The sequence below is a fragment of the Mesoplodon mirus genome (assembly GCF_964341445.2).
Source record: "Mesoplodon mirus genome assembly, chromosome: 2".
NCBI classification, from domain to species: domain Eukaryota; kingdom Metazoa; phylum Chordata; class Mammalia; order Artiodactyla; family Ziphiidae; genus Mesoplodon; species Mesoplodon mirus.
The window spans coordinates 116,078,784-116,222,962 of NC_138977.1; the positions used below are offsets into that span (position 1 = coordinate 116,078,784).

Here is a 144,179-nt window from a genome sequence, read left to right on the forward strand (position 1 = left end):
CAGGCTCAGTAGTTATGGCGCACGGACTTAGTTGCTCTGCAGCATGTGGGATCTTCTTGGACCAGGGCTCAAACCCGTGTCCCTTGCACTGGCAGGCAGATTCTTAACCACTGTGCCACCAGGGAAGCTCAAAGCTCTTAAGTATTAATGAACTTAAATAATTTCCTTTCTTTCCACTTTTGCCTTTGTAAAGTATTGGGTTAGCCAATAGGTTCGTTCGTTTTTTTCCGTAAGATGACTCTAGTAGCACTTAGCTGTCTTTAACTTCATTCAAAACAATTTTGTTAGATTGTATGTGACAGCTGTCATATCAGCATGCATTTTAAAAAGACTTATCAAAATTGGTGAATTTTTGTGTAGCCATTTTAATATTGAAGATGGAAGGAAAAAAGCAACATTTTCAGCATATTATGCTTTGCTATTTCAAGAAAAGTAAAAATGCATGGAAATGCACAAAAAGATTTGTGCAGTGTAGGGAAAAGGTACTGTGACTGATCAAACATGTCAAAAGTAGTTTGAGAAGTTTCGTGCTGGAGATTTCTCACTGGACGATGCTCCACAGTTAGGTAGACCAATTGAAGTTGATAGTGATCAAATCAAAATATTAATTGAGAACAATCAACATTATACCACGCAGGAGATAGTCGACATACTCAAAATATCCAAATCAAGCACTGAAAATGATTTGCACCAGCTCGGTTATGTTAATCGCTTTGATGTTTGGGTTCCATATAAGTGAAAAAAACCTTCTTGACTGTATTTCCGCATGAGATTCTCTACTTAAAGTAATGAGAACGTTCCGTTTTTAAAACAAATTGTGACGGACGATCAAAAGTGGATACTGTACAACAATGTGGAATGGAAGAGATCGTGGGGCAAGTGAAATGGACCACCACCAACCACACCAAAGGCTGGTCTTCATCCAAAGAAGGTGATGTTGTGTATATGGTGGGATTGGAAGGGAGTCCTCTATTATGAGCTCCTTTCGGAAAGCCAAACGACTGATTCCAACAAGTACTGCTCCCAATTAGACCAAATGAAAGCAGCACCCGACGAAAAGCATCCAGAATTAGTCAACAAAAAATGCATACTCTTCCATCAGGATAACGCAAGACCACGTTTCTTTGATGACCAGGCAAAAACTGTTACAGCTTGGCTGGGAAGTTCTGATTCATCCACTGTATTCACCAGACATTGCACCTTCAGATTTCTATTTATTTAGGTCTTTTTTTAAAAATTCATATAGTTATTTATTTATTTTTGGCTGCATTGGGTCTTCATTGCTGTGTGTGGGCTTTCTTTAGTTGCGGTGAGCGGGGGCTACTCTTTTTTGTGGTGCATGGGCTTCTCATTGCGGTGGCTTCTCTTGCTGCGGAGCACGGGCCCTAGGGCATGTGGGCTTCAGTAGTTGCAGCTTGTGGGCTCAGTAGTTGTGGCTCGCGGGCTCTAGAGTGCAGGCTCAGTAGTTGTGGCACACAGGCTTAGTGGCTCCACGGCATGTGGGATCTTTCCAGACCAAGGATCGAACCCATGTCCCCTGCATTGGCAGGCAGATTCTTAACCACTGTGCCACCAGGGAAGCCCCATTTATTTAGGTCTTTACAAAATTCTCTTAATGGAAAAAACTTCAATCCCCTGGAAGACTGTAAAAGGCACCTGGAACAGTTCTTTGCTCAAAAAGATAAAAAGTTTTGGGAAGATGGAATTATGAAGTTGCCTGAAAAATGGCAGAAGGTAGTGAAACAAAAGGGTGAATATGTTGTTCAATAAAGTTTTTGGTGAAAATGAAAAATGTGTCCTTTATTTTTACTTAAAAACCAAAGGCACTTTTTGGCCAACCCAATATCAGCATATTTATGCTTTTACAGTATTTATTTGCTAAAAATTAACTTTAAACAAAGTTATTTTGGGTTATTTCACAATTGAATTATAGTTCTACTTTAGTTGAGATTTACTTCTGATATTTCTGTATGTAACACAAATAAAAGTCATCCTCCATTTGGTCAAGGTCTAGAATCCGAATGAACTTTAATTAAAAACAATATTTGGTTAAATCTCTCTCTGCTAATATCATACTCTTAATAATTAAAACTTTTCATAAGGTAAATGCCAATATATACAGATGTCAATATGAGCAAATAATGGTAGAGTGAAATTAAAACAACACATTTTTATCAAATCCCGTATTTAAAAAAAATCCCTTCTACCCTGGCACGTCCCCTATGCAATTATAATAGAAATTTAAGCTTTCATAGCCAGTGATGGAAATTATTAGCCATCAGGGCTTTCAAACTATTGCCGCCAAATGGAGAGATGAGTGGGTGGTGCTCTGTGGTCTCACAGTTTTTCTGTAATTCCTGAATATAAAGGACAGGACTTCCCTGGTGGCACAGTGGTTAAGAATCCGCCTGCCAATGCAGGGGACATGGGTTCGATCCTTGGTCCGGGAAGATCCCACATGCCGCGGAGCAACTAAGCCCGTGCGCCACAACTACTGAGCCTGCACTCTAGAGCCCGCGAGCCACAACTACTGAGCCCACACACTGCAACTACTGAAGCGCACATGCCCTAGGGCCTGTTCTCCGCAGCAAGAGAAGCCACCGCAATGAGAAGCCCGTGCACCGCAACAAAGACCCAATGCAGCCAAAAAAAAAAAAAAAAAAAAAAAGATAAGGAGCGTGCTTAGCTCTGCCCATAGCTAATCCACCTGAATTCTGTGTCTTAACGTTTTTGATCCAACTCAAAGATAAGTTCAGCTGACACTTATGAACAAGAGCCATCCATGTTCAAGAAATCTATGAGGATAAATTCTGCCTAAAGTCAGTTTTGAGATTGAAATCTGAAGTTTGGAATTTTGGAAACATGTCCCACAGAAGCAGTGCCAGTAGGGACCAGTGTCCCCAAGTCAGCCCACAAGTCAGCCCACAAAAAGCTGTTAATTCAGGAATTTGTGAAGCACAGAACTGTCCATTCTACAGAGCCTGATCACCAACAGTGTTTCCATGAGAAAATTTTCATCATTTTCTGGATTTCAAGTCGGGGATGTTAGGAACTGGTTCTTGGTTTCTATTTGCAGCTGTGGCCCTACTGGAGGGAGTCAGAAGCCCATCTCCTTCAGCTGCCGTTCTGACCACCAAGAGTGGCCCTTCCATCGCCTCCTCCCAGGATGCCCTTCATTACTGCAGGTGGAGGGAGACTGTGTAGATAAGGAAAGCCTTCCCACCCTCCCTCCACAGGATGATGCTCAAGCTGGGGGTGGAGGTGCCATCTGGAGGTCAAGGCCTGGAGGGCGAGGAGGAAGGGGCAGGCTGGGGAAAGGAGCAGAAAGGGGGTTTCCCTCCCATTCTCTGCCCTCTCCCCTCCCCCACTGCCTCTAAGGTGGTCACAGACCCCGCAGGCTGGGGTTGAGCTGAGGTGACAAGTCTGTCCGGGCGGAGAGGACTGTGAAGGGAGGAGTGCAGGGAGTCCCCAGCTGCAAGGGGAGGGAAGGGACTCACTGGTGGCTCCTGGCCAGGCAGCAGTGAGCAGGATGTCTGTCAGGCTAGGACCCGCTCCTTCTATCCCAAGGTGGTGTCAGGATGCAAGGAGGGTCTGGTACCACAAAACACTAAATAATCACAACCTTTCAGTTCCATTTCCCTAAAGTGTCTATAATAAATGCCAAAGGCTCACCTATACTTTCCCACAGTACATTCTGGGCTAACACATGAGAACATGTCACATGTAGCCTAATGAGAACACGGTACATAAAATCAAACTCCTAGAAGATAAGACCGCCCTTACAAGCTCTGTATGGTGCCTGGAACACGGCTGACAATCAATATATAGCAACCACTCACTGGACGTCAAGTTGCAAAAGACTCTATTTTTTAAAATCTCTACATTTTATTCCTGGCTGTTACTTTGAGTACATCTTTTGATAAACCTGACATTTATCTGCTAAATCTGATAAGACGAGCTAGGTGTGACTCGCACTGACTGCATCAGAAGTGCTGAGTAAGTCTCTATAGTAATTTTGCAAGTTTAGTGTTTACATTTGACAGTGAGGCTGACTATATACCAGCAATCTCATAAAAACGGCTGTAACTGCTAGTGGGGAAAAAATGTCAGTGGTTTAGGAAACAACTTTCTTTTGAGTTAATCCTAATCTCCCTTGTACTCCAATCAATGTCATTCATCATTTTTGCATATTTTAGTCAGGGATTTAAACAGAATCCTCCCAAATTGGACAAAGTGCCTTAATTTTCTAAACCTATAGCCAAAACCAAATAGCACTTCTATGAACTTGTCAAGTAAACCAAGGCTTTTCTCTCCCTCCCCCCGCCCACCCCCCAAACCTAGAAAATTCTCTCTAATGACAAACGCTCCCATCCACACCACCTTCCACAGTAAACCATCAAACGAGAACAGGGGATAGTCTTTGGACCCAATTTTTCACTTGGTTTAAAATCCTTTGAAGTTTAGGTTTTAATGCATAGCTTCCTTCCCAGTATCACCAGTAAAGATTTCTCTTTCTTCGCTAAAGTGCTGTGTAGTATTATTGGGCCCTGTTTTAAGGTGGGGTAGTCGGTGCTAGACGGGGTTGCATTTCACCCACAGGCCAGGTAGTTTTTATTTCTTAACTGAGCTTTCTCTCGGGGGTGAAACACTCAGCCTGATATACAAGACCTAAAAGTAAATATTAAATTAATTTTTAAACAGCCAAGGGTACCGAAAGGGCCTATTCTTTGTCAACACCTTTCCCATGGTCCTTATTACCCTGCTAACTCCTGACTCTGTCCTCCCAATCACCATCGGTTTTTGCATTTCTTTCAAAAACACTCAAGCAAAGTCCTCTTTGATAGTGCACAGATTATACAAGTATTTGAATAAGAAAGACGGCATGTGTCCTGAAGAGTATCACCACGCAATGCCAGCAGCCTGTGAATTCACCTAAGTACTTTACAACAAAAAGAGTAACAGACTAAAGGGAAACTTCTCTCTGTGGTTTTCTTCTAAGCTGTGGGAGTGTCACTAATCATAAAGGATCTTGTGGATGATGACTTTTAGTTCTGACTTCAGTCTTCAGTTTTTAAGGGAGAGGATACTTTTATTTTCATCATGGCATGAATCCACTCTGATTGTAGCTTTGGCCCTGGTCCCTATAGAAGCCTACAACATATTTTTCCCAATTCCAGATTCAAATATTAAATAAAAACAGATGTGCAAAACTAAAGGAAAATCCGCCACCAAAAACATACCCTACCCTCCACAAAACCACCAGCTTTGGGGAAAACCAAGGTCCGCTGCCCCACGTCCTTTGCCTAAACTTAAAAAAGAACAGATTCACATTGCTCCTTAACCTGTGCTCGGCTCACTGTCCGAAGAGGCCGACGAGAGGGAGCTGAGGTCTAGAAGTTCCTGGGGTGCTCTCCACGCCCCCTCCTGGGCCATTCTTCGTCCACCCACCTGCGCAGGACCTTCTCCACATCGGCCCTGTGGTAGAGCCGGCAGAGCTCCATCAGCTGGCCCACCGTCCTCTGACTGTTGCGGAGTAAGAACTCCAGGGTGGGGCTCTGGGGCCGCTGCTCCAGGAAACACAGTTCATCGTAGGGCATGCCCCACTTGCTTGCGAAATTCCTCCAGTTTTTGACTGTTGGGTGACAGGGATCCAGCTTTATCCTGATCACGTCTAGTAAGTCCTGGTCATTGAGCAAGTCGCTGATGGTGGGGGTCAGGAGCGAGCAGGATGAACAGGTACAGTTTTCTGCACAGGACGCGTCCTTGCTTATATCTGCGGGGACAAACGATACGGTCCACGTGTCAGCAAGAGGCCCAAGAGGCGCGCTCATCTCTTCCGTGCTTTACTTTCCCGCTGAAAGGTTCATAGCATCAGTGTAAGTACAACAGCGCATCTTACAGAGATATTTCAGGATACTCATTTCTACATACTCACCAATAACGTGTTCTTCTTTATGGCCAAGGGTGGCTGCTTTGCCGGAAGCGGTGGCAAGATTTTATAAAGCCAGTTTTCCTTTCTTTCTGAGACTCTCTGTCGCCCAGGCTGTGCATCTGTGAGACTGCTGGCCAGACGAGGGCCCCGAGGAGCAGGGCTTTCTCCGTGGGCAAACTGCCAGTCCAGGGCTGTCGGACTCTTCATCTCACGAGAAACCAGCCCTCCTCGCCTGCTCTCAACCCTCACCCCTTCCAAGTTACAAGTCAGCCCTGACAGCTTCTTAAAGCCAAGCACAGCATGTGAGGGTGTAAAGGATTGCATAATTCTTTAAAAGGTCTTTAAAAAAAAAAAATAGGGCTTCCCTGGTGGCGCAGTGGTTGAGAGTCCGCCTGCCGATGCAGGGGACACGGGGTCGTGCCCCGGTCCGGGAGGATCCCACATGCCGCGGAGCGGCTGGGCCCATGAGCCATGGCTGCTGAGCCTGTGCATCCGCAACAGGAGAGGCCACAACAGTGAGAGGCCCGCGTACCGCCAAAAAAAAAAAAAAAAAAATACACACACACCCAAAACTGGAATATCCACTCCATATGTGTATTTGAAAATGACTGATAATTGATAATGCCAGAAAACTTACTTTTTAGATTTATGGCCACCTTATCATGCCTTTGCCTTTATCTCTGTTTTCTTCACCCATGGGGCTGCCTTTGAAGTGGAGCCAACACCCTGAGGTGCGCAGCAGGTGGGACGAGTGGGTGGCTTTGAGCTCAGCCTCAGCAAGAGCAGCCCCAGAGCGGAGGAAGGACAAACTTCCCCATCGGTCATCTTTGGCCTCATGCAGTACCCGGCAGCACGTTAGCAGGAGGGTGAAGTTAGTAGGTAAGTGGTGAGTAGGTCAGAGGTTAGTAGGTCAGAGGCAAACCAGTTATAGTAAAATTGTAAGCAGGGTCTGTACAGCATGGCAACCCAGGCAACTTAAAATATGCAACAGCACTGGGTCTCCTGACGCCTCTGACCAGGGACATTAACAGCTAAAGGTGACACTAGAGATCACTGGCTTGGAAAATTCTGGGAGGTTATGATGACCTTTTCTACACTGAGCCGTGTGGACCTCCCAATTTAGGAAAGTAAAGATCTCAGAAAAAAGGACTCACTTTGGTGACTGTAAGATTGAGAACCAGCAATTTTGAGGCAAGCACGCAGTAAAAGATAACAAGAGCCGTGAAAATTATGTTCATGCTCTTTGACCTACTAACGTAACTTCTGAGAATCCAGCCTAAGGAGATCATCTAGAATATGTATATACACGAACATTTTAATTACAGTTTATTCATATTATCCATTTTTAAAAAAACAGTTTAAAAAGTTAGGGGACTAGTGGAATAACTTATTGTACTATTTGATGGGATATTATTTAAGTAATTATGAAGACTACGTAGCAACCTAGAAAATGTTTGTGCTCTCACATTAAGTGGAAAACGCAAGATGTGAGGAATTTATGTACTCATTACAACTATGGAAAAAGTCTCTTAATATTACTATGGAAGGAAATGTACAAAAGTTATAATAGCTGTTGTGGTTAATGTGGTAGGATTATGTTTCTATTTTCCAAACTTTCTCTAGTGGTGGTGTATTTCTATGATAACTAAAACAATGTATTACATTAATAAATATATTGTTTAGCATAGAGAAGGCTTAGCAGTGGAGTGACCCTCCTCTTTGCCAAGCTTCACTTACGCCTTTGAGCCCACTCCTCACTTCTTTCCCCATGATTTGTTTCGTCAAATATCTCCTTTCCTTCCCCTCATCTCCAGCCACCCAACTCTACTGATCCTCTTTCCTTCATCTACAAATATGTACAGGGCTCCTCTATCATAAAAAATAAGAACCTCAGGGCTTCCCTGGTGGCGCAGTGGTTGGGAGTCCGCCTGCCGATGCAGGGGACGCAGGTTCGTGCCCCGGTCTGGGGGGATCCCACATGCCGCGGAGCGGCTGGGCCCATGAGCCATGGCCGCTGGGCCTGCGCGTCCGGAGTCTGTGCTCCGCAGCAGGAGAGGCCACAGCAGGGAGAGGCCCGAGTAACGCAAATAAATAAATAAATAAATAAATAAGAACCTCGAGCTTCCCTGGTGGCGCAAATGCTTGAGAGTCCGCCTACCGATGCAGGGGACACGGGTTCGTGCCCCGGTCCGGGAGGATCCCACATGCCGCGGAGTGACTGGGCCCGTGAGCCATGGCCGCTGAGCCTGCGCGTCCGGAGTCTGTGCTCCGCAACGCAAGAGGCCACAACAGTGAGAGGCCCGCATACCGCAAAAAAAAAAAACACCTCAAACTGCCCTCCTCTAGCTTCATAACTCACTGAAGTGACTTTCTCTTAACTCTAATTTACTGTTTTTATAAAATGTATCTATTGGGCCTCCCTGGTGGCGCAGTGGTTGAGAGTCCGCCTGCCGATGCAGGGGATACGGGTTCGTGCCCCGGTCTGGGAGGATCCCATATGCCGCGGAGCGGCTGGGCCCGTGAGCCATGGCCGCTGAGCCTGTGCGTCCGGAGCCTGTGCTCCGCAACGGGAGAGGCCACAACAGTGAGAGGCCCGCGTACAGCAAAAAAAAAAAAAAAAAAAAAAAATGTATCTATTATTATTATTCTTTTGGCCATACCACACGGCACGTGGGATCTTAGTTTCCTGAGCAGGGATCGAACCCGTGGCCCCTGCAGTGGAAGCGTGGAGTCTTAACCACCCGCCAGGGAAGCCCCAATTTACTATTAAACTTCTAGAAGGAGAATTCAAAACCCGTTGCTTCCAATGCCTCATCATGTTCTTAATCTTCACCTTCTTTGGCTTTGAGCAGCATCTGACCCAGCCTAGTTCTTGCCAAACCCTGTAGAGACTGGACCCAGTTCCCTACACTGCAACTGTGGGCCAGAGTCCAGTTCTGATGGGGTAGAAAAGTCCAGAGAAGCACATCCCCACCTGCCTTTGAGGATCACCCAGACCTCCTGCTGCTGCTGACGCCCCCATCACACCAGCTCCCCTTGGATCTGGCTGCCTCTGGAACTGGGCCCAAGACTCTTTTGCCCCTTTGGACACTGTCTATTGCACTGCAGGCTGTGTTTTCCCTGAAGGTTCCTTCTGAAAGCCAAGCTCCATATCCCCAGGCATACCCTACCATGTCCTGGACACATCCCTTCTCTTCTCAGCCTGATATGCTAAGATCCTAGCCTGTCTCATGGCTGAGTCCTTGGGAGTTCCAAGGAAGCGCTCTAGCACTGTTCTCAGCCTGAAGTTTTCCCCTTCCACATTCTCTCTCCCTTTGGTCACCTTCTCCACTCCCAACAACCTCTACAAAACTCTCCTACTAGAATAGAAGACCCTTTCTTTTTGCATCTGCAGGACCCAGTACAGCCCTCGGCATATAGTAAATGCTTAACCAACGTGGGCTGAATGAGTGAGTGAATAAATGAATGGTCAGCCCTACCCACTCGCTTGGGCTCCAGAACTGACTACTGGAAAGCTCCTCTTGATGTTCAGAAGACATCTCCAACTCAAAGGACCCGAAACAATACTTAAATTTCTCCTGCTATGCACACAAAGCACCTCAAGTCCCCTATTTACACTTGAAGTTCCCCAGCATCCTTACAGATTTCTTCTCTCTATCCAACCAGTTACCAGGGTCCCAGCCTCCCCTGGAAGCTCTCCACACCTCTCTTACTATTCCCCGTGAATTCCTTGAATATAATCTGTGCTCCAGAGAAGGGGGACTACTCAGTTCCCCGAACAGACAACCTGTATTTTCCTTTTCTTCAAAGTTTAATTAAAAGAAAAGAAGAAAACTAATATAAGCTCAGTGTAGAACATTTAAAAATTATATACAATTGTGAATTTTGTATACACTTGAACATTTAGGGTTTTCCCATATTTTCATGACTATGAGGAACAGTTCGATGCAGATCCTTACATATAAAAATTTGGGGCACATCTTTAACCATCTCACCAGTAATGGGATTATTAGGCCAAAAGTTACGAGCATTTTTAGGCTATCAATGCATATACGCTAAATTGCTTTCCAGAAATAAATGCTGTACCAATTTATACTCCAAACAGAGTATAGTGATGGTGCTTATCTCACTTCACTTTTGTCAGCACCAAATATTACTTTTAAAAAATCTTTGTCAGTTGCATAGGTGGAAATTAACAAAGATTTCCTCCATGCCTTTTCTGGTATTTTCTCTCTGATCAGTTATCTATCTCTCTTCTTTCTCTCTCCCTTTCACTGAACTTCCTCTAACTGGGCTTCCCTTCAGCTACTGAACTTCATCCATTCTATAAAACCCACCTCAGGGCTTCCCTGGTGGTGCAGTGGTTAAGAATCCGCCTGCCAATGCAGGGGACACGGGTTCGAACCCTGGTCCTGGAAGACCCCACATGGCATGGAGCAACTAAGCCTGTGCGCCACAACTACTGAGCCCGCGAGCCACAACTACTGAATCCCGCGTGCCTAGAAGCCTGTGCTCCGCAACAAGAGAAGCCACCGTGATGAGAAGCCCACATTCCACACAAAGAGTAGCCCCCGCTCACCGCAACTAGAGAAAGCCCACACGCAGCAACGAAGACCCAATGCAGCCAAAAATAAATAAATAAAACAAATTTATATATATTAAAAAAAACCCATCTCAGATACACCCCTTCATGAAATCCCCCAGCTCCTGCCTAGAATGCTGTCTCATCCAGAATCCCATCATTTTGTTTGCATCTCCTGACTCTGCCTTGCAGTGAGATATTCTGTATGGTTTTTGTTGTTGTTTTTCTTCCTCATTTACCTTAAATGCCCTGAGAACAGATCCATATCCTTCCACAGTATGTCCCACATCTTACAGTTCTAAAATGTTGAATTACATTTACATGTAATATAGTGAGAGTTATTCTTCAGCTTCATTAATAACAGTATACAAAGAAATAAGACTTTAGCTGCATGGTGGGACAGAAGTTTACTTATTTAAAAAAAAAAAAGAACTGTCTAATGGTGAAGGTGGTTTTGCAGTAAAAGGGGGAAACTGTGCAATTTTCTTTGCCCTTATTTAAAGGTAGGGTCAGGGGCTTCCCTGGTGGCTCAGTGGTTGAGAGTCCGCTTGCCGATGCAGGCGAAACGGGTTCATGCCCCGGTCTGGGAAGATCCCACATGCCGCGGAGCGGCTAGGCCCGTGAGCCATGGCCGCTGAGCCTGCACATCCGGAGCCTGTGCTCCGCAACCAGAGAGGCCACAACAGTGAGAGGCCCGTGTACCGCAAAAAAAAAAAAAAAGTTTAAAGGTAGGGTCAAAATAATATTCTGTCAAGTGGAAAAGAAAGCAGCTTACCAAAGGGTATGTATAATTCAGTTTTTGTAAAAACAAAATAATACGGTCATTTATATCCACATAAAGTATATGTTATGCACACATTCATGGGCACAGAAAAAACCTGGAAGTACATATAACAACGTTAACAATGGATAGTTCCTAATTTTCTATAGTTACTGTGTTTATTTGGCTACTTAAAAATATTTTTTAAATGTCACAGAAAAATAAAGTAGGATTTACCCCTCTAAGTCCAGAATTAAATGTATTAGTGTCTGAAAGTCTGCTTTGTATTACCTCCATAAGACTCAGGGTTGGCAATGTTTTCTCCTTTAGTGTCAAGAAGAAGAATGAAAACATCATTAAGGGTTCTGTGAAGCTCCTCTAAGCCTTCTAGTATATAAGAAGCTTCTATTTCTTTGAACAACTACATAGACTACAAAATTATCAGTTTGTTTTAAAATATATGATGTGTCAAAAAGCCTATTGATGTTTTCCTTTTGTATTTTCTTTTTTTTTTGCTGTACGCGGGCCTCTCACTGCTGTGGCCTCTCCCGTTGCGGAGCACAGGCTCCGGACACACAGGCTCCGCGGCCATGGCTCGCGGGCCCAGCCGCTCCGCGGCATGTGGGATCTTCCGGGATCGGGGCACGAACCCGTGTCCCCTGCATCGGCAGGCGGACTCTCAACCACTGCGCCACCAGGGAAGCCCTCCTTTTGTATTTTCAATGACACAAATGCTAAGCCATTTAGTGAACTGGAATCTACCGAAACTGCCAACAGTTGTGAATTTAAAGTTGCCTTTTAGAATCATAAACTATAATTAGCTCTCTGAGGACTTAAACAGAGAAATGTGTTTCTTTTCCTATGAAACACATTTTGTCCTGCCCTGCTATAAACACCTATCATGTAACAGTGCACATGAAAGGAAAGATTGGGTCATGCCTTGGGGAAGAAACAATTGTGGAGAGAGACAGACTCAGGACCAAAGAAGTTTTCATCAGAAATGGGGAAAAATGGGATTATTATTTGATGCTTCTCAATAGCTAGCACAGGGTGGCTGTACAGCAGAAACTCAAAAACTGTTTACTAAATGAATGAATGAGAACTGTGCTTTCTCCTCAGGAGACAAGGTAGGTTTCTTACTACTGTTTGATGAATTTTAGGACCTGAAGAGAGAATTACTAGTAAAGGGAAGAGAATGTTGCTGATGTCTGCTGGCAGTTAACAGATATGGTGGGAAATAGAACAGAATTGGTCTTCAAATACAAAAAGACGGATTGATTCTAGATTTGGGGGAAGGAAAGGAGAGTGTTATTGAGAAAAGAGAAGTTAATTATGTATAAATATTCACTTAGATTCTCTAACAAGTAGGGTCCTCACTTGTCATATTTTGACACTTGACTTGGGTATTTTCCACCGATGCAAAACAAGAATGTATTACACCATTAATTTATGATGACTTCTTATTGTAGCGGCCAAAACCCTGGAAGGACTTGCCCTCTGTAAGTTCAGTTTGAGTACTGGCTTAAACTAAGGAAGAATTTATCAGTGGAGAAAGGGCCAAATTTCTCAGCGATTTTCATCACCACAGTAACTGTCATTTATCAAATGCCTAACGTATAACCGGCCCTACACTGAGTCCTTTACGCACATAATCCTGAAGCATCCGATTCTGCATGTGTATCAGATGGGGCCCATCAAACCCCGGTGCTCCAGCTTCCCAGCTGGCACTTAACATCCATGGACTTTAGATTCCTCATCTATCAAATGGAGATGATAATAATTCCTATAGCTCATGAATGAAATGAGATAAATGATGTGAAAGCATTTTTGTCAAGTCTTATGTAAATGTTATTTAATGATGTTAGGTTTTACATTTATTTTTTTTTAAGTAGATTGGAAAAAAAAGAATCCCCATGTCATCTGGCCTCTGTTGACACCTCCTAGCTCACCACATTTTCTACTGCTCCTCACTGCCCACACTTGTCCCTAGAACACTAAGCTCAATGCCGCCTCAGGACCTTTGCACCAACTAGTTCTGTCCCCTGGAGTCCTCCTTCCTCAGATCTCCACATGGCTGGCTTCTTTGCATTATTTAGACCTTGGTGCACATTCTTAGCTAAAGAAGCATCCTTTCCCTGCAGGCAAAACCCATTGTACTCATTTATTTTCCTCAAGGCACCTACCACCATATGAAATTACTTATTTGTGTTTATTGTCTGTCACTCCCAACTAGTATATAAGCTCCAAGAGGAAAGGGATGTAGATGTCTGATGTCACCACTTCCTTACAGGCACATAGTAGGCACTCAATAATGTCTGCTGAGTAAATCAAATGAATGAAGAATGGGACACGGAGAAACAGTCAAATTAGAAACCTCTGGGCAGCCTATGAAGAGCTATCTAGAGATTTTCAGACGAACTGAAAGTTTTTTAGTGCTGAGTATATACAAGGCAGAAGAAAGATGGCTGGCTGCTATGGAGACAGAGTACACTGAGTACCACAGAGGTTATCCACATGAGCTTTAGAGGCGTGCCGACCGTCAATACAGTCGAGGCTGTGCGGGTGTGCAGCTTGGACAGGTTACTGAGCTTGCTAACACCATGGCCTCCCTCTCTGAACAGCGAGAGCGATACCTATTTCATTAGGTTGTTGAGAGGATTAAATGATATCATCCCTTAAAGCCTCATCCTAGTGCGTGGTAAGTATGCAACAAAGAATTAGTAGCTGTAGGGCTTCCCTGGTGGTGCAGTGGTTGAGAGTCCGCCTGCTGATGCAGGGGACACGGGTTCGTGCCCCGGTCCGGGAGGATCCCACATGCCACGGAGTGGCTGGGCCCGTAAGCCATGGCCGCTGAGCCTGCGCATCCGGAGCCTGTGCTCCGCAACGGGAGAGGCCACAACAGTGAGAGGCCCGTGTGCCGCAAAAAAAAAAAAAAAAAAAAAAAATTAGTAGCTACGGGTAAGGAACCATAACCAACAGCCTTTTTTAAAGCAGTGGTTCTCAACCTTGGCCAAAAAATGGAACTCTCTGACCCCCCTTACCCTGCCCCTCCTGCAGAGATTTACAAAATCCTGATGTCTGGTGCCACCCACAAGATCCTTATTTATTTGGTCCAGGGTGCAGGCAGGACATGGGAATTTTTTTTAAGCTCTCCTGACAATTCTAATGTGCAGTCAGGGTTGAAAACCATTGCCTTAAAGACATCTACAGAGTAAGTTCTTAGTCAGAAGGGCCTGCCAAGAGTAGATTTTAGAATGACAGCTACTTCTTTTTGAAAGATACTGTGTCTGCTTGGTGATTAGGAGTCTGTGGATAGATAATACTTCCCTACGCTCATAAGCAGAATGGATTTTCCTACGGGGCTTTTTTTGCCCCTCTCCCCCTATTCTTCATCCTCTCTCTCACACACATTTTACATCAAACCTTAAAGAAGAGTTCAGAAATCAAGCATGTTCATCGACAAGGTATGTCTATGCCATTTAAAGCAAAGTAAGAAACAGTTCGTGTCCAATGATGCAGTGTCTAACTCTCAAGTTTGAGGCTGGCAGGTTATAAAATGCTGGTCAATTAACAGTTAATTGGAACAAGACACAGAATTCACAAGGGTCATGACTGGCTGAGCCTAGAAAATTGCTTCAGTCAGGATGTCAGCAGTGGATCACAGATTGACTTAATGTACCTCCCTGCAGGGGACGTGCTGTTTTATCTTGTACGTCCTGGCTTTTCAAGAGCTATTACCACACGGGTGTTTTCCTCCAAAGCGCTCAGTGCCACTGCTGGCTCTCAGATCGTTTATAATAATGCTCCTCATGATAACTAGGTCTTGAGTTAGCTCAAACAATTAAATAGTAAACATTTTGTATTGGCAGCTTTGCAAACAGCAAAACATTGTGGTTCTAAAATAAAATAACTCTCTCCTAGGTGTCTATTAATTATGAGATTTGGAAAATACCAACAAGTGTCAAACTACAGTCAAATACTTCTGCAGTTATGTTTGTTAAGGGTGTCAATTCACTCTTTTTTCTGTGTGTGGTGTCCAATGTGGTTGGAAATAAATATATTTAAAATGCCAGTTTATGGCTCTGAGAAATCACTGGGGTGCCCACATACCACACGACTCATCAGAGGTAGTTATTTGATATGAGCTGGAAAATGATGAAGAATTATTTTTATCTATTAAGAAACTGACCCAAGGGCTTTTGGTGGGTGTTTGATCTCTTAACCAAAGGGAAAAACAATATGGTTTCATTTTCCCTCTCTGAAATACCCCTTTAAGAAGACATCAAGTTGCTAACATCCCTGGGGAGGCTAACTGACAAACTGGATGGATCCTGGCTAGTAAACCACGCAGGGCATTCTGTCATCAAACAAAACTGGAGTGTAGAAGGCACGTTTAAAGAAAAAGAAACACACATAAGAAAGGACCCAGGTTAAAATTCAACACAGAATTTTACATAAATTCTGAAATTATGTGACACAAACATATTTAGTAAGTGTCACTTTATGGACCTAATTTGAAAAAAATGAAAATCCTATTGTACATTCACTTCTATGGGGAAACTAGGTTTAGATGAGGCAACTGCTGAATTATACAAGGTCGTCAGAAAAGTCAGTCTTGAAAAACAGGTAACTGTGGAGAATAGATGGGGAGGCGGGTCATGGTCCAGGTGATAAATACCACCACCAGAAGGGAGAACAAGAAGAGGTTTTTAACTTTACTATTTGGGAGTTTTGTGTGTTTTGTTTGTTTGTTTTTATAACTGAGGTTTATTCCTTTAATGCCCAAATGTTTTCACTTTGAAAAATTGCCTGAAAACATTGTAAAATGTTAATGTCTCCTGAGGGCTTGCTTCTGTATTCAACGGTTCCACCCAGGGGGCTTTGCTTTTCTAGTAGTAGCTGATTCTGAATTGTACTCTTATTCTTTCCTTGATTACAAACTGTCATTTCTCACTCTGGTCAATTCCCTCCTTCTATCCGAGAGCCCTCCGTTCTCCCCATAGTCCTTATTTTAACCAGATATAAACTGGATGGCAGGTAACTAAGGTTTTCAAATTGCAAGAATTAAATAAAAGCCAGGCTCTGAGTTAAGGCTTGACCAAGGGCCTGATGCGGGGAAAGCAGCAAGCTTCTGGGAAAGGTGTTTCAGCGGCTCAGAGGCTGACTCTGTGGGAGTCGGGGTGGACCTTGGCTTTGTTCCAGAGGGAGACTCTGAGCTGGAAGCCTGACCTTCACCCCCATGTGTGACACTCAGGTATTCAACACGTGTGCTACACAGGCGATGCGTCTGACCAATAGAGAGGCAGCCTGGTCTGGTGGGGATGGGAGTGTTGGGTCTGGCCTGGGGCTTGACTCCCACTTAGGACCTATGTGATGGGCACCAGCCACGGAACCCAGGGCTACTTCTGTTGCATCCACCTGGTGAAGAAAATAACTGGACCCACAGAGTTGTCATGAACGCTTTTTTTTCTGAGTATATCTCTAAAAGTGCTTGAAGGGGGCCTGGTACATGGCAAATGCTAAATTAGTGTAAGTAAAACAATAAGATAAATCTTACTTAGGTGGCAACTCTCATTCAAAGAGGAAATATAGGGATCTGCTTTTGCCCTTTTTTCCAAGAGCAAAGCCAATAAGTCAATGTCTCTCATTTGCTTGTTTATGGGAAAAAAAACCCAAACCCAACCAAACACCTGTACACTCCTCTGGCCAAAGCATCGTGCTGGGTGGTACAGCTGTTGACTTCAGCAGTACAATTTCTCTCAGTAATACTACCTGCTATCACTGTGAAAAGTTTATTCTCTTTGAAAATCTTCCATGTCTTTTTTTTTTTTTTTTTTTTTTGCGGTACACGGGGCTCTCACTGCTGTGGCCTCTCCCGCCGCGGAGCACAGGCCCTGGACACGCAGGCCCAGCGGCCATGGCCCACGGGCCCAGCCGCTCCGTGGCACATGGGATCCTCCCAGACCGGGGCACGAACCCGCGTCCCCTGCATCGGCAGGCGGACTCCCAACCACTGCGCCACCAGGGAAGCCCCTTCCATGTCATTTTGACACAGGTAAAAATTTTTAGAGACAACCTGAAATTTGATTATTAATGACCTTAACTCATAAGAGTCTTTGAACGATTTATAGATATTCCTAAGCAACTTACTTGATTCATTCTCATTTTAGCTGACGTTTCACATTAGAGTGCAGGGTGTTAGTCTTTAAAAAGTTTAAATGTAGGTTTTTTTTTAATTAGAAAAGAAATACGTGCTTGTCACAGAAAATCTAAAAACTCAGATGAGCATATGGAAAAAAAATTTCATGTTCTCATCACCCAGGCCCATCACAGTTAGCCTTTAAGAGATTTCCTTGGTTATTTTACCACATATTGTATGTATTTGCCTACACTGGATCATTTGTTATATATACATTTGTATATACAGATTAAAGTTCTGGGGGTAGATTTTTCTGATACCCACTCATGTTAGAAATTTTTAAATATAGGATAGTGAAAAGATTATTAAAATTGCCTCTGCCTGTATGCAAAGATGCTTTCCCCTCCTCCACCTCACTCAGCTAGGTGCTTCTAATTTGAGCCTGTGTCTGCTGCAGTATTTGTGGAAGAGGGAAAATTATTAGCCTGTGGCCTTAGCCTCTAGTAGGGGTGGATTCTGGTCCAAAGAAGGTGAGTTCCACTGGGTGCCTGGATGGGACCCCAGACATTGGGCCCGTCCCATGAAACCTGGTAGGTAAGCGCCACTGGAAGTTCTCCTGGCCCAGTTTCTCCTGGATTTCTCTAATCACAGAAGGACAGTAGCTAAACTGGAACTAGAATCCCAAATTCTGTCTTCCAGAACTATACCTTTGCCATTTGGCCTCCTTAGAGAGCCTGCCACACAGTGGGTCTTTAAGAAATAAAAATCTGTTGCATGACAAAAAACCACCTGGAATCTCACCACCCAGAGATAAAACTACTGCCAACATCATATTTCTAAGGAAAAAAAATTGATTATGCACCACAAGTTCTGACTTTCAGCATTGTTACTTGGGCACAGCCTGGGATTGATGACAGATTATCCTAAGGCTTTTATGAGTCACCAACCCTTCCTTAAAAAAGAAACAAACCAACCCCTGATGAATAGGGCCATTCAATATGTGTTTTGAAAGATATTTTAAAATGTTGGTGAGGTTTTTTTTTCCTAATTATTATTTTGGTAGCTTATTTTAATGCTCACTCCATATTTTCCCCATGATTAATTAATGAGGAATCTAAACATTGCCAAAGTTTCTATCTTACAATAAAGAATACAAAAGGCAGCGGGGGATGAGGCAGGGGAGACAAACTTTAAATGTTTCTTGGTTAAACACACTAGAAGCAGAAAATGGTGGGCACCAGCACATGGTCTAACGTCAGGAGGGGCCCCTTTGGCTCCCTAAGTGCCGGAGGAGGGAAGCGGGCAGCAGGCGGCTGAGCAGCCCTTCCCACGCTGACTCAGTTTGCCTACATCCCATTGTTCGCTTCCACCTGGCAAAGTTCTCTGCCAACACTGGGCTCCCAGAACTCAGAGGGAGGGAGGGTCAGTTCGACCCTCACCTGATCCTAAACCCGTCCACTTGAGAAGCCTGCTATACCCCGCCCAACCGAAGGAGGGTTAACACAGAGAAAATACTCTCTGAAGGCTTTTGTGAAATCCTGTAAGATTTCTTTGCACTTCACTGTGGTGTGTGGTTGGGAAGTTTCTCTAGTGTGTAATACAGATTTTGAAGGTTAATGATAAACATCTCAAATGATCTTGAATTTAGCCACACTAGCTATCACTGAAGCCCAGGTACCTTTAGAGTCAATCATTTACCTGAAAGGGGATCTCCAGTACTGTCTGGAAAGCCATTTTCTTCTCCCTTAAAAAACAAAAAGCAATCTTCGTTAAAACCATACCCATACATGATTAGAGATGTTATCAATTTTCCAATTTAGTTAAATTTCCACCAAAAGCTGTGGGTGGGGGAAGGAGGATGGATCTTAAAAATGGTATTTTAATGGGTAGTAAGGCAGACAGAGAAAGACAAATATCATATGGTATCGCTTATACGTGGAATCTAAAAAAATGGTACAAATGAAGTTATTTACAAAACAGAAATAGAGTCACCGATGTAGAAAACAAACTTATGCTTACCGGGGGGGGAAGCAGTGGGAGGGATAAATTAGGAGATTAGGATTGACATGTACACACTACTATATATAAAATAGATAACTAATAAGGACCTACTGTATAGCACAAGGAACTCTACTCAATACTCTGTAATTACCTGTATGGGAAAAGAATCTTTAAAAGAGTGGATATATGTATAACAGATTCACTTTGCTGTACACTTGAAACTAATACAACATTGTAAATCAACCATACTCCAATAAAAACATTTTAAAAATGGGTAGTGAATGATGTGTCTCTCCCTAGAATATAAGCTCCTGGAGGGCAGGGGCCCTTGCCTGTTTGCTCTCCATGCTGGATCCTCCGTGGCCAGAACAATGCCCAGCACACAGGAGACACTCAACACATGTTTGTTAAATGAATTACTGTCCTTATTTTTTTAAAAAGTATAAGTGCACATAACAACATGCTACTGTTTTTTTTTTATTTTTATTTATTTATTTATTTATTTTTTTTTTTTTTTTTTTTTTTTCTGTACGTGGGCCTCTCACTGTTGTGGCCTCTCCCGTTGCGGAGCACAGGCTCCGGACGCACAGGCTCAGCGGCCATGGCTCACGGGCCCAGCCGCTCCGCGGCATATGGGATCCTCCCAGACCGGGGCACGAACCCGTATCCCCTGCATCGGCAGGCGGACTCTCAACCACTGCGCCACCAGGGAGGCCCTACTGTTTTTTTTTTAAATTTCACATTATGGACTATTTCCCTTATTTTATTTCCTATTTACTTTTTGTTGGGCTTGTTGTTTGTCAGTCCAGGTTATAATTCTTTCCTGTATCTATTACACTTTTTAAGTACATATTACAAAGCAGCAAAGAGAAACTTAAAAAGCAGCGACCAATTCCCTTGAGAGGTAATTGTGTTTCTGCGTGCCTGAGGTTCCATTTTTACAACCAAGGCCATGTTACAGGATATACTACCTGGAGGGATTTACCTGATCTTCTTGTAGTGTGTGTGTGTGTGTGTGTGTGTGTGTGTGCGCGCGTGCGTGCGTGCGTGTGTAAGGGTTTTCAATGAAGTCAGCAGAGGAGACTGACCCTAGTATATGTCTATGTTAACTCCATCTTTATAAAGCTAAAATCTCTCAGCAGCTAACGGTACCCCCTCCATCCCTAGTATTGCAGAAGAAGCACTAAGAGTTGGGTCAAAGCCCTGGGTGTAAGTCCAGCTGCACTCATAACCTCAGGCACATCACTCACCAGCACTGGCTTCTGATCCCCTATTTGTATATTGAGGTGGCTGATAGATTCGCTTATCGCTAAGATGCTCCACATTCCCAGGTCTCTGAAAGTGTCATCCTTAATGATGTGTTAACTCCCTGGTGTATCAAACATTTTAAACAGTCTCTTCGTGTTAATCTCCTAAGAAGCCCTCCTCCTTGCTCGGAGCTCATAAATGCCCACGTCTCGGCAGTGCATAGACACTGGTCTAATTACAATCCTAATTTTTTTTCACACAAGAAGTATTCCTGGGCTTCCCTGGTGGCGCAGTGGTTGAGAGTCTGCCTGCTAGTGCAGGGGACGCGGGTTTGAGCCCTGGTCTGGGAGGATTCCACATGCCGCGGAGCAACTGGGCCCGTGAGCCACAACTACTCAGCCTGCGTGTCTGAAGCCTGTGCTCCGCAACAAGAGAGGCCGCGATAGTGAGAGGCCCGTGCGCCACGATGAAGGTGGCCCCCGCTTGCCACAACTAGAGAAAGCCCTTGTACAGAAACGAAGACGTAACACAGCAAAAATTAATCAATTAATGAATAAAAACTCCTACCCCCAACATCTTCTTTAAAAAAAAAAAAAAGAAGTATTCCTATGTCTTACCAGCTAGATTTTGTCCCCTAACTCATCTCAATACTGTTTTTGTTTGAGTCCTGTTCCTTCCCACTATCTTCACTAGTACAAAAAGCAAACTGCTCACCATATGTATATACAGTTTGTAAGAGTTTGGGCAGTTTCTAAAAGAACAAAAATTTCTCTCTGCAATTTTTTACTTCTGCAAGGTGAAACCCAGAAGCTCCGAGATGTTAAGGCCACTATTCATTATTCACCCGGTCGTGTGGAGACCTGCCTTTTAGCATCTGCGCGGCTCCAGCAGGACCAGGCAGGCTTGCCCTCCCATCAACACAGTCACGGTTCTGCTCACTGAATTGGAAACTTGTGCAGAAGAAGCAAAAACAGGACCTTCAGTGTCGAGACACACAAATGTTAACACTTGACAGATTTTTGTGGTACTAATGAGGTCCTGCTAAAACATGAACTGTCCTTTAAGTAAAGACCATATTACATGGCATATCTGACTTGATTTCTCATCATCTGGAGAAAATGTTACCAAAATCAGTGTCTGGACAGACTCATCACCTGGATGTAGACGAGCAACATGACTCAGAATTACTTGTGAAGGTTGACGGGGACAGAATTTAGATCTGTGATCTTTATTCTTGCTCTGATTATTATGTTATGCTACTTTTTAGGTTAGTTTTGTAAGAGTGAAATCAGAAAAGACTGATTTTTGTGGTTTTTAGGGTCTTACTGAAACCTCATTCATTACCTCTTTTCTGAGTAGCTAATAGGTACAAGCTCCTTCGGGGGAATCCACCTACAAAGATAAAAGGACCTGAACCCTTGACCTCAAGGCCTGCCCTCAGATATGCTGGGGAAACAGAGTCGCACACGAGTAACTAAAATACAAGGCAGAAGATGGTGCACTTCAATAGGGAGAAAGAGATCAAGTCAGAGGGCAGAGGTTGCTTCCAACAAAAACACCCAGAGGCGCTTTCTTCGAATCAGAGGCATCTGAGATGAGCCTTGATGAGGGTCTGGAGAGTGGGGATGGGGAGGAAAGGACCTTTAGCCAGAGGTCCACGTGAGCCCAAAAAGAAACGGCAACAGATGGGGCCCCTGTAGGGTGTTTTGTCTGAAGCAAAGGCAGTGAGGGGGTGACGGAGGGAGATGAGGTGGGAAAAATGGGCTGAGGCCTGAAAGCCAGTCTCAGGAGATGGAAGTCACTGAAGGGCTCTCACCAGAAGCAGGGCATCCTCACAGCTGTAGAGGATCAGAGCTGGAACACGCGCCCAGGGAGAGTGGGACGGCCAGGCCATTTGAGGGAGAGGGGGGAAGCATGACTGACTCAAAGGCAAGAATTATGAGGCCCCCAAACCACTCCTTTGGGAGAGGAAGGGATAAAGCTAGAGCCACAGCAGGGATACAGCCAGGACGTGGGCAAGCGAGCGGAGGTGAGACGAAGAGCGAGTTTGGAGGATGACATGGATGAGACAAGATCTCGGCAGGAGCTGAGGATGTCTCTGGTCCTTGGAAGAGGCCGGGGCAGGAGACAGAGACATGGATGCTGACATGGTCACGGGAGGAGAGAGGCCGTGGAGGGCATGCAGTGAGGTCACAGCCTTGAGGAGCACCCAACAGCCTACCTTTCGGTAGTGAGGGAGGGAATGAGAAAGGAAAGCAGAGGAGGGAGGTCAGACAGGAGGAGAGAAAAGGTCAGGGCTCCAAGGGCCATGTGAAGATACGGTTTGGTGAGGAGAAGAGTGTTTGTGAAAGCAGCTCTAGCAGAGTGGTGGAAGCCAATGCGCTGCTTCATTTTCTCCTGTCTTTGAAGCCTCGGCTTAGACATCACCAGCTCTAGGAAGCTTCTCCAAACTCTCCGTCTGGGTGACGGGCCCTGGGTGCTCCCACAGCATCCTGGACCTGCCACTCCCCAGGGCGCTCGTCACACTGGGTGGGGAGGTTTGCAGTATCTCTTCTGCACTAGACTCTAGATTACGAGGCAAAGGGTCTTGTCCATGCTGTCCCGTAGTGATTAAAAGGCGTCTGAGACAGGTAACACAGAAGATCTGCGGGAGGGGAAGTGAGTGGGAGGGAGGGAGGAAGGAAGACTTAAATACAGCCCAGGCTCTGGGTTCTCCAGACCGGAGGATGCTGCTCTTCAAGCTGCTGTCCTTACCCCTCCCCCATTCCCTCCCATGCTGCTCTCTGGCCTCATCTCCTTGGTCACAAGTTGGGCGCCTCCACCCCCAATCCATCCTTCTCACCTGGCTCCTGTCACCTAGTCACTGTCAACCAGCTTAGTGATACGTTTAAAAACACCCTAGATGTGTCCGTCAGCTGTGGGCCTTGCCAGTCCTTAGCTCTGCATGATTCTACTCTACCAGTCTTGCTCTAAATGCTGAGTATTGCCAGGGGAAAAGAAATGACAAGCCTCACACATTCATGAGCTCACAAATCTGATCTCAGCTGGGTCCCAGCTGCTTTTTGGTCATTCTTGGTTTCCTTTCAAATTGTCCTCGTCAAGGCCTTATTGGGTCCTGTTCCAAAGCTTTTCTGTTCAGAGATTTCTGTTCAGAGGACTCATTTTAATTCTGAGTGAAGTTCAAGTGCCATCTGTTGGGTTTTTGGAAACAACCTAAATGTCCATCAATAGATGAATGGATTAACAAAATGTGGAATACTATTCACCCTTAAAAAGGAAGGAAATTCTGACACATGCTACAATAAGAATGCACCTTTAGGACATTATGATAAGTGAAATAAACCAGTCACAGACATACAAATACTATATGATTCCATTTATATGCGTTACCTAGAGGAGACAAATTCAAAGAGACAGAACGTAAAATAATGATTACCAGGGAGTGGGGCAAGGGGGAATGGGGAGTTAGTGTTTAATGGGGATAGAATTTCAGTTTGGGAAGATGAAAAAGTTCTGGAGATGATGGTGTTGACAGCTGCACAGCCATGTGAATGTACCTAATGCCTCTGAACTGTATACCTAAAAACGGTCAAGATGGTAAATACTGCATGTGTATCTTACCACAGGGGTCCCCAACCCCCGGCCGTGGACCGGTACTGGTCTGCGGACTGTTAGGAACCGGTCAACATAGCAGGAGGTGGGCAGTGGGCGAGTGAGCAAAGCTCCATCTGCGGCTCCCCGTTGCTCACATTACGGCCTGAACCATCCCCGCCTCCCCCCTCATCAGTGGATAAACTGTCTGCCACGAAACCTCTCCCTGGTGCCAAAAAGGTTGGGGACCACTGTTTTACCACATACAAATTTTTAAAAATCTCCTTAGGAAATCTGAAGGTAACCACAAAGTTGAACGCCAATGGTTTATATATACAAGTAGGCTAAAGAAAACCCCCATTTTGTAAAACCTTTCCATTGTGAATACGGGGGAATTACCTTATATTTGGGCAAATTTGTTAACCTCTGCTGAGAATTCTTTGAGTAGAAAGTTGGCTAGGTGACACTAATTTTGCACTTTGGTGAGTTTATAACCTGGTCGTCGGGTCCCATTTCTGCTTAGGGAGCTGCAGGAACCAGGTGCTGAACAAGAGTCCCCCGTGGAGACTTGCACGTGGTGATTTCACACCAGGCTCCGAGCACTAGCAACCCCAGGGCCAAGAAGACACTTGGGGAAAAGCTCTCAACTCAGAGATGAACGTACTCCGTGTGCCATCCACACGGGGGGATGGAGTGATGGGACGAACATGCTGACAGACTGATGGGGAGGGTACTAACCAGCACCAGATTGATGGGGCCAGGTACCGGGTTTCTGGGAAACGTGCTCTTCTGGACTGTTCGGTTCATCTTTAAATGCCTATGCTTAGGGACTTCCCTGGTGGTGCAGCAGTTAAGAATCCACTTGCCAATACAGGGGACACAGGTTTGATCCCTGGTCCAGAAAGATCCCACATGCCACGGAGCAACTAAGCCCGTGAATCACAACTACTGAGCCTGCGCTCTACAGCCCACGAGCCACAACTACTGAGCCAGTGTGCCACGACTACTGAAGCCCGCGGGCCTAGAGCCTGTGCTCCGCAACAAGAGAAGCCACCACAATGAGAAACCCGTGCACCGCAACGAAGAGTAGCCCCCGCTCACCGCATACTAGAGAAAGACCGTGCACAGCAACGAAGACCCAACGCAGCCAAAAATAAAATAAATACATTTATTTTTTAAATGTCTATGCTTAGCTAACTAATAAAGAGCCCCATCTTTATAATTTTGCAAACTAAGGGGAGGATAACTGAGTGGGAAAGCACTCAACAGGTTGGTTAATCTGACTGTAGCCTAAATCTGGTTGGAAACCACCATGAAGACCAAAGTTATCACTGCCCACCTGGTGGCAGCAACCTACACGACAGACAAAGAGCCTGAGAAGAAATGCCTCCCTTGCAAATGACTTAACACCGAATTACTTAACTAGCTGCTTTGGGAGAACAACCAACGTTAAAGCTTAATGTCTCTGCTTTATGAAAATATTTTAGTAAATGGCTTTCAAAATAAGATTTTAAATGCCTGAGTGTGCCAGAGTAACAGGGCTTATATAGCAAGGATTTAGACTGTTCTAAATCTTCTCCCATCACTCAGCCAGTGCAACTCAAGCACCTTTCAATGCTATGAATTCCCAAGACAAACCCAACATCCATGTAACTCTTCTGAATGTGTTTACTGATTATCCACTTCTAAACATCAGGACTAGACTATGTCTCCTGTTGGGTTTTTCTAAGCAATTTATACTCCATATTTTTTTGCTTGTTTTTTGGCTGCTTCATTGCTGCGCGTGGGCTTTCTTTTAGTTGCGGCGAGCACGGGCTACTCTTCGTTGCAGTGCGCAGGCTTCTCATTGTGGTGGCTGCTCTTGTTGTGGAGCACAGGCTCTAGGCCCGCGGGCTTCAGTAGTTGTGGCTCACGGGCTCTAGAGTGCAGGCTCAGTAGTTGTGGTGCATGGGCTCAGCTGCTCCACGGCATGTGGGATCTTCCCAGACGAGGGCTCGAACCCATGTCCCCTGCACTGGCAGGTGGATTCTTAACCACCATGCCACCAGGGAAGCCCTATACTCAATTCTTTTCCTGCAAATTAATTACTATTGTAGTAACTGTTTACTTTCATTTTTATTTTTTACTGAAGTATAATATACATATAGAAAACTGGACATATCTATTTATTTGAAAGTATACAGGCATAGCCTGGAGATATTGCAGGTTTATTTCCAGACCACCACAATAAAGCGAATATCTCAATCAGGCAAGTCACACGAATTTTTTGGTTTCCCAGTGCATATAAAAGTTATGCTTACACCATCCTGTAGTATTAAGTGTACAATTGCATTCTGTCTAAAAAACAATCTACATACCTTAATTTAAAAATACTTTACTGCTAAAAAATGCTAACCATCATCTGAGACTTCAGCGAGTCATAATCTTTTTGCAGTAGTAACGTCAAAGATCACTGCTCCCAGATCACCATCACACATATGATAATAATGAAAAAGTCTGAAATATTGCAAGAATTATAAAATGTAACTCAGAGACACGAAGTGAGCAAATGTGGTTGGAATAATGGCACTAACAGACTTACTGGAGGCAGGGTTGCCCCAATTTGTAAAAAACACAATATCTGCAAAGCGCAATAAAGCCAAGAGCAATAAAACAAGGTCTGCCTGTATTCCAGCAACTGGCTTTTAGAAATGTGTTTCAGTCAGGATACATTCATCAAGCACCTATTCAGTGTTGGCAACAATGCAGACCCCTGATACCACAAGGTTACGATCCAGTAATGGGACAAAACCACGCACATAAACATTGATACCACAAGGAATAACGTGTGAAAAAGGCACAGACCGAGTGCCAAGGGAGCACAAAGGTGGGCAGGAACTCGAGTGAGACCTCAGAAACAGGGCAAGTTTCACTGAGGATGAAAGAACTAAATCTGGAAGAATAGGGATTTGAAATGAATGTTATGGTGCTTTGCTAGGATGAGAGCAAACCTGTGGGTTTGTATACATTTAGTTCTTTCTTCTCTTCAGCGAGTTTTCTATCCAATTACAAGGGAGACCTGCTACTTCTGGAGTTGAAGTGAAGGTCAAAGACTGTAGTGGGCTGTTCCTGTGACTTCAGGGCGGGGACGCTGAGGTGTAATTTCATACCTTGGCTATGGTTTCAAAGATGAAAGAGGGAGGGGTTTTCCCTTTGGGGGTGAAGTATAGTTGGTTATTGTTCAGAAATATGACAAAGTATTTTACAGGAGATTATGGCCTATGTTTCTGCCTATATTTCTGTCATTCACAAATCCTGGGCCGGAGGATAAAGCGACGCTGAAGCACAGACCAATCGAAGGTTCGAGATGAGGAAGTGCATTCGTGAACTCTTCATTTCAGTCTCTGATTTTCCTGTGCTGCATAATTGTGTGCTAGCTGAAGAAAGACCGCCTGGCTTCAAGGACCAATATATGAAAAGTTTACTGAGCCAAAATACCACCTAAATGTCTGGATGATTTAGTCCATCACTTTTTTGTGTGTGTGTGTGGTACGCAGGCCTCTCACTGTTGTGGCCTCTCCCATTGCAGAGCACAGGCTCTGGATGCGCAGGCTCAGCGGCCATGGCTCACGGGCCCAGCCACTCCGCGGCATGTGGGATCTTCCTGGACCGGGGCACGAACCCATGTCCCCTGCATCGGCAGGTGGACTCTCAACCACTGTGCCACCAGGGAAGCCCCATCACTTTTCTTTGAAGAAAACACCAAACACACACACACAAAATAACAAGTACTCAAAATCATACTGTTTTTCAAAAAAGCAGCAAGAGATACAAAAATCTTTTTCTCCTAATCTCTCAACCCAGCTCCCTCCCCAGAGGTTACAACCTGGGGCACATGCTTTCACCGTCCTTACTGACAGCCACGCTCGCAACCTATATAGAGATGTTGTTTAGTCCCAAACCATACTAGTCTACAACTTGGTTTATTTGTTTAACAATATATTCTGAGTATCTTTTAAGGTCAGTGGTCTCCCCTCTTTTTAATGGCTTAATAGTATTACACGTGTCAAAGTACCAAAATTCACTCAACCACTTCCTACCTATGTGCATGTAAGATACCCATAACTCTCCTCTGTTTCAAACACACTCTGTTGTGATGCCTGTGAGATCAAGTCCTTAAAGCAGGACCACTGGATCAATGGGTAATAGATGGCTGCCAAATAATTTCCTGAAAGTTGTATCAATTTACACTCTCAAACATGTATAAGGGCAGCTGCACCCTGAAACCCACACCAACAGGAACTTTAAGTGAAATTCTAGCCCACTTGTAAAATTCAAAGGCATTATAGTCCACAGGGCACTGAACAATAATGAGAATAGAAGCCGTTAGGTCAATTAGAGCAGATAAAGTAAAGGACCCGTGCAATTTAATGATTAATAAACAAGCTTCTCTTTACGCTGCTCTCAGGGAAATAACTACTAAGTGTTAGGAAGCAGGCATTTTTGCCCTTTAGCTTGTACCTGTCTTACCACATTTTCTTTTGACTTGGTCCCAAAGTAGAAATAAGTCAAAGACACAGGCATGAATAGACTCTATCAAATTAGAGTACTATGATTTTTCTTTTAAAATTTCATTTCTGGAAAGCAATCTACAGATTCAACACAATCCCTATCAAACTACCAATGGCATTTTTCACAGAACTAGAACAAAAAATTTCACAGTTTGTATGGAAACACAAAAGACCCCAAATAGCCAAAGCAATCTTGAGAAAGAAAAACGGGGCTGGAGGAATCAGGCTCCCTGACTTCAGACTATACTACAAAGCTATAGTCATCAAGACAGTATGGTACTGGCACAAAAACAGAAATATAGATCAATGGAACAGGATAGAAAGCCCAGGGATAAACTCACGCACACATGGTCACCTTATCTTTGATAAAGGAGGCAAGAATATACAGTGGAGAAAAGACAGCCTCTTCAATAAGTGGTGCTGGGAAAACTGGACAGGGACATGTAAAAGTATGAAATTAGAACACTCCCTAACACCATACACAAAAATAAACTCAAAATGGATTAAGGACCTAAATGTAAGGCCAGACACTATCAAACTCTTAGAGGAAAACATAGGCAGAACACTCTATGACATAAATCACAGCAAGATCCTTTTTGACCCACCTCCTAAAGAAATGGAAATAAAAACAAAAATAAACAAATGGGACCTAATGAAACTTAAAAGCTTTTGCACAGCAAAGGAAACCATAAACAAGATGAAAAGACAACCCTCAGAATGGGAGAACATATTTGCAAACAAAGCAACTGACAAAGGATTAATCTCCAAAATATACAAGCAGCTCATGCAGCTCAATATCAAAAAAACAAACAGGACTTACCTGGTGGCGCAGTGGTTAAGAATCCACCTGCCAATGCAGGACACACGGGTTTGAGCCCTGGTCCAGGAAGATCCCACATGCCACAGAGCAACTAAGCCGTGCGCCACAACTACTGAAGCCTGCACACCCCAGAGCCCTGCTCTACAACAAGAGAAGCCACAACATTGAGAAGCCCACGCACCACAACAAAGAGTAGCCCCTGCTTGCCACAACTAGAGAAAGCCCTGCACAGCAACGAAGACCCAACACAGACAAAAATTAATTAATTAACTGAAAAAACCCCAAACAAACAACCCAATCTGAAAATGGGCAGAAGACCTAAATAGACAGTTCTCCAAAGAAGCTATACAGATTGCCAACAAACACATGAAAGGATGCTCAGCATCACTAACCATTAGAGAAATGCAAATCAAAACTACAGTGAGGTGTCACCTCACACCGGTCAAAGTGGCCATCATCAAAAAATCTAGAAACAGTAAATGCCAAGTGAGGGTGTGGAGAAAAGGGAACCCTACTGCACTGTTGGTGGGAATGTAAATTGATACAGCCACTATGGAGAACAGTATGGAGGTTCCTTAAAAAACTAAAAATAGAATTACCATATGACCCAGCAATCCCACTACTGGGCATATACCCTGAGAAAACCATAATTCAAAAAGACTCACGGGGCTTCCCTGGTGGCGCAGTGGTTGAGAGTCCGCCTGCCGATGCAGGGCACATGCAATTTGTGCCCCGGTCTGGGAAGATCCCACGTGCCGTGGAGCGGCTGGGCCCATGAGCCATGGCCGCTGAGCCTGCGCATCCAGAGCCTGTGCTCCGCGACGGGAGAGGCCACAACAGTGAGAGGCCCGCGTACAGCAAAAAAAAAAAAAGACTCATATACCACAATGTTCACTGCAGCACTATTTACAATAGCCAGGACACAGAAGCAACCTAAGTGTCCAACGACAGATGAATGGATAAAGAAGATGTGGCACGTATATATAATGGAATATTACTCAGCCATAAAAAGAAACAAAATTGAGTTATTTGGGCCTCCCTGGTGGCACAGTGGTTGAGAGTCCGCCTGCCGATGCAGGGGATACGGGTTCGTGCCCCGGTCTGGGAGGATCCCATATGCCGCGGAGCGGCTGGGCCCGTGAGCCACGGCCGCTGGGCCGGCGCGTCCGGGGCCTGTGCTCTGCAACGGGAGAGGCCACAACAGTGAGAGGCCCGCATACCGCAAAAAGAAAAAAAAAAAAAATTGAGTTATTTGTAGTGAGGTGGATGGACCTAGAGTCTGTCATACAGAGTGAAGTAAGTCAAAGAGAAAAACAAATACCATATGCTAACACACATATGTGGAATCTAAAAAAAGAAAAAAAAAGGTTCTGAAGAACCTAGGGGCAGGACAGGAATAAAGACACAGATGTAGAGAATGGACTTGAGGACACGGGGAGGGGGAAGGGTAAGCTGGGACAAAGAGAGAGAGTGGCACTGACATATATACACTACCAAATGTAAAACAGATAGCTAGTGGAAAGCAGCCGCAAAGCACAGGGAGATCAGCTTAGTGCTTTGCGACCACCTAGAGGGGTGGGATAGGGAGGGTGGGAGGGAGATGCAAGAGGGAGGAGATATGGGGATATATGTATACGTATAGCTGATTCACTTTGTTATACAGCAGAAACTAACACACCATTGTAAAGCAATTATACTCCAATAAAGATGTTAAAAAGAAAAAATAAATAAAATTTCATTTCTGGGAAGTTCATTATAGAAAAAAGGGACTCAAGGTCCTGAAATGATGACTGTGGTTGGGTGGTACAAATCTGTAGTGGGAAGAGCAGTTTGCATTTCATCACTTTCTCCAGGAATGAAAAACAGAGAAAGGAGGTGGTCCTAGTCCACCTAACCTAGGGCTGGGCAAGGCAGGTTCCACCCAGAATCAGCAAGAGCATCACCAAAATGGCTGATGAGTGGAGGCTGTTAGCAGCTAAACTTATGGGCAGAGGGAGTGAGGGGGAGGAAGAAAAAAAACAGACCAGGTTAGGTCACCGATGTGGGAGGGATTGTCCCCAGGGATAAGATGTGATGGTTCCATGTATGGAGAGCACAGTGAGAAGGCAGGCAGGTCACTGGAAGATACAACCCAGAATAAATAAATGTAGCCTAGAAAAGGTAAGGTGACACAACTTGCAGTTAAACACCAAATGGGGGATAGAATCAGATCATTATCTGTTTTAGGCAAAATTGTCTAAGGTATTAAAAGGCAGAAAGAAAAGATCCACAGCTCTTAAAGATCCTAGTCAAGTTCACCTGGTATTATTCACGTAGTTTTCACTTTCTAATGGTTAGTGCATCTATTCATTGATTCTAACGTAGCACCTTCCATCACCGTGTTAGAGGAGAGAGAGTCAACTCTGTAGACTGATGGGAAGGTACATAAATGAAGCACAAAGGGAGCAGGGAGACTAAGGAGCACAAGGCAAGAGAGATTAGAGACTGAAATTCATAGAATCGAACAGGTGATTCCCATTCTAGCAAAACCAACCCTTGAAATTCCTTCTCCCTCCTCTAAATGCCCAGACAGCTCTGTCTCAAGAATCAACCTTCTGACAGCCTGTTTAAGGAAAGTGCAGCCTGTTTGGACTGGGAGATGGTGACTGCAAGGCTAAAGGGAGTCCCCTCTCACCAGAGGTAAAAATACCAAGTGTAAGGAAATTCCCTGGCTGTCCTAATGCACTTCCATTGCAGGGGGCCCGAGTTCGATCCCTGGTCGGGGAGCTAAGACCCTGCAAGCTGTATGGCACAGCCAAAAAATAAATAAAATAAAATAAAGGAACTTAATAAAATCCAGATCAATCATGTAAAATTCACAATGTTTGCTATGCAATAAAAAATTAATAAACATACAAAGGAGGAGGAAAATCTGATTAATAATCAGGAGAAAATATGTCAATTAAAAAAAAAAAACCTTAAAAATACCAAGTGCAGGTTCTGGGCAAAGTTCTCTAGTTTTATCTGGTTCCCCATCTCTAAACTTCACATCAGGGGCGAAGTAAGGAATTACCAAGTATTTCCTAAAAGCAGAATGATCTGATTTTCCCTTAGAGAACAAACAAAAGGACTTGCCAATCTATCAAACAGATCTTGCTGGAGCTTGAAAGGATTGCTGCATATCCAGAAGGGCAGGTAGGGGCCTGCTGGGCTGATTCACAGAAGATACCATCTACGGCAAGTGCTGGTGGGGTCCATTCCCTGTTCTTAAAACACACGTAACTGCTTCGGGTTTGCAGAGGGTCTCTGCCAAGGCAATGAGGCTGCTGGACGGGATTTTGCCACCCACCTCTCAGTCCACTTTAAAGACAAGAGCAACCCCTCCATTTACCAATTTTGTTCCAGTAGTGTTTACCCTAGTGCTAGTCTGCCAGACTGACAGCACTGAGAACTGTGGAAAAGCCTGTCTCCCTAGATTTAGGCCAGGCAAGAGGCCCAGCAGCAACTGGTAACACCAAGTGCTACCGATTCAGAAATGCTAGGCATGAGGGGGTGGATGGGGGTGGAGGGATGATGGACAAGGCCCCAGGTCCCAGCTCAGCCACTCAACCACTGGCTCAGGTCCCCTCTGTGAAACAACATGATTTCGATGGTCCCCTTCAGCTCTAAAGATGCCAAGTTGTCAATTTGAGCATCTGGGCCCAAACCCACTTTCTAAATGGTCAGGATTAGCAATGCCAAGCCTCCCTGCTGATTTAGTACCAGGAGGCACCAAGCTCAGGAGATAAGGTATAATATAGACAGGGCTCCGGCCTCTGTCAGAACAGAGGGTGTGCGGGAGAGCTGGGAGGAAGGTGAGAGCCCAGAGGGTATGTGAAGGGCCAAGGCTACAGGGGAGAGTCGCGCCTGAGATACAAAATATGTGTCCTTGGAAATAAAAGGCTTCTGTTTCTTTGGTGAATAAATAAGATACAAAATTAATCTTGGGCCGCTACTTTAGCATCAGTTGTTAAAGACACTTTTCTGTCTTGGCTATCATATTATACTTTGTATAATACTATCAACGGACCAGCATGCTTGGAGTTTCTGTGGTTTAAACTGGATGCATGTCCCCTGCCCGTCATTTACTCTGGGTAATATAATGTGGAACTTTGAAAGGTTTGTTTAATTTCAAAGACATCAATTAGCTGTTGATAGGCTTTCGATAGATAAGACAACATGTTTTTTAAAATTTGGTCATATTTATGACTAGGAATTGACTTTGAGTCCTTACAGCTTGCTTAGTGGAAGAACAAACTGTCAGTGTGGCCTATTAGGTCTAGCCTGTAAATGGAGATGTAAATGTAGTCTAAGGAAATATATAGCCTTATATGGTGGGGACTGACACTTGGACATCCACCATAGCAGTATTGAGAACAGTAAAACAGTTGAAACAACCTCAAAGTCCCATAATTGGGAAACTCAAGTAACTCTATGGCATAGAATATAACAGGATGGGGATGGGATGTTTTCCCACTGTCTTAAGAGTTTTAATTGGGGCCCCAAGCTGAGGACAATGGTATGCATACACCCCACGGAAAGGTACCAGGTAAACCCCAAAGGACCAGCTGAGAAGGGCCAAGCATAGTGGTATGAGCCCCACCCTCAGCTCATAGAAGAGGAAGAGATTTCTGTGAAGGACTCAGTGGAAGAAGTGAGAGCGGGGGCTGCTTTCCTTCCTCTGCCCACAAGGAGGAAGGGGCAGCTCTTGGCTCCACCCCCCAAGCCAAGTGAAGGGGGCCTCAAGGTCACCACTTGTTGGGGGTGCATGCCGGAAGGGGAAACGGCCTGTCACTCCTTAGCCTGATGCTTGTTGATGTGTAGATACTCATAGTGACAAACCCTCTGCCACTGGGAGACCCTACCCTGTGTGTATGAGGAGAGAGAAGCCAGCTGGAGCTTTCCTGATGGTCGGACAGTGGGGTGGGCTTGCCACTGCGAGTGGACCAGAGCCATCGCCATCTTGAAAGGACCCTGTCCAAGGTAAGAGGTGCAGGATGGAGGCCTGGGAGAGAAGGAGCTGGGGTTAGCTGTTGGGGGCAGCGGTGAACATCCAGCTGGGAATGCTTTGCCTGTATCAGGTAATTGCAGTGTTGAATTCCCACCTGCTGGGGAAGGGGAGGAGAACCAAGGTCACCTGCCCCTCATTCGGGCCTCAACATTTCAGATCAGGCCTGAGTTGGAGGTGAAGAGAAAGGCTTTGAACTTGGATGAGAGATTTAACTACTGTATGGAGTTCATTTCATTTAAGAGCTTAAAAAAAGATGAACTCAATTTTTCCCCACTGCCCACATAAGCTATTTTCTTATTTTTCGACAGTGGCCCCACTATGCACCTGGTCACCAGCTGGAACTCTCTGAAGCAGATCTCCAACCCTCCCTTCTCTTCGTTCCAAGTCCTGTCAAGACACTGAATCCCTGACATCTCTCCCTCAACATGTGTTGTTATTACTTGGTTCTTCTTTTTCTTTTTTTTCCAAGCATTTTTAGGGGTTGAATGGTGACCCTCCAAAGATGCACATTGGAGTCCAAACCCCCAGTACCTCAGAGTGAGACTGTATTTGGAGAGAGGCTCTTTACAAAGGTGATCAAGTTAAATGAGGCCACGAGGGTGGGCGCTAAACCAATATGACTGGTGTCCTTAGAAAAAGGGGAGATTTGCACAGAGAGAGGCACACGCAGAGGGAAGATGATGTGGAGACACAGGGAGCAGACGGCCGTCTACACACCCAGGAGACTAACATGGCACAGATCTTTCCCTCACGGCCCTCGGGAGGAACCAACCCTGCCCACACCTTGATTTCAGACTCACAGGCTCCACGCTGTGAAACAATGCATCTCTGTTGCTTAGGGCACCGCTAACCCCTTGGAATTACAATCCCCGCTCTTCATTCTTCCTTCCGCAGCTGCACTGGGGCCCCTGGGATGAGCTTCCTATAACGGCCACTTGGGGTCTCCTGGCCTCAGTCTTTCTTCCTACCCATCTCCTTGATGAGCCACTACAAGGATAACCTTTCTAAGACTCTCTTTTTATCCCATCATTTCCCAGGGCCTGGAAGATGAAGCCCGTACTTCCAACGTGGCCCTCAAGATTCCTCTAGAGCAGCACCTCCTTCGGTGGCAGTTAGAGAAAACATTGGCTGTTGGGGGACAGGTATGCTGGGGTGGGAGAAACAAGCCTTTCTCTGATCAAAGAAGCTTGCTTACGGGTTGAATGAGCTCAGTAAATGTCTTCTCTCTGTCTTTTCCCTCTGTTTCTGTGCTGAGACTCTCTGAGAAACTAAGGGAGAGTCTCTTAGCTTAAACATTCCGACTCAGCTTTCCTTGCCAGAGATTTAAAAACGCCCAATTTCACTGAAAGCTCTAAGTGTGTATCACTGTCCCCCAAGCACCTAGGAGAGTAGTGGTGAGACATTCTTGGACTCAAATACTGGATGGATGGATGGATGGATGAATGGGTCATCATCTATCTGCTTGCAATCTATTTCCAATTTATCAAAAACTGTCATACCACCACCTAGTTCACGAAGGCCTATGGCCTCCCTGCTGTATGAACAGAACAAACTCTTTAGTCCCCTAATATCTTGGCTGGATTTCTTTTTATTTATTTATTTAAAATTTTATTTTATATTGGAGTATAGTTGATTAACAGTGTTGTGTTAGTTTCAGGTGTACAGCAAAGTGATTCAGTTATACATATATATGTATCTATTCTTTTTCAAATTCTTTTCCCATTTAAGTTATTACAGAATACTGAGCAGAGTTCCCTGCACTATACAGTAGGTCCTTGTTGATTATCTATTTTAAATACAGTAGTGTGTATAGTCAATCCCACTTCGATGGATTTCTTCCCTTCCTGCCCCATCCAAATGTCATCATTCAAGGCACAATTCAAATTTGACATCAACTAACTCAACTTCTTGCCTTTACATCTAAAAAAGGAGTTTCTATCTTTCCCCATCCAACCCTTCTTCTAGTCTTGCCTCTGAAAAAGAGGTGAGGTTCTTTTAAAATGCTAACTCATCTCTCTGTATCTTTGATAACTTTATTTATCTAACATAGGGGCACATATATCTCATCTTCCAGATTACAAATTCCTTGAGGGAAATCAATGTGCTGTGTCTTCTCCACAAGATATTGCTAAGGATGTTATCAATAAACAGTTGCTAAGAAAATTAATCCTTTCTACCTTCCACAGGGAAAACAAATCCCATTAATTATTCCACTTCTCTTTCTTCTCCCTCTTAATTTTTCATCTCTCCACTCCTGGTGATAACTTATCCTTTAAAATCTGTTGTTTCCCAACCTTTAAAAAAGCAGCTTTTCGGGCCTCCCTGGTGGCGCAGTGGTTGAGAGTCCGCCTGCCGATGCAGGGGATACGGGTTCGTGCCCCGGTCTGGGAGGATCCCATATGCCGCGGAGCGGCTGGGCCCGTGAGCCATGGCCGCTGAGCCTGCGCATCCGGAGCCTGTGCTCCGCAACGGGAGAGGCCACAACAGTGAGAGGCCCGCGTACGGGGAAAAAAAAAAAAAAAAAAAAAAAAAAAAGCAGCTTTTCCTGTATCTTCCAACACCTTCAAATAAAAGTTTACTATTTTTTCTTTCCTACCTTAATGAATTTGACAGAACTACATAAACTTTCTTATCACCCACTCACTCCTTCAGCCTTTTGCAATTATGTTTTTGTCCCTATGATCGAGTTCCTTCCTGAAAGGTCCCAGTAACATCTGAAAGGACAAACCCAAAGATGTCTTTGTAGGCCTCGCCCTTGACCACAGGATGATGTTGACAGCCCTTTCCTTGGCACGTGAAGCAATGCCCAATCCTGGCCTTTTTCTCTCTTTATTCAACATGTATTTATTGAGACTTTTTTTTTTTTTTTTTTTTTTTTGCGGTACACTGGCCTCTCACTGTTGTGGACTCCCCCGTCGCGGAGCACAGGCTCCGGATGTGTAGGCTCAGTGGCCATGGCTCACGGGCCCAGCCACTCCGCAGCATGCGGGATCCTCCCTGACCGGGGCACGAACCCGCGTCCCCTGCATCGGCAGGCAGATCCTCAACCACTGTGCCACCAGGGAAGCCCCTTATTGAGACTTTACTACGTGCTAGAGATGGAGGATACACTTACAAGCCAAAAAACACAGCAGTCCCTGCCCTCGTGGGGAGAGACAATGAAGCCATCAGCAAACATGTAACTGTAAACTGGGAAAGTGCTGCAAAGGAAAGTACAGATGCCTCGACCACTGACAGTGTTCTTCTCTGGTCACTCCTCTGTCTGCTTCTGAGCTCCTTTTCTTCCTCTGGCCTCCAGATTGTTCTTCAAGGCTCCATCCTGGGCTCTCCTCTCTGCTTTTCCACAAGGACTCTCTCATCGACAGTCCCATCCTCCCCTTGGGCTTCAAGTGTAAACCCCTGATGCAGGAATCCTAAACCAACCCCCAATGCAGCCCTTCCTATCACACATCTCACATACCCCAAACTCTGTAGACCATTATCTCCTTTTTCCACAGCCCACAAACAAACAAACAACTCTCAATCCTAAAAACACACAAATCTTATCGTCCTCCTGAATTCTCTGTTGATATTGTTAGTAGCATCCCTCTCCCAATCACAGGCCTAAGACCTGGTCTCATCTTCCCTCCAGTCTCCCAGGGTCCCAGATACAGTCATGGGACCATCCCTTAAAACCACCAATACCTTCCATCTGCCTCTCTCTGGCATTCAAGGCTCTGGGACCCCAGATCCAACAGATCTTCCAGCCTCACTGCCTACAATCTCCCAATACTTCAGCTCCAGGCAAAGTATTTGTCCCTGACTCTTCTCAGAGCCTTTGCTTACAGCACTCCTTCTACCAGGAGTGCTCTCACCCTGCCCTCAGACACACATCCTCGAATCTATTTCTGTTATCAATAAATATCAGAGGTGATAGTATCATGCAGCCATTCAGACGGATGGTAAGGCCATGTAGCAAACTGGATGAAATGTTTGTGAGATAATATTATGTAACAAAAGCAAGTTATAAAATTGTCTACAAACAGTTTCTATAATTATCCTTATGAAAAAAAAGTATAAGGGAATACATCAAAATGACAAAAATAGAGTATTAGAGTGGTGCAATTTTGGATGAATTTTTTTGTTTTTCTAGATTCTAAATTCCATTTAGTGTGGTTTTTAAAATATATGTATATTTCAAAATAGTTTTGGATTTACAGAAAACTTGAGAAGATAGTATAGAGCATTCCTGTACACCCTACACCAGTTTCCCTTATTACCAACACCATAAATCAGTATCACACTAATAATACCATATCATACCAATAATTTAATGTGGTTTTTAAACCTTAAAAAAATTACAGTTTGGTAAAACCAAAAAAATAGCATAAATAGAAGAAAATGTCATTTTTTTCATAACTTCTAACTCTAACTTAGCATCCTAGTATTTACTGTTTTTCTTATTACCTCAGTTTCCTCTTGGCATGGATTCTTGGCTACAAACTGGAACAAATTTTGCTTTACTATCATTTGCCATACATGTGTGCCTGTAGTTAAAGTAGTTAAAATTTTATTGTTTGACAAAGGTTCTGGGAAACATTTTCTATAACATAAAGAACCATGAGGGTGAATGAGACTCTTCGCTCCTAATGCAGGGGGCCCAGGTTTGATCGCTGGTTAGGGAGCTGGATCCCGCGTGCATGCTGCAACTAGGAATTCGCATGCCACAACTAAGAAACCCACGAGCTGCAACTGAGGAGCCTACCTGCCACAACTAAGACCCAGCGTAACCAAATAAATATATAAATAAATATTTTTAAAAATAAGAACCATGAAAAAATTTTAAACAGCTGAACCATATCCACATTTAGAATCTAATGCTGTGTACACTGCTTCTCCAGGTCTGGAAGCTCTGCCTGGGGTCTGCCTCCCCCCACTCCCCCTGGTATATTTCATGTCCAAGAATACCCGGTCTCAGAACATATGCTCGACAAGTACCAGCTGTAACAAACTGTAGAAGTAGGATAGCTCTAATAGATGGGGTATTGATTGTAAATTACTAAAAGTAAAGGGTCCTTTATGAAATTTTATGACATGTCAGATTTCCATTTTGATGCCAGGACACCACAGTGTTTTTCCGTGGCATCATTCAAAAAAGGTGGCTAAAATTCTTAAGTGAAGTGAATTTTAGTTTTTAAATTATAAAAATCAATGAAACGGCAAATGTTAATATTCTAAAGAATGTATTTTCAACTTGCTTTTAATGTCTGAGCTATAGAAAATGAAGCATGGGGATGTTTTTGTTTTTGTTTTGTTTAAACGTTTCTCCCCTAGTGAGTTTTCTTTGTTCTAACTGCCAAGTTGGTTTCAAAGACTCTTTCTGGATATCTAGCAGTTAGAACAAATCCTACAGATTATGCAAAGAAATAACCAACTGTAGTAGGTAGGTACAGTGCTACTTTTTATAGGAATGTAAGACACCCTGTTTTAAAACAGAACTTAAATAAAAATCTCAAATAGGTTTTTCCCACTTTCTTTAGCTGATAAATCTTTTTTCATCTTTAAAGACAGTCTACTTGATAAAGCCAGAACTATAACACTGAAATCAGAAAGAATACTGAACAGTGTCCTAATGCATATTCTGTACCTAATCTTAAATGATTTTGGAAAATCACTAAAACTAAACAAACAACGTAACATTTTTGTATCTTCAAAGGAGTCTGTATCATGTTGCAGAAAATGTGGGGAGCAAAACTTTATTAAACACATTAAGGATTGCAAGAAAGGAAAAATTTATACTTTAGGTTCATTAAAATAGCTCAAATTCGGTCAATGTCAAAGTTAATCATTAGACTGTAATTCCAAGAAAAATGCTGAGTATCAGGATTAATAAATAAGAAAATAATATTCTCAGTGGGTGACTGAAGACCCCCAAATCAAAGTTAAAAGTAGCACCACTGGGCTTCCCTGGTGGCGCAGTAGTTGAGAGTCTGCCTGATGATGCAGGGGACACGGGTTCGTGCCCCGGACCGGGAAGATCCCACATGTCGCAGAGCGGCTGGGCCCGTGAGCCATGGCCGCTGAGCCTGCTCGTCCGGAGCCTGTGCCCCGCAATGGGAGAGGCCACAACAGTGAGAGGCCCGCGTACCGAGGAAAAAAAAAAAAAAGTAGCACCACTGACGATTTTCAAGAGAACCGTGTTTATGATTAAAATTGCTTGTTTTATCAACTATTGTATAACTCTGCTTTACTACAAAAGTGATTTGATTATCCAAGAATATCACTATTAATGATTACTGACTGATGTTTTAAAAGCAAGACTAAACAAAGCTTCAAATTTGTCTTGCTAAAAATTAACTTGGTATCAATATTATAAAGAGAGCTGGACCCAACCAGTCTATCTTCAGGCAAGACATCCTTTTTGAGACATTTAGTGTTCTAACTATAGTTTAACACATGTGAGGTATTGTGCAGTTTTGCTAATGAGCTTTGAGTGAGTGAACAGAGATGGGCTGGAAAGTACAAGTAGTAACTGAAGCACACGGTGACCCAAGGAAGCTTCTGGAAGGATGTACCTCAAAAGGTGAACAATGGAATGTGACAAGCGATTCTCAACTTTTTGGTACATTTTTGTTGTATCTGAAGTTTAAAATAACAGTCTTTTATAATCAGAAAACAATAGATGTATTTTGGAAAAGGACAATTAAAATAATGTTAAAATGTGACATCTGATATCTGAACAAAGTAAAAGTTTTATAAAACATTACAAAAATGTTTTTAGGGCCTCCCTGGTGGCGCAGTGGTTGAGAGTCCGCCTGCCGATGCAGGGGATACGGGTTCGTGCCCCGGTCTGGGAGGATCCCATATGCCGCGGAGCGGCTGGGCCCGTGAGCCATGGCCGCTGGGCCTGCGCATCCGGAGCCTGGGCTCCGCAACGGGAGAGGCCATAACAGTGAGAGGCCCGCATACCGCAAAAAGAAAAAAAAAAAAAAAAAAAAAAAAAATGTTTTTAAACTACCCAGTTTTGTTGAGGCTTTTAAAAAAAATTCCTATCCACAGCATACCAACTACACACGAAAGAAAGCAACTCTCTAACTCAGCAACACAGATGGTTTTTGGCATCTGGATAAATGTTTATTTCCAAAAAATGGATTAAAGCTACCCCAGTTACTAAAAGTAACAGAAGTATTCCTAAATAAATTCTAGTTGGATTAGCATGTACCTAAGGGTAAAAATATAACTGAAATTATTCTTACCTGGTGTTGCACATCAGAATTTGTTGGGCAGTTCAAACTAATTGGATCACACTCCTCTGCTAGGGATTAAAAAAAAAAAAAGATGCAAGCTTGATAAAGAAAGCATATACTCTGTGGTTGTAAGGCCTAAAATTAAGACTCAATATTATGTGCTGTTTACATCTGGTAAAACCAGGAGGACCTTGAATGGTCCAGCTGCAAGTTCCCCTCCCCGTTCTGCTCCTGTGGATAAGACCGCCAGCTAAACAACGCTCCTTTTCAAGGGGACCAGGCACAGTCCCTGCTTATCCCTGAGCACTGGGGTTTCAGTTCCCTGCCAGACTGCTGAATTATTCAGACAAGTCATCACATCCTTCCCTGGGAACCAGGGGTCACACACCCTCTTGACAGGACAGCGCTTGTCACCCACAGCCCCTGGTTGTTCACTCTGTTCCCAGGTGCAACCCCTATGCGACCCTGCATGGGGTGCAGCGTCCTCCCTCCCCAGGCTGTGAATATCCGTGACTCACAAGCTACTGTCAATCTCATCTGCCCAGTGTCAGGTGTCCTGTGTGTGGCCATCCCCATAACCCCAGGGCAGGATCCCTCCCTCACCAACAGGGTGAACAGGAGGTAGTCCAAACACGTTCCCCTCTGATAACCTTACATCAGATTCCATGGTGTTCACTGTTGACAGTTTACTAAATCTCTCAGAGAGCAGAGTGGGATTATACTTGTCTTGATAGCTCACCCTCCTAAAAGTCCAACCGAAACCATTTCAGTTCTATGGTTAAAGTGGGGATTGCTAGTGAAAGTCAAAGGAACATGATAGGTATGTGAAATGTCTAACACCTTTTGGAATTAACTGGTAGGAAGGAAATTCCATCCTTAGGTTGTCTTACATATGTGTTAACTTCACAGTTCCCCAACTTGTGGTGAAGATTGTACAAATGCATTAAAAACTGATTTTGTTCCATCAGATTTTAATCTTTAACCACAGAATTCAACATCGCACTCTAACCTTGAAAATCGCCAGTAATATATTATGTTATGAAAGAAATGTTTAGTGGCATGTAAAATTTTAGAGTTAATAAAGCCCTTAATAGAGAATCATTTAATTCAAGGTTCAAAAGTTAGGACTGAGTGACAGATTAATTCATCTATTTATTTTTACATTCCTTAACATTCATTGACCTATTATAGGCTGGGCTGATAGATTTATTCATATAAGGGGCTATATTTATTGCTGCCTACACAATTCTGACTAAAGGCCATTTTTTCCTTAACATTATTATCTGCAAAATTTAAACTAAAAGCACAGTCTTTTATTAAGATTCCATATGGTATCTTTTTAAGCTGGAGCAGTAGAGATCTTACCTAGCCTTCTGTTTCTCAAGACAGTTCCAGCTCTCTTGCACCAGAATCAACCGGGCTGCCTGTTAACAATGCAGATTCCTGGGCTCCACTCCAGACCTTCTGAATTGGAATCTCAGGGACCCCAGAAATCTGACACCTAACAAGCACCCCACAGAATTCGGATGCACACTAATTTTTCACAGCAAAAAGTAACAGACATGTGACTTCAGACATACTAATTCTCACAATGGCCAGTGTCATAATTGTTAACCCAGCATTATTGGACAAGTGGGGCTTTTTATTTCCCAACGCAATGTTAGCCTGAAATTAAAAAGCTACTTTTCTTACATGGTCCCCCAAGCACTCCTGTGGTTACACCCCTCTCCCTCCCCTCTACCCTCCATAAGAGAAAACACCTTTGGGGTTTCCCTGGTGGCGCAGTGGTTGGGAGTCCGCCTGCCAATGCAGGGAACACGGGTTCGTGCCCCGGTCCGGGAAGATCCCACATGCCACGGAGCAGCTGGGCCGGTAAGCCATGGCCACTGAGCCTGAGTGTCCGGAGCCTGTGCTCTGCAGCGGGAGAGGCCACAACAGTGAGAGGCCCGCATACCGCAAAAAAAAAAAAAAAAAAGAAAAGAAAACACCTTCTCAGAATGGCCACCTTTGTATGTGTGAAGTAATTGGGGGAGGGGTTGGTTTGCTAAAACAGGAGACTGTCAGGACTCTCCGTCATGGCTGGGTGGAAGGCAGTGAACTTGTGGAATGAGCGGGACCAGGTCACGGTAAACCGTGCGGGAAGGAGGGGCTTTTAGTTTCATGTTACAAGGAAACCTATCAGCAAGATACTGTCAGTCAATTGGCAAGATGAGAAATCGTCTAAAATACAACACATTGGCCTGCTAGTTTTCAGGCAGACATTTTTACTTAGGAATTATTTTGGTGATCTCCTGAGTACTTGTTTATTTTCTCCTTTTTCAAACTGAACTACTACTTCTACATTTAGTTAACGAATTATTCCAAATATCATCCATGCTTAAGTTCAAATTTCTCAAAATAATTAACAATAAAATCAGTCTACTTCTCTTTAACTTTACATCCGCTATTTAATTTTTTTGAACAATGGAAGGGCAGTAATGCCAGAGAAGATGAAGATGATAAAATCTTGATTGCTTTATGATATAGCTATGTGCAATTTCCCCTCACTAGGAATAGTGCCTCAAAAATCAGAATTCTTTTTCCAAAGACATTTTTCTCTCAAAATATGAAGAGTCACATTCCCTTCAGAACCCTCAAGCCAGCAGTTTCTACGAGATACAGGAATTCTGTGATATAAGATAAACCCCAATCTTAAATTAGTCCTGAGTTTGGTGCCTACAGATTCTCACAGAGCACGTATCGTAACAGAAGCCTGACAGAATGAACCTCCCGAAATCTCTAAAATCAGGGGAGGCAGAAGCTACACATTTGTTCCTGGCAAGAAAACAGGCATAATAACACATTTCACCTCAAAAACGTGCTGATCATTGAAATCACACTAGAGTCCCACAGTTGATTTATGGTAAAAGCACATTATTGAGAACCACTCTAGTGTAGACCGTGTTAAGGGACTATGTTGTACTATCCAGGGGAAAAGTAGGAATATACTAGAATTATAATAAAGATTTTGTGAAACATGCTAATTTTCTTAAGAAAATACATTTTGAGGACTTTTAAAATCATATGGAAATGGTTCAAGCTAATTACAAACGACTCCTCTATTAAATATAGTAGCCCCCCTAGAATTCACTTAAGTGTCAGAGTCTGAGTTGTTCTTAATATAATTAGATTACATTTACTTTTTAAAAAAATAAATTTATTTATCTATTTTTATTTTGGGCTATGTTGGGTCTTCGTTGCTGCGTGCGGGCTTTCTCTAGTTGCGGCAAGCGGGGGCTACTCTCCGTTGTGGTGCGCGGGCTTCTCATTGCGGTGGCTTCTCTTGTTGCGGAGCATGGGCTCTAGAGCACAGGCTCAGTAGTTGTGGCTTGCGGGCTCTAGAGCGCAGGCTCAGTAGTTGTGGCGCACAGGCTTAGTTGCTCCGCAGCATGTGGGATCTTCCCGGACTAGGGCTCGAACCCGTGTCCCCTGCACTGGCAGGTGGATTCTTAACCACTGTGCCACCAGGGAAGCCTACATTTACTTTTAAGCTGTAAATTAGCCTCTTCACTAATTATATATGGGCTTTGTTTCCCTAAAAACAACTTCAGTGAGAAAATTACCATAAGCATTTAATGATGATACCGGCTCCATTATGCTATGTTTGAAAAAAATACTGCAGACATTAAATTGTTATTAAATGCAAATGTTGGATATTACATAGAAGACGATGTATTTCTTGGAGATAAGAAATTATGTGCTTAATAACACTTCCCTGCCCCCACCTCATGAATAAGGACAGAGGAAAGACCTGGAGTTACTTGTCAACTCACCACCAATTTTTTTTTTTTTTTTTGCGGTACGCGGGCCTCTCACTGTTGTGGCCTCTCCCGTTGCGGAGCACAGACTCCGGATGCGCAGGCTCAGGGGCCATGGCTCACGGGCCCAGCCGCTCCGTGGCATGTGGGATCTTCCCAGACTGGGGCACGAACCCGTGTCCCCTGCATCGGCAGGCGGACTCCCAACCACTGCGCCACCGGGGAAGCCCTCACCACCATTTTATTTAAGGTTTTGTAAAACTCAAATTCTAGGAGAAACCCAACGGTACAGTTACTGTATTATCAGGCTGCTAACAAAAATCTTTTTCTCTTAAAACAGGAAATCATGTTCAAGAGTGATAGAAAAGGTCTTCGGATAGTTGCTGCGGCCCAGTCTACCTAAAATGGTGGTTCCACTCTTGCCTCTCTGCTACAAAAGCTTTCAACAGTCCTCTACCCTGATTGCTTATGATTCTTTTGCCAGATTTCCCTCCACCCCTGTCGGATGCTTGTTGGGAGTCAGGTGCTGTTCCAGTCTCGTTTTGTTGAATTCTCACAAGCACCCTGGGAGATCGGTGTAATACAGTCCTCTCTGCACTGCAGACTGGACACTGGGACCCTGAGCCATGAGGTCACCTGCTGAGTCCTCTCAGAGCTGGCGGTCTGGCTGCAGCTCGGGTGTCTCCTACATGTCTCCTACATGTGGCATGCCACATTCTTTTTTTTTTTTAATAAATTTATTTATTTATTTATTTATTTTGGGGGCTGTGCTGGGTCTTCATTTCTGTGCGAGGGCTTTCTCTAGTTGCGGTGAGTGGGGGCCACTCTTCATCGCGGTGCGCGGGCCTCTCACTGTCGCAGCCTCTCTTGCTGCGGAGCACAGGCTCCAGACGCGCAGGCTCAGTAGCTGTGGCTCACGCGCCCAGTTACTCCGCGGCATGTGGGATCTTCCCAGACCAGGGCTCGAACCCGTGTCCCCTGCATTGGCAGGCAGATTCTCAACCACTGCGTCACCAGGGAAGGCCCTACGCCACATTCTTGAAGCTTCTTAGGCAGGCTCTTAGGTGGGTGAGGTCTGTGTCCCACTCACTCAGGTTTTCATTAAAAACACAGGTTTCTGGGCCTGACCCCAGACCCACCACCTCATGATTTTGGAGTAGCGGGGCCCAGAATGTGCATTTTAAACTAGCTCCCCAGGTAATTCTTCACTGCACCCTAAAAATCCAAGGAACACAGCCCAACACGGCCTCCGATTTGTTTTGGCCTGGTTTGCACCTTCCACTTTCTTGCTGAACTAGGCAATCACAGCTTGGGGAATTCAGGACACTGAGAAGTCATTCATGGACAGGGGAAAGGGCAAAGTGTGCTTGGGAGAAGCCTCCCCTAGTACAGCCAGGATTTGGGCTCAAACCTGGCCTTCAGCTTCTTTTCCCTACACCACTGCCATTCCTGGGACGTGCACAGGAGGCAAAGGGAATGAAACTCTAATGATGTCATTTCAGAGAGCAGGAAGAAGAGTCTGGTGAGTAGAGAATGAGGGAGGGGGACTTGGCAGAATTACAGACTTAACCACAGGTGTGCCCTGCCAGGGAGCTCCCAACCCTGCAGCCCAGTGACCCTGTGATACCCATCACCACAAGGGCTTCTGGGGAACCCCACAGCAGGCTGTGCTGGGAAGTCCTTCCTCTCCAGGAAGCCGGGGGGCCCCTGCCATCTCTGAAGCTGCTCAGATCTGATTGTTCCCCACCCCTCCTCTCTGGCCGGTCAGCAGAGCACAAGGTAAACGCTCCAGTGCGATAAGCAGCAGCTCGGCCTCCATACTGGATACAGCCTTGCAGGCTGCCCCACGGGAAATTAGGAAAGGCTCAGGCCTTTATGGTCTGCACCACGCCCGAGACATTCGCCTATGGATCATAAAAGCAAGCTCTTTTTGCTTTGGGGCCTGACAGCATCCCTTGCCCCTTGTCTGTTAACAGAACCCTCTTTCCTGTGGTTTGAGTAGAACTGACTTCATGCCCTCCGGCCCCCACCCTCCAACCTCAAGGCTCAGACCTGGTCACCCCTCCATCCTCCGACGACAGCAGCTGATACAGGGATGGCCACACGACCAAACTGCTCCTATCATGATTTGCCCCTAAAATTGTGTCATGTGTGTTGGGGGAAAGGCTCCCCCTTGCCCTGGCATCTTTAGCTGCACCAAGTAAAGCTGGAGGTGTCAGAGACTATCTTTCCCACCAAGTGGGGAAAGCCTGCTCGAGTATGGAGCCAACACAGAAGACAGAGCCATTGTTGGGGGGGGGGAGTGGGGGACTGAGCCTGAGACATCATTTAAATGCTTGGATTTAGCAGCACCCAAAGATTCTAAGCCACCAAGTCCCCCCCCCCCACCGCCATTTTAAACTAATTTGAGCTACATTTCTGACCCTTGCAACCCACAGTCCTGGCTTTCTTCATTTTATGCATGTTAAAAACACCACAGGAATTTGATGTATAATTTGCTGTAAAATAATTTCTACATTTTAATAAGAAAATTCATACCAGAGAAAGTCAAATCATGCACTAAATTATCAGTATGTTTCTGTTTTACAATTTTAAAAAATGAAAAATTACTTTGACTAGTGCTTTGTTCAAGATATGAAAGTAATCACAAGTTTAAATTGCTACTTTAACTGTACATACCTTTAGGGAGTCCTGTGTCTTGAATGGGATATTTGTCTGACTGTAGAAACCAACAAAAGAGGAGTGTTATTTTTAAACACTGTAGTCAATTATAAGATCAAAGTGAAAAGAAAGCTTTGTCTTGGGAAAGTCATGATTTTAATTTAAAACCTTGCAAGTTATTAGCCTTGGATTTATCAATACGCCTGACCCATTGCTTGCTTTCATTCTCAATTTTACAGAAATGAAACCAAGGTGGATGAGAAGTTAATGTTGGAACATGAAACAGAAGAAGCCTTCAGCTCTGACCACTAAACCACACTTCCTCCCTTTTCTGCAGTGCTCTTTCTCTATTTCCTGCAGCTCAAAATTGAGGGACATTTCTGTTAGTGAATTATGGGGACAGACCCATCTCTTCTCACCATTTCTGTGACATTCATTCGGGCCAATAAGCATGTGTTCTGGGCAGTACTCACAATTGGACAGCTCTGTCACGGGTTGACTAGGACAGGAGTCAAAAGGTTACTATCCCATTAATTGCACGAAGATCTACGAATTAGTTACCCATTATGCACAATTCCCCAATGCTTTAGTTGAGGGCAGTACTGTTAAAGGGAATTCAAAATAGCAAATGCTCTTACAATCACATATTTCTTTGTTGGTACCAACAAATATGCAGGTATCTAAGCTTCTGGAAGCTTCTACTGCAGATTATACAATGTAGTCATTTTCTAAAGACTTCCATGAGAGGAGTTGGGATGCACCCAATCTCCCTAGCCTGTCCTCTGACCCCGGCTCAGTTCCTACCATCATCTGCATCTGGGCCTTTGGGTCTATAGTCCTCCAGCCTAAAAAAAAAAAAGCTGTACCTCCCAACTCTCCTGTAAGTCTCATCACTATCTTCCTTGGACAGAGGAGGAAAAGAAACAAATGTGGAACCAGGGATTCTGTTTCAAATGCCTTTCCTTGGAGTTTCTTTGGAGCTAGGCAGTAAAGTTTCAGAACCTTCTAGAAGCCTCCAACCCCTTTCCACAAAAGAAATCCATCAATCGTCTTTACGGTATCAGTTCAACTTGTGAAGGGGCTGGAGCCTAAGGTCAGACACACTGGTGGTCAAGCGTGTCTACATGACTGAGCCCCAATAACACTCTGGACCCCAAGGGTGGGGTGAGCTTCCCTGGTTGTCAATACTCTGTGTGTATCATCACACATCGTTACTGGGACAAGTAAACACTGTCCACACAACATCACTGACAGAGGGTAGCTGAAAGCTCCATGCTTGCAACCTTCCTGGGCCCTGTCCTATGCCCCTCTTCCTTTGGCTGACTTTAATCTGAATACTTTTGCTGTAATAAACCACAATCCTGAGTGAAAAAAGAAATCAATCAATCAATCAATCATCAATCACAGAGAACTTAAAAATCAAATACTTTTCCCCCAGAGTAAATCCTTCTCCATCCTCTGCTCCCCAGAGCATGGAAAACACATCTGTACCATAGTGCTTATCAGGCTCTTTTCAAAGTATTTGTCTATCTCCTCAGACAGACTGTGAGTGTTTCAAGAGAAGGGACCATGATCTTTGCATCCCCAGATTTTGACTCTGTTCAGACTACATGAACGAACAAGTGCAGGTTTCCTGGAGAGACTGACAGTTGAGATGGGCCTAGAGAATGCCCAGGACCCAGATGACCGAGAGAAAGGAGCAAGGTGATTGCAGATGGTGGGCACGGAGGAGCAAGGCCAGGTGGTTGGAAGACGGGCCAGCCTGCAGGACAGATGCATGCTGGAGGTGGAAAAGGAAGACAGGGTTGGACACGAAATAATGGAGCCAGTTTCCGTGGAAGACCCTGCAAAGGAGGCAAAGGGGTTTAGGAAGGGTGCCATTCTAGGATCTCGGGAAGCTTGGCTCATTTAACACTGCTGCCTGCTTCGTGCCCCACTCTGTGTATGGGAAGACAGTCAGCACGGCCTCACAGGAAGTCAGGCAAGCAAATAATTCCCACACAATGCGATAAAAAGTAGGGACTATGGGGCTTCCCTGGTGGCGCAGTGGTTGAGAGTCCGCCTGCTGATGCAGGGGACACGGGTTTGTGCCCCGGTCTGGGAAGATCCCACATGCCACAGAGCGGCTGGGCCCGTGAGCCATGGCCCCTGAGCCTGCGCATCCGGAGCCTGTGCTCCGCAACGGGAGAGGCCACGACAGTGAGAGGCCCGCGTACCGCAAAAAAAAAAAAAAAAAGTAGGGACTATGGATAAGGCAGCACCCGAAGGCCCCAAGGCTGAGAAGCCTTCCCAGATAAGGAACAGTTGGGCTGAGTGGCGGGACGCATAGGAGTTCATTACATGAGGAAGCAGGGAAGGGCCAGCACTATGGGTACCCAGGACGGGGCGAGGGCGTGGGGCATTTGAGGAGCAGCAAATAGCTACACACAACTGGCTCATCAGAGGGTTGTTGAGACATGGTCACGGAGGACCTCATCTGCCATGTCAAGGACCATGTATTTAATCCTGGAAGGAATGTTATAGTTGAAATGTGTCCCCTCCAAAAATACCTTGAAGTCCTAACCCCTAGTACCTCAGACTGTGACCTCATTGGAAATAGGGTCATTGTAGATAGAATTACTTAAGATGAGGTCATAGTGGTGTAGGGTAGGCCCTTAATCCAATAGGACAGACGTCCTTGTAAGAGGAGAAGAGATAACAAGACACAGACACACAGGGAGAAGACGGCCACGTGCCACCAAAGGGAGAGAACGGAGCGAAGCAGCTACAAGCCAGGGGACACCAAGAACTTCCGACGACCATCAGAAGCCAGAAGAGGGACTTCCCTGGTGGCACAGTGGTTAAGAATCCACCTGCCAATGCAGGGGACAAGGGTTCGAGCCCTGGTCCGGGAAGATCCCACATGCCGCGAAGCAACTAAGCCTGTGCGCCACAACTACTGAGCCTGCGCTCTAGGGCCCGCGAGCTACAACTACTGAAGCCCGCATGCCTAGAGCCCGTGCTCCACAACGAGAGAAGCCACCACAGTGAGAAGTCTGTGCACTGCAACGAAAAGTAGCCCCCACTTGCCGCAACTAGAGAAACCCCACGTGAAGCAACAAAGACCCAACACAGCCAAAAATAAATTTTAAAAATTAAAAGAAAAAAAAAGTGGTAACAGAGGTAAATCAACAGTGTATGCCCATCTGACACATGGGCAGCCCGCCTTTACTTTAAGGTTGTCCTATTTTTTCTTTCAATCTCAAGTTAGATATTTTGATTTCTGAAGAATTGGTAATTAAAAATAGATAGTATTAAAAGTAGACAAGCAGATAAAGACCTCACGTAACCTAAGAAGACCACTTCTGATATGTGCAAAATGAGAACAGAGTCTAACACCATTTTTAACCTGGAGAAACCCCAAGTTTATTATGTCACAGAGAAATATCATGAAAAAGAAATTTATCTTGGAAAACCTTATTTTAGGGTTTCAAATTTCATGTAAGTACTAAGTAATAAAAAATATAAAGAAATAACAAAGGGGAAAAAGGAAAAACAGGAGTCATCACCATTAATGTAAAAGTTGTAACCTACCATATTAAGGGATATAGTGCTAGGGTCTGTGTCTTCCACTGGCTCCTTTGTCAAATGATCTGTAAAGAGAGCAAATAGAGAGCATTTTCTTTAACTTAGAAGCTCGGTGTGTCCTTTGATAACTGTCTTCATATAGACACAAGCTATCCCAATCAGTTTGGAGAAAAGCTTACTTTCAGTCATTAGTGGAGACAAAATAAGAAAGAATGAGTTCAGGCTGCACCAAGAAAGTGATGATGACTAATAAACTACATTAAAAAAAGATTTTGGAACAGTTTACTTATAAATATCTACAAATACTCAGAGGTACAAATAACTACAAATTAGGTGAATGTGATATTAATGACTCTTTTGCATATTGGATTTTGAGACAGGCTGGGACCTGGGACCCTTTACTGGAGCGCTTGCACCTGGACAAACATCTCCTCAAGCAACAGAGTACAAAGAAACTATAAAAGACTAAAAATAACTGCACACAAGTGCCGTTGGGCAAATTATGAACAACATACAGAAAAGAATACAAAAAGGGCACAAACCAACTGCCATTTCTGAGGTGCCGGGAGCAAAAGCAGGGTACTGCACGTGATCCCTGCACACAACACCACCAAGGGGGTGGTCAGGCCACCTAAGCCACACCTCAGGCCTGACCCACCAATCCGCACCCACCCTCACCCCATTTAAGGGACCAGCTCACTGCGCCCCCCTAGGACAGCAAGCAAGGGCACCTGTTTCTTGTTTTTACCCCTCATGCTGCAGCACGAGTCCCAATAAAGCATTGCCTGAGTTTCTCCTCTGGTCTCTTATCAATTTCTATTGATTAAAGAGTCCAAGGACCCAGGTCGGCAACAATCTGATTATAACTTTGAGCAAGAAAATTACAAAAAAAAAGCTCCCCCTTTCCAAGACAGTTTACGAAACATCTGCCAGAATACTATCTTGCTCGATAACCGTATCTGTCTGAATGGGATCCTCGGTATTTTGTGCAGTCACTACACGACCTGCAAAACCCTAAGTGGCCAGCCTTGGGCCAGTCAAGATTCACCTTTCATTTTTCTCTCAAATCTTCATTAAGTACATACTGTGGCCCAGGCACTAGGTCCTGGGAATGCCTTGGGGGATCCAAACAAACAAAACAGGACAACTTATGGAGATCATTTGTTTGTTCTCCCCAGATGTTTCCCATTTGAGAATGTGTCCAGACTTCTCACATTTCTCTCCCCGTAGGTGTTGACAATGCCCGAAGGAGAAGCAGTGTGAAGGGAACATCTCTTTGTGTATTTTATGACAGGCTACAGTCACTGGAGAGATTAAAGGAGGTGGCCCAGAGGAGTGGGGGCAAAGGAGAGAGTTTTTGCCAGTGTCCCTCCATGGAGCAGGGGACAGACACTGCAGCTCCACGAGTGGGGACTGTGCCGTGGTCCTTAGCAGAGCCCAGAGGTGGCAAGACCACATCAGGGAATGCACGGAGGGGGCTAACCCCTGGGTCCCAGGGTTCCCAGCCCCACAGAGAAACAAACCCATGATTTGGGTCTGCAAGAGAAACAGAGGGCTCCTGGACCTCAAGAGTCTTCGCAGGCTTGGACAACAAGGACATCAAGCCCACCCAAATGCACTAAAAATTCAAGGCCCCTCCTTTTCCAAGCACCACATCATCCTCTTAGGTTCCTATATGACCCTAAGGAAGGGGCCAGGCCCCAGTTTGGACTGAAATGCAATTTCCTGCCAGCCCAGTAGATTACAGACTCAGACCTGGATTTAAGTCAATGTAAGGAAAATAAGAACAAGTTGTGTTGCTAACTCCACCCTGAGTTTACAGAACTCCTGCTGCCCAAGGAAAAGGCAATTATCATACAGAGCACTTGGTGTTAAGACAGTAGAAATGAAGAAGGATATGGAAACACAGGAGGAACACAAGCCTAGCCTGGGGTGTCTGGTGGGGAGTGAAGAGCGGGTAGAGAGGAGCCTATAGAGGAGATGACACTTGAGTCCAGAAGGATGAGTTGAAGCTAGCCAGGAGAAGTCAGGGAGGGAAAAGCATTCTAGGCAGAGGGAACAGCATAGGCGAAGGCCTAGAGATGAAAAAGAATGGGACTCATGAGCATACTTCAAATAGGTCTAGCCGGACACCTGCCTTCGGTTTTCCAGTTTTTCCTTTCTATCATTCTCATGTCTAGCTCCTGGCTGGGGAGCGGGTAGTAGAAGCCACCATGAATAGCCTCCAGTCTTTTCTTTCCCTCCTATCACAGCCTAGTCTCAACCGCTTAATTTTCACCAAAGTGTATCTGGATGATAAAACTTTTTTTTTTTGGCCACGCGGCCTTGTGGGACCTTAGTTCCCCAACCAGGGATTGAACCTGGGCCTTCAGCAGTGAGAGCGCGTTGTCCTAACCACTGGACCGCCAGGGCATTCCCTGGATGATAATACTTTAAAAGCTTACCTCCACTAGGGGGGTGGAATTTTAATAGGTATCCTGTGCAGCTATTGCCCACCAAGTCTATGACAAGTTAGGCCTGTTTCCTACAGAAACATTAGTATGTGAGGAAGGAAAAAGACAAAGAGGAAGAAAATGGAGGAGACAGCTGGCAAAGGCAGAATTACCCCAAAAGCAGCAGTGAGAATGCAAACAGGCCAGTTAAAGGGAAGGCACACAGGGCTTGGGAGGAGAAGGCTTGGGTCCTCACTGCCACACCACTGAGACCTAGTGGCCTGACCCTGAATGAGTCTAGCGGTATGACCTTGGATGACTCATGTTAAGTGTTCCCAGCCTCGGGCTCTTCCTCTGTAACAGGAGGGGGTCCACGTGACTGGCTCCCAGACCCAGCTGATCATCATTATTCTGGTCAGGTCAGGTTTGGGAACAACTCCCCCTGAGAATCTGTGCCTCAGAGGGTGATGGGGTGAACAGGACCACAAGTGTTTGGAGACCCAAAGTCTCTTGCTTTGGTCTGAAGCCTCTGAGAATAGATGGAATTTAAGATGGGAAGGGCACAGAGAATTTAGGGCGCTTTTTTTGTTGTTTTCTGAAGCACAACAGCAAAGTGAGAGGGCAATCAGGAAAGGCTTAGGCGATCAGGAAAGGTTTAGGACCAGTCTTAGAGGCACTTTCAGGCCTTTTATTATTTTCATTCGCATGGTTGTGACTGTATCAGCTTCTGACGTAGACCAGGCTGGGGATGAAGTTCTTCCTTACGTGTAATTGCCAAATCCACTCACAGACCCAGGCCCACAGTGTCGCTCCACTTGTTCTACCTGATCCCGGGCCTTCCCCCTGGCCCTTGCTGTAGTTCACGCAGAAACACCTTTGTTCTCACAGGCCCGTGTTGTGCACCAACAGATTATCTGGAGGAGGGCTGATCCTGGTTATCTGAGACTAGTCTAGAAGTAAGCAGTTGTCCTAAAGTATTTCTGAGAGCTCTTGGAGCCACATGTTTACAATATTATTAGAATGAAATCAAATAGTTTACTCAGAAGCTTTAAAATGTTTATTTTTACGGGCCCCAGGTAACAGCAGGCTGGGCCTCTAGGCAAGGCTCTGGTATCAGATGGGGCACGAGGAAGCTGAAAGAGAAAGGGGGATCGTGCGAGCGAGCTCCGAGGTGGCAAGGCCGGCAGCTCAGCCAGGGGTGGGTGGGGACCTTCCTCCTGATCCTGGCTATCGCTCTACTGTCCCAAAGCTGCCTCCATTCTCCTGGATTGGTGACTCTAAAGAAGGCAGAGGTCACCCCAAATTAGCTGGTAATTGACCAAAGGGGGTCTCACTGATGGCAATGAGAATGATGTTTAATTCACATGAGCATCTTCTGGGGAGGTCCTCAAAAGGCCTGAGTGAAACCCATGGTGAGCTGATGCTACTCAGCTGCTGGAAGGGCACCCAGCCTGGCTCCCGGAGGCCCCAGGGGAGAGCAAGCAAGGCCAGCTGCAGTTACTTGTTTCTCTGGGCCTCAGGTGCCTCATCTGTAATATTCAGGGGGAGGGGGGACAGAGAGCCTCCACGTGCCCTTCCAGCTTTAAAAGTCCATGAGTGGTGAGAAGTAGGGGCCCCAAAGGTGAAAAGAGCATCTTCAAGTGAAGGTCACTCCAACACAGGAAGCCCAGTTACAATTAGAGCTCCCACTTACCCAGTACCCCTCCCCGTCCACCCACCCCATCGCCCCATGCTGCCTGGTTTACAGGCATCAAACTGTGGGCAGAAAAAGCTCTTCCCATATTGGCATCTTAGGAACTGATTCAGTTAGATATGTTAACTGGGTTTACCTTGTAAAGTTAAAAAAAAAATAAAGATGTTTGTATATCCACATGCATATAACAAAGGTGGGTATCTATTATTATACCATATGAACTTAATTTAAAAAACAACTCTTTGCCCTGAGAAAATTTACACTGGCAGGAAAACAGTCATGCTGGTTACAGCATGAGTGCCCAAGGTCATAGGGCAAAGGAAGCAGCAGGATTTGGATCTGGGACTTTCTGACTTCAAAATCTACCCGTTTTCCACTACCTTCGGGTTGCTTGAAGTGGTTCATGCATTGACCACCTGATAACAGACTGTCCTGGGGGTATCTCTATGTCCAAATTTTCCCTTCCTGTGAGGGTACCAGTCACACTGGATGAGAGCTCACTCTGATGACCTCATTTTAACTTGACTGCTTCTGTAAAGACTTTATTCCCAAATCAGGTCACGTTCTGAGGTACTGGGGGTTAGGATGTCAACAAAATTTTTTTTGGGTGGGGAGCACAGTTCAACCCATAACAGTCCACTCTCTGGCCCCCAAATTCATGTCCTTCCCATGTGCAAAAGACATTCACCCGACATACCTCAAAGCTTTCATCACTCCGGCATCAACTCTGAATGCAAAATCTCACCTACCCATCATCCACTCAAAGACCCAGCTCTCGTCAGCTCCTGAATCAGAATCCCCAGGAGCCCTGGAGACTGTGGGCTGCACCCGGCAGCCTCTCCACCAGGAACGATCTCGGATTGTCCAACACAGACGCGGGTAAGCTGCCCAAGTGCAGCACGGTCACGTCCGGACCTCTCCCTTTATGAATCACATTAGATAAGGGCCAATAGTTCCTCAAGACAGTTCCTCAAAGGAAGTTCAAAGATCTCCTCTAAAGATGTCCTTTCAGAGAAACAAAGAGGGAAGCGTGTCAGAGCTTCCTGGCTTTCCCGATCATCAGGAATCAAAGAGTGGGGCCTTTTGTGCTTCTTAGTGAAAAAGTAAAGGCAATTCTTTGAACTCGGTGATTTCAGAGTTCATTTATTTTTCCTCTGTTATTTTTTGTACCCTAGCTTTTCTTTTGACCTACAGCTGTTTTCACTCCTGATTCTAAGGAAGCCCTAGAGTCCTAACCGTATTCAGGATTACAGAAGCTCTCAGGGCAGCAGCGCTAACACGCTGCTAAGTTTACCCTCTTCTCTGTCTGGCAGCAGCCCTGCTCTGTCATCCCTGCACCTCAGAGCAGGGGCTGAACAAGCTGAGAAAGGACCAGGGATCAAGAAGGTGCACCTCTAGAACAACTTCTCTGGACGATGGCCAAGCTGAGGGAGAGGGGAGGGGAGGGAAGAGATGAACCAAGGGATGAAAGAGGAATGCAGACAAGGGAGAAATACTTGGGTAGAGAGAAGAAAACTTAGAGGCATTGTAAGAGAGGGAAAGAAATGAAGTGGGCATTGGAAAAACCCACGGGACGGGGAAGGAGAAAGGGAAGAAGGAAGGAAGGAAAACCGCGGTCTGTCAGCACTCTCTGGTGGATGTGGTGAATGAACTGGTTGGTCCAGCCTTTCAAATAAGGGTGCTGCTCGAAGTGGTTCCCCCTTTAGTCCTGGTTTCTGCTCCCGGTGCTACTGGAGTTTGCAAGAAGGACAGGGTGCCACATCAGACCCATTCAAGCGCGGAAGAGGGCTCAGAGGGGTGCGTGAGGGGTGAGATGCCACCTAAGGGGCTGTCCTGGGCTGGTCTCTAGGGCCAGGGTTCCCAGGGAGCAACCCTGTGTGCAGTGCAAACAATACCCCGAGGATGAACAAAGGCAGAACATACACTGATGCGCTCCATGGCCAAGGGCACTTACTTAGCTCACTGCGACGAAGCAATGAACTGTACCATCTCCCCAACTCTCCCGACTTTCAAAGCCTCTTTCTTTGTTTCTGCCCTTAATATATGTATGAACACGAACCAGATTTTATTCACTTTCAACAGGAAATTCTGACTCCTTCCACGATGGATGGTTTATTAGTGGAAGAGATGGAATGAGATGGCCACACTGTAACCTGCATGACTATTTTCCTGCCAGTGTAAATTTTCTCAGGGCAAAGAGTTGTTTTTTTAATTAAGTTCATATGGTATAATAATAGACACCCACCTTTGTTATATGCATGTGGATATACAAACATCTTTATTTTTTTTTAACTTTACAAGGTAAACCCAGTTAACATATCTTTTTTTTTTTTTTTTTTTTTTTTTTCTTTTTGCGGTATGCGGGCCTCTCACTGTTGCGGCCTCTCCCGTTGCGGAGCACAGGCTCCGGATGCGCAGGCCCAGCGGCCATGGCTCACGGGCCCAGCCGCTCCGCGGCATATGGGATCCTCCCAGACCGGGGCACGAACCCGTATCCCCTGCATCGGCAGGCGGACTCTCAACCACTGCGCCACCAGGGAGGCCCCAGTTAACATATCTAACTGAATCAGTTCCTAAGATGCCAATATGGGAAGAGCTTTTTCTGCCCACAGTTTGATGAACAGGTGGTTACATTTTATATCTTTCATTCATTTACTGAGATGATAAGTATTTAACCAGGGCTTACTAAGTGCTGGGTACTGGGCCAGGCGTTGGAGAAAAACAGTCTCCACGGTCTGTGGAGCAGACCGGTCGAGCAAAACAGACATGCCCTCTGTCCAAGAACTTATAGTCTAACAGGGTAGAGAGACAATGGTGAAATCTTCACAGCTAGAAAGGGCGACAGGTGCTGGAAGGGTGCACCAAGATTGTGTAACTTGGAGCTGAATCTACATCAGTTTTGATCTGAAATCTGAAGGGTGGGCAGGAGGTAAATGGACCGGCGGGGGTTGGGGGGAGGTGAAGGGAGACTTCCAGGCAGCAGAAACAACTTGTGCAAAGGCCAGGAGGCAGGTGGTCCACGGCTCTCAAGGAAACAGAGGAGGCAGGGTGGCTGCAGTGCAGACGAAGAGAAAGAGCAGGCTTGCCGACTGAAGGGAGAGCTACAGGCCCACATACAGAGTATGGACACCACTGAAGGACTGAGGATTTACTGGAAAGTCAGCGCAGGTTTCTGAGTAGAGGAATGGCGAGATCTGATTTGTTTTTAAAAGGTCCCTCTGGCCACTTTTAGGTGAACAGGTTGGTGGAAGGTGAGTGTGTGTGTGGAAATACCAGTTGGGAGGTGAGTGCAGGAAACCTGGTGAGACAGCATGGTAACTGGGTCTGGGGTGGAGACACGAAAATGCCACGTAACGAGTTTTACACATTATCACCACTTGTGGCTTCATTACAGAAATGGAAGGGATGTGTCCTGGAGGTTATAGAAATGATATGAGATGTTAGAAAGAGGAAGTCATTTTTTTGGTCATATTTCTGTCCAACCCTTTGTTTCTACATGCAAGTGTGGAGATATTATATATCTTTTTTTAAACTGGAAGAACCCTCATCTAATTGATAGAATTCCAGAGTGGGAATGGACATGAGAGTATCTTTCAGATGCCTGGAGATGTTCTTCAACATCGCTGCAAGTGAGAGGGAGATCTCTACTCAGGAGGTCTCTCCCCTCTTTGTAGGAAGCCAACAAAACCACCTACAAGTTTGGGTTCTACCTCTCAAAGTCAAGGAGACAGGTTCTTTCCGAATGACGCCCTCCTATCATCATATCCTCAGGTCTCTCATCCCGCCACATGTACTGGGATTTCCAAGTCCCTTTGTTCCAGGTTGTGAGCTTCCATTTTGGCTGGGCCAAGCAGGCTAAGTAGCATCACCGGACTTCTAGATCCTGTAGTACTATTACTGTCATCTAAGATCCTGTTAGCTGCCCTGGTGGCCTTATCACACTCTTGACTCACTGAGGCTTTTTATACATGAAGCTGTGTTTCCCAACACCCACCTCCTCTGGTGCCATTGATGTTGGGGGTCCCAAGCAGACCTTATATGTACCCCCATTCAGTGGGTCCCGATCAAGATCTTTTTGAATCTCCTTCACCGTCATCATTTAATGAGATGGAAACCACTGTTAGTAAAATCTAGCTTAACACCTCTTGGCATCTTGCCAATTACATTTTCAGAAGAGGAAGTGGATGCAGAGGTGAGAGTTGGGGGGCAGGGGTAGGATTTCTCCCTTAATTTCCCCGTCTGTTTTTCCAAACAATGAATATGGGGGAGGAGAAGGATATCCAAACCATTTACTTATCTTCCATCTCCCATGGATAAAATGTTTACCATTCCTCACTTAAAGAAGAACCACTTGAAGGAGAATTTAGATCTTTCTTAAAATCTCCAGGAAACTCTCCCAGACCCAGCACATCACAAGGCCAAGTTAGCCATCTCTGACCCGCCTCCAGATACTTTCTATCTCATTCTCCTAATTGCTGAAGCCCCAAATGAACAATAAAACATTCAAGCTCCGGCCCTGCCCAAGCCCAAGAAATAAAATAGGGAGCACGTGTCTCTAAGCAGGTATCTGTGGTTCTGTATATCTGGTTCTCTCCCTAGCCTTTCCAGCCTCAACAAAACTAGAAAAAGCCCCAGTGTGCTTTGGGGGATACATCATTCATTCATTCACGTGTTCGACAAACATTCACTGAGGATCAGCCTAGGGTATGGGAGAGCAAGGACAGCGAATTCCTGAAAGGTGAAGTCTGAGGAAGATTTTCAATTCAAGTGAAATTAAAGAAAAATCGAGAGCCTGGTCTCAGGAACAGACACAGTATTTTACGGTTTTTCAATTCAAGTGAGATTAAAGAAAAATCTAGACTCTGGCTTCAGGTGCAAACACAACATTTAACGATAAGGACAGAACTAGAGGCCATTCTAACCAAAGGCCTCCACAGGTGGGACCAGCCGCCTGGTTTTGTGGATACTAGTTTATGAAATAGCTCCGAGGACCAATATTTAGAACAAAACCATTTAATAAAAGTGAAACGAGGAGAGAAGAGGAGAAATGAGAAGGCACGTGAGTAGGGAGAAAGGGAGAGCTCGGGAGGAAAAAAAGAAATCCACCCCTTGCGCTCTTTTCTGCCGGAGAGGTTTGAGGGGCTTGTTTCAACCTGGCATCGCCGGTGCAGAACAAAGACGGTGGGGCGAGAGAGCAAGAGGAGAGAATGGGCGTCTCAGGCACGCTTGGGGGCGACTGGGGCCAGGGGGCCGCGGGGGCCGCGCACCACCAGCAGCGGCTCGCGGGGGGAGCCTCGCACCTCGCCCTCCGGGACCGGGCGCCGCCGCTGTCCCCCGTCCGGCCACGCGCGGACCCGGGTCGGGCGCCAGGGTCCAGGGTGGTCCCAGGTCGCCCCTCGGGGCTCGCGGGGAGCTCGGCCCCGACAGCCCCGCCTCAGACGCGGACGCCTCGCGATCTAGCGACCCGCGGTCCGTGCCCCGGGTGAGGGTGCGGCGCGGTGTCAACTTACCCGCGCGCACAGGGTCGTCCGGAGAAGCCATGGGGACGGGGAGGGGCCAAAGAGCGCCCGAACGGGGCCGGGCGGCGGCGGGACAGGGGAGGAAAGCCGGGTTGCAGGGCTCGGTGGCCCTGCCCTTCGGACGCGCGGGGAGCGAACCTCGGCGGCTCCGCGCGCCCCTCCTCCGCCCGCTCCTCCCCTCTCTCAGCAGCTCTTCCCGGCGCTCACTTCCTGCTTGGCAATTAGCAAAGCCCCTGCAGTGCGCGTCCGGGTTCCACCCTCGCCCCAACACGCGCGAGCGAGAGCCCAGGTGCAGCGGACCAGGGCGCTGGGAGAGTCCCCGGGTGCCCCGGGGTCCCCAGCGGCCGCCGCGAGCGCCCTTCCAGTCCTGCGCCCAGGTCTCCCACGGCAGGTCCCGCCGCGGAGCTCGCACGAGTGCTGCCCGGGACCTGCTGCGAAGCGATTATTAGCCTTAAAACCCGGCTGCAGTCGCGGGTCGCTCTCCTGGCTCCCTCCTTTCGCCCTGAGTCCGGCCGCAACTCTTCTCCGCGCATAGGCCTGGGCTGAGATGCGTGGTGGCGGTCTGATGTTTAGACCATTTCCTGCTCTTTAGGCAGAGTACGCCGCTGCATGATGGCACACGCTAATAATTTCTATTTTGATTTTTCTTTGGCATTGGTTATTACATGACCTCCAGGGTACTTACAACACAAAGGGAGTGAAAAGAGGAAGCCTGATACACACTCGCACAGCCTCGCTAGAAAAATAGCTTAGGGCTCCCTCGGAAATGCCAAGGTCTATTTTTTTTAATTTTAATTTTATACCAATTACGTGCGCACAGATTGGAATCTTTCACTAAGAATATTTTTAAGATTGTTATATTTTAACTAAACCTATCATCAATCATAAATCTATTACTATACGATGGTTACAGGCAATTTAAATTTAATAGTAATCTCATAAGGGTTTAAAATAACCTTTGTCCTCACACATAAGAATTGAAAGAGAGGAATTGATTTGAAAGAGATAACATAGCTTTTAGTTAGTTTATCGTGAAGGAGCAGCCTCTGGCTAAAAACTCAGCTCCGAAAAATGCAGGAAAGCAGCAAGTGTGTACATACCCTCTTGGCGACCAGGGGCGTGCTTTGTGCCTCTCCCCCTCTGTTTAGTAGTCCTGAGGCCCATGGCACTCTCCAGATCGGCACTTAATATGCCATGAAAGAAACGAGAGGCTCAGAGAAGAGGGTCCGGCTGGGTGTCGACCTTCTGGTGGAAAGCTCTCTGGGGAATTTGTGGGTGGGAGGATGAACTTCCTTTTGGTCTGCCTTCTGATAGGAAGGGAAATTTTTTTAAACGGTGTTTTCTCTTAGCATCCATTTTGAGGTTTGGTTTGTGGTTCTTTCTGTACTTCTCAGGATGATGGAATTATTTCTGAGGTTGGTTGTCAGGAACCACATAGCAAGTCGGCAACACAAGCTCAAGCGTTGCTCTGAAGCTGGTTTGCTTTTCAAAACCCTGAATTAATTGTCTTATCACTCCCACTCTTATTATATCAAATAGAAGATGGGTGGCAGAAACACACTTCAACGTTAATTTTTCAAAAGAAAATTGACTATATATATTATTCCCTTTCATTCCATTTCTTTGTACCTACTTTTTGTGAATTGCAACCATAAGCCCTCATTACCTTATTTTTCCCATGTGCTTTGTGAACTCTAAAGTGTAATGCAAGTGGAACTTTTTTTTTTAATTTACAAAAAACTAATTTAAAAACAATTTTTTTAACATCTTTATTGGAGTATAATTGCTTTACAATGGTGTGTTAGTTTCTGCTTTATAACAAAGTGAATCAGTTATACATATACATATATCCCCATATCTCTTCCCTCTTGCGTCTCCCTCCCTCCCACCCTCCCTATCCCACCCCTCTAGGTGGTCACAAAGCACTGAGCTGATCTTCCTATGCTATGCAGCTGCTTCCCACTAGCGATCTGTTTTACATTTGGTAGTGTGTATATGTCCATGACACTCTCTCACTTTGTCACAGCTTACCCTTCCCCCTCCCCGTGTCCTCAAGTCCATGCTCTAGTAGGTCAGCGCCTTTATTCCCATCTTGCCCCTAGGTTCTTCAGGACCATTTTTTTTGTTTGTTTTTTAGATTCCATATATATGTGTTAGCGTACAGTATTTGTTTTTCTCTTTCTGACTTACTTCACTCTGTATGACAGACTCTAGGTCCATCCACCTCACTACAAATAACTCGATTTCGTTTCTTTTTATGGCTGAGTACTATTCCATTGTACATATTGCTACATCTTCTTTATCCATTCATCTGTTGATGGACACTTAAAAACAAATATCATCCACTGGAGTTGCCAAAGGGCTACCATACAATCTATTTGCTGTCATACTGTGTCCTTCTGCTTTTCCTTCTACTGCTACCCAAAGAGGGTTTTAAAACACTCTTTAAAATAGACATTTTTGACTTTTCTTAATAGCACCTAACTCATGAATCTTGGAATCACAATAAATGGGAATTGGTAACCAAAGAGTCAGATGTGCTGGATTTGACTCACAGGCCTGTCACCATGAGTTTGTGTTACTTTAGCACACAAAGTTACTAGTGTGCTACTTTGTGTGCACACTTTAGCACACAAAGTTTTGTTACTCAAAACTCTTTGAGTTGTAAGAATTTGTAGGATTGTGAAAGTTAAATGAAATATTGCATATATAAAATTACCTAAAAGTGCCTGGCTTATAGTAGGTACAAATAAACCAACTACTTTCCTGCCTGCATTCTTTCCTTGGAATTTAGTCTATTATGAGAAGCTCCTATTGCCTTTGTTATAAGAAATGAACCAGTATTTATTATAGGGTTCGTGCACAGCATGGATCAATGGATTGATTGATAGACCCCTCATGCCCCAAACAAAATGCCAAGCCCTGGGAAACCAAAGTGAGAAGTCCCTGACTTTTAGGAGTGTGTGGTCAAGAGAGATCTGCAGATACTCTTTCACTGTAGAACCAAGATAATGAAAGTTTGAAACAGGAAGGGGTATGTGTGGAAAAAAGGGACTAAAGACCTATGGAAGTCAAGTGGCTTGGTGGTGACCAACCTCAGACTGACAGTTTGCCATGGAAGTTTTCATACAAATTTTGAGACGTTTGTTTATGATACTATGGCTAAAGCCTTAAGTGGGGGGAAAATTGTTGGTCTTGTGTCTTTTCACAGACAATGACGGTGATTAGAAATGTTATCTTCAAATGGGGAAAACAGCAACTCAAAACATAGTTTATTTGATTCATCATTGAAATATGTTGTTTTTGTTCATTTTACATCATTTTGGGTGTTACTTAAATTTATGCAACCTGAGATAAAAAGTTATATTGTTGAACCACATACTTCCTTATTTCAAAGGGTTGTTGTACATTGGGTGTAAATGAACCCAGCAAACTGGTTAGACCTGCAATGATAGCATATGGATTTAGGATTATAGGAGACTCCTTATGTTCCAGAATGGGACAGTCCCTCACTTGAATTGGCTTGATATACCCTTGGGGAATTGTGTGTTGTGGAAGAGGCGCAAATGAGAGTTAGTAAGTTCATTTGTCTCCTTTTTGGAACAGATATTTGCGATCGTTTGTCTAGAGTATGTTAAGGCAGTGGTAGTGGGTCTCTACTGTTTTGCCATATAACTTCTCATAGTAATGCCCCAGTGTACTCCCGGAGAACCATCGTTCCGCTCTCAATCCATGTGATCAGGCCGTGGCACCATCACCCCTGCCTCCTGACTCTAGGGGTTGGCAAGTGACCCAGGAGTAGCCTTTCCAGACACCACTGAATGAGCCAACAAGCCTAGGAGATGCCTGGTACCTTTGCTGGGAGGGCTGGGAGATGGGCCTGTGCATGGTGAAAGAAATGAGCAGGACTGAAATGTTTGGGAGGGTCCATATCCTGGAGAGCCTTGAATGCCATACAAAAGCATGTGAAACTATTTTTCAGCAACAGGAAGACAGGAAGCTAGTTTTTGAAAAGTGGCATATGAAAATTGGTGTTTTTGGAGGATTAGTCTGGCAGCTGTGTGTAGGATAGGATGCGGCGAGGAGAGAATGCAGGCCAAGAGACCATTTCATCTTTACAATACACTGTAATTTACTACAGGGTTGAATTTACATCCTTGTCCAAATGTGAGGGAAACTCAAATCGGAAATTTTAAAATGTCTTTTTGTGGCCTTTTTAAGCATTCACCGTCTCACACAAGTTGATTGCCTTGTAGATTTGCATATATGCACAAAAAATGATGTATTCAAAAACGTTAACAGAGAGACTGAAAAACTTAAGCAAAATATTATCATTTTTGCTGCTTTGAATACTGTTTGACAGGAGCACAACATTCTGGTGCATTTGTTTAAGCAGAAATAGTTCTTTTTTTAATTTAAGTATAGTTGATTTACAATGTGTTAATTTCTGCTGTACAGCAAAGTGACTCAGTTATACACACATATACATTCTTTTTTTTTTGGCCACGCCATGTGGCATGTGGGATGCGGGATCTATCTTCGTTCCCCAACCAGGGATCGTACCCGCGCCCCCTGCATTGGTAGCATGGAGTCTTAACCACTGGACTGCCAAGGAAGTCCCTGTATATTCTTTTTTTTTATTATTTTATTTATTTTTGGCTGCATTGGGTCTTCGTTGCTGCGTGTGGACTTTCTCTAGGTGCAGCAAGCGGGGGCTACTCTTCGTTGCAGTGCACATGCTTCTCATTGCAGTAGCTTCTCTTGTTGCGGATCTTGGGCTCTAGGTGTGTAGGCTTCAGTAGTTGTGGTGCGCAGGCTTATACATTTTTTAAAATATTCTTTTCCATTATGGCTTATCTCAGGATATTGAATATTGTTAACTGTGCTATACAGTAGGACCTTGTTGTTTATCCATTCTATATGTAATCGTTTGCATCTACCAACCCCAAACTCCCAGTCCATCCTCCCCAACCCCCCACCCCCTTGACAACCACAAGTCTGTTCTCTGTGTGTTTCTGTTTCATAGATAAGTTCATCTGTATCATATTTTAGATTCCACATATAAGTGATATCATATGGTATTTATCTTTCTCTTTCTGACTTACTTCACTTAGTGTAATAATCTCTAGTTGCATCCGTATTGCTGCAAATGGCATTATTTCATTCTTTTTTATGGCTGAGTAGTATTCCATGGTATATATGTACCACATCTTCCTTATCCATTCATCTGTTGATGGACATTTAGGTTGTTTCCATGTCTTGGCTATTATGAATAGTGCTGCTATGAATGTAGGGGTGCATGTATCTTTTTGAATTATGGCTTTGCCTGGATATATGCCCAGGAGTAGGATTGCTGGATCATATGGTAACTCTTTGAGGTTTTTAAGCAACCTCCATGCTGTTCTCCATAGTGGCTGCACCAACTTACATTTCCACCAACAGTGCAGGAGGGGTCCCTTTTCTCCACACCCTCTCCAGCATTTGTTATTTGTAGACTTTTTAATGATGGCCATTCTGACCAGTGTGAGGTGGTACCTCATTGTAGTTCTGATTTAAGCATAAATCGTTTTTCAAGGTCTTCTACTTCTCACTTATGCAATGCCTGCCCTTCTACCTACAGGAGGTTAAATCTCTCTTGTCTTCGCCTATCAGCTTACTTTGAATTATCTACCCATCAAGATACATGAGCTAGAAAACCACAGTTTTTGTGCTGTGTTTGGTTTCCCCAAAAGGGAATGACACAGTGTGGGTGATTCTCAGTATGGTATTTGGCTAAAACGCTTAGAATGCTGTGGGTGGAGCATGAGGGATGGGAGGAAGAAAAGAGAGAGGAAAAGGTGAGGCTGGGCAGCAAGCACTTTTGTTCTAGAAATCCTCCTCCAGCCTCAGGATCCTTATTCACCCCTCACACGTGTGTCCTGGTGCCTTGACTTAGGCCCTATCATATTCAGTATGATTTCCAGCTGCTTTCTTATATATCTTTATATATAACAATTGACCTCTTGCTCCAGATTTTGAGAGAAAATCTGTTCAAAGAGATGAACTTTATATGTTAAAAACTGAAACCCAACTAATAAAAGTCAGCCAGAGGAGATTTTGTTTTGTTTTGGTTGTGAGGAGAAAAGGGCAAATGAATATTATCAGTGATCAACTAAAAATTGCACAGTCAGCACCCGAGAGCATAGTTTCCTGTGCTTTATACCCGCAGAATGTAGAATACAGGTTCAAATTGGTGACTTAGGAATCTACAAAATCACCAATCATTTAAAAAATTACTTTAGGGCCTCCCTGGTGGCGCAGTGGTTGAGAGTCCGCCTGCCGATGCAGGGGATACGGGTTCGTGCCCCGGTCTGGGAGGATCCCATATGCCGCGGAGCGGCTGGGCCCGTGAGCCATGGCCGCTGGGCCTGCGCGTCCGGAGCCTGTGCTCCGCAACGGGGGAGGCCACAACAGTGAGAGGCCCGCATACTGCAAAAAAAAAAAAAAAAAAAAAAATTACTTTAACAACTTGTCATTTAGAATTTATTCTAAGCTAAGACACAAAGGTGGATCCAAGTGAGTCAACTGAGAACTTTTAGAACTAATAGGTGACTTTAGCTTGAAAGAGAGAGAAAGTTCAACAAACTGAACACCAGCAGCTTTCTTGTATACCAACAATAACCAACTGGGCAAAAATGATCCCATTTACAGCAGCAAAGAAAGCTATAAAGTAACTAGGAATAAATTCAATAAAACTGAGTAAAAAACATCGTAAAAACTACAAAGATTTACTGAAAAAACATGAAAATAAATCTGACAACATAAAGAGCTATACCATGTTAACAGATTAGAGGTCTCAATACTAAAGATAGTTATGATTCCCTAATGAATCTAAAGATTCACTACAAACCCAATCACACTAACAAGATTTTTTGGGGAACATGAACCTGATTGCAAACTCACATGGAAGGGTAAATTCAAGATAATATTGAAAAAGAGTAACAAAGAGAGGGGATTTGCCTTCCAAAACAGCAAGATCTTACAAACCAATAGTAACAGTGGATTAATTGAACAGAAAAGAAATTTAAGACACAGACTCGTGTATCCTTTTGGAATTTGCTATATGATAGAAACAGTTAAATGGTGAAAAGATGGACAGTTCAAAAAATAGTATTGGGATATTTTGATATTTATAGGAACAATACAATTTGTATCCCTGCTTCACTGTATACACAAAAGTAAGCTTTAAATAGATTAAATATCTAACTGTCAAACGTTTTAACTTTAAAATTATTAAGAGAGAATGTAAGAGAATCTCTTAATAACTTTGGTAACAGGAAAGGCTTTCTTAAGTCGAAAAATCAGAAGACATAAAATTCTGATAAACCTGACCAGATAAAATTCAAATTCTGTGCCATAAGAAAACAGAAAATTATAAAAGAGGGTATAAACTTAGAGAAATTAATTATATATGTAATGTTCTATTTTATAATTATGAAATATAAAATAAAATATAATTATAAAATATTTGTATTTATAATTATATTCAATAAAATAGAATATTATATATAATTTATATATATAAAAAATAAAAGATTAGTCTCTAAAATTTTAAGCATTTATTCAAACAAATTAAAATACAATAAACATAATTCAATATAAGGTTAGGCAAAAACAAAACAGAGAATTCCTAGAAGAAACAAAAATGGCAAATAAAAATGTGAACAGGGACTCAACCTTCTAAAAATAAGAGAAATACAGATTAAAACAATAATGAACTAGCAGGTTGGCAGAAACTTAAAAAGTTGCCAATATAAAGTACTGGCGAGACTGTGGAGGAACAAGTCTTCGTACGTTGTAGGAATGTAAACTCATATGGTCACACTGGAGAGCAATTTGACTTCTGTACCTTCCCTAAAGGAACTCTTACACATGATGCAAGGAGACATGCATGAGATTGCTGGCTGCAGCATTGTCTGTAATAGCAAAGATCAGAAACAACCTAAATGTCCATCAATAGGAGAATGGATAAATATGATACAATCATGCAATGGAATATTTTACAAAAGTTACCAGAAATAAGCTTAAAAATTTTTTAAATGAAAAAGCAAGTTGCAGAATGATGAGGGGTAGACACAAACCAACCTATGCCTTTTCTATAACAACATGTAAATATTTTTAAAGGGATACATGCCAACTTTACCTTGCAGCCAAGATAGAGTAACAGGAAGTAGATTTACCCTCATGCCTGAAGCAATTACAACAGCAACAAAACAGACAAAATATTCAATATATGAAACAACAGTTTTTAAGGCACTGCACACCAGGCAAAGAAGGAGAGTGATCCCCAAGAGCTGGCATATAAACAGGGTGATTCCTATGACTGCCCAGCTTACTGCCTTGAGAGAATTTCCAGGTTGCAGTGCAGAGAAAGGCAACCCAGGCAGAGCCCAGTGGACTCCCTGATTTGAAGAGATGCAGCTAGAAGTCTGAGAAGATCAAGACAGCTGGAAGTCACAGGACAGAGTCCTATAGAGACATCACAGAAAGGGTCCCTGGAGATCATGGAATGTCCCCCTTGACTACTCAGCATAACACTTACTGATAGGTACATTTGTGTTGGACATTACTCAAGACTGGGGAAAGGACAACTAAAGGAAATACGTGAGAGGATTAGAGGGAGCAGTACCTGGTGCTCACTCAGGGCCAGTATTAGTGCTTGTTCCTAGCAGGGAGACTGGGAAAAAACCTTATATTTCATGGGCATTCAGTAGAGTGTACAGAAGAGTTTTGCCTCAGTAGTGTGAAATAATTATCCCTAGACTAAGCAAGCACTGTCTCAGGTCCATCTAACAGATCTTAAAAGCAAGACCCAAAAGAATAAAACTCTTTTCAAGTAACTTAGCTGCATCCCAAGAAGCTCAAGAAATACAAATGTAAGCTATAGAAATACAAAAATATCCAGTACCCATCAAGGTACATGCACAACGTCTGGAATACAAAGATGGCCAGGCTTACAAGAAGGAGGAAAATGTAGGCTCATAATCAGGAGAAAAATTAGTCAATTGAAACTGACCCAGAACTGACACAGATGTTAGAATTCGCAGAGAAGGACATTAAAACTTTTATCCTCACTGTATTCCACAGGTTCAACAAGCTAATCAGAGACATAGGAAATATTAAAAACCCAAAATAGAGCTTTCGGAGATTAAAACTGTAATACCTAAAATGAAGTATACACTGGCTGGGATTAACAGCCAATAAGACATTGCAGAAGAAAAGATTAATGACTTGAAGACATAGCAACTGAAAAGTGTTGAAAATGAAACTCAGAGAGAAAAAATAATTTTTTAAAAAAGTGAAAATTAACTGTGGGATAACTTCAAGTCATCTAGTAAATATGTAACTGAAATCCCTGAAATGGAAAGAAGGAGGGGAACCAAAAAATGTCTAAAGAAACTGAAAGTTTTCCAAATTTGATGAAAACCTTAAACTAACAGATCCAAAAATCTCAGGGAATACCAAGCACCAGAAATATGAACACAATTTCACCAAGGCACAGCATAATCAACTTGCTCAAAGCCATGGACAAAGACAAAATCTTAAAGCAGTCACAGGAAAAAAGACACATTACAGAGGGACAAAAATAAGGATGACAACAGATTTCTCATCCATGCAACCCAGGAGACAGTGGAGCATCTTTAAAGAACTGAAAGAAAAAACTGTCAACTAGAATTGTATACCCAGTAGAAATGTCTCTCAAAAACAAAGACAAGGGCTTCCCTGGTGGCACAGTGGTTGAGAATCTGCCTGCTAATGCAGGGGACACGGGTTCGAGCCCTGGTCTGGGAGGATCCCACATGCCGCGGAGCGACTAGGCCCATGAGCCACAACTACTGAGCCTGCGTGTCTGGAGCCTGTGCTCCGCAACGAGAGGCCGCGATAGTGAGAGGCCTGCGCACTGCGATGAAGAGTGGCCCCCGCTTGCCACAGCTAGAGAAAGCCCTCGCACAGAAACGAAGACCCAACACAGCAAAAATTAATTAATTAATTAATAAACTCCTACCCCCAACATCTTCTTTAAAAAAAAAAAAAAAAGACAAAATAGGCTTTTTCAGACATACAAAAGTTGAGAGAGTTCATCTCTGGCAGACCTACATTACAGGAATTGTTAAAGGAAATCCTTCAGGCAGAAAGAAGATGACACTAGATGGAAATTTGGATCTATGCAAAGGAATAAAGAGCACCAGAAGTAATTAATACATGGTTAAATTCAAAAGGATATTTTTCTTCTTATTAAGAGTACTTAAAAGCTCATAGATTTTTTTTTTTTCGGTACGCGGTCCTCTCACTGTTGTGGCCTCTCCCATTGCGGAGCACAGGCTCCGGAGGCGCAGGCTCAGCGGCCGTGGCTCATGGGCCCAGCCGCTCCGCGGCATGTGGGATCCTCCCAGACCGGGGCACAAACCCGCATCCCCTGCATCAGCAGGCGGACTCTCAACCACTGTGCCACCAGGGAAGCCCCAAAAGCTCATAGATTTTTAAAAGCAAAATAGTAACAATGTATGTGAGGTTTATACTATATGTAGGGGTAAAATTAGTGTCAACAATGGCTCTAAAGCCTAGAGGGGAAAAATGGAAGTGTACTCTTCTAAGGTTGTTATGCAGGATTGTTATAATGTCATTTAAAGATATACTGTGATATGTTAAAGATTTATACAAGAAATTCTAAAGCAACCACCAAAATAACACAAATAAGAGTTATGGTTCATAAAGCCAATAAAGGAAATAAAATGAAGTCAGAAATAATACAGCTTGGCAGTTTCCTAAAAAATTAAATGTACACCTATTATATGATCCAGTTATTCCACATTTAGTTACTCACCTAAGGGCAATTAAAGCATACTTAAAAGACATGTACATAAATGTAAAACCTAAAACTATAAAACTTCTGGAAGAAAAGAGAAGAAATTTTTGTGACTTTGGGTTAAGCAAAGATTTCTTAAGTACAACACCAAAAATACAATATCAATTTAAAAACTGAAATATTGGAGTTCATCAAATTTCAATACTTTTGCTTTTCTAGAGAAACTTAGAATAATGGAAAGACCAGCCACTTCTGGGAGAAAATACTTGCAAGCATGTATCTGACACAGGACTTTTATCCAAAATGTAAGAAGAACCCTCAACACATAAGGAAACAAACAACCCCCCCACAAATGAACAAAACATACAAAGAAACACTTCACCAAAGAAGATGCAAATAAGCACATGAATCACATCACTAGTCTTCTGAGAAATTCTAATTAAAACTGTAATGAGCTACTACTTAACACCTGTTAGAAAGGCTAAAATTTAAGACTGACCATATCACATGTTGGCAAGGATGTGGAAGAAGTGGAATTCTCATACCCTGGTGGTTGACATGCTAAGGGGTACAATCTCTTTGGAAAACCATTTAGCAGTTTCTTAAAATTTTACATATACACCTACCACATGATCTTGCTATTCCATGTATTTACCCAAGTTTTTAATAAGCATGTGTCCAGACAAAGACTTGAACACTAATGTTTACCACAGCTTTATTTGTAACAGCTGTAAACTGGAAACAACTCAAATATTCAACAGGTGAATAGGTAAAAATATTGGGGTATACCTTTATAATGAAATACTATTCAGCAATAAAAGGAATGGACTCGATACACATAACAATATGGATGAATCTCAAAATAGTTATGCTGAGTGAGAAAGGCCAGAAAAAAAAGAGTACATACTGTATGAGTCCACTGATATAAACCTATTGAAATTCAAACTATCTATAGTGACAGAAAGCTGATCAATGGGTTCCTGGGCCTGAGGATGGGAAGGAAGAAGACATTACAAAGGGAAATGAGTCACCTCTGGGTGTGATGAATATGCTCGCCACGTGGAGGGTGTGGTGACGCTTTCATAGGTGTATGCCTATGTCAAAACTTGTCAAATTGTACACTTTAAATATGTGCAGTTGATTGTATGTCAATTATTCCTCAATAAAGCTGGTTTTTATTTAAAGAATGGATACATGCCAATGGCTGATAATGGCTATCTCTGGGCAATGGGAAAAGGACCAGGATTGGGAGAAAGTAATACTTACAGGAGACTTTAGCATTGTCTGTAATGTTCTAATTTTATAATATAAATATTAATTTTTGTATACCTTATTTAATTAAAAAAGTTAAATAGAATACTTAGAAATTATTTTCATAAATGTGCCTGCATAACAAAATCAGTCTTGCCCCTCCACAAACATTGTTTCAGATTGATCTGTTTGCAAAGCTTCAGTTACCTGAAAAAATTATCTTCACTTTTCTCATTTTCCAGACTATAAAATGTTCAAATAAATATGAAAGTTAATCGTTGATTTTTTGTCCTTTTAATAGAATAAGTGGTAATTAGCATATTTGACTTGAGACTATTCCTATATGCAGTTGCACCATTAGCGTTTCATTCCTTTGTGTTACATTATTTTGATCCCTTTTATTTATTTATTTATTTTAACATCTTTATTGGCATATAATTGCTTTACAATGTTGTGTTAGTTCCTGCTGTATAACAAAGTGAATCAGCTATACATATACATATATCCCCATATCTCCTCCCTCTTGCGTCTGCGTCCCACCCTCCCTATCCTACCCCTCTAGGTGGACACAAAGCACCAAGCTGATATTTTGATCCCTTTTAAAAGGCAAACAGTTTTATGCTATTATCAATTAGCTTTATCCAATCAGGTTTTCTCTGGGGAACATGGGAACATTGTGAAAGGAGGAAATAATGAAGAGGAGCCAGGAGATGGAAATGCACCGAAAGGGAAGGTAGGGGGCACCAAAGGCAAACAAGAGTGCAAAGGACCTATGCATGAATTACCTCAAACCAGCACCTGTAATGTAGCTGTTTCAGTGGAGGGAACTGAAGTTCCTTCTTCATCAGTAATTTACACTGGACACCATCAGCATGGAGAGAAGTTTAAATCAGTTGAGGTAGAAGGGGAACTTTAGGTTGAGCATTATAGAACAGAATTTCTCATAGGTTAATAGAAGTTAATGGACCTTTCTTTTGTGGTCATTAAGAACTTGCATTTCAAAGAGGCCCATCAACAGTAATTCAATAAAAGCTCTCTCCGTTTCAGAACTCCTCAATTCTTTTGTAGAGAAAGGGGATTGTGCTGTTAGTTGTTTCAACAGGCAACTTTCTGTGGTGTTCAGAGATTTTCCATTTCAATCAGGGCAGCTGTGGAAAGAGGCCAGTCTCCATCTCTCTCCTCCTCGCCCCCTGCCACAAAGGATCCGATCAATTATGAGTAATACAGTCATTTTTAAAATAGTTTGACATTGAGGATTATGGATGTGAATTTTGGATCTAAGAAGAAAATTAAACAAAAGAGTAATTTTAAGTGCAGAAAGATATACTTCATTTTAGCTGAAGTATAAATAAGAAATAAAGGAAAGGTAGTAGCACCTAAATGTTCAATGACAAGAGAGTGGCTGAATTATGATACATTAATCATGACCACAAAAGTACATCAATATAACAATAAAATAGTCATTTTGTTTTCATATACTTAAAACTATTTAATGGTGAGCAGGTAAGGAACTTGGAAGTCATCACTCCTTCCTAACAACAAGTAGACAGTTCAATAAACTGAAGCATCAACAATTCCTCTTAGATTCATCAGAGGAGTGATGTCACAGAGCAAACTGCTGTCCTTAAAACTCAAGAGACCTTTGAATCTGTAGATTGCTTTGGGTAGTACTCATTTTCACAATGTTGATTCTTCCAATCCAAGAACATGGTATATCTCTCCATCTATTTGTATCATCTTTAATTTCTTTCATCAGTGTCTTATAGTTTTCTGCATACAGGTCTTTTGTCTCCTTAGGTAGGTTTATTCCTAGATATTTTATTCTTTTTGTTGCAGTGGTAAATGGGAGTGTCTTCTTAATTTCACTTTCAGAGTTTTCATCATTAGTGTATAGGAATGCCAGAGATTTCCGTGCATTAATTTTGTATCCTGCTACTTTACCAAATTCATTGATTAGCTCTAGTAGTTTTCTGGTAGCATCTTTAGGATTCTCTATGTATAGTATCATGTCATCTGCAAACAGTGACAGCTTTACTTCTTCTTTTCCGATTTGGATTCCTTTTATTTCCTTTTCTTCTCTGATTGCTGTGGCTAGAACTTCCAAAACTAGGTTGAATAAGAGTGGTGAGAGTGGGCAACCTTGTCTTGTTCCTGATCTTAGTGGAAATGGTTTCAGTTTTTCACCATTGAGGACGATGTTGGCTGTGGGTTTGTCATATATGGCCTTTATTATGTTGAGGAAAGTTCCCTCTATGCCTACTTTCTGCAGGGTTTTTATCATAAGTGGGTGCTGAATTTTGTCGAAAGCTTTCTCTGCATCTATTGAGATGATCACATGGTTTTTCCCCTTCAATTTGTTGTTATGGCGTATCACGTTGATTGATTTGCATATATTGAAGAATCCTTGCATTCCTGGAATAAACCCCACTTGATCATGGTGTATGATCCTTTTCATGTGCTGTTGGATTCTGTTTGCTAGTATTTTGTTGAGGATTTTTGCATCTATGTTCATCAGTGATATTGGCCTGTAGTTTTCTTTCTTTGTGACATCTTTGTCTGGTTTTGGTATCAGGGTGATGGTGGCCTCGTAGAATGAGTTCGGGAGTGTTCCTCCCTCTGCTATATTTTGGAAGAGTTTGAGGAGGATAGGTGTTAGCTCTTCTACCCAAAGCAATCTACAGATTCAATGCAATCCCTATCAAACTACCATGGGCATTTTTCACAGAACTAGAACAAAAAATTTCACAATTTGTATGGAAACACAAAAGACCCCGAATAGCCAAAACAATCTTTTTTTTTTTTTTTTTTTTTTTTTGCTGTACGCGGGCCTCTCACTGCTGTGGCCTCTCCCGTCGCGGAGCACAGGCTCCGGACACACAGGCTCCGCGGCCATGGCTCGCGGGCCCAGCCGCTCCGCGGCATGTGGGATCCTCCGGGATCGGGGCACGAACCCGCGTCCCCTGCATCGGCAGGCGGACTCTCAACCACTGCGCCACCAGGGAAGCCCCAAAACAATCTTGAGAATGAAAAATGGAGCTGGAAGAATCAGGCTCCCTGGCTTCAGACTATACTACAAAGCTACAGTGATCAAGACAGTATGGTACTGGCACAAAAACAGAAATATAGATCAATGGAACAGGATAGAAAGCCCAGAGATAAATCCACGCACATATGGTCAGCTTATCTTTGATAAAGGAGGCAAGAATATACAGTGGAGAAAAGACAGTCTCTTCAATAAGTGGTGCTGGGAAAACTGGACAGGTACATGTAAAAGTATGAAATTAGAACAATCCCTAACATCATACACAAAAATAAACTCAAAATGGATTAAAGATCTAAATGTAAGGCCAGACTCTATCAAACTCTTAGAGGAAAACATAGGCAGAACACTCTATGACATAAATCACATCAAGATCCTTGCCCAGCTGCTCCGCAGCATGTGGGATCCTCCTGGACCGGGGCACGAACCTGTGTCCCCTGCATCGGCAGGCGGACTCTCAACCACTGCGCCACCAGGGAAGCCCAGCAAGATCCTTTTTGACCCACCTCCTAGAGAAATGGAAATAAAAACAAAAATAAACAAATGGGACCTAATGAAACTTAAAAGCTTTTGCACAGCAAAGGAAACCATAAGCAAGACCAAAAGACAACCCTCAGAATGGGAGAAAATATTTGCAAATGAAGCAACTGACAAAGGATTAATCTCCAGAATTTACAAGCAGCTCATGCAGCTCAATAACAAAAAAACAAACAACCCAATCCAAAAATGGGCAGAAGACCTAAATAGACATTTCTCCAAAGAAGATATACAGATTGCCAACAAACACATGAAAGAATGCTCAGCATCATTAATCATTAGAGAAATGCAAATCAAAACTACAGTGAAGTATCATCTCACACCGGACAGAATGGCCATCATCAAAAAATCTAGAAACAATAAATGCTGGAGAGGGTGTGGAGAAAAGGGAACACTCTTGCACTGTTGGTGGGAACATAAATTGATACAGCCACTATGGAGAACAGTATGGAGGTTCCTTAAAAAACTAAAAATAGAACTACCATACGACCCAGCAATCCCACTACTGGGCATATACCCTGAGAAAACCATAATTCAAAAAGAGTCATGTACCAAAATGTTCATTGCGGCTCTATTTACAATAGCCAGGACATGGAAGCAACCTAAGTGTCCATCAAAGATGAATGGATAAAGAAGATGTGGCACATATATACAATGGAATATTACTCAGACATAAAAAGAAACGAAATTGAGTTATTTGTAGTGAGGTGGATGGACCTAGAGTCTGTCATACAGAGTGAAGTAAGTCAGAAAGAGAAAAACAAATACCATATGCTAACACATATATATGGAATCTAAGAAAAAAAAAGTCATGAAGAACCTAGGGGTTAGACGGGAATAAAGACACAGACCTACTAGAGCATGGTCTTGAGGATATGGGGAGGGGGAAGGGTAAGCTGTGACAAACTGAGAGAGTGGCATGGACATATATATATACACTACCAAACGTAAAATAGATAGCTAGTGAGAAGCAGCCGCATAGCACAGGGAGATCAGCTAGGTGGTTTGTGACCACCGAGAGGGGTGGGATAGGTAGGGTGGGAGGGAGAGAGACGCAAGAAGGAAGAGATATGGGAACATATGTATATGTATAACTGATTCACTTTGTTATAAAGCAGAAACTAACACACCATTGTAAAGCAATTATACTCCAATAAATATGTTAAAAAAAAAAAACTCAAGAGACCAATGGGCTAATACAGGGAATTGCAATTTACCAGAACAGAAACACATAAGCAGACACCTCCATGGGAACCAGTACTAGGGTAGGAAAACCTGAACCGCAACTGACACATTGCTGAAGGTCTCAGTGTAGACCAATCTGAGAGAGAAAAATTCTGGGGGCGGTGGGCGCACATTTATGAGTTTTACTTCCAGGACTTTTTTTTTTTTTTTTTTTTGGACGCGTGACTTGCAGGATCTTAGGATTGAACCCAGGCCCACGTGGGTTCGGCAGTGAAGGCCCCAAGTCCTAACCACTGGACTGCCAGGGAACTCCCCTACCTCCAGGATTTTGATGAGGTTCTCACGCTGAATATCAGCAGGGGAAGTAGGAAAAGGAACCATTTTGAAATACCCAGAGCATTCTCTTTTTAGCAAGACCTGCCCTCCAGAGAAACTATTCTACCAAAGCCTAAACTATTGGGGTTTTATCAGAGGCTCGCCATCCTGGGGGCAGGAAATGCCCAACTCCAGCTGCCTCTAACCTTCCCTATGGCGGAAAGGAAACACCCAACTCCAACCCACTCTAGCATGCCTGTCTCACCTAAGTGGGAGAGGGGATTGAGAAGTATTCGTGAAGTTCACAGTCCAGAGGCACAGGCTCACTAAAAGACTGAGACCTAATCATAGGACTAGAGATACTTCCCTTCCCATCACACCTCATCACCACATCACTAAAAGCCTATTTACTGCAGTTGCTTTTGCCAAGTACATCATGTCTGGTTATCAAGAAAAAATCACAAGGCATACTAAAAGGCAAACCACACAGCCTGAAGAGACAGAACAAGCATCAGAACTAGTCTCAGATATGGCAAGAACGTTGGAATTATCAGACAGGGAACTGAAAACCACTATGACAATAAGCTAAAGGCTCAAATGGAGAAAGTAGACAGCAGGCAAGAAGACATGGGCAATGTAAGCAGAGAGATAGTAATTCTCAGAAAGTATCAAAAAGAAATGCTAGAGATAAAAAAACCCCACTATAACAGAAATGAAGAATGCCTTTGATGGGCTCATTAGTAGACTGGACATGGATGAGGAAAGAACCTCAGAGCTTTAGGATATGTCAATAAAAAGTTCCAGAATGGAAAAGCAAAGGGAAAGAAGACAGAAAACAAAAAGGACCAAAATATCAAAGAGCTGTGGGACAACTACAAAAGTTTTACATAACATACATACATGTAATGGGAATATCAGAAGAAGGAGAAAGAGAGAAAAGAAGAAATATTTTAAGTGACAATGATTGAGAATTTCCCCAAATCAACGTCAGACACCAAACCACAGATCCAGGAAGCTCTATGAGAATGGCTAAAATCCAAAGCACTGACAACATAAAATGCTGATGATGATATGGAACAAAGGGAACTCTCATTCATTGCTGGTGGGAATACCAAATCTTGGAAGCAACCAAGACGTCCTTCAGCAGGTGAATGGATCAATAAACTGTGGTACATCCATACAATGAAAATTTATTCAGCAAGAAAATGAAATGGCTATCAAGCCATGAAAAGATATGGAGGAAACTTAAATCCATATTAATAAGTGAAAAAAATCAATCTGTAAAAGCAACATACTGTATGATTCCACCTACGTGACATTCTGGAAAAAGCAAACCTATGGAAATAGTAAAAAGATCGATGGTTTCTAGGGGTTATGGAAGAGGACAGGATGTGTAGGCAGAGCACAGAGGATTTTTAGGGTAAACCATTCTGTATGATACTATAATGGTGCATACATATCATGACATGTTTGTCAAAACCTACAGAGCACAACACTAAGAATGTAAACAATGGACCTTGGGTGATAATAATGTGTCACTGTAGGTTCTTTGATTGTTACAACTGTAGCACTGTGGTGGGAGGTGTGGACAGTGTGGGGAGGCTGCGTTGATGTGGGGACGGAATAAACGGGAACTCTCCATACCTTCTGCTCGACTTTACTGTGAACCCCAAGCTGCTCTAAAAGATAAAGTCTTTTTTAAAAACTTTGTAATGCAAGACAATATAAAACAAGAATGCATATCAAGAGAGAAATAATATTTAAATAGGGACAAAGAGCGTGCATAAGACATACCTAAGGATTTGGTGTGGTACATTTGTAGAAAGTTCATACAGTCATTAGCAATTGTTTACCTGTCCAAAGCAGATGTAACACAAATAAATAATAATGAAAATTCAAAAATAAAACACTGAAGATGAAAAATGCCATCTCTGGGCTCTTAAGAAATGGAACAAAATTGTTTTTCCTCCAACGCTTCTTGACTTTACAAAGGCTGTGGGAAATGAAGGAACAGAATGGAAATTCAACTTTATGATTTTTAAAAGATCAGATAATATGTTTCTACAAAGGAGGCCCCTTGGGGTAATGAAGAAACAGATATGGTAGCAGAAGATGTAAAAATGCTACTTTCCCTTCAGTTCACACTCCCTGAAGCCCTGCTACTTAGTAGAGAGTCACTAATGACTTGACGGGTGGCCAATGGTACTTGAGATATTCACTAAGGAGTCTTGGTATTCCTATAGTAAGTGAAGTTCGTGAACCAATTTTTTTTTAATATGTGAAAAAATGTCTACACTGCAAATACTTGCAAATAACTGAAGCTTTTGAAGAGAATTTTTTAATCAGCAGAGAAGGTCAAAATGGCAAAGTTTCAGGATGGGAGCAACTACATTTAATATAGGGGATATTTGAAAGACTTAAAGCCTTTTATTTTTATTTTTTTTTTATTATTTTTTTTTTTTTACTACTTTAATGCTTTAATTTTTTTTTTTTTTTGCTTTATAACAAATATAATCAGTTATACATATACATATGTTTCCATATCCCCTCCCTTTTGCGTCTCCCTCCCACCCTCCCTATCCCACCCCTCCAGGCGGTCACAAAGTACCGAGCTGATCTCCCTGTGCTATGCGGCTGCTTCCCACTAGCTATCTACCTCACGTTTGGTAGTGTATATATGTCCATGCCGCTCTTTCACTTTGTCACAGCTTACCCTTCCCCCTCCCCATATCCTCAAGTCCATTCTCTAGTAGGTCTGTGTCTTTATTCCTGTCTTACCCCTAGGTTCTTCATGACATTTTTTTTTCTTAAATTCCATATATATGTGTTAGCATACAGTATTTGTCTTTCTCTTTCTGACTTACTTCACTCTGTATGACAGACTCTAGGTCTATCCACCTCATTACAAATAGCTCAATTTCATTTCTTTTTATGGCTGAGTAATATTCCATTGTATATATGTGCCACATCTTCTTTATCCATTCATCCGATGATGGACACTTAGGTTGTTTCCATCTCCGGGCTATTGTAAATAGGGCTGCTATGAACATTTTGGTACATGTCTCTTTTTGAATTATGGTTTTCTCAGGGTATATGCCCAGTAGTGGGATTGCTGGGTCATATGGTAGGTCTATTTGTAGTTTTTTAAGGAACCTCCATACCGTTCTCCATAGCGGCTGTACCAATTCACATTCCCACCAGCAGTGCAAGAGTGTTCCCTTTTTTCCACACCCTCTCCAGCATTTATTGTTTCTAGATTTTTTGATGATGGCCATTCTGACTGGTGTTAGATGATATCTCATTGTAGTTTTGATTTGCATTTCTCTAATGAGTAAAGATGTTGAGCATCCTTTCATGTGTTTGTTGGCAGTCTGTATATCTTCTGTGGAGAAATGTCTATTTAGGTCTTCTGCCCATTTTTGGATTGGGTTGTTTGTTTTTTTGTTATTGAGCTGCATGAGCTGCTTATAAATTTTGGAGATTAATCCTTTGTCAGTTGCTTCATTTGCAAATATTTTCTCCCATTCTGAGGGTTGTCTTTTGGTCTTGTTTATGGTTTCCTTTGCTGTGCAAAAGCTTTTAAGTTTCATTAGGTCCCATGTGTTTATTTTTGTCTTTATTTCCATTTCTCTAGGAGGTGGGTCAAAAAGGATCTTACTGTGATTTATGTCATAGAGTGTTCTGCCTATGTGTTCCTCTAAGAGTTTGATAGTGTCTGGCCTTACATTTAGGTCTTTAATCCATTTTGAGCTTATTTTTGTGTATGGTGTTAGGGAATGATCTAATCTCATACTTTTACATGTCCCTATCCAGTTTTCCCAGCACCACTTATTGAAGAGACTGTCCTTTCTCCACTGTACATTCCTGCCTCCTTTATCAAAGATAAGGTGACCATATGTCCGTGGGTTTAACTCTGGGCTTTCTATCCTGTTCCATTGATCTATCTTTCTGTTTTTGTGCCAGTACCATACTGTCTTGATTACTGTAGCTTTGTAGTATAGTCTGAAGTCAGGGAGCCTGATTCCTCCAGCTCCATTTTTCGTTCTCAAGATTGCTTTGGCTATTCGGGGTCTTTTGTGTTTCCATACAAATTGTGAAATTTTTTGTTCTAGTTCTGTGAAAAATGCCAGTGGTAGTTTGATAGGGATTGCATTGAACCTGTAGATTGCTTTGGGTAGTAGAGTCATTTTCACAATGTTGATTCTTCCAATCCAAGAACATGGTATATCTCTCCATCTATTTGTATCATCTTTAATTTCTTTCATCAGTGTCTTATACTTTTCTGCATACAGGTCTTTTGTCTCCTTAGGTAGGTTTATTCCTAGATATTTTATTCTTTTTGTTGCAATGGTAAATGGGAGTGTTTCCTTGATTTCACTTTCAGATTTTTCATCATCAGTATATAGGAATGCCAGAGATTTCTGTGCATTAATTTTGTATCCTGCAACTTTACCAAATTCATTGATTAGCTCTAGTAGTTTTCTGGTAGCATCTTTAGGATTCTCTATGTATAGTATCATGTCATCTGCAAACAGTGACAGCTTTACTTCTTCTTTTCCAATTTGGATTCCTTTTATTTCCTTTTCTTCTCTGATTGCTGTGGCTAAAACTTCCAAAACTAGGTTGAATAAGAGTGGTGAAAGTGGGCAACCTTGTCTAGTTCCTGATCTTAGTGGAAATGGTTTCAGTTTTTCACCATTGAGGACAATGCTGGCTGTGGGTTTGTCATATATGGCCTTTATTATGTTGAGGAAAGTTCCCTCTATGCCTACTTTCTGCAGGGTTTTTATCATAAATGGGTGTTGAATTTTGTCGAAAGCTTTCTCTGCATCTATTGAGATGATCATATGGTTTTTCTCCTTCAGTTTGTTAATATGGTGTATCACGTTGATTGATTTGCGTATATTGAAGAATCCTTGCATTCCTGGAATAAACCCCACTTGATCATGGTGTATGATCCTTTTAATGTGCTGTTGGATTCTGTTTGCTAGTATTTTGTTGAGGATTTTTGCATCTATGTTCATCAGTGATATTGGCCTGTAGTTTTCTTTCTTTGTGACATCCTTGCCTGGTTTTGGTATCAAGGTGATGGTGGCCTCGTAGAATGAGTTTGGGAGTGTTCCTCCCTCTGCTATATTTTGGAAGAGTTTCAGAAGGATAGGTGTTAGCTCTTCTCTAAATGCTTGATAGAATTCGCCTGTGAAGCCATCTGGTCCTGGGCTTTTGTTTGTTGGAAGATTTTTTATCACAGTTTCAATTTCAGTGCTTGTGATTGGTCTGTTCATATTTTCTATTTCTTCCTGATTCAGTCTTGGCAGGTTGTGCATTTCTAAGAATTTGTCCATTTCTTCCAGGTTGTCCATTTTATTGGCATAGAGTTGCTTATAGTAATCTCTCATGATCTTTTGTATTTCTGTAGTGTCAGTTGTTACTTCTCCTTTTTCATTTCTAATTCTATTGATTTGAGTCTTCTCCCTTTTTTTCTTGATGAGTCTGGCTAATGGTTTATCAATTTTGTTTATCTTCTCAAAGAACCAGCTTTTAGTTTTATTGATCTTTGCTATCGTTTCCTTCATTTCTTTTTCATTTATTTCTGATCTGATTTTTATGATTTCTTTCCTTCTGCTAACTTTGGGATGTTTTTGTTCTTCTTTCTCTAATTGCTTTAGGTGCAAGGTTAGGTTGTTTATTTGAGATGTTTCCTGTTTCTTAAGGTGGGATTGTATTGCTATAAACTTCCCTCTTAGAACTGCTTTTGCTGCATCCCATAGGTTTTGGGTCGTCGTGTCTCCATTGTCATTTGTTTCTAAGTATTTTTTAATTTCCTCTTTGATTTCTTCAGTGATCACTTCGTTATTAAGTAGTGTATTGTTTAGCCTCCATGTGTTTGTATTTTTTACAGCTCTTTTCCTGTAATTGATATCTAGTCTCATAGCATTGTGGTCGGAAAAGATACTTGATACAATTTCAATTTTCTTAAATTTACCAAGGCTTGATTTGTGACCCAAGATATGATCTATCCTGGAGAATGTTCCATGAGCACTTGAGAAAAATGTGTATTCTGTTGTTTTTGGATGGAATGTCCTATAAATATCAATTAAGTCCATCTTGTTTAATGTATCATTTAAAGCTTGTGTTTCCTTATTTATTTTCATTTTGGATGATCTGTCCATTGGTGAAAGTGGGGTGTTAAAGTCCCCTACTATGAGTGTGTTACTGTCGATTTCTCCTTTTATGGCTGTTAGTATTTGCCTTATGTATTGAGGTGCTCCTATGTTGGGTGCATACATATTTACAATTGTTATATCTTCTTCTTGGATCGATCCCTTGATCATTATGTAGTGTCCTTCTTTGTCTCTTCTAGTAGTCCTTATTTTAAAGTCTATTTTGTCTGATATGAGAATTGCTACTCCAGCTTTCTTTTGGTTTCCATTTGCATGGAATATCTTTTTCCATCCCCTTACTTTCAGTCTGTATGTGTCTCTAGGTCTGAAGTGGGTCTCTTGTAGACAGCATATAGATGGGTCTTGTTTTTGTATCCATTCAGCCACTCTGTGTCTTTTAGTGGGAGCATTTAGTCCATTTACATTTAAGGTAATTATCGATATGTATGTTCCTATTCCCATTTTCTTAATTGTTTTGGGTTCATTATTGTAGGTCTTTTACTTCTGTTGTGTTTCTTGCCTAGATAAGTTCCTTTAGCATTTGTTGTAAAGCTGGTTTGGTGGTGCTGAACTCTCTCAGCTTTTGCTTGTCTGTAAACGTTTTAATTTCTCCATCAAATCTGAATGAGATCCTTGCTGGGTAGAGTAATCTTGGTTGCAGGTTTTTCTCCTTCATCACTTTAAGTATGTCCTGCCACTCCCTTCTGGCTTGTAGAGTTTCTGCTGAGAGATCAGCTGTTATTCTGATGGGGATTCCCTTGTGTGTTATTTGTTGTTTTTGCCTTGCTGCTTTTAATATGATTTCTTTGTGTTTAATTTTTGACAGTTTGATTAATATGTGTCTTGGCGTATTTCTCCTTGGATTTATTCTGTATGGGACTCTCTGTGCCTCCTGGACTTGATTAACTATTTCCTTTCCCATATTAGGGAAGTTTTCAACTATAATCTCTTCAACTATTTTCTCAGTCCCTTTCTTTTTCTCTTCTTCTTCTGGAACCCCTATAATTCGAATGTTGGTGCGTTTAATGTTGTCCCAGAGGTCTCTGAGACTGTCCTCTGTTCTTTTCATTCTTTTTTCTTTATTTTGCTCTGCAGCAGTTATTTCCACTATTTTATCTTCCACCTCACTTATCCGTTCTTCTGCCTCAGTTATTCTGCTATTGATCCCATCTAGAGTATTTTTTATTTCATGTATTGTGTTTTTAATCGATGCTTGATTCATCTTTAGTTCTTCTAGGTCCTTGTTAACTGTTTCTTGCATTTTGTCTATTCTATTTCCAAGATTTTGTATCTGGGAAATAGAATCTTGGATCATCTTTACCATCATTATTCTGAATTCTTTTTCAGGTAGAGTGCCTATTACCTCTTCATTTGTTAGGTCTGGTGGGTTTTTATCTTGCTCCTTCTCCTGCTGTGTGTTTTTCTGTCTTCTCATTTTGCTTATGTTACTGTGTTTGGGGTCTCCTTTTTGCAGGCTGCAGGTTCGTAGTTCCTGTTGTTTTTGGTGTCTGTCCCCAGTGGCTAAGGTTGGTTTAGTGGGTTGTGTAGGTTTCCTAGTGGAGGGGACTAGTGCCTGTGTTCTGGTGGATGAGGCTGGATCTTGTCTTTCTGGTGGGCAGGTCCACGTCTGGTGGTGTGTTTTGGGGTGTCTGTGGACTTTTTATGATTTTAGGCCACCTCTCTGCTAATGGGTGGCGTTGTGTTCCTGTCTTGCTAGTTGTTTGGCTTAGGGTGTCCAGCACTGTAGCCTGCTGGTCGTTGAGTGAAGCTGGGTGCTGGTGTTGAGATGGAGATCTCTGGAAGATTTTCGCCGTTTGATATTATGTGGAGCTGGGAGGTCTCTTGTGGACCAGTGTCCTGAAGTTGGCTCTCCCACCTCAGAGGCACAGCACTGACTCCGGGCTCCTCAATTTGGGATGATGTGTTGTCTATTCATGTATTCCACAGATGCAGGGTACATCAAGTTGATTGTGGAGCTTTAATCCGCTGCTTCTGAGGCTGCTGGGAGAGGTTTCCCTTTCTCTTCTTTGTTCTCACAGCTCCTAGGTCTCAGCTTTGGATTTGGCCCCGCCTCTGCGTGTAGGTCGCCGGAGGGCGTCTGTTCTTCGCTCAGATAGGACAGGGTTAAAGGAGCAGCCGCTTCGGGGACTCTGGCTCACTCAGGCCGGGCGGGAGGGAGGGGCAGGGAGTGCGGGGCGAGCCTGCAGCGGCAGAGGTCGGCGTGACGTTGCACCAGCCCGAGGCGCGCCGTGCGTTCTCCCAGGGAAGCCGCCCCTGGATCCCGGGACCCCGGCAGTGGCGGGCTGCACAGGCTCCCGGAAGGGCGGTGTGGGCAGTGACCTGCGCTCGCACACAGGCTTCTTGGCGGCGGCAGCAGCAGCCCCAGCGTCCCACGCCTGTCACTGGGCTCCGCGCTTTCAGTCGCGACTCGCGCCCGTCCGTGGAGCCCCTTTAAGCAGCGCTCTTAATCCCCTCTCCTCGCGCACCAGGAAACCAAGAGGGAAGAAAAAGTCTCTTGCCTCTTCGGCAGCTCCAGAGTTTTCCCGGACTCCCTCCCGGCTAGCTGTGGCACATTAGCCCCCTTCAGGCTGAGTTCTCGCCACCAGCCCCAGTCCTCTCCCTGCGCTCTGACCGAAGCCCGAGCCTCAGCTTCCAGCGCTGCGTGCCCCGGCGGGCGAGCAGACAAGCCTCTCGGGCTGGTGAGTGCTGCTCGGCACCGATCCTCTGTGTGCGGATCTCTCCGCTTTGCCCTACCCAGGTATGTGGGGAGTTTCTTGCCTTTTGGGAGGTCTGGGGTCTTCTGCCAGCGTTCAGTAGGTGTTCTGTAGGAGTTGTTCCACGTGTAGCTGTATTTCTGGTGTATCCGTGGGGAGGAAGGTGATCTCCGCGTCTTACTCTTCCGCCATCTTACCCGGAAGGCCGACTTAAAGCCTTTTAAAAGATAGTTGACTGTTTAAACAAAAATTACAAACTCACTCAGAGAATCATCACATTATTTTTTTGTGAAACACCTCTTCTCTGCTTGCTTGTGTGCCAAGTGTTTGACCGGTTAAGAGTACACTAAGTTAGGTAAAGTCATAATAATTATCAGTGTCTTAAAACACCTTGTAAACTTCCTTTTTTAATAACTTCCCACCCCATAGTTAGAGAAATTTATTTGTGAAATACCTCTACTGAAATGAAATGTCTCATTGCTGTTACAAATTTAACACGGGGGAGAGGGGAGTTTCTATTAATGAAGTGTCGAGAAGCAGGGTGCCACTGACAATCATGAGATGTCTTGGAGAAGGGGCAATTTGGTTGCAGAAATTTGAAAGCAGTCAGGTAAGAGAGAGCCATGCGCTGGAGGAATTTTTAAAGTTCCCCCCTAAAAAACAATGACCAAGAATTCAAGTTTGCTATTAAAGGTATGGCATGATTACAAGGAAGGAGAGAGTGACACGGTCAAAATTATATTTGAAGAAGATGAAAGATATGACGCAGTAGATCCATGTAGATTATAAATTACTAGGTATAGAATATATAAATGGTACAGGAAGGAACATGTTTTCACCTTATCTGATCAGAAAGTGGTTGAAGCCTGAATTAATGTAGAGAGAGGAAAGGTCTGGGAAATATATGGAAAAATATCCCCAGAACTTAACAACAGCAATAATAAGGGCTACTTTTACTGATCTAGATCCCACGCTAAGCACTGCCTGTGGTGGGCAAAGGCGAGTCCATGGCAGTTAGAGGATAACCATCTATCTGTTCGGGATCCAGCGTCTCCTGGGAGCCAAGCCTGGGGTGCAGCACTGGAGCTGAAAAGACTCGGTGCCCTCAATGCTCTTTCCTTCTTCATAGAACAGTGGGGTGGGGAAGATTGGCAAGTCTACAGCGCCATGTGACAGGCTCTCTGATGAGGGGAAATGAAGGCTGCCAAGGGTTGGAGGTAGAAGGGAGCCACTAAGTTAGCAACAGATTTCCAGGGAGGTGATGGTTGAATGCCACCTTGAAGAATGACGGTGAACGTGCCAGGTTTTCAAAGTGGCAGGAGGCGGCACCGTGCATTTGGGAAACTACAAGTTCAGGACGACCTCGGCATCTGGTGTGAGGAGCCTGGATTGGAGCAAGAGGCTGGTGATGGAGGCTGAGTCCAGAGCACGGAATGGAGGTGAGATGGTTTGTATACCATGCTGAGGAGTTGGAATACTACACTGTAGGGCAAAGGGAGCCACTGGAGGATTTAAAGTAGCAGAGTCATAATCACAATAAAGAATTGAACTGAATCTAAGCTTCTGTCAATGGCAAGATAACACCATTTTTATGTACTGCTAAGAAATAGAAACGCCGTCACTTGAACTATGATATACCATCGAATGCAAGATGCATGCCACTTTAAGGGACATTAAAATTGGGAGGAAAAAGTAAATCTTAGAACCTATAAATTATGGTAATAGAGCAATTAAGAAAGGGTGACCGTTTGAATCAATAAACAGGTGATTATTGCTCACTAGGCACTCCACACTAAGTCTTAGAGAGAACACCTAAGAACACCTGTGCGAGGTGTCCTTCCGTTCCCAAGGCCCCACAGCAGTTAGACCCAAGGTACAGAGAGCTGCCAGTACCTCCAGGTATGAGGTGCCATGGTGCAGACTCTACCAGCAATGGCCTTTCAGAGAGGAGAGGCTGACCTGGGGTGGGGCTGAGAGGGGGACTCTCTGAAGTGAAGAATACCTAACGGAAGTGGGAGGTGGGAACATAAGATGATTGACACACAGAATTGGGGTTGACATTGATATACACAACCGTGTGACAGTCTATGAAATTCCACTTCCCGGAGATCTTGAGACTCCCCAGAAGTTCAAGTATTTTTCATTTTGGACAGAACATTCACAATAAATATGACCTATTCAAGTTACTGCTTCACTTTTCAGAAATGTTTCTTAGGGTTCATTGGCACAAGCAGAAGGTTTTGATAGTCCAAAAGGTAAGTCCAGATGGAAGCAGGGCACAGTGTTTCTGACAAACTCTCCACTGGGAAGAGAAGAGATTAAAAGCCAGACCAGCCTGAGCTTGCAGGATAGGCAGGGTTGGTCTGGCAACCTTGTAGGAAGGAGGAGCAGATAGGAAGGAGGAGCAGATAGGAAGTGCCCATCTCATGCTGAAGAGCTAGTAAAGACGGGGAGACCCCTCCTGGAGAGATCAGGAGGAGGAAGGTGGGGAATGCTGAGAGGCACTCAGCATTTGCCTGAAGCAGGCACCAAGGAGCTGCATGGAAACAGGGCAACCCTGTAGGCCCTCCTTCCTTCTTCAGGCCTGGCTGCCTGGGACCATTACCTGTCCCTCATTCCAGCTGGCTGAGGCCTTTGCATTCCTGTCCACCTGCTCACTGCTGTTAATGACCAATGGGAGTTATGCTGGTCAGCACCCTGTGGCTTTGCTTGGCTCAACTCCTTGAGGCCAAGCATGTACTAAGTAATAGATCAATAGAATTTTAAGCCCTGAAATAGTGTGAACTCTGACTTTTGAAAAATTGTGTTGGAGGGAGAATAGGGGGAAGAGGAAGATCCAAAACTTGCATAGCAGATAGAAGTAAAGCAGCTGGACAGTGGTGAAACTTGGCCTTGTACAGTAATGAGATATTTTGTTTGAAATTTGATAGAACAGTAAGGAACCATTGTCAGGCATTTCGCCCCAGTATGACCTTGTTATTGTTTTTGCCCATCACAGGCAGTGAATCTTCCTGAAGAATGAGAAGCCATGACATAGATTTTGGTATGACTTGAGCAGCTGGAAGAGTCATCAGCTCACACCCAGCAAGGGCCAGCTTTCTGCATACACATTCCCGGGCTTCTCCATTGACTCCCTGGCTTCTAGCTTCTCTTTGGGATGTTGCTTTTACCCGTGGGCCCTCAGTCCTGTCTGACTGCCTGGAGCACTCTATTGTGGTTTCCCAAATGTAACTCAGCTTATTTCCCATCAACAAAATCTACCAGTGCTGCTTCTTGGTATCAGAATCTTAATTAATGATGAAAGGCCATATGTTATGGTGTCAATGGTCATAATATGTTGCCCTTCTCTGAGAATATAGTATTTTAAATTAGAGCCTTTATGCCTAAAACAATTAATCAGCAAATCTTTTTGTCTGTAAAGTAAATGATAGGTAATTTTATAATTTAGTTATCATTTCATTAAAAAGGCATATCCCTTACCTCAAAAAACTTACATATTCTTGGGAAGACATGTACAGATAGTGAAATGAAAATACATATAGCTGGATAATGGATTGTCAAATGCTTGATACAGACAGTAAGTGCTATAAAAAGTTTAGAGGAAACAGAAATATGAGAGAAAGAGATCCTTTTGAGTTGTAAAGTTCACAAAAATAACAAGGGCAAAAAGTATTGTTAAGCCTTTGAATGATTGAATGGGGAGCTGGGGTGAGGAGAGGGGGGGACAAATATTATGCAGATGAGGACACGGTGTGGATTGTTGCATAGTGAGAAATCAAACAATAGTGAGGGAACATGTGATTAAAGTAAAGATTCTTATGGGAGATAAGGTTGGAAAGAGGTGGAAGAGCCCAAGTGAGAAAGACATTAAATGCCAGCCAGAGACTTGTTTGTCCTTTTGAAGGTGGTAAATATTATGGGTTATATGATAAAATTTTAGTTATAGAAATTAATTTTATTTAGATTATAAATGTTGTATAACAGGTATTGGGATTGGGAATTAAAGACTACAAAAATCAATATTTCATCTTGTTCCTTCTAGAGAGCACATCTACTTTTCAGCATTATTTCTTCAATCATAATATAATCTGGTTTTACACAATAAACTTCTTTCTTTTTTGCAGAATATATGCTTTAATACAAAAGTAACCTAAACCTGTAGTGAAAGATTATTGATGGGAAGGACAGGATTCTAAAAAGAACAACATCTTGGTATAATATTTAATTTTAAAACTTAATGGACCATCAATATTTACGGTAGGGGTCTTAACACTTTATGTTTTTTTTCTACTTAATTTCTATCAAATGTATATCTACAGTAGTGTCTGAGCAGTCCTCTTCTTATAAATTAATAAGCCAAAAAAATCTTAATCCAAAAGCCCCAATTTGGGTTTTGAAAAATATTGCCACTTTGTTAATGTAGAATTTAGTATTACACACAAACTTAGATATTATCAACCCTAATCACAAGAATATAGTGAACAGTTAAATGGATAATTTCATCAGCAGGCACTCTGTTTTTCTGGAATCTTGATTTGTTGATTTCATAAAATGTTTAAGATAGTATCTTAAAAAAAAAAAACCCTTAGTTTCTATTTCCCGCAAAGATGGAGTAATATGGACTCAATTTATTGTCCAGCCTGAAACAACCCCCCCAAAATAGACAAGATACATGAATCAATGGTTTTAAAGACCCTCCACATCAAGGAAAGAAGAACAGTGATCAAAAAACAAAGGGACAAAAAACAAAGAAGGTGAGCCCTATGATTATCCCCACTTACTACCTTGAGAAAAATTTTAGGCCATGGTGCTGGGTGGAGAAACTGAGGTAGAATCTGGCAAACTTCCTGCATTGAAGAAATGGAGTTAAGAGTTTAGGGAAACCAAGGCAGCTACTGTCAGAGGAGAGGGCTACACAGGGAGACAAACCTGGGGATCCTCAGAGGGTCCCCCTCAGTACTCAGTTGAGTATTAATCAGCACATGTGTGTGAGGAATCCACACAAGGCCATAGAAAGAACCATCAGAAAGGACTAGAGTGAACACTGACTGGTGTCCACAGAGGGCCAAGCACAGTTCCTGTTCCCACAGCCAGACTGGAAAAGCTCATAATTCATAGGGCATTAGGTTCAGGAAGGTCTTATCTCAGTAGTGAGGAAGAATTAGCCCCTGTCAGAGCACTACTCCTGACGTGCCTAACAAATTTTAAAAACAAGAACTGAAAGATCCAACTGTTTCCAAGAACAACACACAAGAAGATTTATAGGAATACAAAAATATCCAGCACCCAAGAAGGTAAAGTCACAATATCTAGTAACCAATCAAAAATTGCCAAGCATGCAAAGAGGCAGGAATGTATGACCCATAATGAGAGAGAGATAAATCATAACTATTATAGAACTAACACAAATGTTAGAATTATATCCATTACATTTAGAATTACATTTTTATGCCATTAAATTTATTCCACATGTTCAAAAAGTTAGAATAAGCTTAGAATTAGAATAGAAACAGGGGACATATTTTAAAAATACCTAAATCAAAATTCTAGAAAGAAGAAAATAACAATGTCTAAGTAGAAAAGTACACTTAGATGGGATGAAAGGCAGAGTATACATTGCAGAAGAAAACATTAGTGAATTTGAAGGCAATAAACACTAAACAAAGCAACACACTGTGAGAAAAATAATAGTAACAGAGAATGAAGACAGCATCAGTGAGTTGTGACATAACAGCAAGCAGACTAATACATGGATAAATTGAGTCCCCCCCCCAAGGAAGGGGCAGATAGAAAAATATTTGAAGAAATAATGGTCAGATATACACACTACTATATATAAAATAGACTAATAAGTACCTACTGTATAGCACAAGGAACTCTGCTCAACACTCTGTAATGACCTCTATGGGGATAAAAGCTAAAAAATGAGTTGATATATGTATATGAATAACTGATTCACTTTGCTGTACAGCAGAAACTAACATAATATTGTAAATCAACTACACTCCAATAAAAAATTTTTTTAAAAAAGAAAGAATGGGGCTTCCCTGGTGGCGCAGTGGTTGAGAGTCTACCTGCCGATGCAGGGGACACAGGTTCGTGCCCCGGTCCGGGAAGATCCCACATGCCGCGGAGCGGCTGGACCAGTGAGCCATGGCCGCTGAGCCTGCGCATCCGGAGCCTGTGCTCCGCAACGGGAGAGGCCACGGCAGTGAGAGGCCCGCGTACCACAAAAAAAAAAAAAAAAAAAAAAAAAAACAACTTCTGCTCTTAAAAAAAAAACTTCTGCTCTTCAAAAGACACTGTTAGAAGAATGAAAGGACAAACCACAGACAGAGGGAAAATTTGCCAAGCATCTATCTGAAAAGGGACTTGTATCCAGGATATATAAAAATTTCTCAAAACCTGACAATAAAAAAACAATCCAATTAAAACTGAGCAAAAGATTTAAGCAGACATATCACCAAAAAGATATACAGGTGGCAAATAAGCACATAAACAGATGATCAACATCATGAGTTATTACAGAGATGCAAATTAAAACCACAATTATATACCACTACGTAACTTTTAGATGGCTAAGGTTTGAAAAGATGACAATATCAATTATTGGTAAGTAGTGGAGCAACAGGGACTTTCATATACTGCTTGTGAGAATATAAAATGACACAACCACTTTGGAAATTCATTGGCAATTTCTTTAAAAAGTAAAACCTATATCTATCATATGATCCAGCCATTCCACCCCTAGGTATTTTCCTAAGAGAAAAGAAAGCATTATCCATACAAAAACCTGTACATAAATGTTCACGGAAGCTTTATTTATAATAGCCTCAAACTGAAAACAACCCAAATGTCCATCAATAGGTGAAAGGATAAACAAATTGAGGTACAACTATACAAAAGAACATTACTGAAAAATAAAAAGTAACCATTGATACACAAAACAACATGGATGAATCTGAAAGTAATTATCCTGAGTGAAAGAAGCCAGACAAGAAACAGTACATATGGTATGAATTAATGCATTTATATAAAACTGCAGAAAACACAAAGTAATCTATAGTGACATAAAGGAGATCAATGTTGCTTGGCGACAGGTGGTGATGGTGAGAATGGGGAAGCGGGGGAGGGAGGCACTACAAAGGGTTATGAGGAAATTTTCGGAGGTGATAGATATGTTCGTTATCTTGATTGTGGTGATGTTTTCGTGGGTGTATACATGTCAAAACTTATCAAATTTTACACTTTAAAAATGTGCAGTTTATTGTGTCAATTATATCTCAATAAAGCTGTTATTTAAAAAAACTTAAAATTTGAGAATGTACTGTGTGTCACTACAGGACCTGCTTCCAGGTTCTGGTAACTGCTAACGCTGCCTCTCTCCTTGTCTCACTAGCATCCACTTCCTTCCTTCTTTCTTCACCTCACTGTCCAGTTTGTCTTCTCAGCTCCTCCATCGTCAGTGTAAAAAAAATCCCTGAATGAAATTTCCTCTGTCCTTAACATGAAGTTGCTTCTGTTTGCCTGGTAGTACTGTCTGATATATTTGATCATCAAGCAATAAGTATATTCAATATATATATAAAGATAAATATGTACCTATGCTGGTGCATATATACCTAAGCTAGTAGATGTAGGTCTGTGTGACCTTACAAGAATGTCAAAAGACCTCATTTTCTCTCTTTCCAGGCTCCTGGGTGTCTGAAATCCCCACTATTAGTGTCACTCCTTGTTGGCCTTCTAGAGTGATGTGCATTTATCCTGGTGGTTTTTTAGTGGTTAAAAAGGACAGTGTGGGACTTCCCTGATGGTCCAGTGGTTAAGACTCTGCACTTCCACTACAGGGGGTATGGGTTTGATCCCCGACTGGGGATCTAAGATCACACATGTCTCGCTGTGTGGCAAAAAAAAAACAAAAAAAACCCAACAACATAGTGTGAAACCAGTCAGCCAGTCAGGGGACTAAGTAGCCAGAGGGGTGAAGGTGAGATGATGTCAGAAAAGAGATGGTAGTAGGATAGAAAGGTTCCAAAGGAGTGGTGGAGAATTTGACGAGCAAGTGTACCTTCTTCACAACTGTGCTCAGAGCCATTTATTAATTCATTAAAAAATGAAAAATATATTCCTTGCGTGTTAACACAAATAATATATATATATATTTTTTGTTTTGTTTTGCGGTACGCGGGCCTCTCACTGCCGCGGCCTCTCCCGCCGTGGAGCACAGGCTCCGGACACGCAGGCCCAGCCGCCACGACCCACGGGCCCAGCCACCCCACGGCACGCGGGTACCCCTCCTGGACCGGGGCATGAACCCGCGTCCTCTGCATCGGCAGGCGGGCTCCCAACCACTGCGCCACCAGGGAAGCCCCAAATAATATATTTTTTATGAAAACAACTATTTTTTCCAAAACAAAAGAAGTAGTAAGAAGTGTAGCAAAGTTTTATATGCTTGCAAATCTCCTTGGGCCTGGCTTAAGAGAAGACAGTGGGATTCTCGTATTTGCCTCTGAATTCAATCTCTTGTGATATGTCATTTTGATTGAAATATATCAGGAAAATCCAGCCTCACATAGATATATGGTAGGAAAATGAAGGGTTATTTTATTTTATTCCTTTTAAAGTCTTTATTGAATTTATCACAATATTGCTTCTGTTTTATGTTTTGGCCTTTTGGCCCTGAGGCATGTGGAGTCCCACCTCCCTGACCAGGGATCAAACCCACACCCTCTGCACTGGAAGGTGAAGTCTTAACTACTGGACCGCCAGGGAAGTCCCCCCAGTGAAGGGTTATTTTAATAGCATTTTTAAACAGTTTTGAATATTCTTCTTTGATACCAGATCAGAACTTGTAAAAAGAAGCCTATGTTCAGCAATTAATGTTCCAGTTCTAGTACCTTATTTTAATTGGGAATGACCTAGATATTTAATAAACTTCTACCATTTAGCTTAATTTAGTAAAACTCTTCAAGTTATCAAAATCTGGAGAGATGATTTTTTTTCTTTGGCCACGCTGCGTGGCTTGGGGGATCTTAGCTCCCAGACCAGGGATTGAACCCAGGACCCCGGCAATGAGAGCGCTGAGTCTTAACCACTGGACCACCAGGGAATTCCCCGGAACGACTATCTTTAAGTAAATATTCCTAAAACATAATTATTTGTAAAGAGTTTACCTAAAAGCTTTTATCTCATTTATATTAATTTATTTATAAAAATTTCATACCAAGTTATTTTTCTTACTGACAAATTTTGCAACAGATATAAGATCTTATTTGACTTCTAGTAAACCTAGGTACAATAAAAGTGTTATACATAACATTGATGACTCGAAAGGCATGCCTGCATTAATTAAAGCAACAAACAAACTAACTTAAATATCAATTATTAATGTTGAATATTTCCCAGTCAATACTGAACCTGAAATTTATTTGGGTTAGTTTCTTTTATATTTCTGAGAATTTATATATCCCTTTAAGTCAATTAAATAGTGCTAGTTTATGAATTAATTTTTGTAATACCATCTATAGGTAAAGATATATCATATCTATAATGTATACACAGATACAATCAGAGATCTCATAGCTTCATTTTTAAAACTTAGTCATGAATCAGGTATTACAATATAAAACTCACTAGTTTATAAATAACTTTTAGAATAAGTTAAGTTTATTCACTTGAGTTCCAAAAGGACTCTTTGTCCTTTTTTTCCCTCAGCGTCAGGAATTGGAGATGATAAGAATTCCTGAGAGCACTGGTGAGAGCACTGGTAGAACATTTACGTCTCAAGGCAGAGGGAGAGAAATGCAAGCTCCTTTAGAAGGACTTGTCCTCTTAGGGTCAGTGTTCTGAAAAAAAATGTTTTATAAAGCTGGCTTTCTCTAATTCTAACTGCATATGCAATAAACTGGTGTTGGAATGTCAAAAGGGCCCCATGTTGGCCATTTTCAGGGTGAAATTTTCTTTAATTCCTAATTAAGTAAGTACTTGTAAGTATAAGTTTCATTTGTACATAAACCTGGCTGAGGTGTTAGTTGGAGGCTGGTTTTCTGATGTCCCTTGTTTATGAAAGACATTAGGCCAGACACCCACCTAATCACCCACTCCACACATCTCAGTGTCTTTCAATTGAGCAAATCTAAATCTTTCAACCAGGCTCCCCCAGTATTTTTTAACTGGGGGGCACTTTTCCGCAGTGTCTTTCAACTGGGTGCCCCCAGTATCTTTCAACTGGGGGGCCAGGTACTTGTAATACACCACCAAGTAAAACTCAAGATCATGAACCAATAATTGGGAGATCAGAGAACCAGGAGAGACTCACCCAAATTCATGTGGACTCGCCAAAGAGGCAGATGGACACAGGGGGCCCTGCTGGTACCAAGGCTCCAGATCCTTGTAGAGTTCAGGCAAAGGAGAGAAGTCTGCTCCAGGTCCCTTCATGGTTGCCAAAACTGTCAACTGAAATAAAATTGCACAACATGAGAGCTGTGAGTTTCAGTTTTATTTGGGGACTTACTGAGGACTATAGGCCAGGAGACAGCCTCTCAGATAGCTCTGAGGAACTGCTCCAAAGAGGTAAGGGGGTAGGTCAGTATATGTGTAATTTTGGAAAAGGGGTATGTGCAATTAAACACACATCTTGGTAGAAGGTTACTGCTAGTCATTAAGCACAAATATCTTAGTTAATCATTTTAGTACTTTCTAAGTATAGGAAGATGCAAGAAATTGGGTTCGTAACATTTTCTCTTGAAAATATCTAACTAACTGAAGCTCTTTACTGCCAGTTTTCCCAGAGCACAGAGTGCCTCATTCCTTATCTCCCTGAACTTCTTTCAGGGTGTGTTGAAGGTCAATGACTGCACTGGCTAATGACCTAATCCCTGTAAAGCTGAATTGTGAGAGACACTCTCTAATTGGCAATATTTTATACTAAATGTATATCATATTGTTTTTCACTTGGTCCTTAAAAAAACTCTATGATTTATTATTATAATTTTATGGATGGAGGAACTAAGGCTTAGAGGGGTTAATTAATTTGTCCAAGGTCACACAGACCAACAAGTGAAGATGCTGGGATCTGACCCTAAGTATGGCCTCCAACATTCTAGCCCTTTCTCTTACTCTGACATTTTCACCTAAAAATCCCTGGGTTTCTCATGGCACTTTAATGTGTGTAAGTCATCTGTGCACAATCCAGGCTTTGTTTCCTGGGTAGGCGTAGCAAAACCTACTTGGCATTGAGGTCAGTACATTAGGGGAATAAACTGTGCTGTATCTAGGCTTTTAAGTATCTAAATGATTAAGAGTTCATCTTCAAAGGAGAAAAACAACAGCCTTGTAAAACGGGATTACCAACACAGTGCTTAGTATCTTAGAATCTTTAAGCCTCAGAACACAGAGAGCAGAAGAGAAAAAAAAAAAAAACATTTCTAGCCACAAGAGAACTAATGAGCTCCAAAGGAAAGAGCCTGTCTTTTTGCTAAGCAACACCAAAAGCTGAATATCTGGTGCCTGGTCTCTGGGCAAAAGCCAGAAAAATCAAGGGATGAAAAGATACCACCTCGTTTAACAGACACTTAGAGCATTATTACACATTTCCGCAACTTTACCAAAAATAGTCTCCATTTTAACCACTAACCTTAGTCTAACATCTCTTTGTGTCAGCAAGTGTCTTGTGCATGGTGGGTGCTCAGCAGCCCCACAGTCTCAAAGTGAAAATAATTTTTACCACCACCTAACATAGCTGTGTGAAGATACACATGAGAAAGGAAGGCCAAGAGATGAACAGCTGGCCCAAGGTCACACGGTTCTTTTCAGCAGAGCTCAAACAGAGCCCAGGTCTGTGGTAGGTGGAAGGTAACCACCCTGGGCTCTGCTATCTCAATTGAGGGCTCAACTCTAACATTTAGTGATAGAGTTCCCCGGGCCAGAGAAATTGATCATGCCCAACTCACAGAGTTATAGTGAAGGGTCCTGTGATACGCTAAAGGAAAGACCGGCCTTGTGGTACATGAGCGCTCTGTAAACTCACTACCCTTAGTGTCATTATTACTGACCAGCTTCTCTGAGCACCTTCTACCACACAGCCTGCCAGCTCTTTCAATAATGTCTTGAAGGCGACCAGACTAGCCACTCCAAAGTATGACTATTTGGCACATGGATTTTTTTTTTTTTTTTTTTTTTTGCGGTATGTGGGCCTCTTACTGTTGTGGCCTCTCCTGTTGCGGAGCACAGGCTCTGGACACGCAGGCTCAGCGGCCATGGCTCACGGGCCCAGCCGCTCCGCGGCATGTGGGATCTTCCCGGACTGGGGCACGAACCCCTGTCCCCTGCATCAGCAGGCGGACTCTCAACCACTGCACCACCAGGGAAGCCCCACATGGATTATTTTGAGCTACAGGAAATTGAGAGCCAACAGATGCAGGAAAAGTTCTTTACCTCCCCTTAACTGACTATAATAGAGTATAAATTTCCTCTTTTGCAAAGGAAATGTATATTTATAAAGGAAATTTCTGGGACTTCCCTGGCAGTCCAGTGGTTAACACTCCACACTTCCAATACAGGGGGTGCGGGTTCCATCCCTGGTCAGGGAACTAAGATCCCACATGCCATGTGGCATGGACAAAAAATAAAAAAACAGAAACAAAAACAAAAAGAAAGGAAATTTCCATTTGTAAAGTTGCCTCAGTGTCAGGAAGATGGCTATACCCAGACACAACTCTTACAATCTGAGACTATTAGCTGCACAAGACAACCTTTACATATTTCCTCCCCTCAACTTCTTCTAACCTGCCTCAACTCTCCCAGAAGTCCCAAACTTCTTTTCCTTTGTTTAGCCTAAGATGATATTTAAGCCTCAATCACTTGGCCACCATCTTGAGTATATTTTCCTTGTGAAAGTCCCACACATCTTTTGTCAGTTTAATTTCCAAGGCCCTCAGCTGGAGAACCTAGCTGGGTAGAAGGAAAAGGTTTTTTTCCTCCCATACACTCTGATTAAAATAAATTATTTATTGGGCCGACACAGGAGAAAGTTCTGGTCTCTTTTTAAATACACCAGCCAGGGCTTCCCTGGTGGCACAGTGGTTGAGAGTCTGCCTGTCGATGCAGGGGACACGGGTTCGTGCCCTGGTCTGGGAAGATCCCACATGCCGCGGAGTGGCTGGGCTCGTGAGCCACGGGCGCTGAGCCTGCGCGTCCGGAGCCTGTGCTCCACAACGGGAGAGGCCACAACAGTGAGAGGCCCACATACAGCAAATAAATAAATAAATAAACAAATACACCAGCCAAACTTGTAACCAAGCAGGACCCTATGGGATCTTCCTGGAAGAAGACCCCTGCCTCCCATGTCCTCTGCCTGCCTCTTGTCTGCAGAGAAACTTTAGCCTCTGAGGCCTTCCCCAAGTTCCAAAGAGTAAATTTAATCAGAGAAGTGAGAAAATGCAGAAAGAAAGGAAAACAGTCAAACAAGGCAAAATAATAATAGTTTAGCCATTAAACAAAATCAAGGACCTTTCGTTCCTTCTCAAGGGATATAGATAATATTCTGAGCCATGTCCTTTGAGCTGTTTGGCAGATACTGAAACCGCCCCCGCCCACTCCCCGGTGGAAGAAGTTAACTGTATGTTGCTGACAAGCACCTAGATCCCAGACCTGTTGGAATCAGAAGGTTGATGCTGACTTCCAATAACCTCACCACCAGCCAATCAGAAGAATGTCCACGAGCTGATCACACACCCCACAAGCTCTCTCCCTCCCCGTCTTTAAAAACCTTCCGCTGAAAGCCTCGGGGAGTTCGGGCTTTTTAAACACGAGCCTACCTGGACTCCTTGCTTGGCACCTGCAATAAACGCTGCACTTCCCTTCACCACCACCAGGTGTCAGTAGACTGGCTTTACTGCGCGAGCGCCAGTTAGGGACCCCAAGTTTGGTTCAGTAACAAAATCTGTAGAAAGTTGTCAGCATCCAGCACATGGGATTGGAATACTTTACCACAACCTAAACTTGAACTGGGTTCATTCAGGGATTTTTATCAAGAGAAGGACTGGAGAAAAGGCAGGCACCTTCTGTACAGGAGGTTCACGTGTTGCAGCTTCACCTTGCAGTTCTGTGAGCAACGGAACTTGTAAGGTCTTGGTCCTTGTGTTTGCAAATGTGGACCGTGCAGGTGACGGGTTTCTGAAAGCAGCCTCTTTTTACAGTGAGACGAAGGAGAGGAGGACAGCCCTATCTTCGGAAAGTTCAGGTCAAATTCTGGGCCCTCAGTGCAAGTTCAGGGCAGAAGAAGTGCAGTCTTTAGATGCACTAACGAAGGATGTGGGAGCGCGACCAAGGCGAGAGGGATGGAAAGGCGCACCGCTCCGCGCGCCCGCACCTCCTTGTTTTGGAGGCCCGCGCGGTCCCGCCTCATTCGCTGAGGTGGCCCAGGAGGCCGGGGAGGCGGAGCGGCCCCCTCAGCTGTACATAGCTCCCTGGTTTGCTCCGCCATCGCTCCCGCCTTCTGGCTCGAGGCGGTCTCGCGGCTGCGCGGAACCACAACTCCCACAAGGCCCCGCGATCGGGGGCGTGGCCACGGCGAGTGGGCGTGGCCTGAATGGCTGGGCGAGCTGTGGTACAAAGGGGGACTTGGTGCTCAGCTTCTCTGCTTCCCCGCCGGGTTTCCTAGAGCTCGGGAGGTTTCTCATTCATGGATTGAGATCTGATCCTCTGACCCCTGGAGTCACTCACCGTCCGGGAGCGTCGCTTCGGACTGGCACTCGACTGGCAGCGTGTGCCTAAGTGTAGGTTGGGGAGGCGCAGGGTGGGACCGGGTTGCACTGAAGCTGCTGGTGGTCCTGGACTTCCTGGGGGAGCCTGTCTGAAGCCCAGGAAGTTACAGGTGCTGGTAGGGGAATCCCGGGGTAAAAAACCGGGGCCCAAACCAGCACTGCGGGCCGGAAGCCAGCAATAACTCTGGGGAAAAGCCCAACCTCTAAGATGCTTGAATTTTGGCTATGAAGAAGAGCAGGAAAGATGACAGCCAAATTAATGGGATATCTGTGGACCTGTGCTGAAAATTTTAGATCTGTCCTCCAGATTTTTCTACCGTCATTCATAGCTTTTATCTTTTTATCCCTTGTGTTGCGTTCTGAGAGAATTCTTTGCCTTGGTATTCCAGCTCTCTGGTTTGGTTTTCAGCAGTGACTATTCTGCTATTCAGCCCATCTCTTGAAAGGTTTTATTTCAGTAGCTGTTTGTATTTCCAAGATCTCTGGTTAAGTCTTTTCCTAACTGCCTGCTCTCATTTCATGATGTGATATTCTTGCTTATCCCTATGATTATTTTAATTATGCTGGTTTTAATGTCCTGATAACTTTAAAAGAAGTTTCCTCAGGTGCAAATTCTCTCTTAAAAAAAAAAAGGAGAAAGCATATGTTAAAGTTGTTCTTCTTTTATATTTTGATTTTCCTGAAATGTTTGTGATTGTTGGTCACTCATTTTTTTTTGTACCTGAGATTCCCTGATTTTTACCCTCTTTGCAGAGGGAAGAGAGATAAGGAGAGGCACTGTAGGGTTTAATTTTTTTTTTTTTTTTTAAATGGAAGTGGGAAGAGGCAAGGTTTGTAGCCTAGTGGCTATCTGGGGGACCCCACCCTTCCTGAACCTGGTAATTATCGGGATTTTGTGTGTTTCTCTTGCTGAAGCTCCCATACTCTCTGCTCCCAGCTGGAAGCAGAGATCCCATCTTCTGCTCCCTGAAAGCTTATATTTTGGTGAAGCTTCTTCTGGCATCTCAGCCAGTTACCTTTCCATTTCCCTTGGCTCCCTCTCTCCAGGTTTTCAACCCCCTTTCCTTATGTACCAATGGGGATGGTAGGAAAGAGTGACCCAAGGAGCCCTCCCCAAATTTTTTTAGTATCTTCTTTTCAGTACTTAGAAGGGAACCAAGCATCCTCAGTAGGACTCTCAAAGATGAATGAAAAACAATGCCAGTAATAATTCTGCTAAAGAAATGACAACATCAGTTCTTTGTATTGCATATAAATATTTTTAAAATTAATGTTATGTTAAGCGTAAGAATTTCTTGGAGGTAATCATTTGAAAATTGACGTCTGTACACTTTTATATCTTATTAGAGCAAGATGCTCTACTAAGCATCAGAGTCATGCTGATCATCCATATTCTATATAAGAACTCTTGGAGTTCTGTTAAGATAACACCATCCATTTAAAAAAAAAAAGGTAAAGCTGGAACACTGATCAAATGTTAACTCCTATCTGTGCCCTGAAGCTCTGTTGTTAGTGGGCATAATTTAAATTTTGATTATTTACCCTTTAAATTAAGAAATTTGAGTGTCTGTTGTTTTCAGCACATAAGCACTTCATTGATAGAGGTGTGATTTTCAGCATTCTTTAAGCAGGTAGCAGAAGACACACAAAAAAATACAGATATTGTTTAATCTTTGTTAAAAAAGAAATTAAATGACTATGGCATGTAAAACCTTTAGAGTACCTGGGATGGCATAGTGCATCCCCATTTTGAATTATGGCAAATTCAGGTTGAACAAATGTTTTCACTTCAATAAATAACATCTTCATCATCCTCACTCTGGACACCTCTGCATCTGCTCTCACAACAATAGGCAGGTACCTAAGTTACCAAGCTCCACTAGACTCTGCCCAATAGAGTGTAGAATCAGACTTCATGCATTTCAAAATTTAATCCTATTGTGCTTTCCATTTCCCCCTTCTCTTTCAACAGGTAGAAAAAACCTTGCTCAGCAAAACTTTTATTTTTGACCAGTTCATGAGAGAGACAATAAAAATACTGAAACCAATTAATTAGCTATTATTAGTTATTAATTAATAATAATTATAATTAGCTAATACTAATAGCTAGTTATACATAATTTCAAATGTTGATGGAGACATTGACCATGAAACTTTTTTTTTTTTCACAGCTTGGTAGTAGAGTGAGAGCACAAACAGCTCAGCTATGACGAATTCACACACACACGCACGCGCACACACACACACTACAAGTGAGATTAACGGCTGAATTATGTTGGTGGTTTCTTTATACCCAACCCCACCCTTGCTTGGGTGCAAGAACTGCAAGCACCTCCATAAATATCAAGTAATTTTATTTTTATTTTTATTTTTATCAAGTAATTTTAAATCCTGTGTTCCTTAGGGCCCCTCTCATCTTGTAACCTATGATGTTAGACTTTTCCAAATACTGTTTTAGGAAAGCCTGAGTTTAGGATTTCATCCTAGCAATTTATTAGCACACTTCCTAGATTGGGGAAGAAAGAAAGCACAAATGGTGACAAGAATGCCTCGTCCACGGACAGATCACATTCTACTGTACAGAGGTTGGTAATATAACCCACCATACACTCCCCCACCCCCAAGCTTCCTCGTCTCTCTAACTCACAGATTTCAAGCAGAAACCCTGATTTTAAATTTTGTTGCATTTTTATTTTCCAGATAATATATCCACATTAACATAAGTCTCAAAAAAGGTAACATTCGGGCTTCCCTGGTGGCGCAGTGGTTGAGAGTCCGCCTGCCGATGCAGGGGACACGGGTTCGTGCCCCGGTCCGGGAGGATCCCACATGCCGCAGAGCAGCTGGGCCCGTGAGCCATGGCCGCTGAGCCTGCGCGTCCGGAGCCTGTGCTCCGCAACGGGAAAGGCCACAACACTGAGAGGCCCGCGTACAGGAAAAAAAAAAAAAAAAAAAAAAGGGTAAGATTCCCCTAACATTTGTGCAAACAAATCAAACTCTTATTTGGGGTAATTGGTGTTTCCTTTCTATATTCCACATGCATATTATATGATTTATTTAGTTTTAATTATGGTTGAATTTGAAAACTGCCCACTAACTTATGCTCTCTTTATTTTTTCAAAAGCTTTGTTGTCAAGCTAAGAGTACAAAATCAAAGTACATTGCTTTGCATGTGAATGTTCTCTTGAAATTATATTACTATTTAAACTAATTACAAGGAATTTGTTCATTAATAGAAAATTAATGAACAATGGGAGAAGAGAAAATGCCATCAAATTTCCCATGCAGATGGAATTTCTTTGAGGTTAGATTATTCTCATGTGAAAGAAAGTAGGACATGAAATAAATTCACTGGAGAGAGGGGAGAGAATAAATGACCAACTTAGGGTAAGTTCAAACTTAAATTGGAAAATCAAAAGCCCTTTCTAAATGCCTCTCTTATAAATAATTCTATCAAAATAGCAAAGCCAACAGAGTACAAAATTATTTGTTTCCAAATATATACCCTTGAACTTTTGTTATCATGTAGAAAATTACCCATTTGCCTCTATTGGTTGGTTGGAACTTTGAGAGGAAGCTAGTGTATAGAATAGGAGGGTTTTTAGCATTGAGTGAGGGCAAGGAAATGGGTCCCTTAACACTGCCTGCACAGTGTAGCAGCAACTTTTTGAGGTCACAGTCTGATTTTGGATGGCCATCCTTTGCCTCAGGGAGGGAGTGACTGTTTAGCATGAATGTGTATCTTTGAAGGGAGGGCTATCCAAGCCTCTGGGGGTGTGCCTGTCTCATTCACTGGTCTGGTGACTTACTGCTTCAGATATTTACATGATAAACTCTAGTTAAAATCCACCTCCAGCTACTTACAAATTATTACAGGCACTGGACCTTCAGAGGCCTATGCAACCAGGCACCCTGTTAAAAACATAGAACAGGGTGCTATGTAGCATACACGGTGTGAAAAATTGACATCAGTATTCACTCAGTGGTTTCAGTAAGTTGTTGTCCACTAGGTTGTAGAGGTGAGAAACACCTGGAAGGTTCCCAGGAAGTGGTGGATTTGGGGGGGAAAGAAGAGGAGGGTGGGATTACCAGATTTAAGAGGTAACAAATAAAGCATGAAAGGTAGGCCTGGAATCATGAACTTTTGCTGTTGTCTTGTCAGGAGTTGAGGTATTGGCTTGGCCCAAAAGTTTTTTCGGGTTTCGGGTTTCCCGTAACATCTTATACTTATACTTATACTGCGTTGAAGTGGATCAGCCATGGGGAGGTGGTGGTGATTCCACAGGGGAATCATCATTTGGGTTTGGGTATCAAGAAACAACCAAAGTAATTTAGCCAGAGAATCCCGCTTGTAGTGTGCGTCTGTGTGTTAACTCTTCATAGCTGAGGATATTGAGCTGGATGGTTACTGATATCCTAATCAATTCCAACATTCCTCATGTCTGGACGTCTTTGTTCTGCTTCTAACCAGATGTGAGACCTTGGGCAATTCCTCAACCTCTAATTCTACCCCCAGGTGGTGGCGTCATGTGTCCCAAGCCCCAGAGTTTGTTTTCTCCATAACCAGACACAAGTCCTTCAGTTCCCAATCTCTTAACGGGGCCGACCATTACAGTGTAGAAGGTGCATGACAACCCTGCATGAGAAGTGATGGTTCACTTCCCCTTGAGGAGAGTGGGAAAGCGCTAAGAGAGGGCGGATCACAAGGGGAAATCCTGCCAGCACCTGGGGGCATGGGGAAGAGGGGGAGAGTGTGCTGACATCAGACTTCCGGAGGGGGTAGAAGGTGCTATCACTGGTTGCACCGCAGTCACAGAATGGGGTTGGGGGCAGAGTGAGGAGGAGGAGTGTGGTAATGGAGCAACAGCAGGCGCAGAGAATGACCTGGCTGAGTAATTAGAAGGGAAAGGTCTTGTTATCGGGTTTTTTTCCCCCGCATGCGCAGGCTCAGCGGCCATGGCTCATGGGCCCAGCCCCTCCGCGGCATGTGGGATCTTCCCGGACCGGGGCAGGAGCCTGTGTCCCCTGCATCGGCAGGCGGACTCTCAACCACTGCGCCACCAGGGAAGCCCTTGTTATCGGTTTTGATTTTGTGAGTGTGTGTGTGTGTGTGTGTGTGTGTGTGAGAGAGAGAGAGAGAGAGAGAGAGAGAGAGAATGCGTTACATTTTAAATGAGGGAGATAAGTGATGTTTACTTTTGTTTCTAGTGATATCTTTTCTGTGATAATAAGAAATTCATGTGATTGTAAATGCAGTACTGGTGCTGGACTCCAGGCGCAGGTTCAGAGAGTCGAAGAGGGAGATCTGGGGAGGCATCCTCTTCTTTTTTTTTTAATTTAATTTTTTTTAATTGAAGTATAGTTGATTTACAGTGCTGTGTTAGTTTCAGGTGTACAGCAAAGTGATTCAGTTACATATATGTGTGTGTGTATGTATAATATATATATATATATATACACACATATATATGTGTTCTTTTTCAGATTCTTTTCCCTTATAGGTTTTACAAAATATTGAGTAGAGTTTCCTGTGCTATACAGTAGGTCCTTGTTATTTACCTATTTTATGTACAGTAGTGTGTATATGGGGAGCCATCCTCTTAATAAGAGAAGTAAACACTAGTCACCTTCAGAGGTCCTACAATACAGCATGGCTGATGTCATCTGGACCCTGTTAAACGTGTTTAATCTAAGAGTATGATTCTTCCTTGTGTTAAGTACAACAGGCCTTCTGCAGAGCAGTGAGGGAGCTGGGGGCAGCTGTGCCATTGGGGCCTTTGTGGAAAGTACTTGTTAGTACGAATAGCAGTAGTTATCAGTTTTGGAGAGCTTACTCTCCCCTGCTCCAGGCACTGTGCTATCATGTAGGTTTATAGGGGTGAGATAAAAGTAGAAGTAAATATAGATGTGGGCTCTGTTCCCATGAAGCTGAAGCCCATCTGTTCCCTTTTACTGTGCATTCCCTTCCTGTCTTCTCTGGGCACCATGCAGCCCTACCAAGCACCTACAGGGTTGAAGTGCCTGATTCTGTAAAAGGACTGCAGTGTCCTGAGCGTGCTCACCGGGCTGGCTCTGCGTTGAACGGTGGGAGAAGACACAGGGCATTTCTTCCTTCTGTTTGCCAGTGGTTTTATCATCTGGTGGTGGTTTCTGGTTCCTGAAAATTGGTGACGTTATCTGGCGTGACCACATTGTTAAGTATGAGATAAGAGTGGAGGAAGATAGACTGATATTGTGGAAGAAGAGCAGTCCCTGAGGGGTCCCTCCCGCTCGGGGGGGGGGGGGGGGGACAAGCAGATTCCAAGAACATGATCAGTGACCTGAGGACAGCAGGCGTGCCGCTCCCCATGGAGTGGATGGGAGATAAAAGGCAATGTCAACAGCCCAGTTCTGTGAACTGATTTTCTGAATGCTATTATGCCTTGTACAGAAGAAGACAGTTTGTGGGACAGAGGGGCAGCCTTATAGAGCAAGTTTTACCAGTCATTGAATTTATTGCATTTTTCCATCCTGGACACAACGTTCATTAGTCCAGTCAATCTGTTGGTTATAAAAATGAGCTTTCCTCTAACTGACATTTCTCACTTTGTAACCTCTTTGAGCAATACGCATCATTCTAACTTTATCCCCAAATACCTAATCCTGTCTTGTAAAGAAAACTTGAGAGTTTTATAGCTCCATAAACATTTAAGAAAAACAGTGGACTCATTCTAGTTACTTTTTAATCCTGTTGACGTGCCAAGAAAGGAATCAGTAAAGATGAGCAATCTTATCACCAAGCACAAATTGCAGTTTATACCTAAGTCAAGATGTCATCAGTAAATAAATCTTCTGCCTCCTCCAAAGCCTTTTACCCACCTTCTAATATCTCTATTATGCCGTAAAAATAAAAACGGTTACCAGTGTCCAACTGTCATTAATCACAATTCAGCTTACTCCAGGAGTACAAATAAACTGTTCATTACATTTTTATCCCATTACTTTGACCCTGATACAGAATTGCTCATTAGCTTGTTCCTAAATCAGGAACTACAAAATTTTAATAGAACAACAGTTTCCTTGATCGTATCATGGAAATGTAAGTGGCCAGTGCAATTTTCTTAACTTGTACAATTACTCACACATTACAGTAAATGGGTCAAGGCCATTGTCAAGCCTCCATCAAGGAGAGTCATTAACTAGAGGAATTTCCCCTTGTTCTTCAGGATGACAGCCTCTGAGCTGACAGGTTCCATTAGTTGGCCACACACATTTGACAACCTTGTAGACTTTATAGCTGAACAGCATATCTGTGTTTAAGGCATTGTGATGCTTTTTCTTAATATAAGAATACCAGTTTTTTCGCCTTTCACACTACTGCCCTCATTAGGAAAGTTCCTGCCTCAGAAGGTTGAACCAGTCCTCCAAGGGGATCACCTGAAACACCTCCAAGATAAAAGTGAAATTCTAAACAACATCCAAAATAACTTTATTAATATTGATAAGGAAAGGATTTTCCCCTTGATACCGTAATACATATATATGTACATATATGGAAAGATAACTAAAAAAAAGAGCAGTCTGATAAATGGAAGAAAGAATAAACATAAAAATTCAGAGGAGTGAGACCACTGATATATGGGCTCCATGAGAGCAAGATTTTTGCCTGTTTGGTTTGGTGCTGTGTCACCAGCACTCAGAACAGCACCTGGCACTGTATCCACTCAAACTTAGGTTGTTTTTTGTTTTGTTTTGTTTTTGCGTTACACGGGCCTCTCACTGTTGTGGCCTCTCCCGTTGCGGAGCACAGGCTCCGGACGCGCAGGCTCAGCAGTCATGGCTCACGGGCCCAGCCGCTCCACGGCATGTGGGATCTTCCCGGACCGGGGCACGAACCTGTGTCCCCTGCATCGGCAGGCGGACTCTCAACCACTGAGCCACCAGGGAAGCCCCCCAAACTTAGGTTGTTTTGAATAAATCACTTTGGCCTTTGATAGTGAGGTAGTTAGTTTACAGTCCTCAGGCAAGGGGTAAGATCTGTGTTGGGATTTCAAGAATGAGAGCAGCCAAATAACAAAATAGAGATGCTTAGCTGTGCAAGGATACACTCTGCTGGATTGGGGTAGGTCAAAATGCATTTCAAACACGATTCGTGTATGACTGTGGTCTATACACATGTTGATCATTTTCCTTTGAAAATGTGAAGCACGCAGGTGTCGTCCACAATGAATTGTTTTGTCCATATACAGAATCACAAAACAAGTTATCCTGACTGGTCTCTGCCCACACACTCCAGGAGTATAAGTATACTTCTCCCCATGGTCTTTCTGATATCAAGACTAACAAATTGACCTCTCCTCTATTCAGTCCTGCTCCCATCGGCTGTACATTACTCCCAGTGTTTGCAGTCTTAGAGTTGCCATACTGTCTGACTTTTGGTCATACGATGTCTTTGAAAGCCAGTGTGTATTTTACCTTTACAGTATGTCTCAGTGTGAACTAGCCACATTGCAAGGGGCCAATAGCCACGTGTGGCTACTGGCTGTGGTATTTGTACAGTGCAGGTCTAGAAAGACCACACATTTTTCAACTCAAAAAAATGTTATGAGTTACTACACTACATCTTATTTCAATAATTAAGTCAAGTGATGGTAGTGACTCAGTCATGGAATCAAAACTGATGAGGTAAATTCTTGCACTGCCCCTGTGCTTACATTTGCTGTTCTTCTTCTTGTTGTTGTTGATTTAATGCTTCTCACTCACTGTGTGTTTGATCAAAGAATTAGGGAAATGTGTGACTGCAAAAAATAGGATGGGCCATGACAAGCCTGTCTGCTTGACCAAAGTTGAGTCAAGCTCCTTCGAGTTCTCTTTCTGACGAGGCCCTGATCTTGGGCTCTGTTCTTTAGTCCAGTGGCTCTGCCCATTCAGTCCAGTTTTAGCAAGAATCCTGTTGAGTCGATTTGTCAGAAACTCCCCTACCCTTGATATCTGATCAAATTCCTTATCTCCCACCCTTGATATTTTATCCCCCTGGCCTGCCTTCAGCAATAATCCTGTCCATTTGATTTAGCCAGAATGCCCCCACCCTTCCCCTGATGTTTCAACCTGTTCTTTGGCTCTAAATCTCCACTTGTCCTTGTTGTCTTTGGAGTTGAGTCAGATCTCTCTCCTGTACTACAAAACCCCATTGTAGCAGCGCCCCTCCCCCCAAGAATGAAGTCTTCTTTACCATCTTTACCAAGTGTCATGAGTGATTTTTCCTTAACAGTCAAGAAGGTGCTAATAGGGAACCATGACAAAAAAATGTAACCTCCTGTAATGGACATGTGTTGGGTTTGCCTGATCAATATCCTTCCCTCTTCCTCTGAGATACTACCCTCCTCAATTCCAGACGGTCTTAGCAGAACTGCCAGCTGAGTTTTTCTTGCTCAGGGGTGGGCAAGTGAGCCAGACTAAGCCAAAATGAAAATTCTGTTTGGGAAACTGAACCTTGAGGATTCAAACCAAGGATGAAAATGGATTGATGCTGCATTATTCTGATGGCCCATTCATTCTTGCTTTCTTGGTTTTGGGGTCTACCATAGTTCCACCTTTCTGAAGATAAGGACCACTTGGGGGAGAACACTGTTCTCAGAGTCCCTCTGCAATGGCCCACATGGGCCAAGGTTGGGGAGCATAATGGATCTCTGGAAGTTTTTAAAAGATGCCTTTTTCCCTTTTGCATGTGGCCATTCAAGACAAAAGGTCTGGATAGAGTAGAGGATGATTAGAAAAGGTGAAGTTATAGCTACTCACTGATTTTGTGGTTGATGGAGAAATGGAAACACCCAGGTACAGGGCCAGGGGGCAGGGGTGGGGGTGAGGTATGGGGAAGGGAGAGACATTAATAATCTTTGTCTTTCAGAACAGCCCCTGAGACCTTCCTCACAAATGAAAATGCCCCAGTGAGGTTCTCCTAAATTCTGGCAAGTCCCTTAAATTGAACTGACTGTTGAGTCCGCCATCCCCATGGCCAGGTAGCTCTGACCATCATCTGATTGCCGTCCTCTTAACCTGACAGAGGAGGCCACCGGAAACAGCAGGGAATGCCCCCAACTCCTGCATCTCCCATACAAACCAGCTGTCAACACCTATGAACATCTTCCCCACCCCCATTCCTGTAGACATTGCTCAGTCATTCCACGAGGGACACAATTGCTGCTGGTTGGTGGCGTGGACAAAATGAGCAAACTGGGCATGCAGCAAAGCAAGGACTAGACTCATAATCCAAGCTGAACTAAGAACTCTAGGGCTTACCAGCCTGCCAGGAAATCACTTGGGAGGCACTCAACCTGTGCCCTTCCACTGATTTGGGTCACACTAGGGGGTTTCCAACAATTGTCAACAACATTTTCTTTCTGTTGGATCCATGTGACCTTCTGGGGCCACACTTCTTGCGTAGAAGCCAAGCATTAATTTACCTCATTTCCAAAACCACATGGACTTGTACTTTAGAGGGGTGGGCCTAAGAGACCCTCAAGAGTTTAAGGAAACACCACCAGGAGGTCATGTAGCCCTAAGATGACTACAGAGATCTCCCCCAAATGAGACTATTCTTGGTTACTCAGGGGAACCTTCCAGAGGGATAACTGCCTCATTATTTATACTCACATTGCAGACAGTCTTCCCTACAATGGGAGTCATCCAGCTAGAAAAGGTGCTACAAAATTTGTCCTGACCTTAAAGAACTGATCAGCAGTTTGACCCGAGGAGGTCGTCAGGTCAGCCTCAACTCGTGGGCCAGGGTTCTAATGGGTGTCAGAATTGTGGGCCAAGGCAGAGACTGTGCAATCATTATTACATACTGCTGCACCCAAGGGAATGCCTTGCACCACGTGGAAAGGTCAGTAGAGACCCTTAATGACAGCGACAGTTTCTGAGATTTGTTCAGCTGGTTGACTCCAGGACCCTGGGGAGTGCGGTTGAGGTCAGTATTATGGGTTGGTCTCATTCCACTGCTTGGGTTCTGTCGATCGTAGCTGTAAATGCTGTATGAGACAAAATGAATGGATTTGGTCCCAGCCTCTACTGGTCAGAGTCATCAAAGTGTCTCACTTACGAAAAGATTCCCCAGAAGCCAAGAGAGTATAGAAATAAGGAGTGGATATTGTTGGGAGACAATTTTCTGTGGATCTCTTCATTTCTGCACATCATGTGAGCAGAGGCACTGAAAGCCCTTGTTCCAGACTGTCTGTTCAAAGATATTTATGTAGTGAACATCCTTGAAATATAGGAGTGCCTCTTTCCAAAGCAGAGGGGAGGTTTGCTTACTGTCCAGTATAATAAAGATAATGTCCCCATTTAGGGAAAGGTCAGCCAGGCTTATCGTCCATTATAAAAGAGTTGGGGTCCCAATGCTCAGGGCTCCTCAAATGTGATGCAAACCTATTGTGGGCCCAGCATCCATCTGGGCTGCTCCATGTAACCCCCGTGGCACCTGAGGAATGAGGGGAACGGACAGATGTGAACATGAATCTCATGCCACTTGCTGTGCCATGAGTAATAAAGTCCTTTGTTGTTTTGACCTAAATATGCTGTGTTTTCTGACAACAACCATGAAACTGGCAGGCTAGCTTCTTAGTTTGCAGGTAGGGTAAAATTTCAGACCCTTACAGTTCTTGATAAAAAGTCAAGTAGGCAGTTGAATATACAAACATGGAGTTCACAGGAATAGTGTGAAAGGTGTATGTCCTAGAACATCTCTAATTTGTGGATGAAGAGCCTGACCTTAGAGATGAATGGATTTATCCCTCATTGTGGCAAGGTTACAGCAGAGCTGAAATTAAGCCACGTCTGTGTGCTTATTGCTCAAGCCTGGCTGTGAATTCAAGCTGCCTCCGATCTTGGTTCTTTTGCTACTTCTTGTTCTCTGACCCTGTTTCATAATTTAGGAAATGGTGGGGTGGTAAACCGTACCTGCCTTAAAAGGTTATCCTTTTTTTCCTCTTCTTTGGCCGCACAGCATGTGGGATCTTAGTTCCCCGACCAGGGATGGAACCTGCACCCGCTGCAGGGGGAGCATGGAGTCTTAACCACTGGACCGCCAGGGAAGTCCCTAAAGGGTTATTCTAGTTCTGAATGTTTCAATCCTTGTCAGACATTTACCACAGTGTTTAGCACACACACAGAAAATGCTTGGCCCTCAAAAAAACTGTTTTCTAATATTAAGACTACTTATCAGTGCACTTTTTACCCACTACCAACTGGCTGTTTTGCCAAGAACTGATTAAAGCAGAATTGTCATGTGAGAGACTTCTAAGCCAAACAGTGAACGCTGTGAGAACGCAGCACCTGGGAGGTTTCGTCTTGGCTGTGCACCCATGATTAGAAGGTGGCAGAACAGGCTTCAGAGACGCAGTTCACCCCTTCAGGAGCCAGTCAGTCAGGAACTTTCTCAGTGTTAAAGCCTGAAATTCTAAAGACCACCAGGAACAAGCCTGTTGTCTGTTAAAATCAGATTTATCGACTCAATACCGTGAGAGAAGATATTTCGCAGGAACCAAAGGCTGCTGACCAAGAGGGTGGAGGAAAGCATCTTTCAGAAGCTCCCTCTGAAGGAGTCTTAGGCGGGTCTAAGAGAAGCAGTTCTGGACTGGTTGCTGTTTCTGTGGTGAAATTATTAGAAGCAGGGATTAATCAGGATTTGGGTGCTGTCTTAGTTCAGGCTACCATAAGAAATAACCTCAGACTGGGTGGCTTTAAAGAGCAAACATTTATTACTCACGGTTCTGGAGGCTGGGAAGTTCAAGATCAAGGTGCTGGCAGATCTGATGTCTGGTGAGGACCCGAATCCTGGTGTGCAGACAACCGTCTTCTGGTTCTATCCAGAGAGAACAAGCTTGCATGTCTTTTCTTATAAGGACACTAATCCCATTCATCATGACCTAATCACCCCAAAGGCCATGCCTCCTAATGCCATCACACTGGGGGTTAGGATTTTAACATATGAATTCAGGCAGAACATAAACGTTCAGTCCCTAACAGGTGCTGCCATGAGGACAAGGTGGCTTAGCAGTTGGGTATCCCCAGGGATTTATTAATTTTGTTGATTCTTTCAAAAAACCAACTCTTGGTTTTGTTAATTTTCTTTATTGTTTTTCTGTTCTCTATTTACCTCAGCTGTAATCTTTATTGTTTCCTTCCTTCTGCTAGCTTTGTGTTAGTTTGTTCCTCTTCTAGTTGCTTAAGGTGTAAAATTAGGTTGTTGGTTTGAGATCTCTCTTCTTTTTTAATATAAGCATGTACAGCTCTAAGTTTTCCTCTTAGCACTGCTTTCAGTGCATCACATAAGTTCTGTCGTTAATGTGTTTAATTTTTATTTGTCTCAAGATGTTTTCCAATTTTCTTTGTGATTTCTTCTTTGATCCATTGGTTAAGAGTGTGTTGTTTAATTTGCACATATTTGTGAATGTTCCTGTTTCCTTCTGCTGTCCATTTCTAGTTTCATTCCACTTAGTCAGAAAATGTACTTTGTATGATTTCAATAATTTTTTAAGACTTGTAGCCTAATATATGGTTTATCCTGGAAATATTCCACGCCACTTGAGAAGAATGTGTATTCTGCCCTGGTTGGGTAGCGTGTTCTATATATGTCCGTTTAAGTGTTCTATGTTCTTATGGACCGTCTGTCTAGTTGTTCTATTCATTATCGAAAGTACTGAAGTCTCTGACTATTACTGTAGAACTGTCTATTTCTCCTTTCAATTCTGTCAGTGTTTGCGTCATATATTGAGGAGCTCTGCTGTTTGGTACATAGATTTTATAATTGTTATATCCTTTTGGTGAATTGACCCTTTTGTCATTATATAATGTCCTTCTTTGTCTCTTGTGACAGTTTTTGATCTAAATTCTATCCTTTGTATTGGTATAGCCACCTCTGTTCTCTTCTGGTTACTATTTGAATAGAACTATTCATCAACTCTTTCCTCATTCATTAAAATGACAAGTCAACCAAAAGGCAGTCATGGTAGAATGGCGGTACGTTTGCTAGTGTCATGGAAATGCAAATACTAAGTACAACTTAATTCACACAATCACTTAACACTACAGTAACCTAACAAGGAGCTCTGAAGCCTCTGTTGTTAAGAAACATCCTTAGCCATTTGAAATAGTGCTTCAGAGAAAACCTCTAGCTGACAGGATTCTATGCATTGGTACTTACATGTAGGATATTCATTTAGACATTTTGTTTCTCTGATGTCCTTTTTATAAGAAGCTATAAATCTTTTGTTAGTGAAAGATCACTTTCCATCTTACTGCCTTTTCAGGAAATGCCATATTAAGCCACCTAAAAGAAATATTCAAGATACTGGAAAACAAGATTCACATTTTACTGTTAAAATTCATAAAATGTATTTTTCTGAAACGGGCCTGAAAAAGAATGTTAAGACAAACTGTCTTAGTGCTTTCTACCTAAAAAGTAAGTTTATGCCAGATATATACTGGTGAAGTTATAGAACAAAAGTATAACGTCATAAATGGAAAACTAATCATCATAGTGATGGTGTATACATTAAGGTTTGGATGAGTAAATTAAATTTCTACAACAAATGAATTTAAAAATTATATTTCCCAATAATAAACATATAATAAATATAGTATCTTACAAAAACTTGTAACCCTTCACTCAAGGCTTAAATTCCATAAGAGAGGGCAAAAATTTTACACTGAAAAATAGATTATTACAGGACAATGTTTTGCCTTTCACAGAAAAAAATTAGCCAGAAACAACTTCATAATGCTAAAATTTAAAAATTCAGTTTACGTTCAGCACTTTACCCCACTTGGCTAATTCTCTTTTCTCTTTGTGTCTTTATGGTGACTGTTAAGTAAATATTTTTCAGGCTTCTCATTCTTCTCTGTCCAAGGATAATGACAAGTTCAGTGTTGCTTTCTCAACAGTGCTTGCATCATTGATCTTATCCTCTCAAGGAAATTTTATACTGATATTTTTTTTTTTTTTGCCTATGGCATCCAATTTAGTAAGAGCTAAATCAAAATATTTAGGGTTTATAATTTTCTCTTTCTACAAGAGGCACCAATTCTAGGATGGTCATTAGGGATATCCTTTGAGATCAAAAGGAAATTCAAACAACAATGATTCAATCAACAAATGCTTATTGGCAACTGTGTATAGGTACTGTGGTAAATAATCAGAGAAGTATTACATGAGTAAGGAATTCTCTCTTCAAGGATGTTACAGTCTGGATAGGCTATTTTTTTAAAATATTTATTTATTTATTTATTTGGCTGTGCTGGGTTTTAGTTGTGGGATCTTTAGTTGTGGCACATGGGATCATTTTAGTTGCGGCACGCGGGATCTTTTTAGTGGTGGCACGCGGGATCTAATTCCCTGACCAGGGATCGAACCTGGGCCTCCTGCATTGGGAGCTCGGAGTCTTAGTCACTGGACCACCGTGGAAGTCCCTGGGTAGGCTATGTTACAAACACACACACAAAAGACTAGTCATACAGAGGAGCTAATGATGAGTGTGAAATAAATACTATGGACCACAGTTGACATTGGGTCAAAGAGAGAGATTTCTTTGGCCTGTGGTAGTAAGGTTGGCTACCTAGAGGAGGTAAAGAATCAGTGTAGGATGGAGAGAAGGGAACAGTAAATGTTGAAGGAGGAGAAGGGGAGATATCTCCAGAATAAACTGAAATGATCTGCCATGAATTGAAGTATGCTTTAGTAGGTTGGAAATTAGATTTGAATATATTTCAAATATACTGATCTGTGCATATTTTCAAAATATCCCTTTGGAAAGGTGGAGCATATATGGTTGACTTTCTTGGCCCCATCCAATGCCACAGGGTACTGCCGTGGCCAATGAAATCACCCTACTGCAGGCCTTTCCCTCACCCTTAATCTCTTTCGTGTCTTAGACCCTCTTCCATATCCAGTGCTTTGCTTCACTGTGGATTAGGATTTATAATCTTACCATCATCTTAAAGATAATTCCCAGCCTTCGTCTATGTAACAATCTTTTACATTGCAGCACTGCTCAGAATTTTGTCTTCTAACAGTACCTGGATCAATGATCATTTTAACTTCAATCTATCCCTCCCTTGTCCCCTCCACCCCCCACCCCGTAACCATAAGTTTGTTCTCTAAGTCTGTGAGTCTGTTTCTGTTTCGTAAATAGGTTCATTTGTATCATTTTATTTTAGATTCCGCATAGAAGCAATATCATATGATATTTGTCTTTAAGATAGATAACCAACAAGGACCTATTGTATAGCACAGGGAACTCTGCTCAATATTCTGTAATAACCTACATGGGAAAAGAATTTGAAAAAGAATAGATAATGTATATGTATAACTGAATCACTTTGCTGTACACCTGAAACTAACACAACATTGTTAATCAACTATATTCCAATATGAAACAAAAAAAATTTTTTAAGTCATTAAAAAATAAAACAAACAAACAAAAAAGCATATACAGGTCTCCAGAAATAAAATAACCAAATTAAAGAATTCAGGAAAAAATTACACGAATGTCTGCCTGTACACAAACACTCCTCCCTGCTCATCCATGTGGAGGGCTCAGGAGAAAGACAACATCTCCCCTCTCACCCCACCCCACTTTGTTAGCCAAAGAGTTGCCTTCCTTACTAGAAAAAGCAAATGATTCCCCACTGACTGCTTGTCACTAGTTTCTAATGGATTGGGGGCAACTTGCTAAACTTCTTGGTATCTCAGTCCTAACCCCATGGGGTTGTTGGGAGAATTAAACAGTAACCTGTAAAGTGAAAAGAACACTAGTGAGTGGCAGCCCCAGCAACTGGAGTAGTCATAGCTGCGTGCCATATAATCCAGTTTCAACCTCAATATAGCCTTGGTATGATGAGGATAGGAATGGTGCAGAATAGGAAGAAGGAAGAAAGAAACCGTAAGACTTCACTACTTTATTTCTTAAAAATTGGTGGAATGTTTGTGGAGTTTGAATTTTGAAGGTATTTGATGAAGAGGATCATAATTTCAAATCCAGATCAATGTATTGGTATCAGTATAATCACTACCGTCTGCATTCAGTATGTTCACCCTATTAGCTGGTTACATTTCAACAGTTTTCTGGGTTTGCTACTGCAAGCTTGTACCTAATGGTGCCCGTGTTAAATTCTATAAATAGATAAGAAATCCTTTGGCATGATGAAGCATGTTGGCAGTTGTCTACAGCCTTTTTTTTTTTTTTTTTTTTTTTGACGGTACTCAGGTCTCACTGTTGTGGCCTCTCCCGTTGCGGAGCGCAGGCTCTGGACGCGCAGGCTCAGCGGCCATGGCTCATGGGCCCAGCCGCTCCGCGGCATGTGGGATCTTCCCGGACCGGGGCACGAACCCGTGTCCCCTGTATCGGCAGGCGGACTCTCAACCACTGCGCCACCAGGGAAGCCCTCTACAGACATTTTTTTTTTTTTTTTTTTTTTGTGCAGTACGCGGGCTTCTCACTACTGTGGCCTCTCCCGTTGTGGAGCACAGGCTCCGGATGCGCAGGCCCAGCGGCCATGGCTCACGGGCCCAGCCACTCCACGGCACGTGGGATCTTCCCGGACCGGGGCACGAACCCGCATCCCCCTCATCGGCAGGCAGACTCCCAACCACTGCGCCACCAGGGAAGCCCCTACAGACATTTTTGATTGTCACAACGGGGAGGGTCCTCCAGGCTTGAATGAATACATCATTCTCAGTGGCAGGACTTCAAGTTATGTGAAAATTCAGTAATATGGACTTTCAATCGGCAAAGCTGCCACTGTGCAGTGCCTAATTTGTTTAATTTGCGATCCACCATAATTCACAATGAACTCCAAATCTGGCAGCCTGATCTGAGATGGCCAGCTAGCTACCTAGTGGTAGGCCAGCAACTTTGGACTCTTTCTTCTCAGAAAGGGCAGCAATTTTTCCTTCACTGAGACAGATGCATTCTGAATTTGGACTTGCTTTTCTATCTGTCCTGCCTCTCCCAGCATCATTATCTGTGGATTCTCTTTTGCAACAGAAAGTGATCAAGAATGAAGTAACAGAACAAAAAAATCATTTTGGACTGTAAAATGCAGTAGAACACATGAGAAAGAATAACCAAAATATTTTTAAAAGATCCTAAATCTGATCAAAAAATTGCTTCATGATGACTGAAATTTGATTACTCATGGGAAAAGAAATAATATTAAAGCAGGTGTTCGATTAGTATTGAAATGTTAAGTAACAAAAAAGTTTCTAACTTTCTTTTGAGTAATTTGGAAAAACCATTCTGCTTTGAGCAGTGTGCTTTTAAAATAAATTAGAAATGAGCTGCATGAACATAGGAATACGAATCTAATAAACTTTCTTAAATATTTAAGCGACGTTGCAGAGAAGATTGCAGACTGCCTTCCCTCACAATCACAAGATAGCTGCTAGTAGCTCTTAAGACAGGACACTTCTTCACTTACCCCATCCCAGTTGTAGAATAAAAGCTCTTCCCATAAGTCTGACTGGACCAGCTTTGGTCACTTCCCTATTCCTGAACCAATAATAATTGCCTGATGTTGTCATGTGTTGATTGCTTCTAACTTAGGTTTCTGATTCTATTATTGTGAGGCCAGTGGAATCACCATATTTGAATAGACTAAACAGGACGCCTCTCTGTGGCTGGGAATGGGATTATTACCTCTGAAATCACATGAGTCGTAAGGGGAATAAATGGAGGATGGATGGAAATTGGGGTTCTGATGCAAAGGAGGAAAGGAGAAATAGATGCTAGGGAAAGAGTGTCCACAAGGAGTGAAACTCTCTTTCCCTTGTAGAGAGAGTCAAGGTCACATCCCCTCCAACACTTACACCTCCCTTCTCATCTGTTTTCCGGGTTGTGCAAAAAGCCAAACACAGCCAAATGACAGTGTCAACTTCTGTTTCAGCAACAAACTTACTATGTCTTGGAGATGGGGTGGGAGGGAGGGAGAACATGTCAGTAAAACCTTCAGATCTACAGAACCAAGAGTCCGGGGAAAGAAAGCAAGTGGTTCATGAGCTGTAATGTGAAGAATCCTCTTATCCATCACTCAGTTCTACTCTTGGCTTCCTGTATCTGTGCATTCTGCTGTGGGAAATATAATATATGCCACTAATTCAAAGCATATATTGCATCTGAAAGGCAGCAGCCAATCCCCATTGCGTTGCTTTTGTTAGCACAGATAAAGCTGACCCACGGAGGAGGGCAGAGCCAAGAGAAGATGTGAGAAATTAAGCAGGGCCTTTGATCAAAATGTGCCTGAAACCTAATCTACCTTCTGACTTCATGTTCCTGAGAAAATAAAGTTCATTGGTTTTGATTCAGTTTTTTTAATTTTATTTTTTTATTGAAGTATAGTTGATTTACAATGTTGTGTTAATTTCTGCTGTACAGCAAAGTGATTCTGTTATATACATACATATATACATTCTTTTAAAAAATATTCCTTTCCATTATGGTTTATCATATGATATTGAATATAGTTCCCTGTGCTATACAGTAGGACCTTGTTCTTTAGCCATTCTGTATATAAAAGCTTACATCTGCTGATCCCAGCCTCCCACTCCATCCCTCCCACAGCCCTTCCCCCTTGGCCACCAGTCTGCTCTCTATGTCCCTGATTCTGTTTCTGTTTCCTAGATAGGTTCATTTGTGTCATATTTTAGATTCCATATATAAGTGATACCATATGGTATTTGTCTTTCTCTTTCTGACTTACTTCACTTAGTAGGATAATCTCTAGGTCCATCCATGTTGCTGCAAATGGCATTATTTCATTCTTTTTTATGGCTGACTAATATTCCATTGTACATATGTACCACATCTTCTTTATCCATTCATCTGTCGATGGACATTTAGGTTGTTTCCATGTCTCGGCTATTGTGAATAGTGCTGCTATGAATATAGGGGTGCATGTGTCTTTTTAAATTATAGTTTTGTCTGGATATATGCCCAGGAGTGGGATTGCTGGATCATATGGTAACTCTATTTTTAGTTTTCTGAGGAACATCTATGCTGTTTTCCACAGTGGCCACACCAACTTACATTTCCACCAACATTATAGGAGGGATCCCTTTTCTCCACACCCTGTCCAGCATTTGTTATTTGTAGACTTTTTAATGATGGCCATTCTGACCGGTGTGAGGTGATACCTCACTGCAGTTTTGATTTGTATTTCTCTAATAATCAGTGATGTTGAGCGGTTTTGATTCAATTTTAAATGGAGTTTCTGTTATTTATTTTCCCCCCAAAGCATACAAATAGATACACTCTGATACAGTGGAGGCCATGAGGAGAGTGATGAGAATCTGAGGTTCACTCTGGGCTCTTCCTTAATTACTATTTCTAATGGCAAAAGTGCATGAAGACCACTCTACCCCTACACTGGCAGAAGGACCGTGGAATATGGTGGTGCTGGAAGAGAAGTGTATTTTTTTTTTTTTTTTTTTTTTTGGCCGTATGCAGGCTTCTCATGTTGTGGCCTCTCCCGTTGCGGAGCACAGGCTCCAGACGCGCAGGCTTAGCAGCCGTGGCTCACGGGCCCAGCCACTCTGCGGCACGTGGGATCCTCCCAGACCGGGGCACGAACCCGTGTCCCCTGCATCGGCAGGCGGACTCTCAACCACTGCACCACCAGGGAAGCCCCGAGAAGTGTATTTTTTCTGCGCAGCACCCATCATTTGGAGATCTGTCTTCACCTACTCTACATGGTACTTGATATTTTAATCCAGTTTCTTCAAGATTAGATGGCAAGATGGAGTTAAATGTGCAAGAAATTTATTGGGGAAATGCTTATTAGAGAAAATGAGGAGGGGGGCTGGAGAGGCTGGGAGCGTGGTCAGACTTGGATGCAGGTCTGATTAAAGAAGAGGGAAGATGGGAAGGAGATGGAGGTGTATGGGGTCTGTGCTAACCTACTGATGGCCTTCAGAGCACAGTATCAAGGCCCTGCAGTTGGAGATCTGAGAGGTGCCTTCCCCTTGGCTGCACAACCAGTAATAGAAGGGAACATGCTGGACTACGCACGCCAACTGCAAGGGCAGTGAGACTAGGTTGGGTCAATGATATACCCTTTCAGGAATTTTAATATGAGGGAGAAAACCCACAAAGGACTTAAGGTGTCAGAAGCAGAGTCACACAATGGCAGGGCCCACAGGGAAGTTTCTTCTGCTGATGACTTCAGTGCTGCCTTGATTGCATTTCAAGGTTTTATGGTTCAGCATTTTCTTTGACTGCATGGATTGTTCAGTATAATTGCAATACATCCTTTTGTTTTGAATTTAGAGTTGTTTTCTATTGCTTGTAGACATCAAAGAACGCTAGCCGAGGTGGGAGGAAGGGGTTAGTTTTTAAAATAAGTAAATGTGGGGACTTCCCTGGTGGCGCAGTGGTTAAGAATCCGCCTGCTAATGAAGCGGACATGGGTTCGAGCCCTGGTCCTGGAGGATCCCACATGCCGCGGAGCAACTAAGCCCGTGCACCACAACTACTGAGCCTGTGCTCTAGAGCCCACAAGCCACAACTACTGAGCCCATGTGCCACAACTACTGAAGCCCGCGCACCTAGAGCCCATGCTCCGCAACAAGGGAAGCCACCACCATGAGAAGCCCATGCACCGCAACGAAGAGTAGCCCCCGCTCACCGCAACTAGAGAAAGCCCGCACACAGCAACAAGTACCCAACACAGCCAAAATTAAATAAATAAATTAATTAAAAATAAGTAAACGCTTTTAGAGAAATAAAAGTAGGTATTAGTATTGTTTAAAATTTTTTAAAGTACATACACGATTTTATATTGAATATGTACTGGAAAGTTGCTTTTTTGTTTAAAATTATGTCTAAAATTTCATCCATGGCTATAGTTCAGTATGGAACATTCCATTAAATGGATATGGTTATTCCATTGAAAGATTACAGTATTTTGCAGTTACATAGGTGAATGTATGTGTATGTGTCTTTTGTGCACCTCTGAAAGCATTTCTACAGAATACGTACCTAAGAGTATAACTGCTGTGTCCTGAGGTGACCACTTCTTTAACTATGATCGAATTGCCAATTGCTCTTCATAGTGGTGGTAACAATTTACTCCCCTGTCAGGAATACCGAAGATTTCTCATTGCTTCACATCACTGAAATACTTGGTATCTTTAGATTCTTTTTTTTTTAAGCAAGAAGTAGATTTATTAATATAGGATGCTCGCTCGTGAAGGTTACACGTGGGAAGGCAAGAGGGCTCTGCCCTCTAGATTCTTAAGTGTGGTATAACCATAAAATATTAGTTGGCAGTAAGAAATAGTGAAGTACTGATACATACTACACCATGGATGAACCTTGAAAATATGCTAAGGGAAAGATTCCATTTATATAAAATGTCCAGAAGAGGCAAAGCTACAGAGACAGAAAGCAGATTAGTGATTGCCAGGGGCTGAGTGGGCTGGAGGGAAATGCAGGATGAATGCCAATAAGTATACAGTTTCTTTGGGGGGAAATGGAAATATTCTAAAATTTATTGTGATGGTTTCACAGTTTTGCACATATGCTAAAGCCATTGAACTGTACACTTTAAATGGGTGAAGTAGATGGTATGTAAGTTATATCTTAATAAAGCTATTGCAAAAAAAAGTTTGGAGACTACTGGTCTAAACAGAGTAGAAAATATTAGCAGTAGTTAACAAAGTGGATGATGGAGTAATATGAAGTAAAGAAGCCACAATTTTTGATTGCTTATTGGAGATGGTATAAAATTAGAGGTGACAGATTGCAACCCAGGTAGACTTGCAGACATGTTGTATTATGAATTGAGATGATACCAACATAGAGAGGGTGTAGACAGCACCATATGTCTCCAACGGCTGTGATTTCAGAGACTGTCACAGCCTAGTGATGTTGCAGAGAGCTTTGGGGCTCCTATAACATATAATAAGTGCATGGCTGCCTTCTTTCTTTCTGATGTACTGCGATTAAAGTATTATGTGAAAATTAAAGGTAAACAAAGACCATGAATTGCTATATAAATATTTAAAAAGACAGAAAGTAATTTTAACTGTGTCAATGTGGTACAGCAAGGACTAGGATTGCACATATAAGACTTCAAACTACCAGGTATACTTATTGTTCTTTTGGATAGCACACCTGCTTGTCAGCAATGCTTTCTCATTCCCAGCAGAGAAATAATGAATACTTATATGGTATAGTACATGCCCTAAGAGATGCTAAATATAACATAAATCTGTAATTACTGATTATACTCAATTCTGGCTTTGATGATACTGCTATCTTGGTTCATATCCACTTACATCTAAATGGACTTTCCTTATAGATGGGGCTATAGTTCTAGATTTTCCAGAGATCTTGATTTAGTATGGTTTAACTATTGTCAAGAATAATGAGTTATGAAGTATATCTAAAAATAATCCAGAGTAGGATATACTCTGAGAAAGTATCAAAACATTAAAAAAAAAATCTCAGACCACATATCCCAATGTGGAGGATTGAAAAACTTTTCATAAAGAATTATCATGGGGTTTCCCTGGTGGCGCAGTGGTTGAGAGTCCGCCTGCCGATGCAGGGGACACGGGTTCGTGCCCCGGTCCGGGAAGATCCCACATGCCGTGGAGCGCTAGGCCCGTGAGCCATGGCCGCTGAGCCTGCACTTCCAGAGCCTGTGCTCCGCAACGGGAGAGGCCACAACAGTGAGAGGCCCGCGTACCACAAAAAAAAAGAATTATCATGAAGAGACTTCCTGACTCCACGCTTCCACTGCGGGGGGCATGGGTTTGGTCCCTGGCCGGGGAGCGAAGATCCCACATGCCACGGTGCACAGCCAATAAACAAACAAACAAACAAATAAATAAAAAGACACCAACCGAACACATAAAAAAAAAGAATTATCATGAAGAAAATCCTCTCTATGAAGGGTTGTCTTATTCACTTATGCATATTCTATTTCAAGAGTTTTCAAGTAATAGTCCCTAAGTTAGCTATACGTTGACCATCATCACAGCTTTCTGCAGGTATGACATTTGGAGCTAATTATCTATATAATTCTGGCACTTCGTTTGTGAAATGAATACTTAAGAAAAACCTAAGTCTTAAAATGTATATATTTTATGCTCTGAAAATGATTTATCATGAAGCAAGTCCTGACAAAAGGCCATTTGATAAAATGGATTTTCTGCATGTCTGAAATCCTCATTGTTAACACCATTCCCTTAATGGCTTCTAAGGAGATATTTGCATTTTAGCAAGGCTAAATTTTTGTTTGTTTGTTTTTTTAACCTGGAAATAGCCCCTAATTGAGTAAATGACCTGAACTGACTTCAACCAGAAAAGTGCTAGGCATCTGGTGAAAGGGACTGACGTCAGGGAAAAGCCCTAAGAGGCTAGAATAGGGATGGCTACTTTGGTTGCTATTAGGAGTCCGGGAGGTATGAACATTAGTGAAATGGGCTGCTGGGGGTGGAAAGTGGTGTTCAGGTGTGTTCCAATGGCAGCAGCATCCCCTGAGCTCAGGTAATGGCTGATTGTGGGACTGTTGTCAGACCTTCAGATTTTTCAATAGACCAGCAACTTGGATACAACTGAACTCTTCTTATTGCTAAATGTTGACAGCTAATTACATTTTTTTTAAAAATCTGTAGGTCAACCATTTGTAAGCCAAAAAGTTTAGTCCTGCAGGCTGTATGAGGCCACAGACCACCAATCTAAAATTTTCACAATAGAACATTTGCCAAAGGAAGCTGAGGAATATTGAGGACAAAAGTTGGCCACTTCTCGGGGCTTCCCTGTTGGCACAGTGGTTGGGAGTCCGCCTGCCAATGCAGGGGACACGGGTTCATGCCCCGGTCCGGGAGGATCCCACATGCCGCAGAGCAGCTGGGCCCGTGAGCCACGGCCGCTGGGCCTGCACGTCCAGAGCCTGTGTTCCACAGCGGGAGAGGCCACAACAGTGAGAGGACCGTGTACCGCAAAAAAAAAAAAAAAAAAAGTTGACCACTTCTCAGCTGAACCTAGAGCTAGCAGCACCAGGAATTCTCACCTCTGCTCTTTGCACAGTAGGTGTCTCCATAGACTAGGCCAGCTCCCTCCCTGAAGATGGAGTTCAAAGGCAATTCTCAACTCTCTCAACATTTTTAGAACAAGCAGAGGCCCCATCCTTTCCCAGAAGTCACAAGTCAATCTTCTGAGTTGAATAAAATCTTGGGGGATACTGCTATTACTTCTACCAGGGATTTAAGAGCATAAAAGTTCTTAGATATTTACCTTACTCCTCATTCCTCCCATATACTGGTTAGTACTTGCCTTCTTCGATGACAAATCACTGGGAGCTTAGAGTATGAAAGTCTGGCCAGAATGTTGGGAGTTGGTGTTCTATACATGACTGAACCAATCAAGCTTCTGCTATGGTTAAGAGCATGAGTCTGGAGCCAATTGCCTGGTCAAATTCTGACTCTACTACTGACTTAATAACTGAGCTTAACCCATCTGTAAAATGGGGATAATAAAATACCTGTACCTGAGGCTGTTGTGAGGATGAAGTACATTGATACTTAGTGCTCTATACAGTTGTTTGCAATTATAGGAAAAATATTATTTTGGAAATTTGGAGGAAACTGAGGCTCCAAGAAGCTAATTGATTTGTCCAAAATCACACTACTTTAAAAAAAAAGTAGGTGCTGGGGCTTCCCTGGTGGCGCAGTGGTTGAGAGTCCACCTGCCGATGCAGGGGACATGGGTTCGTGCCCCGGTCCGGGAAGATCCCACATGCCGCAGAGCGGCTGGGCCTGTGAGCCATGGCCGCTGAGCCTGTGCATCCGGAGCCTGTGCTCCACGACGGGAGAGGCCACAACAGTGAGAGGCCCACGTACCACAAAAAAAAAAAAAAAAAAAAAAAGTAGATGCTGGGATTTGAACTACAGTCTCTCTAATTCCAAATACAGTATTCTGGTCTATTTAGCCCACCCCAGATTTTCTCAGAATAATGTGGGGTTTGTCTGATTGCTTAATAGAAGTGATTTGTACAAAACCAGCTTTTGCTGCAAATCCTGGTTGCACTGGAATGCAATATTATAGAAATCAGTAGTGGTATTTCTAGGCAAATCGCCTTCTAAACGGTTAAGTTTGAGTTCTTCAAAGAGGAAAACAGGTTCAGGCAATAAGAGAAGATTCACAAGGCAAAGCTGGTCCCACAACCAGAGGGCAGTGGAGAAAAGAAGTGTCTCTAGAAATAGTGGACTCCAGGTTAAAAGATTTGTCCAAAAGCACAGAAAACTAAAAATTTATCTTTTGGTGCTTGTTTTGGGACATATAGTAGGCCAATTCAGGGTTGAGTAGTAAACTAGGCAGTAAAGCCTAGTGATCAAAAGAGGCCTCCTGAATTAAGTGACCTTGCAAAATTCACCTATATCCAAAAGTTCATTCAAAAACATTTTTATTAATTCAACATCTATCTCACAAGCAGCTTGATGACCACTGACAGGTAAGGAAAGCAAGGCCTGACTTTAACGAATGACTTACACGAGGTCACATGGGAAGTTGCGGCAGAATGAGAACTAGACTCCAGGAACATGTATGTCGGTGCTGAGGCCAGGACCCTGGACTGGCACATAGCCCAGTCCTACACAGACGGCTTTATTGAGCTGAGACAGAAAGGTACTTTCAGATCTTTTCAGCCTGGCCCCGCATCAGCTCACAGCAGCAGAAGCCCCAGGCAACTCACACCTGCTAGATTTTACCAGGCCTAAGATGAGGCTTCTCAGAAAACAGGCTCACTCAGGGACCCCGAATCCAGCCAAAATCGGTGGCAAGTAGGGTTTCCGTTGGGTAGTCAGTCTCTGTGGACACGTTAATCTGGGTGCCTTTGGGCTAACACGCTGCAACTCCTTTTGGAGGCTGAGGGGAGAAAAACCAGCCAAGAGGACCACCATTCAGCCTGCATCTTCCCCTTGCTTTGCAGGCCCCTTGACTCCCTCCCGTTTTTTGCCCCAGGTCATGGGCTCTCAGAGCAAATCTCCTACTCTGCTGTGGGACCCCGAGACCCTGAGAAAAGATGCCAACTGCCCCCATGCAACTACCCTGGAAAGGCCTGTCTGGGAAAGAAGGGGAGGCCAGGGCCCTGTGGAGGAAGAAGGGAGGGTGCTGGACTTCACAGCTTTCACCTAGGGCTACTGGAAGCTGGAGGAAGGTTTTTCTGGCCTTTCTGAATGATCGAATCACTGATTCTGCAGCGTCTCATCTTCTGAGACCGACGCTCTAGAAGGAGACAGCCTGGGCCATGGTTGCTAAGAGGCTGCTGGTGGCAGCGAGCTCCCTGGGGAGCTCCTCTGAGGCACCCACTGGGAGGTGCAGGTGAGCACAGGTGTTGGCCAGGGCACAAGGCCAGGTGCCCAGAACAGCCAGTGCAGCCGGGCTGGGGCCTATGGGGTGGGTGGGAATAGGCTGGGCCACTTACAGTGATTTCTCTGCTAGAGAAGTTGATGAGGAATGATGATATTATATAAAATATATGTGGGTCAGTATTAGAACTTTTAAATGTATCCACCATGCCTCTTTGGATGAAATTCTTCATCAGCTGCTATCCTCATTCACCTATGTTACCCAAAGTGATTTTTTTTTTATTGTGGTAAAATATATACAACATAAAAGTTACCCTTTTAACCATTTTTAAGTATACAATTCAGTGGCTTTAAGTACATCCATAATGTTGTCTAACCATTATCACTATTCATTTCCAGAACTTTTTGTCATCCCAAACAGAAGCCCCACACCCATTAAATGATAACTCCCCATTTCCTGCCCACCCCAACCTCTGGAAATCTCTATTATACTTTCTGTTTCTGTGTAATTGCCTATTCTAGGTACCTCATATAACAGGGGTCATAAAGTATTTGTCTTTTTGTGTCCAGCTTATTTTACTTAGCATAATGTTCTCAAAGTTCAGCCACATTGTAGCATGTGTCAGAATTTCATTCCTTTTTAAGGCTGAAAAATATTCCATTGTATGTATATACCACATTCAGTTAATCCATTCATCTGTTGATAGCCCCAGGGAATTTTTAAACAACTAGATATTTCATTTCTAACATCTCCAAAATTTTAAAAATACGTAATAAACTTTCATGTATACGATCTCTTCTTTTAAATGCTTGAAGACATTAATTATACTTTCAAAATATCCCTGCCCTGTAGGCTCTGCTACCTTCGTGTTCTCTCAAGTCAGTACGTCCCTTTATTTTCTCTCTTCCATAGTGTCAGCTTGCCCCAGGTATCTGGTCATTTTAGATCACAGGCTCATCTGCCTAGATGAGACTCTCTGTAGAATATCTGTTGCCTTTATTTGTACATCTCTCGGGAGAGGGGGAGTGGGAATCCAGAGGAGAATCACAGACTTATATCCTGGCCAAATTCTAGTGGGAATAAGGGAGAAGCAGGGTGCATTACCCACACTCACATCTCCAACCTAGAGGCAGATCCCCTCCCCTCTTAATGCCCCAGGCCAGAAGAGGGACAGGGGAGAGCCCAGGGGACGGGGCTACCTTTGCTTCAGTCTTCCAGCTAATCAGCTTGGCTGTTGTCCCAGGTCCTTCTCCTGTGATGCTCTCTCCCACCTCCATTTCCACCTCTGTAAAATGGGTGTGAAAATAGAAAGAATTATTCTAGTAGATTAACATTAAATTTTTATCCTCTCTTCTTCAATATTTCCATTAGAGAGAATCTTTTCTGGCTATATCAAGGATGAATAATTAACTCTTTTAAAGAAACTACATTGCACCTACGCATGTGTGACTGTGTGTGTGATTTTAAGTAATGCCATGTAAAAAGGAACCACAATTTTTAAATTATGTTTTAAATGTGACATTACTTGAAAAGGAGGCATTAAAATATTTCCATAGTGCTAGGGACTGACGGGTCATATTGTAACTTAAACTAACAATAAGATGATGATCCATTCTTCTTAGGTAAAAATAATTCTCTTAAAGTGTGTAAAGAAGTTAACACCAGATACATAACATAAATAAATAAATATATATATATGTGTGTATATATATATATATATATATATATATACATAGAGAGAGAGAACATTGGTCCAATATAATTATTAAATTTGTTCTTATCTGGTACAATCACTATAATTTTAAAATGTAACCAATATCTTTAATAGAGAACTCTTATGTGGATAAAGATTTAATCCTAAGCAAGAAAAGGCAGGCAGAAAAGACAAATATGAAATTTCTAAACCTCATATACAGTCTAATGAAAAATAAAAGTAACTGATAGTGGAGGAGAAGGCTACAAACTAACAGGTTTTTAATACTGTATTCCTATTTTAAGTTAACCATAATTTGGGGATGAATATAATGTTGTAAGCCATTATAAAGTCCTGGCTGGGGGGGGGCTTCCCTGGTGGCACAGTGGTTAAGAATCTGCCTGCCAGTGCAGGGGACACGGGTTCGAGCCCTTGTCAGGGAAGATCCACATGCCGTGGAGCAACTAAGCCCGTGCTCCACAGCTGCTGAGACTGTGCTCTAGAGCCCGTGAGCCACAACTACTGAGCCCACGTGCCATAACTACTGAAGCCCATGTGCCTAGAGCCCGTGCTCCGCAACAAGAGAAGCCACCGCAATGAGAAGCCCGCGCACCACAACGAAGAGTAGCCCCCGCTCGCCACAACTAGAGAAAGCCCGCGTGCAGCAACAAAGACCCAACACAGCCCCCCAAAATAAATAAATAATAAATAAATTAAATAAATAAAATTAAAAGTACTGGCTGTTTCTAAACCTGCCTTCAAGAAAGCAGGTATTCCTCAGTTCCCAGGCTCTCTGGCCAGGCTCAGCTCAGTACAACCAATGCCAGGATCAGATTTCCCTCAAATTATAAAATGTAATCTTTCTCTTTCCTCTTCCCTATTTTCCCTCTTTCTTTTCAGGTGAAGGAAATGTTTGCTCCAAGGATCCTGAGTGTATTTGTCTGGTTCCTAAGATAGAGAGGCACAGGACTTTTAACAAAATGACCCAGAAAGAACAAAATTTAAATCATTCTAAGGAGGCACATTCAACCCGTCCTTTATGATACAACTATATAACCTGGTAAAAAGAATGGTTACTAGAACCAAAACTGAATGAACCATGAACAACAATCCATCCAGCAAACACTAACTTGTACCCAACTACAGTCTACTACCTTCCTAATAAGGCTTGAAGAGCCAGTGATTTCCTTAACTCCATGTAATACACCAAGTAATATGTTGCTATTTTGTATAATGTCTAACCACACTGCTCATATCTACAGCTATACAATGTGTAGGGTTCAAAGTCAAACATTCAAAGCAAAAAAAAAAAAAAATTATTCTAGGGCTTCCCTGGTGGTGCAGTGGTTGAGAGTCCGTCTGCCGATGCAGGGGACACGGGTTCGTGCCCTGGTCTGGGAGGATCCCACATGCCGCGGAGCGGCTGGGCCCGTGAGCCATGGCCACTGAGCCTGTGTGTCCGGAGCCTGTGCTCCGCAACGGGAGAGGCCACAGCAGTGAGAGGCCCGCGTACTGCAAAAAAAGGAAAAAAAAAATTATTCTGAAAATTTTTTTAAAAAAGGAAAGATCAATTTAAATGCTCTCTTACAACACAGATACTCTTATTAAAATGACAAATATAGTAGAGCATATTATTTTCATCAGAATATATACTTTTGAACATTTGTTGTCTTGTAATAAATTACCTATGTATCTCCATGATGAAAATAGCCATTTAACAGGGAAAAAAAGTCATGTTTGACATGAAAGGATACCAGAACACAGGGTGCTGATGACTTTTTCACAATCTATTTTTTTTTTTTTTTTTCTTTTTGCAGTATGCGGGCCTCTCACTGTTGTGGCCTCCCCCGTTGCGGAGCACAGGCTCCGGATGAGCAGGCCCAGCGGCCATGGCTCACGGGCCCAGCCGCTCCGCGGCATATGGGATCCTCCCAGACCGGGGCACGAACCCGTATCCCCTGCATCGGCAGGCGGACTCTCAACCACTGCGCCACCAGGGAGGCCCTCACAATCTATTTTTATCCCCATTTTTATCTCTCCTTTTAGTTGACCATTCTCTCCATTAAGAAACTTAGATAAGATGTAAATTCAAGAAGTAAATACGGTTAGCTCAGTGCTGCCAAAGCATATGTCTTGAATCTTCAGTCTAAAACCTTCCCCATAAAATGCCTAACATAATGGTGAGTAAAAAGGAAAGGCTCTCTGAGCTGTGGATGCTATGCTCATTCATTATATGTAACTCACTCCCACACTGTAGTCTCAAGTGCACTAGATTTTAGATTTGTCCTCCAAAAGACTGAATATGATTAACCTCTGAGGCTCTTCACAGCCCTTCAGGCCACTCCAAACCACACCTGGTAAAATCAAGAATTGGAAGATTGACTGGGACCTTGCTACTCAAAGTGGAGTTCAGGGACTGGCGGCATCAGTAGCACCTGAGAGGCTGTTAGAAATGCAAAATCTTAGGCTCACTGCTGACCTCCTGAATCTGAATCTGCATTTTAACAATATTCCTGGTGACTGATATGCTCATGAGAGTTTGAGATACATGTGGCTAAAACACATCCCAATGTCTTAGGATTTGCAGATCTGGAACCTGCTTCCACGTTCTGGCTGGAATTATGTAGGTAGTTCCTAGTCCTTATGGAAGGATTCTTCCTTGAGTTTTCCTATTGAATGAAGACAAAGGAGTGAGAGATTTCTTGAGACCTGGTACAATCTCATATTGGTCTGTATTTATAGCAAATTTAGGGGGCGAATGTTTACCTGACTTCACAACAAAGAACAAAATAATAACTGCTAATATAATAATAATTCAGAATTTCTAGGCAACAGTGTATTGGTCCAACAGTTTGGAGATGACTATTCACCATTCCAAATTTGTCCCTAATTTGTATGTTTGCCTGGTGGTTTGTTTTAAGTTTTTGTTGAGCAAGTGACACGGATGGTTTATTTTCAGGAGTAGAAGTCTGAACACTTCTGCCTACTGCGTCTTGGTGTGGGAGTTGCCAAGGAAAACAAAATACAGTCAAAGCACTGGACGGAACAATGCTTTACTCACATGAAGGAGACAGAGCAAGATGGGCTTCAGTAGAGGGCGTCAGTCTCCCATGGCCAGTGGTTGCCCCCTGGCAGCCTATGCAGGGCATTTGGCTCTCATGCCCCGCTCCTGAGCTGTGTACCAGAAGGACCCCATGCCCTTCCCATACGGGACAGTAGAGCAGTGGGGTTGGCCAAGTGCCATATGACACACATGCTGAAGCAGAACAAAGGAGTACATATTGATTCTGAAACAGAGAAAGATGTTCCCACACAGGGTGACAAGGGCAGCACAGGCTGTAAGGACTCTACCTCTTTGGAAGGAAGTGTTCCAGGCTTACTGGGGCTGAGAGGGGGTTGAGAAACTGCACACAGGAGACCCCTTTCCCAACGGTTTTAATTTTAGTATCCCTCCACCTTAGATTAAGTTTGTATAAAGCTATTTCACATAACAGTAACCTAAATAGAGAAGGTTCACAAACTGAGATCAATCCCATTTTCCCTCATTACGTTGGCCTGGGAATACTATTCCTGTTTCTCTTGAATGCTGACCCAAGAACCACAGCCTTTGAAGATACTTTTTAGGAGATCAGAAAATGCCATTAATAACTGCCTGAGTACATACTGTGAGCCTTATGGTGGCACTAACAAGTGAATTACATCATACACATCATTCCTAGATCGACTGTTAGGTTTTGGTTTTGATCTTTTTTCCACTGAGTGGCTGAGCTAGAACAGTACATGCTGTTGCTTGGCATCATGAAATATTTTTATAGAATTTCCAGTGAACAGGATCCCAGGGCTCCTGGGCTGTTGCTACTGAACTGGACCCATGACGGCCTAACCATGTAACCACGGTGGTACTGAATGGCTACACCCTTAGTACACGTGGTCAGGAAAAATAAAAACAAACTGACAATTTGTGATGCTTACATTCAGATGTAACGAATCTTGTCAGATTGCTCTTACTTTTCACACTCTATAGGGACTCTGAGGATAATGTGTTTTGTGATATACCGCAACTTTGCTAATGGTATCCTTCATTGAACAGAAATCATTAATTTTGTTGTAATAAAATGTATCAGTTAAGTTTGTTTTGAAGTTACGTTTAATAATTATTTTTCCAAGGATGTTCCAAAGATGTTCTCCTATATCATTTTCTATTCACTTTATAGTTTTGCCTTTTAAATTTAGATATTTAATCCATCCAGACCCCTTTTGTATGGTGTCATGTAGAAATATTTTCATTTTCTTCACATAGTAAATTTTTTTTTCCTAACAGCCTGTAGTAAGTAATCTGTCCTTTCTCCATTGATTTGTGGTACTACTTTTATGGTATACTTGGTTCCTGTCTACACACAAATCTATCTCAAAGCTATCTCTTCTGCTCCATGGGGCTATTTATCTGTTCTTTGGCCACTATCACCATTTTAAAGTTTATTTAAATGACTTTGAGGTATGTCTTAATATCTGAAACTTTACTGAATAAAGGATGTTCCTTTCCTATTATTAATTTGCTAAGAGTTTTTTCCCCTCAATTATAGTTACTGAGTTTAATATTTTTCTGCATCCTCTGATGATTATATAGATTTTCCTCTTCTGATCTGTTGGTATTAATTGATTGTTTACTGTTATTCCACTCCTATTCCTGGTATATACTCAACTTTGCTGTCTTCTTTGTATGCTGCTGGATTCAGTTTGCTAATATTTGGTTTGATGTTTTTTACATCTTATTCATGAGTAACACTGCCTGTCATTTTCCTTTCCTAAACTGTCTTTATCTGGTTTCACTTTTAAGCTTATATTAGTCTAACAGAATGAATTGGAGACTATTTCCAGAGGAGGTTTTATAAGTTTGAAATGATATATTCCTTTCAAATTCGGTAGAATTTGCTTTTAAATTGGCCTGATGTAGACATTTTTCTTTTCTTTTCTTTTCTTTTTGGCAGCCCCACATGGCTTGTGGGATCTTAGTTCCCCCACCAGGGATTGAACCTGGGCCCTGAGCAGTGAAAGCATGGAGTCCTAACCACTGGACCACCAGGGAATTCCAACATTTTTCTTTCTTAAATATATATATATATTTATATTTATTTATTTATATTTATTTATTTATATATTTCACATATAAATATATTTATATATTTCATATATATATGAAAATGTATATGTATATATACATATATATGTGTGTATGTTTACTGAACTATAACATACATCCCCAAAAGTGCAAATGACATAAATGTATACCTTGACTTTCACAAAGTAATTTTACTATGTAATCACTACACCAATCAAGAAATAGAGTACGGGACTTCCCTGGTGGCACAGTGGTTAAGAATCCACCTGCCAATGCAGGGGACAGGGGTTCAATCCCTGGTCCGGGAAGATCCCACATGTCACGGAGCAACTAAGCTGGTGTGCCACAACTACTGAGCCTGTGCTCTAAAGCCCACGCGCCACGCCTACTGAAGTCCATGCTTCGCAACAAGAGAAGCCACTGCAATGAGAATCCCACGCACTGCAACGAAGAGTAGCCCCTGCTCACCACAACTAGAGATAGTCTGCGCGTGGCAACGAAGACCCAAGGCAGCCAAAAATATTAATTAATTAATTTTTTTAAAAAGCTTTAAAAAAAAAAAAGAAATAGAGTACTGATCACCCATTTCCAATTTACTTGCTATTACTATCTTTTAAAACTCCTGATTAGACATTAATGGTATTGTTTTTCTTAATGTACAGAATGTATTTATATTAATTTGTATTTAATGTACAGAATGTATTTATATTAATTTATATTGATTTCTTTACTCATCAACCATTTTTTTTAACTTTTATGGAGTATAGTTGATTTACAATATTGTGTTAGTTTCAGGTGTACAGCTAAGTGAATCAGTTATACATATACATATATCCACTTTTTTTTTTTAAGATTCTTTTCCCATATAGGCCATTACAGAGTATTGAGTAGAGTTCCCTGTGCTATACAGCAGGTTCTTATTAGTTATCTATTTTATATATAGTAGTGCATATATGTCAATTCCACTCTCCCAGTTTATCCCTCCCCCCTTTTCCCCTGGTAACCATAAGTTTGTTTTCTACATCCGTGATTCTACTTCTGTTTTGTAAATAAGTTCACTTGTACCCATTTTTTTTATCACTTATCCACATATAAGTGATATCATATGATATTTGTCTTTCTGTGTCTGACTTACTTCACTCAGTATGACAATCTCCAGGTCCATTATTTTGTTCTTTTTTATGGCTGAGTAATATTCCATTGTCTATTTGTACCACATCTTCCTTATTCATTCCTCTGTTGATGGACATTTAGGTTGCTTCCATGTCTTGGCTCTTGTAAATAGTGCTGCAATGAACATTGGGGTGCATGTATCTTTTTTAATTATGGTTTTCTCCAGGTATATGCCTGGGAGTGGGATTGCTGGGTCATATGGTAGTTCTATTTTTAGGTTTCTAAGGAACCTCCATACTGTTCGCCATAGTGGTGGCACAAATTTACATTCCCACCAACAGTGTAGGAGGGTTCCTCATAAACCAGTTTTATATTTCAGACTTTCATTTTGGGAAGTTTTTTTCTTTTTTTTGAAAGTATATAGTCTATGGATTTTTTTTGTTGTTGTTTTAGTATCTGTTACAGATAATCTCTCTGGCTTTAGTTAATATGAAAATATTTTTATTTTGTCCTCATTTTTGAAAGATAAATTTCATGGTACGTAATTCTTAGTTGGCACTTATTTTTCTCTCAGACTTTGAAGTTGTTTATTGTCATCCCTCTTAACATTGTTGCTTTGGGAAGTCTGCAGTATATTTAACTGTCTTTCCTTCAGAAGTGATCTGCCTTTTCTTCATGGTTGCTTTAGAGATTTTTTTCTTTGACTTTCTATTCTGCAATTTCCCTACATGTGGATTTCTTTTTATTCATCCTGCTTGAGATTCACTGTGGTTCTTAAATTTGTAAATAAATGACTTTTATCATTTCTAGATAATTGTTTCCCATTACCTACTTGAATACTGCCTTTCTTTCATTTTCTCTTTTCTCTCCTCTAGGGATTTTGATTCAGTGTCTGTTGTACCTCCTCATTCTAGATTTCATGTCTCTTATTTCTTTGTCATCTTTGGGTTTCTCCATCTTCTAGTTTCTATGCTGAAATCTGGGTAATTTTTTGAGAAATATTTTCCAGTTAACTAATTCTCTCACCTGTGTCTAGTTAACTTTTTAATCTATCTTGAAATGTAGATTGAAATAGGCATGATTATATTTTTCGTTTTTCAATGTTGTTTCTTATTCTTTTCTTACATCTACTTTAATACTCCCTTGCTATTTCTTCACTTTTAAAATTTGGCCTTCTTTCAATGTGATCATACTTTAACTATGTCTTACACAGTTATTTTAAACTCAGAATCTGATAATTCCCATACAGGCATACCTCATTTTATTGTGCTTTGCTTTATTGTGCTTTGCAGATATCACTTTTTTTACAAATTGAAGGTTTGTGGCAACCCTGCATCCAGCAAGTCTATCAGTGTCATTTTTTCCAACAGCATTTGCTCACTTTGTGTTTCTGTGTCACATTTTGGTAAATTTTGTAATACTTCAAACTTTTTCACTATTATTCTGTTTGTTATGGTGATCTGTGATCAGTGATCCTTTTTTTAAAAAATTATTTATTTTTGGCTGCATCGGGTCTTTGTTGCCGCACACGGGCTTTCTCTAGTTGCAGTGAGCGGGGGCTACTCTTCGTCGCAACGCGTGGGCTTCTTATTGTGGTGACTTCTCTTGTTGCAGAGCATGGGCTCTAGGCGTGCGGGCTTCAGTAGTTGTGGCTTGAGGGCTCAGTAGCTGTGGCTCGTGGGCTCTAGAGCGCGGGCTCAGTAGTTGTGGGGCAGGGGCTTAGTTGCTCTGTGGCATGTGGGATCCTCCAGGACCAGGGCTCGAACCCGTATCCCCTGCATTGGCAGGCGGATTCTTACACCGCGCCAGCAGGGAAGTCCCTGAGTAGCATCTCTGATGCTACTACTATGACTTGTTGAAACCTCAGATGATGGTTAGCATTTTTTTTTAGCAATAAAGTACTCTTTAATTAAGGTATATACATTGTTGTTTTTTAGATATAATGCTATTGCACAATTAATGGGCTACAGTATAGTGTACACATTACTTTTATATGCACTGGGAAACCAAAAAATTTGTGTGACTTGCTTTATTGCGATATTCACTTTATTGTGGTGGTCTGGAACTGAACTCACAATATCTGGGGTATGCCTGGAGTTGGAATCCTCAGAGGCGTAAATCTGTTATTTACTGTTTCTGCTGACTTTTACTGAACAGGTGATTCCTGTATGCTTGGTGATTTTTTTTCAAAATTGTGAGTTCACATTTGACTGAAGTTAATCTGTGGGAATCCAGAGCGCCTAATTTGGAGGGGTTTTTTTCCTCAAAGAGAGGGTCTGAGTTTGCTTCTACGAGGAGCAGACAAGACTACCAGCATAAGATCATTTTAGTCTGACTTGAGGGTGTTGGCTACATGGGAGCCTTAGATTAGACTGCTTCTTTATGCCAAGGGCCACAGGTTTAGCCTGATAATCATAGTAATGTTATTTACAGTTGCCCTAAGGAAAGCACATGTTTTCCTTTGTTTTCTGCTCATCAATCAGCTTTCAACTCACTAGGCCTTTTAATATCTTTATTTTCCTTGGTTCCTAGTCTATTAGTTGAAATAACTTCTTCACAGTATAAAGCATAGAACTGTTTCCTCTTCCTCACAGGATAAGACCTTGTTTTGTTTTGATTATATCAGAGCTCTCCAACCTTGGATTAAGAGAGGCTACTTTCCCTTTCCTCTGGAGAAGAGAAGTGGACTCACAGGGCAATGAAGCACTGAGGAAAAGTTAATCAAGGCCCTGAAAGTAGATGTTCGGAATAGTGTACCCTGATAGAAAAATCTCTAAGTGAAATTGATACCAATCAGTGTTCTTGGCCTCCTTAATCAACAGAGATTAATAAGAGGCCAGACAAGAAATTCAGGCAAGGCTTTACTGGGGCCCCTGCTGCAGCAAGGGGGGAGTAATAACAGGTTCCCTTGCTCACTCCCCAAGGGGAGTGAGCTTAATATGTTCCTTATATGGGGTGAGGGTAGAGGTGTGTCCAGGGGTCGGGCCTGAGGGGTGGCTTAGGTAGTTTGCCCACCCCTTTGGTGGTTCTGTGTGCAGGGGGCATGCACTGTTCCCTGCTTTTGCTCCCAGCTCCTCACAAGTGGCAGTTGGGTTTCTGGTCCTTTTGTATCTTCTTGTCGATAATTTGCCCCATGTTACAGGCAAGCAGTTATTTTTAGCCCCTTATAGTTTCTTTGTATTTTGTTGCTTGAGGAGATGTTTGTCCAGGTGCAAGCACTGCAGCAAAGTGTCCCAGGTCCCAGCCTGTCTCAAAATCTCACAGTGGAGCAAGGCAAAAGTGCCTCCACTGATGATAACCTAATTTCTGCTAAGCCCCTTTATAAGCCAAAAAGAAGCAGGTTTGAGAGAAAGACGGAGTGGTGAGGCTACAGCAACATTTACAGTGCTCATTTCTGGTAGGAGCTGCTGTCTTCCATCAAGTAAAACAAGAGTAGGTTGTTTTTGTTACTGTATTTTATTTATTTATTTTTTTTGCCACACCACAGGGCTTGCAGGATCTTAGTTCCCTGACCAGGGATCAAACCCGGGCCACGCGGGCCACAGCAGTGAGAGTGCTGAGTCCTAACCACTGGACCGCTAGGGAATTCCCATGTTACTGTTTCTGTTGATGAGCCAAATGTGAGAGGGAAATTAAGCCAAGGGTAATCACTAATGATATTTGATCTTTTGTTTCAGATGTCTGTTTATTGTGATAAGCATGCATACAAGAATGAAAAGGAAAATCCTATCCCAGACTGCAAACACAGCTTGAAAGAATTTAGAGAGATTGACACCCTAGCCATCTCTGGAGAGACTGACTTGATGGACACAAGAGACTGGTAGTTGACAAGTCTATTTAGGATCGTTGAAATATACCAGGGCTTATGTAATACAGATCCTCTTTAGCTATTTATTCACATTCTGTTGCAGTGGTCCCTACTAATGTCAGATCCTCCTGGGTATTGTCAGTTGCTACCACTACAACATGTTTTGGTTCTATTACAAGGTCAGAGAAACTAAAATATCTGTGCCTTTTTTTTTTTTTTTGGCGGTACGCGGGCCTCTCACTGTTGTGGTCTCTCCTGTTGCGGAGCACAGGCTCCAGACGCGCAGGCTCAGCGGCCATGGCTCACGGACCCGGCCGCTCCGCGGCATGTGGGATCTTCCCAGACTGGGGCACGAACCTGTGTCCCCTGCATCGGCAGGCGGACTCTCAGCCACTGCACCACCAGGGAAGCCCCTTTAAGGCTTTTATTGAGGAACTATGCCGGCCTCTCACTTGTTACTCTTTTTTCCCCCTCCATGTCAGCAGTATTCAATGAGTTTTGTTGAGTCCTTATTGTAACAGTAACAGCTGACATTAACAGAGTCCTTAGCTCAGGCTTAATAGGATGAATGGGGATTCAGTAGTGTACAAGCCAAGCATGATCCTTGACTCAAAGTGCTCAAGGTAAAAATGGTTGCCCCAATCTTGCCATAAAATACTACTTTTGAGAAATCAGACAGAACCTTAGCGGAGGGGTAAGAGAAAAGTTAGTATGGTAAATATAACACTTTATCATGAATTTCCAAGAAACCTAAGTATAGTAGATATCTGCTGGGTTGCCTCAATCTGTGCCCACTCCTAAGTATTCTTGTAATGGCCCACTTTCATCTATACAGTTCAAATAGCATACATGTTTATACAAATCTGGTGCCTCTGTGCGGGGGGTACCCGGCTCAAGCAGTTTCTGAGAATTTGGAATTGGGACCAAGAGATTATATTCTCATTCTAGAAAGGAAGAGAAGTAAATCTTAGAGAAAATGGCTGCCATGTTCTGCTTATGTGGACAAATAAGCAGAGAAAGCCACTATGCAGTGAAAAGGAAAAGTTGACACCCAGAAAAGGCAGAGATGAGATACTCTGAGATTCCTGAGGAATTTGAGCCCCTAATTCCAGTTTATTCCTACAGCTATAATAGGGAAGAACAAATATGACTCCATATTAGAGCTGTTTCTTTTACTTTAACCTGTGCATTCTACTGCTTTTGCTTTGAGTTGAGAATGTTGCCTATAGCCTGAAATACACAGAATAGCCCATTCTCAAGGCTCTGACCTTTAAGGGTATAACACATTTCCATTCATATAGAGATAAAAAGTTGCAGAACACAGAGTAACATCCTGTTGGAGGTTTACAGGAACATGGTGACCTAACCTATGTGGACAGTTGCAAGAACAAAGGATTCCAACACCAAGAAGTTTGCAGCAACCAACCATGCCCCTCCCTCATCTTTGCCTTTAAAAATGCTTTGCTGAAACCCTTTGGGGAGTTCAGAGTTTGGGGGGCATGAGCCACCTGTTCTCCTTGCATGGCCCTGCAATAAACCTTTCTCTGCTCCAAACTCTGTCATTTCGGTATCATTTGGCCTCAACTGTGTGTCAGACGCATGAACTTGTGTTCGGTAACACAGCCTGTCTGCTTCCTTGCTCCTGTGGCCCCCGAGTCACTCCTGCATCCTTATAGCACATTGCTCGTTTCTGCTTAAATCAGTCTGGGTAGATTTCTATTAATTTTTCACTAAGTTGTAAATTTGCAATAGATCCGTACAACTATAGGGAATGTTTTTCTGTTTGCTAAAGGCTGAAAAGAAAGATGAAAACTAGAAACATTTGCTTTTTGATCAACTCTGGGCTTTCTAAGAACCATCAGCAGGGTAAGTAATTTTCGCAAAACTTACTGTGCTTCATGGGTCAATTTGACCTTTGCAACTGTTCCCTTTCTGCCTCAATCCATTTGTATGCCCACCAGATGAGTCCCTATTCTGAGAGAACCTGAAGAAGTACAGGAGGGAGTCACTAATCATTTATTGGTTAACAAACGATACACTTTGGGTTAATTATACTTATGCTGTGATTTTACCTTCTACTTCTTGAATCTGAACCAGCAATAGTATAGAATACTTTTCCCTAGTACTTTCCTGGTACCTGGAGCACCAGAAAAATCATTCGTGGGTTACTTTCGCTATTTGTCTCTGATACATTGTTTTAATTATGCTAAACAGGAACTATGGTCTTATCCTCAGCCAGGGCAATTGTATTATCCTTACTGCTCACAAGGTTACTTTTGTAACTGAGGATTGTAGGACATTTATTCAGCATGGATTAGAAAGTACTTGACATAAAGTCTACAGTGTTATTCATTAATTCAACAAATATTTACTGAGTGACTACTAGAGGCGCAGAGGACGAATCAAATAAATATTCCCACCCCCATGGAGCTTACACTCCAGCTGAAAAGGAAAGAAATAAGCAAGATAAGTAAAATAGTATTTTCAAACAGTGCTAAGGAGAAAATGAAACAGAGGAGAGAGGAAATACCAGGGAAAGGGGGATTACAATTCTAGATATGGAAAGCTCACCAAGAAGTTGAATTTTGAGTGCAGATCTGGAGAAGGTGAAGGACGGAGTTACACAGATATTTGGAGGAGAGTATGCCAGGCAGAGACCAACAGTTGCAAAGGCCCGTGGTGGAAGCTTGCTCACTATGAAGAACAGCAAGGAGGCAAATATGGCTGAAGAT

The 144,179-nt window shown here is 42.8% G+C and overlaps 1 protein-coding gene across 3 annotated transcripts; it reads right to left on the minus strand.

The window, feature by feature from the left end:
• Window positions 1-5,203: 5,203 nt before the first annotated feature.
• EDARADD (EDAR associated via death domain) lies at window positions 5,204-62,711 on the minus strand (the record flags this gene model as incomplete). 3 transcript variants are annotated; one of them, XM_082604694.1, is made up of 6 exons in its annotated part: window positions 5,204-5,773; window positions 19,112-19,157; window positions 41,888-41,943; window positions 48,355-48,394; window positions 51,910-51,968; window positions 62,648-62,711. In XM_082604694.1, 6 exons carry the CDS (start codon window positions 62,709-62,711, stop codon window positions 5,391-5,393), a joined length of 648 nt encoding a protein of 215 aa, XP_082460820.1. In that variant the 3' UTR covers window positions 5,204-5,390. The 3 variants fall into 3 exon arrangements, with proteins under 3 accessions (XP_082460820.1, XP_082460819.1, XP_082460821.1); XM_082604693.1 differs by having other exon boundaries at window positions 41,888-41,946; XM_082604695.1 differs by lacking the exon at window positions 62,648-62,711 and adding an exon at window positions 61,539-61,694 and having other exon boundaries at window positions 41,888-41,946.
• Window positions 62,712-144,179: the final 81,468 nt, after the last annotated feature.